General features: G+C 49.1%; 1 protein-coding gene and 1 pseudogene across 1 annotated transcript; one reads left to right on the forward strand and one right to left on the reverse strand.

Annotated features, from left to right (window-relative positions):
• Nucleotides 1-28,822: 28,822 nt before the first annotated feature.
• Nucleotides 28,823-74,815, forward strand: LOC146073525 (N-acetyllactosaminide beta-1,3-N-acetylglucosaminyltransferase 3-like). Its single transcript, XM_083180701.1, has 6 exons — nucleotides 28,823-28,882; nucleotides 29,489-29,609; nucleotides 31,722-31,834; nucleotides 33,307-33,495; nucleotides 69,178-69,772; nucleotides 73,464-74,815. Exons 1-6 carry the CDS (start codon nucleotides 28,823-28,825, stop codon nucleotides 73,967-73,969), a joined length of 1,584 nt encoding a protein of 527 aa, XP_083036827.1. The 3' UTR covers nucleotides 73,970-74,815.
• A 36,554-nt stretch (nucleotides 74,816-111,369) lies between these two features.
• On the reverse strand, nucleotides 111,370-111,489 carry LOC146076210 (5S ribosomal RNA; annotated as a pseudogene).
• Between the last annotated feature and the right edge of the window lie 32,690 nt (nucleotides 111,490-144,179).

Raw genomic sequence — 144,179 nt, forward strand, 5'->3', positions numbered from 1 at the left:
CCCGCCAGTGCCCCCCGTGTGCACGCTGTACCCCCAGTGCCCCCTGTGTGCACGCTGTACCCCCAGTGCCCCCCGTGTGCACGCTGTACCCCCAGTGCCCCCCGTGTGCACGCTGTACCCCCCAGTGCCCCCCGTGTGCACGCTGTACCCCCCAGTGCCCCCCCGTGTGCACGCTGTGCCCCCCGTGTGTACGCTGTACCCCCCAGTGCCCCCCGTGTGTACGCTGTGCCCCCGTGTGTACGCTGTCCCCCCAGTGCCCCCCGTGTGTACGCTGTGCCCCCCGTGTGTACGCTGCCCCCCCAGAGCCCCCTGTGTGTATGCTGCTTCCCCAGTGCCCCCGTGTGTATGCTGCCCTCCCCAGTGCCCCCGTGTGTATGCTGCCCTCCCCAGTGCCCCCGTGTGTACGCTGCCCTCCCCAGTGCCCCCGTGTGTACGCTGTTTGGCCCCCAGTGCCCCCGTGTGTACGCTGTCCCCCCAGTGCACCCATGTGTACACTGCCCCCCCGTGCCCCCTGTGTGTATGCTGTTGCCCCTGTGTGTGTATACGCTGTCCCTCCCCCAGTGCCCCCGTGTGTATACGCTGTCCCTCCCACAGTGCCCCCATGTGTACGCTGTCCCTCCCCCAGTGCCCCCCGTGTGTACGCTGTTCCTCCCCCTAGTGCCCCCGGTGTGTACGCAGTCCCCCCCAGTGCCCCCTGTGCGTACGCTGCCCCCCCGTGCCCACCATGTGTATGCTATCCCCCTCCCAGTGCCCCCCATGTGTACACTGCCCCCCTGTGCCCCCTGTGTGTATGCTGTTGCCCCTGTGTGTGTATGCTGTCCCCCCCAGTGCCCCTTGTGTATACGCTGTCCCTCCTCCATTGCCCCCATGTGTACGCTGTCCCTCCCCCAGTTCCCCCCGTGTGTATGCAGTGCCCCTGTGTGTACGCAGTGCCCCCTGTGTGTATGCTGCGCCCCCCCCCCCAGTGCCCCCCATGTGTACGCTGTCCCCATCCCAGTGCCCCCCGTGTGTATGCTGTCCCCCTCCCAGTGCCCCCCGTGTGTACGCTGTTCGGCCCCCAGTGCCCCCATGTGTACGCTGTCCCGCCAGTGCCCCCCATGTGTACACTGCCCCCCCGTGCCCTCTGTGTGTATGCTGTTGCCCCTGTGTGTGTATACGCTGTCCCTCCCCCCGTGTCCCCATGTGTATACGCTGTCCCTTCCCCAGTGCCCCATGTGTATACGCTGTCCCTCCCCCAGTGCCCCCCATGTGTACGCTGTCCCTCCCCCAGTGCCCCCCGTGTGTACGCAGTCCCCTCCAGTGCCCCTTGTGTGTATGCTCCCCCCCCAGTGCCCCCCATGTGTATGCTATCCCCCTCACAGTGCCCCCCATGTGTACACTGCCCCCCGTGCCACCTGTGTATGCTGTTGCCCCTGTGTGTGTATGCTGTCCCCCCAGTGCCCCCGTGTGTATACGCTGTCCCTCCTCCATTGCCCCCATGTGTACGCTGTCCCCATCCCAGTGCCCCCCGTGTGTATGCTGTCCCCCTCCCAGTGCCCCCCGTGTGTACGCTGTCCCCCTCCCGGTGCTCCCCCGTGTGTGCGCAGTGCCCCCATGTGTGTGCTGTACCCCTGAAGTGCCCCCGTGTGTACGCTTCCCCCCCATGTGTATGCTCTGCCCCCCTGTGTGTACGCTGACCCCCCGTGTGTACGCTGACCCCCCTCAGTGCCCCCCGTGTGTACGCTGACCCCCCTCAGTGCCCCCCGTGTGTACGCTGACCCCCCTCAGTGCAAACCGTGTGTACGCTGTCCACCCTCAGTGCCCCCCTGTGTGTATGCTGTCCACCCTCAGTGTCCCCCGTGTGTACGCTGTGCCTCGTTGCCTCCCATGTGTACGTTGTGCCTACTTAGTGCACCCCCCGTGTGTACGCTATCCCCCTCAGTGACCCCCGTGTGTACACTGTCCCCCCTCAGTGACCCCCGTGTTTACGCTGTCCCCCCTCAGTGCCCCCCGTGTGTACGCTGACCCCCCTCAGTGCCCCCCGTGTGTACGCTGACCCCCCTCAGTGCACATCGTGTGTACGCTGTCCACCCTCAGTGCCCCCCTGTGTGTATGCTGTCCACCCTCAGTGTCCCCCGTGTGTACGCTGTGCCTCGTTGCCTCCCATGTGTACGTTGTGCCTCCTTAGTGCACCCCCCCGTGTGTACGCTATCCCCCCTCAATGCCCCCCGTGTGTACGCTGTCTCCCCTCAGTGCCCCCCCCCGGGTGTACGCTGTCTACCCTCAGTGCCCCCTCCTGTGTGTACGCTGTCTCCCCTCAGTGCCCCCGTGTGTACGCTGTCTCCCTTCAGTGCCCCCCCGTGTGTACGCTGTCTCCCCTCAGTGCCCCCCGTGTGTACGCTGTCTCCCCTCAGTGCCCACCGTGTGTACGCTGTCCCCCCTCAGTGCCCACCGTGTGTACGCTGTCCCCCCTCAGTGCCCACGTGTGTACGCTGTGCCCCTCCCGGTGCCCCCCGTGTGTGTGCTGTACCCCTGCAGTGCCCCTGTGTGTATGATGCCCCCCCCCAGTGCCCCCCGGTTGTACACTGTCCCCCCCAGTCCCCCCCGTGTGTACGCTCTGCCCCCCCTGTGTACGCTGACCCCCCTCAGTGCCCCCCGTGTATACGCTGACCCCCGTCAGTGCCCCCCTGTATGTACGCTGTCCACCCTCAGTGCCCCCCGTGTGTACGCTGTGCCCCCGTGTGTATGCAGTGCCTTGTTGCCTCCCATGTGTACGTTGTGCCTCCTTAGTGCACCCCCCGTGTGTACGCTGTCCCCCCTCAGTGACCCCCGTGTGTACGCTGTCCCCCCTCAGTACCCCCCGTGTGTATGCTGTCTCCCCTCAGTGCCCCCCATGTGTATGCTGTCTGCCCCTCCCGGTGCCCCCCGTGTGTGTGCTGTACCCCTGCAGTGCCCCTGTGTGTATGATGCCCCCCCCAGTGCCCCCCGGTTGTACACTGTCCCCCCCAGTCCCCCCCGTGTGTACGCTCTGCCCCCCCTGTGTACGCTGACCCCCCTCAGTGCCCACCATGTGTACGCTGTCCCCCCTCAGTGCCCACCGTGTGTACGCTGTCCCCCCTCAGTGCCCCCGTGTGTACGCTGTGCCCCTCCTGTGTGTACGCAGTGCCTCATTGCCTCCCGTGTGTACGTTGTGCTCCCCCTGTGTGTACGCTGTCTCCCCTCAGTGCCCCCCCGTGTGTACGCTGTCTCCCCTCATTGCCCCCGTGTGTACGCTGTCTCCCCTCATTGCCTCCGTGTGTATGCTGTCTCCCCTCATTGCCCCCCGTGTGTACGCTGTCTCCCTTCATTGCCCCCCCGTGTGTACGTTGTCCACCCTCATTGCCCCCCGTGTGTACGCTGTCCACCCTCATTGCCCCCCTTGTGTACGCTGTTCACCCTCATTGCCCCCCGTGTGTACGCTGTTCACCCTCATTGCCCCCCGTGTGTACGCTGTTCACCCTCATTGCCCCCCGTGTGTACGCTGTCCACCCTCATTGCACCCCGTGTGTACGCTGTCCCCCCTCGGTGCCCACCGTGTTTACTCTGTCCACCCTCATTGCCCTCCGTGTGTACGCTGTGCCCCCCATTTGTGCGCAGTGCCTCATTGCCTTCCGTGTGTATGCAGTGCCCCCCTTAGTGCATCCCCCCATGTGTACGCTGTCCCCCCTCAGTGCCTCCCTGTGTGTACGCTATTGCCCCTCAGTGCCCCCCCGTGTGTACGCTGTGCCCCCCGTGTGTACGCTGTGCCCCCCCCGTGTGTACGCTGTGCCCCCCGTGTGTACGCTGTGCCCCCCCCCCGTGTGTACGCTGTGCCCCCCCCCCCCCGTGTGTACGCTGTGCCCCCCCGTGTGTACGCTGTGCCCCCTCAGTGCCTCCCTGTGTGTACGCTATTGCCCCTCAGTGCCCCCCCGTGTGTACGCTGTGCCCCCCGTGTGTACGCTGTGCCCCCCCCGTGTGTACGCTGTGCCCCCCGTGTGTACGCTGTGCCCCCCCCCCGTGTGTACGCTGTCCCCCCCCCCCGTGTGTACGCTGTGCCCCCCCCCCCGTGTGTACGCTGTGCCCCCCCGTGTGTACGCTGTGCCCCCCCGTGTGTACGCTGTGCCCCCCCGTGTGTACGCTGTGCCCCCCCGTGTGTACGCTGTGCCCCCCATGTGTACGCTGTGCCCCCGTGTGTACGCTGTGCCCCCCGTGTGTACGCTGTGCGCCCCCCGTGTGTACGCTGTGCGCCCCCCGTGTGTACGCTGTGCGCCCCCCGTGTGTACGCTGTGCGCCCCCCGTGTGTACGCTGTGCGCCCCCCCATGTGTACGCTGTGCTCCCCCCGTGTGAACGCTGTGCCCCCCTGTGTGTGAGCTGTGCCCCCCCTTCGTGTGTACGCTGTGCCCCCCCCCCGTGTGTACGCATTGTTATTGTAATAATTATTATTATATTTCCTGCTCAGACTCTGTCCTCCCCATGCTGCCGCCGGGACTCGGTTCAGCCGCTTCCACAGCCTGCAGCCCTAACAGTCTGGTGAAGCCCCGACGTTGAATTGCCTCTGCCACCCAGAAGACAGAAAGCAGCCACCCGGGCCATCAGAGGATCAGCTGCACCCAGGTAAATCCATCCCCCCACTGTCCCTGTGTGTACCCTGTCCCCCATGCCCACTATCCCTGTGTGCACCATGTCCCCCCAACTGTCCCCCACACCACTATCCCTGTGCATACCCTTTCCGCCGTCACTGTCCCTGTATGTACCCTGCCCCCCCCCCAGTGCCCGCCATGTGTACGCTGTCCCCCCCAGTGCCCGCCGTTTGTATGCTGCCCCCCATGTGTACTGCCCCCCCTGTACTGCAGCTGCACCCAGGTAAATCCGTCCCCCACCCCACTATCCCTGTGTGTACCTTGTCCCCCACCCCACTATCCCTGTGTGTACCTTGTCCCCCACCCCACTATCCCTGTGTGTACCCTGTCCCCCACCCCACTATCCCTGTGTGTACCCTGTCCCCCACCCCACTATCCATGTGTGTACCCTGTCCCCCACCCCACTATCCATGTGTGTACCCTGTCCCCCACCCCACTATCCATGTGTGTACCCTGTCCCCACCCAGTGCCCCCGTGTGTACGCTGCCCCCCCGCATGTACGCTGTCCCCTTCCCAGTGCCCCCCCGCATGTACGCTGTCCCCTTCCCAGTGCCCCCACTTGTACGCTGTCCCCCCCAGTGCCCCCTGCATGTACGCTGCCCCCCCAGTGCCCCCTGCGTGTACGCTGTCCCCTTCCCAGTGCCCCCTGCGTGTACGCTGTCCCCTTCCCAGTGCCCCCCGCATGTACGCTGTCCCCTTCCCAGTGCCCCCCCGCATGTACGCTGTCCCCTTCCCAGTGCCCCCACTTGTACGCTGTCCCCCCCAGTGCCCCCTGCATGTACGCTGCCCCCCCCCGTGCCCCCTGCGTGTACGCTGTCCCCTTCCCAGTGCCCCCTGCGTGTACGCTGTCCCCTTCCCAGTGCCCCCTGCGTGTACGCTGTCCCCTTCCCAGTGCCCCCTGCGTGTACGCTGTCCCCTTCCCAGTGCCCCCTGCGTGTACGCTGTCCCCTTCCCAGTGCCCCCTGCGTGTACGCTGTCCCCTTCCCAGTGCCCCCTGCGTGTACGCTGTCCCCTTCCCAGTGCCCCCTGCGTGTACGCTGTCCCCTTCCCAGTGCCCCCTGCGTGTACGCTGTCCCCCCCAGTGCCCCCTGCATGTACGCTGCCCCCCTCAGTGCCCCCTGCGTGTACGCTGTCCCCTTCCCAGTGCCCCCTGCGTGTACGCTGTCCCCCCCAGTGCCCCCTGCATGTACGCTGCCCCCCCCAGTGCCCCCTGCGTGTACACTGTCCCCTTCCCAGTGCCCCCTGCGTGTACGCTGTCCCCTTCCCAGTGCCCCCTGCGTGTACGCTGTCCCCTTCCCAGTGCCCCCTGCGTGTACGCTGTCCCCTTCCCAGTGCCCCCTGCGTGTACGCTGTCCCCTTCCCAGTGCCCCCTGCGTGTACGCTGTCCCCTTCCCAGTGCCCCCTGCATGTACGCTGTCTCATTGCCAGGAGTGTGTTATCATTAAACATTTTTAAAAAATCTAAATTTATTCTTACACTGAAATTTAAAATTTAAAATAAAAAAAAAAATAAATTGAAAAAAGCTATGAAATTACATTGACAAAAAACCTTACGGTTTCACATGTCCCATTAAGGCTTCTTACACATGATCTGGCATTTCAGAAACCTGTTGTAACTCTTCCACTCAAACGCCAAAAAGCAATGAAATTACGATCATTAAGGCTGACGCCTTAATGGACGTGTTCCTTGCGCAATACAGATATGGTACGCCATCACAGCCTGTGGGTAAGTGCAGATTCAGCACTCTCACAGAGTGAGATTGCTGTCACTCACACAATGGTGGAGCTGCTAATTCACAGATTTGTGTGCTCATTGGAATACACACATGCAGTCTATGCAACTGAAGGTCTGAGCAGTTATGTGGCTCACTCATCCTAATAAGTACCTGCAATCATCTAAAACTGTCTAGCCCACTGAATTACTATAGTGTTCATTCTAGCACCTGCCATCTTTGAAAACCCATGCAGTTCCTCTTCCCTGCCTGGGGTGTAGCTGTCTGCTGTAGTGCTTCTAGCACAGCGTGATCTGTATATCAGCACTGCAAACCAGACCTGTGCTAGAAACACTACAGCAGACAGCAACACTCCAGACAGGTAGAGGAACTGCATGGGTTTTCAAAGATAGTGGGTGCTAGAATAAACACTATTACTAGAACTATCCCGCTGAAGGTCCAACATCTTTCACACTCCCTATCTATATCCATTTCATTTAGTATTCACATGCAGTTACCAGAAACATCTTTCATAATTGCAAAAACTATAATACTCCCAACTACTATGCATCTACACTTTCTTCTCCTATACGCCTTCAGGCTGCTCTGTCTTCCCCAATCCCTACTACTGTGTGTATTCCCTCATCCGCACCAATGTGTCTTTTCCCATCTGCCCTGCCCTTCCTTTCCACACAGATGCCACTGTTTCCTTCTATCTGTGTCACTGGCTTCCCCTCTATTAGTGATACTCTGTCTCCCCCTCCATCCAGGCTGCTCTGCCCGCCTCATCCATGACACAGTTTCCTTCGATCTGTACTGCTGTCTCCCCTCTCCATCTGTACTGCTCTGTTTTCCCTTTATCCCCTTTGCTCCGAACCCCCTCCCCCATCAGTGCTGTCTTTCCTCCAACTGCTCCTCTGTTTCCCACCCAATCGCATCACTCTGTCTTGCCTTCCCCAATCTCTTTTCCACCCATCTGCTTCGTTAGTCCCCCATCAGTGCTGCTTAGCCTTCCCACTATCTATGCATTTCTATTCCTCCCCATGCGCACCACACTGCCTCCTCCCCCAATCAACACCACTTTTACCCTATCCTCTCGGCTCTGTTTACTGCTCAGACCTTCAGTTGCATAGACTGCATGTGTGTATTCCAATGAGCACACAAATCTGTGAATTAGCAGCTCCACCATTGTGTGAGTGACAGCAATCTCACTCTGTGAGAGTGCTGAATCTGCACTTACCCACAGGCTGTGATGGCGTACCATATCTGTATTGCGCAAGGAACACGTCCATTAAGGCGTCAGCCTTAATGATCGTAATTTCATTGCTTTTTGGCGTTTGAGTGGAAGAGTTACAACAGGTTTCTGAAATGCCAGATCATGTGTAAGAAGCCTTAATGGGACATGTGAAACCGTAAGGTTTTTTGTCAATGTAATATATATATATATATATATATATATATATATATATATATATATATAGTCACAGTACGGTCCGGCACTCCCTCTGAAGGGTTAATTGCCCCGGTGCCTGTCTCAGTGGACAGAGTAGCAAAGGAAAAAAGACTAGCACTCATAGGTCTTTCTTAGAAATCTGTATTCAGCAAACAGTGGAACAAACCAACGTTTCGGGGCAGCGCCCCTTTGTCAAGGTGTGTGTGAATATATATATATATATATAGTACATAGCACAGTACCGCTCCTCCTGTTCTGTATGCTTGTTCTGTACCCTGTATACAGTATATAGAACATAATACCCCTCCTCTATACCCTGGGTATTAGTCCCCTGTGCGGATGTGTCCCGTCAGCAGGACGGTGCAAGGTGTCGGCTCTATCCCTTGTGATGATGGGAGGTGTGGGAATTAGCCAGCCCTACTTGGGCTAGGTACAGGAAGATGACTTTATTAGCCTGTATATACATATGTCAGACTGCTCGCCCTTCGTGTCACTTGTTGTCACCCTAAGAAGCCTGTGACACAGCATAGGGAATAATGATAGGGGACAGGACAGTGGGCAGTAAATCTGTCAGTGTTCTTACTGTGCATTGTTAGCTTCATCATCCTGCCTTGTAGACCCAGGTGAATAGATCTATATGGGCAGGTTATACAGCTGGCTCCACCTTAAATGCAGTAGCGAATTCAGGGGGGGAGGGGGAGAGGTCCACACATGACAGTAATGACACAGGGACATGCCCTTTTCCCCATGAAACCACGCCCCTTTTTCAGCCTCATCCTGTGTCTGCGACCGTTCATCTCTGTGACACTTTGCTAGGTGATTGCAGAGGGTGCCAGGTTATTATCTCACCTTGTCAGTGAGTGTGGATACTGTTTCGGGTCTGTGTCCTCTTAGCCGGCCAGAGCGATGAGCAGAATAATCCCAGACAAGTAATTATACGTCTGCACAGTTTAATCCAGTAACTAGGTCACACGTTATAAGTGTGTCGCGTCTTAGAGCACATCCCGGGAGTAATACTGTGTAACCAGTATACAGGGAGGTAACAGACACCGTGCAAATGATATCAGCAGCTCTCTGGAGTGTGCGCACTAGGAACCAAATGAGTTATGCAGGTCGTAACACAGATACACATACATATATATATATATATCAGCCAGAACACAACTCTGTCCTGCGACACTGTAGTGTAGACATAACGCAATGCGACAACGCTTACAGAGCTTATACTCTACACCAGTGGTGTAAAACTCATGGCCCTCCAGCTGTTGTGAAACTACACTTCCCAGCATGCCCTGCCAGAGAGTTTATATAATGGATTGCTAAAACTGTGGTAGGGCATGCTGGGAAGTGTAGTTTCACAACAGCTGGAGGGCCATGAGTTTGACACCACTGCTCTACACCAACGTTTCTGGTTTCAGATATAAATAAATCCTTACTATGACATCACACATTTGTCCTGGTGGCTTTCTCGCGTTGGTGCACATTCCTACATTTAATAAGGTTGGTCCCTCAGTTTAGGCGCTGTGGCTGTTATTACCGTTTATGAGGGTTTTGCTGCTTAATTATCTCTTAGTACAGGATTAATTAGTAATTTGGTCTCTTACAGTAACAATGGGATGGCTAACGATACAGTATACCTCATTTATAGAGAGTCCTCATGAGGATGATATAAACCGCTGTCAAAACTACCGCTCTGTCCTACGACATGGCAGACTGTCAGTACTTAAGGGGGCTGATTCAGGCCTGATCACTGAGCAAGGGTGTAACGAGGGTGGCTCTGGTGGAGTGTAAGCTCTAGGAGCTGGGGAGGAAAGATTTTTTTTTTTAATTTTTTTATTTGTTAACAGTTTCTTATATAGTGCAGCATATTCCATTTATTATTATTATTATTATCATTTTATTTATAAGGCGCCACAAGTGTTTCGCAGCGCCGTACAAAGGAACAATACAGGGAGACAAAGCTTGGCATAACATTGAATAAATAACAAAAATACAGTACAAATAAAGAGCGCCACAGTTCAATACACATTACAGCTTGGATATAAGTAGTGAGGACTCAATCAACATACAACTAGAGGCTTGAGGCCAATGATGGAGATGAGCAGTGGCGTAGCTACAGGGGTCGCAGCGGTCGCACCTGCGACCGGGCCCCTGAGCCAGGGGGGCCCAACCCCCGCCACTGTCCGGCCGTCCTGGATGAGGGTAGTGAACAGCACCCGTTCCCAGTGGTGCTTTGCGGGCCCGGCCAGCGTGCGTCGCGCTGACGTCACGCGGCTCTGGCACGTACCCTCCCGGGGGGGGGGGGCGTAGGACGTTCGGTGGGGCTAAGGACGGCATCTCAGGAGCTGCCTCGGTAAGTTGCGATGTCCGCAGCTTGGCGACACACATTCCTAACCACATCTTTAACCCCTTCATGACAGAGCCAGTTTGTGCCTTCATGACAGAGCCCTTTTTTTCAAATCTGACATGTCTCACTTAAGTGGGGATAACTTTTTTTTGCTTTTACTTATCCCAGTGATTTTGAGATTGTTTTCTCGTGACACATTGTACTTCAAGTTAGTGGTAAATTTTGGGCGATACAGTCTGTGTTTTTTTGTGAAAAATACCAAAATATCGTGAAAAAATGGAAAATTTAGCAATATGCAAAATGTCACATTTTCTGCTTGTGAGACAAATAATCATACCACTCAAAATAGTTAATAACTAACAAAGACCATATGTCTACTTTATGTTGCAATCATTATTTCAACCTCCTTTTCATTTTTTTGGACACTAGGAGGCTTCAAATATGACTAGCAAATTCTCAAATTTTCAAGAAAATTTCAAACACTGATTTTTTTAGGGACCAGTTCAGTTCTGATGTGACTTTGAGGGACTTGTATGTGAGACACCCCCATAAATGATGCCATTTCAAAAACTGCACCCCTCACAGTATTCAAAACAGCATTTTGGAAGTTTGTTAACCCTTTAGGTGTTTCACAGGAATTAAAACAAAGTGTAGGTGAAATTTCAAAATTTCTTTTTTTTTGCAGAGTTTCAATTTTAATAAATTTTTCTAACGAATACAGTAGATTTTACTAGAGAAATGTGACTAAAAATTGATTCCCCCAATTCTTTTGTTTTCAAAAATATCCTATATGTGGCCCTAGTGTGCACGTTGACCAAACCACAGGCTTCATAATAGAAGGAGCACCTACTTGATTTTGGAGCCTCCTTTTTATGAGATTTTTTTTTAGGCACCATGTAGGTTTCTAGGCACCATAAGTGCTAAAAGTTAGGAACCTCCCCCACAAGTCACCCCATTTTGCAATCTACACCCCTCAGGGAATTCATCTAGGGGTATAGTGTACATTTCAAACCCCCAGGGGTTTCACCAATTTTGGTACAACTGGGATGTGAAAATGGAAAATTACATTTTTTTACACAAACATGCAGTTCTGGCTCAAAATTTTTCATTTTCACAAGGAATGAAGGAGACAAAGCACCCCAAAGTCTGTGCCCCAATTTCTCCCGAGTACGGCAATGCCTCACATGTGACCAAAAAATACCAGTTGGGCGCATGGCAGGACTCAGAAGGGAAGGAGTGATTTTTGGATTTGGCAGCACAGATTTTGGTGGAATGAATGGTGGGTGCCATGTTGCATTAGCAAGACTCCCAAAGCACCAATACAGTGGAACCCCCCCACAAGTCACCCCATTTTGCAAACTACACCCCTCAGGGAATTCATCTAGGGGTATAGTGTACATTTCAAACCCCCAGGGGTTTCACCAATTTTGGTACAACTGGGCAGTGAAAATGAAAAATTACATTTTTTTACACAAAAATGCAGTTCTGGCTCAAAATGTGTCATTTTAACAAGGAATGAAGGAGAAAAAGCACCCCAAAATCTGTGGCCCAATTTCTCCCGAGTACGGCAATGCCTCACATGTGACCAAAAAATACCAGTTGGGTGCATGGCAGGACTCAGAAGGGAAGGAGTGATTTTTGGATTTTGCAGCACAGATTTTGGTGGAATGAATGGTGGGTGCTATGTTGCACCAATACAGTGGAACCCCCCCACAAGTCACCCCATTTTGCAAAGTACACCCCTCAGGGAATTCATCTAGGGGTATAGTGTACATTTCAAACCCCCAGGGGTTTTACCAATTTTGATACAACTGGGCAGTGAAAATGAAAAATTACATTTTTTTACACAAAAATGCAGTTCTGGCTCAAAATGTGTCATTTTAACAAGGAATGAAGGAGAAAAAGCACCCCAAAATCTGTGGCCCAATTTCTCCCGAGTACGGCAATGCCTCACATGTGACCAAAAAATACCAGTTGGGTGCATGGCAGGACTCAGAAGGGAAGGAGTGATTTTTGGATTTGGCAGCACAGATTTTGGTGGAATGAATGGTGGGTGCCATGTTGCATTAGCAAGACTCCCAAAGTACCAATACAGTGGAACCCCCCCACAAGTCACCCCATTTTGCAAAGTACACCCCTCAGGGAATTCATCTAGGGGTATAGTGTACATTTCAAACCCCCAGGGGTTTCACCAATTTTGATACAACTGGGCAGTGAAAATGAAAAATTACATTTTTTTACACAAAAATGCAGTTCTGGCTCAAAATGTGTCATTTTAACAAGGAATGAAGGAGAAAAAGCACCCCAAAATCTGTGGCCCAATTTCTCCCGAGTACGGCAATGCCTCACATGTGACCAAAAAATACCAGTTGGGTGCATGGCAGGACTCAGACGGGAAGGAGTGATTTTTGGATTTTGCAGCTCAGATTCTGGTGGAATGTTGGTGGGTGCTATGTCGCATTAGCAAGACCCCCGAAGCACCAATACAGTGGAACCCCCCCACAAGTGACCCCATTTTGCAAACTACACCCCTCAGGGAATTCATCTATGGGTATAGTGAGTACTTTGACCCCACTGGTGTTTTGTCAAATTGTTAGGCATCGATACGTGAAAATAAAAAATGTCATTTTTTCCATTAATTTGTAGATTCACCCCATAATTTTATACTTCCACAAAGGGCAATAGTAGAAAAAGCACCCCAAAATTTGTTACACAATTTCTCCTGAGTATGGCAATACCCCATATATGGTTGTAAAACGCTATTTGGGCAGACAGCAGGCTTCAGAAGGGAAGGTGCACCATTTGGCGTTTTTGGCGCAGATTTTGCTGGAATGATTTTCATGCGCCATGTTGCATTTGCAGAACCCCTGTTGTATCAGAGCAGTCAAAAACCCCAACAAGTGATACCATTTTGTAAACTACACCCCTCAAGGAACTCATCTATGGGTATAGTGAGTACTTTGACCCCACTGGTGTTTTGTCAAATTGTTAGGCATCGATACGTGAAAATGAAAAATGTAATTTTTTCCATTAATTTGTAGATTCACCCCATAATTTTATACTTCCACAAAGGGCAATAGTAGAAAAAGCACCCCAAAATTTGTTACACAATTTCTCCTGAGTATGGCAATACCCCATATATGGTTGTAAAACGCTATTTGGGCAGACAGCAGGCTTCAGAAGGGAAGGAGTGCCATTTTATCATAGAGTTTGCTGGAATGGTTTTCGGGCGCCATCTTGCATTTGCAGAGCCCATATTGTACCTGTGCAGTGGAAATCCCAAGCAAGTGATACCTTTTTGTTACTAGCCCCCCTCATGGAACTCACTTACGGCCGTAGTGAGCATTTTGACCCCACTGGTGTTTTGTCAAATTGTTATGGGCTGTGAAAATAAAAAAAAAAAACTAATTTTTTACATTAATATGTAACTTTAGATCAAAATGTGCCATTTTCACAAGGGTTAATAGGAGAAATTGTGTAACATATTATGGGGTGCTTTTTCTCCTGAGTATGGCAATAGCATATATGTGTTTGTAAATTTCTGTTTGGACACATGGCAAGACTCAGAAGGGAAGGTAATGGCATGCGGCTCTTTGTACAAGCTGTGTGGAGTACATTAAAATTCAAGGGAAGTGTGATATATCTTAAAACAATCTTTGATACACAAGCCTGGTTGTGTGGGGCAGGTTTCACAATGGTAAGTTGTGTCCTTTCTTATCCCCTTTTTGTAGCATACTCTACATCGTTTCTGGGACCTTCCTTTCTTTCCAGTGTGGGGGACTTCACTCGGAAAATGTTGCCCTGGTACAATTCGCGAGGCCTCGCTTCCAGAAGTACTAGGGCCCCCCTGTTCCTGGTTGCCAAAAATAAGGGCCTTTATTACTGCCTCTTGGTAATCCAGGAATGTCCCCCTTTGGCCTGCACATCGATGTAGTACAAATGCATTGTACAGTGCCATTTGTACTATGTGTACAGCTAATTTTTTATACCAGAACCTTGTTTTTCTCATAGCACTGTAAGGCTTCAGCACTTGATCTGACAGGTCGACCCCCCCCATGTACCTATTATAATCCAAAATGCAGTTGGGTTTTGTAGTTTCGGTACTTGTGCCCCGCACTGGGACAGGGGTGCTGCTATGGCCATGCACTGTTGTCAAGATAAGGACATCTCTCTTGTCCCTATACTTGACACACAGTACATTGTCGCTGCATAATGCCCTGCTCTCGCCCCTTCTAAGTGTTTGCCCAAGCAGCGACCTAGGGAGGCTTCTATTATTTTTCCGTGCAGTGCCGCATGCCACAGTACTTCTGGAAGCGAGGCTTTTGAATAGTGGGACGCTGGTATAGAAATTATCCAGGTACAGGTGGTATCCCTGGTCCAGCAGTGGGTGCACCAAATCCCACACTATCTTCCCACTAATTCCGAGTAAGGGGGGGCATTGTGGGGGGTCTATTTTTGTGTCTTTACCTTCATATATCCTAAATTTGTGTGTGTACCCTGATGTACTCTCACACAGCTTGTACATCTTCACGCCATACCTTGCCCTCTTACTTGGCAGGTACTGGCGGAATTGGAGCCTCCCTTTGAAATGTACCAGGGACTCATCTATTGAAATGTGCTTCTCGGGGATGTATGCCTGGGCAAACTTGGTACTAAAATGGTCTATTAGGGGTCTAAGTTTATATAACCGGTCATAATTGGGGTCATCCCGGGGTGGGCACTGTGCATTATCCCTATAATGGAGAAACCTAAGGATCGCTTCGAAGCGGGTCCTTGACATAGCCACACGGAACATTGGTGTATTGTATAAGATGTCTGTGCTCCAGTAGGACCTAATCGTGGGCTTCTTCACTAGCCCCATGCACAGTACAAGGCCCCAAAATATAACCATTTCATTTTTATGTACAGGGGTCCACTTGCGGGGCTGGGCATAATTAGAGGTGGGGTTTTGCTCAATAAATTGTTGGGCATAAACATTAGTCTGGGTGACCATTAGATCAACTAAATCATCACTAAAAAAAAATTTAAAAAAGTCCAGCTCTCTGAACCCTGCTGAATTAAATTGTATTCCTGGATTCCCTGTGAACTCAGGGACCTGGGGTACGTAGTTTTCAGGGGTTGTCCATGTGGGGTCAGAGGACTCGACTACTGCAGTGGGAGTCCTGCGTTGCCTCCTCGGGGGTTCATCAGAGTCACTAGATGATGAAGAGGATGACAAACGGAAATTTGTCTCATCCTCGCTAGCAGACTCAGTATCAGAGGCCAGAAACTCGTATGCCTCCTCGGCAGTATATGTTCGTTGGGCCATAGTTTTATTGGTGTATGTATTTATGAGGTGCTTCAACACGTGTGGGGTTTTGTAGCACTGACAATGTGCAAATGCACTGCAAAAATTATGGTGTGCGAATGCACTGAAAAATTATGGGGTACAAATGCACTGAAAAATTATGGTGTACAAGTAACGCACAGAAAAAATTATGGGGTACAAATGCACCGAAAAATTATGGGGTACGAATAACGCACAGAAAAAATTAAGGGGTACAAATGCACCGAAAAATTATGGGGTACGAGTAACGCACAGAAAAAATTATGGGGTACTAATGCACCGAAAAATTATGGGGAACGAATAACGCACAGAAAAAATTATGGGGTGCAAATGCACAGAAAAATTATGAGGTACGAGTAACGCACATAAAAAATTATGGGGTACAAATGCACCGAAAAATTATGGGGTACGAATAACGCACAGAAAAATTATGGTGTACGGATAAGGTACAGAAAAATTATACGGATCACAACACACAAAATTAGGTGGTGACTTCAGGGAGGGTGATCACAGCACAGATGACCACAGGGAGGGTGATCCCTGCACAGATGACCACAGGGAGGGTGATCACAGCACAGATGACCACAGGGAGGGTGATCCCTGCACAGATGACCACAGGGAGGGTGATATAGGCAGGGGTGACCACAGGGAGGGTGATCCCTGCACAGATGACCACAGGGAGGGTGATATAGGCAGGGGTTACCACAGGGAGGGTGATCCCTGCACAGATGACCACAGGGAGGGTGATATAGGCAGGGGTGACCACAGGGAGGGTGATCCCTGCACAGATGACCACAGGGAGGGTGATATAGGCAGGGGTGACCACAGGGAGGGTGATCCCAGCACAGATGACCACAGGGAGGGTGATATAGGCAGGGGTGACCACAGGGAGGGTGATCCCTGCACAGATGACCACAGGGAGGGTGATATAGGCAGGGGTTACCACAGGGAGGGTGATCCCTGCACAGATGACCACAGGGAGGGTGATATAGGCAGGGGTGACCACAGGGAGGGTGATCCCTGCACAGATGACCACAGGGAGGGTGATATAGGCAGGGGTATTGTGGTGATCAGCGCAATTTCACACAGCCTAAACACAGCCTAAACTCTGACACAGCTCTGACACAGCTTCTCCTTCCAAAGCTCTAACACAGTGAGAGGGTTAGAGCCCGGGAAGAGAAGCAAAACACCCCTTTTACATTAGAAAGGCTGTGATTGGTGTAGTCAGGACTGACTGACCAATCACAGCGATCGGCGGGGCGGGACCACTCTGATTGGTCCGCGGGCGCACTGACACGATCGGCTGCTGTTGATGACAGCAGCCATCTATACTATGTCGCCTTGTCACTTGACAAGGCGACATGACACAGCGGGGACGTACCTGTACGGCAAGGTGTGCGAACTACCCCGCTGCCATGACGTACAGGTACGTCCGCGGGCGGGAAGGGGTTAATATTTTATCTTTTCCATAAATTTGAATACTTTTACTTTATGAATGGTGTGTGCCAGAGTAAAGGAAGAAAGAAAATCTATCCTGCAGCTTATGAGCATCTTCTGTGTCCATTAAACTTCCTTTTTGCTCCATCCAGAAAACACTTGAGACTATTAAATTCATAAATACTTTTTTCCTGTATTTCTGCTGGGTGTTTAGCTATCTGGGGGAAAAAAGGGAAAAATAAATAAAATCAATAGAATTGATTTACAGGTATGAGGAATCAGCCATATTTTGAAGCGAAATACATATGGGAGATTACAAATAGAGTATTAAAATATAAACAGTCAGAGATTTTAATTTTGTTGTATGTAGGGGGGCCCCAAGCTAACCTTTCGCACCAGGGCCCATGAACCCTTAGCTACGCCCCTGGAGATGAGTATGCAGACGAAGATGGTCACTGAGTGTTGGAGTAAAGGAGAGCTGTGAGTGAAATGTGAAGAGAAGTGGGCTCTGACAACAGGAGGGAAGAGGGCCCTGCTCGGAGGAGCTTACAATCTAGTAGGAAGGGGAGACAGACAGATTACAAGAGGTGCACGCGAGGGGGTGGTGGTTAGATAGCAGGATGTAAACAGGCAAGGGGTCGGAGAACCAGCTGGTTTATGCAGTGGAAGGGTACGCTTTGATGAATAGGTGAGTTTTCAGTGCCCGTTTGAAGCTTTGCAAGGTCGGGGAGAGTCTAATGGAGCGAGGGAGTGCGTTCCACTGAAGGGGTGCAGCACGGGCAAAGTCCTGTACTCTAGCATGGGAAGCAGTGATCAGGGTGGAGGAGAGACGACAGTCGTCAGCTGACCGTAGAGGGCGGGAGGGTGTATGAATGGAGATGAGGTTAGAGATATATGGAGCAATGGAATTAGAGATGGCCCTGTATGTGAGTGTGAGGTGTTTGAAGAGGATTCTGTAGGGGAATGGAAGCCAGTGCAGATTTTGTTGAAGGGGAGTAGCAGAGTTAGAGCGGCGGGAGAGGAAGATAAGCCTGGCTGCAGCATTGAGGACAGATTGGAGAGGAGCCAGTTGGGATTAATCGAGGCCAGTGAGAAGAGCATTACAGTAGTCAAGCCATGAGATGACTAATGAGTGGATGATCAGCTTAGTTGCACTCTGTGAGAGAAAGGGCCTGATGCGAGCAATGTTGCGTAACTGGAACCGGCAAGAATGGGCCAGGGCTTGGATGTGGGGTGCAAAGGAGAGGGAGGAGTCAAGAGTGACACCCAGGCAGCGGAGTTGGGGAACAGGGGAGATGATGGTGTTGTTAACAGTGATAGAGATATTAGTAGGGGGCATAGTTCTGGGTGGGGGAAAGATAATAAGTTCGGTTTTGTCCATATTCAGCTTCAGAAATCGCTCAGACATCCAGGTAGAGATGGCAGCGAGGCAGTTGGAAACTTGAGAGAAAACAGTGGGGGACAGATCAGGAGAGGAGAGGTAGATTTGGGTGTCATCTGCATAGAGGTGATATTGGAAGCCAAAGGAGTTAATGAGTGCACCCAGAGAGGAGGTGTACAGAGAGAACAGAATGGGGCCAAGGACGGAACCCTGAGGGACCCCAACAGGAAGGATAGAAGGTGGTGAGGTAGAGCCAGACGCAGAGTCTGAGAAGGAACGGTTGAAGAGGTAAGAGGAAAACCAGTTGAAGACTGTGCCAGAGAGGCCAATGTTTTGGAATGTGTGGAGGAGGAGAGGGTGATCCACAGTGTCAAAGGCAGCAGATAGGTCCAAAAGGATAAGCAGGGAGAAGTGACCCTTGGATTTGGCTGACAGCAGGTCATTGGTGACTTTCACTAGGGCAGTCTCAGTGGAATGAAGTGGGCGAAAGCCAGATTGAAGGGGATCTAGGATGGAGTGGTCAGACAGGTAGCTGGTGAGACGCCTGTACACCAGCCGTTCTAGTATTTTAGAGGCAAATGGGAGAAGAGAGATAGGGCGGTAGCTTGTGGGAGATACAGGGTCCAGGTTAGGTTTTTTAAGAATAGGCGAGACCAGAGCGTGTTTAAAGGGTGAGGGAAAGATGCCAGTAGAAAGAGATAGGTTAAAGAGGTGAGCTAGGTGGGAGCAGCCAGTGGGGGAGAGGGAACTGAGGAGACGGGAGGGGAGAGGGTCCAAGGGACAGGTAGAGGGGGGAGAGGATGAGATGAGGGAGTGGACTTCCTCAGCTGTAGTAGGGCAGAAGGATGACAGAGTGGGGTAGTTGGTAGGAGGGGATGATTGGGGTGGGTGGGCAGCAGAGGGGGTATGGAAGGAGATATCATGTCGGATTACCTCAATTTTAGAGAGGAAGAAGGAGGCAAAGTCAGTGGCAGTGAGAGATGAAGGGAGGAGGGGTGGTGCAGGGCAAAGTAGAGTGTTGAAAGTTTCAAAGAGACTTCGGGGATTGGAGGAATGGGAAGAGATGAGAGATTTGAAGAAAGATTGTTTGGTATAGGAGAGAGCAGCGCTGTAGGAGGAGAGAATAAACTTGAAATGGAGGAAGTCTTCCAGAGAGTGAGATTTCCTCCAGAGGCGTTCAGCAGAGCGTGCACATTTTTGCAAGAATCGAGTTATTTTGTTGTGCCAGGGTTGTGGTTTAGAGCGTCGAAGGGGAACAGTGTGGAGGGGGGTTACAGAGTCGAGAGCAGAGGTGAGAGAAGAGTAATAGAAAGAGGCAGCCTGGTTGGGGCAAGTCATGGTTGAGAGAGGAGAGAGGAAAGTCTCCAGGGAAGACAGGACAGTGGGGTCAAGAGACCCGAGGTTACGTCTGGTGACTGTGGGTCTGGGCAATGAGGGGAGAGGGGAGGATGAGAGGGTGAAAGAGAGCAGATTGTGGTCAGAGAGTGGGAAGGAAGAATTAGAGAAATCAGAGACATTACAATGGTGGGTGAAGACTAGGTCAAGGGAGTGTCCGAGATTATGAGTGGGGGTGGAGGTCCATTGAGAAAGTCCAAAGGAGGTGGTAAGGTCAAGAAGGTTAGAGGAGGCAGCATTATTGATGTCAATAGGAATGTTAAAGTCACCGAGGATGATAGAGGGGAGGTCAGAGGCAAGAAAGTGTGGAAGCCACGCAGCAAAGTTATCAAGGAAAGGGGAGCAGGGGCCAGGGGGGCGGTAGATTACAGCCACAAGGAGGTGAATAGGGTAGAAGAGGCGGATAGTGTGTACCTCAAAGGTGGAGAATGTGAGGAAGGGCTCAGGTGGGATGGCGCGGAAGGTGCAGTTGGGGGAGAGGAGGATGCCCACTCCTCCACCCTGGCGGCCATCAGGTCTGACCGAGTGTGTGAAGGAGAGGCCTCCATAAGAGAGGGCAGCAGGGGAGGTAGTGTCAGATGCGGACAGCCAGGTTTCAGTGATGGCAAGAAGGTTAAAAAAGTGGGAGATAAAGAGGTCGTGGATAGTTGGGAGCTTGTTGCAGACTGATCTAGCATTCCAGAGATACAACAAACTGGGTATTTACAGACAGTCAGAGGTATGAGGGCCCTGCTCGGTATGAGGGCCCTGCCCTGCTTAAAATCTATAGGGAAATAGGCATTGATACATAAGGATAGATACTGTATATATTACATTAATTCAACCAGGGTGCAAAGGTTCCTGGTGTGCTGTATGATATGATGACCCAGCAGTTTGGCCAGGGGTCAGGAGGAGGGAAAATGTGAAAAAGAAGAGAGTGGATATGTGTGTGGTCTGTACAGTGGGGATGTGATTGGATAGGAGAGGATATGTGTGTACTGTACAGCAGGGATGTGATTGGTTAGGACAGTGGCTATGTGTGACCTGTACAGTGGGGATGTGATTGGATAGGAGAGGATATGTGTGGCCTGTACAGTGGGGATGTGATTGGATAGGACAGAGGATATGTGTGGTCTGTACAGTGGGGATGTGATTGGATAGGACAGAGTATATGTGTGACCTGTACAGTGGGGATGTGATTGTATGGGAAAGGATATGTGTGGACTGTACAGTGGGGATGTGATTGGATAGGACAGAGGATATGTGTGGTCTGTACAGTGGGGATGTGATTGGACAGGAGAGGATATGTATGGCCTGTACAGTGGGGATCTGATTGGATAGGAGAGGATATGTGTGGTCTGTACAGTGGGGATGTGATTGGATAGGAGAGGATATGTGTGGTCTGTACAGTGGGGATGTGATTGGATAGGAGAGGATATGTGTGGCCTGTACAGTGGGGATGTGATTGGATAGGAGAGGATATGTGTGGACTGTACAGTGGGGATGTGATTGGATAGGAGAGGATATGTGTGGACTGTACAGTGGGGATGTGATTGGATAGGAGAGGATATGTGTGGCCTGTACAGTGGGGATGTGATTGGATAGGACAGAGGATGTGTGTGGTCTGTACAGTGGGGATGTGATTGGATAGGACAGAGGATATGTGTGGTCTGTACAGTGGGGATGTGATTGGATAGGAGAGGATATGTGTGGCCTGTACAGTGGGGATGTGATTGGATAGGAGAGGATATGTGTGGACTGTACAGTGGGGATGTGATTGGATAGGAGAGGATATGTATGGCCTGTACAGTGGGGATGTGATTGGATAGGAGAGGATATGTGTGGTCTGTACAGTGGGGATGTGATTGGATAGGAGAGGATATGTGTGGCCTGTACAGTGGGGATGTGATTGGATAGGAGAGGATATGTGTGGCCTGTACAGTGGGGATGTGATTGGATAGGACAGAGGATATGTGTGGCCTGTACAGTGGGGATGTGATTGGATAGGACAGAGGATATGTGTGGTTTGTACAGTGGGGATGTGATTGGATAGGACAGAGGATATGTGTGGTCTGTACAGTGGGGATGTGATTGGATAGGAGAGGATATGTGTGGACTGTACAGCGGGATGTGATTGGTTAGGACAGTGGATATGTGTGGCATGTACAGTGGGGATGTGATTGGATTGGAGAGGATATGTGTGGCATGTACAGTGGGGATGTGATTGGATAGGAGAGGATATGTGTGGTCTGTACAGTGGGGATGTGATTGGATAGGACAGAGGATATGTGTGGTCTGTACAGTGGGGATGTGATTGGATAGGACAGAGGATATGTGTGGTCTGTACAGTGGGGATGTGATTGGATAGGACAGAGGATATGTGTGGTCTGTACAGTGGGGATGTGATTGGGTAGGAGAGGATATGTGTGACCTGTACAGTGGGGATGTGATTGGGTAGGACAGAGGATATGTGTGGTCTGTACAGTGGGGATGTGATTGGATAGGACAGAGGATATGTGTGGTCTGTACAGTGGGGATGTGATTGGATAGGACAGAGGATATGTGTGGCCTGTACAGTGGGGATGTGATTGGGTAGGAGAGGATATGTGTGGTCTGTACAGTGGGGATGTGATTGGATAGGACAGAGGATATGTGTGGTCTGTACAGTGGGGATGTGATTGGGTAGGAGAGGATATGTGTGGTCTGTACAGTGGGGATGTGATTGGATAGGAGAGGATATGTGTGGTCTGTACAGTGGGGATGTGATTGGATAGGAGAGGATATGTGTGGTCTGTACAGTGGGGATGTGATTGGATAGGAGAGGATATGTGTGGACTGTACAGTGGGGATGTGATTGAATAGGACAGAGGATATGTTTGGTCTGTACAGTGGGGATGTGATTGGATAGGAGAGGATATGTTTGGTCTGTACAGTGGGGATGTGATTGAATAGAAAAGGATATGTGTGGCCTGTACAGTGCGGATGTGATTGAATAGGAGAGGATATGTGTGGCCTGTACAGTGCGGATGTGATTGGATAGGAACCGTATATGAATGTTAAGTGGCTGGTTCTGGAATTTGATAAGCTGCCTGAAGAGATTAGTTTTTAGGGAACACTTATAGGTTTGGAGACTGGATGAGAGTCTTCCACAGAGTGAGTGCAGCCCGAAGAAAGTCCTGCAGTCGGGAATGGGAGCGAGTAATGAGTGTGGATGAGAGACGCAGATCTTGTGAGGAGCATAGAGGTCGTGTTGGATGATATTTTGAGATAAGAGAAGATATATATGTTGGTGTAGTTTGGTTTATGGCTTTGTGTGTAAGTAAAATAATTTTGTATTGAGTATGGTAGAATACAGGTAACCAGTGAAGTGACTGACAGAGTAGCTTTGCAGACGATGAACGTCTGGCTAGGAAGATTAGCCTTGCAGCTGCATTCATGATGGACTGTAGTGGTGAGAGTCTGTATTGGGGAAGGCCAATAAGGAGACTATTACCATAATCAATGCGTGAGATGATGAGAACATGGATTAGAGTTTATGCAGTGTCTTAAGGTAAGGGTGAATCTCTTAAGTATCTTAAGGTAAGGTGTCTTAAGGTAAGGGCGAATTTTGAATATGTTTTTAGGTGCATTTATTTATTTATTTACATCGTCTTATATAGCGCATCATATTCCGTTGTGCTTTACAATTAGAAACAACAGTGATAAAACAAATTGAGTAGATACAAACAGACATATAGGTAGGAGGGCCCTGCTCGCAAGCTTACATTCTATAGGGATAATAGGAGGAATACATAAGGATAGAATTCCATGGCATGGCAGTCCCACCAGATTACTAGACAGTCCTGTTGGGATGATTAGATATGAATGCTGCTGGAGGTTGTGTGGGGTTCCGGAATATGAGAAGCTGTCTGAACAGGAGAGTTTTCAGGGAACGCTTGAAAGTTTGGAGGCTAGAGGAGAGTCTAAGTGGGCGTGGAAGGGGATTCCATAGGGTGGGTGCTGCCCGACAAATGTCCTGCAAGTGTAAGTGGGAGCAAGTAATGAGTGTGGATGAGAGACGCAGATCTTGTGCAGAGCGGAGAGGTCAGTGGGGGTATATTTTGAGATAAGCGAAGACCTATAAATCGGTGTAGTCGGAGTAACGGCTTTGTATGTAAGTAGGTGCATGTGGCATGATTTTGAGACCGATTGAATGTGGGGAACAAAGGAAAGCTCAGGGTAAAGGATAACACCTAGGCAGCGAGCTTGAGAGGTAGGAGTGATTGTCATCTTCTCAACAGCAATAGAGATATCAGGTTGGTAACTACTATTTATTGGCGGAAATATAATGAATTCTGTTTTTGAGATATTAAGTTTGAGGTGGCGAGATGACATCCAGAATGAAACCGCAGAAAGGCATCAGAGACACGGCTCAATACAGATGGGGACAGGTCCGGGGAGGATAGGTAGAGCTGAGTATCATCCGCATACAGATGGGGACAGGTCCGGGGAGGATAGGTAGAGCTGAGTATCATCCGCATACAGATGGGGACAGGTCCGGGGAGGATAGGTAGAGCTGAGTATCATCCACATACAGATGGGGACAGGTCCGGGGAGGATAGGTAGAGCTGAGTATCATCCGCATACAGATGGGGACAGGTCCGGGGAGGATAGGTAGAGCTGAGTATCATCCGCATACAGATGGGGACAGGTCCGGGGAGGATAGGTAGAGCTGAGTATCATCCACATACAGATGGGGACAGGTCCGGGGAGTATAGGTAGAGCTGAGTATCATCCGCATACAGATGGGGACAGGTCCAGGAAGGATAGGTAGAGCTGAGTATCATCCGCATACAGATGGGGACAGGTCTGGGGAGGATAGGTAGAGCTGAGTATCATCCGCATACATATGGGGACAGGTCCGGGGAGTATAGGTAGAGCTGAGTATCATCCGCATACAGATGGGGACAGGTCCGGGGAGGATAGGTAGAGCTGAGTATCATCTGCATACAGATGGGGACAGGTCCGGGGAGGATAGGTAGAGCTGAGTATCATCTGCATACAGATGGGGACAGGTCCGGGGAGTATAGGTAGAGCTGAGTATCATCCGCATACATATGGGGACAGGTCCGGGGAGTATAGGTAGAGCTGAGTATCATCCGCATACATATGGGGACAGGTCCGGGGAGGATAGGTAGAGCTGAGTATCATCTGCATACAGATGGGGACAGGTCCGGGGAGGATAGGTAGAGCTGAGTATCATCTGCATACAGATGGGGACAGGTCCGGGGAGGATAGGTAAAGCTGAGTATCATCTGCATACAGATGGGGACAGGTCCGGGGAGGATAGGTAAAGCTGAGTATCATCCGCATACAGATGGGGACAGGTCCGGGGAGGATAGGTAGAGCTGAGTATCATCCGCATACAGATGGGGACAGGTCCGGGATGATAAGTAGAGCTGAGTACCATCCGCATACAGATGGGGACAGGTCCGGGGAGGATAGGTAGAGCTGAGTATCATCCGCATACAGATGGGGACAGGTCCTGGGAGGATAGGTAGAGCTGAGTATCATCCGCATACAGATGGGGACCGGTCCGGGGAGGATAGGTAGAGCTGGGTTTCATCTGCATACAGATGGGGACAGGTCCGGGAAGGATAGGTAGAGCTGAGTATCGTCCATATACAAGTGATACTGAAATCCAAAAGAGCTGATTGGTTTGCCAAGAGATGAGGTATAGATTGAGAAAAGCAGGGGACCTAAAACTGAACCCTGAGGTACTCCAACTGATAGAGGTAGCGAGGAGGAGATAGAATCAGAGAAACAAACACTAAAGGAGCGGTTAGATAGGTAGGATGAGAACCAAGAGAGGGCTGTGTCTTTTAGACCTAAGGATTGTAGTATTTGTATGAGAAGTGTGTGGTCAAGAGTGTCAAAAGCAGCAGAGAGATCTAGAAGAATTAGTAATGAATAGTGGCCTTTAGACTTACAAGTGACCAGATCATACACAACTTTAGTCAGTGCTGTCTCTGTGGAGTGATGGGAACGAAAGCCTGACTGAAGCGGGTCCAGTAAGTTGTGCGAGTTAAGAAAGTGTGTGAGGTGAGTGTAGGCAAGACTTTCAAGTAGTTTGGAGGTGCATGGAAGTTGAGAGATGGGACGGTAGTTTGAGAGGGAGCTTGGATCAGAATTCTGTCTTTTCTGAATCGGAGTAATAACTGGGTGTTTGAACAATGAAGGAAAGTCACCAATAGAGAAAGAGAGGTTACAGATTTTAGTTGAGGTTGGGATGAGCACAGGAGACAGAGATTTACTTATTTGTGAGGGTATAGGGTCAAGAGGAGAGGTAGTAGAGTGGGAGGAAGAGAAAAGGGCAGATACTTCATCTTCATTCGTGGGAACAAATTAAGTAAATGCGTCAAAGGGCTCAGGTATGGAATTGAGCAGATCTGAGTTGGAGGATACCAATTCATCTCTGATCTTGTCAATCTTATCCCTGAAGTAGGAAGCAAGATCTTGTGCATGGATAGTGGCTGGTGGATCAGGTGAGGGAGGGATGAGAAGGGATTTAAATGTATTAAAAATACATTTAGGGTTAGAGGCTTGAGCAGAAATGAGAGTTTGGAAATATGTTTTTTTGGCAGTATCCAGGGCATAACTATAGGACTGGTAGATAGTCTTATATGTGGGGAAATCCATTGGACTGTGAGATTTGTACCATTTATGTTCAAGATTCCATGAGAGATTTTGTAGGTGTCCCGTTAATTTAGAGTGCCACGGTTGGCGTCTAGGCCTACGTGGAGTGTGGTGGGTAACTGGAGCCACTTCATCCAGGGCTGTTTTAAGAGTTAGGTTCAGGTGTGATACCGCCATCTCAGGAGTAGTGAATGCAGAAATAGGAGCAAGCTGTCGTTTCATTGAGAGTACTTGAAAATTAATATCATTAATATTTCTGCCGGCTTGAGGTGGATTATGGGATTTCAGTGTTTTTGAGTTTGAAGTACTAGAGGGCAGAATGCAGGTGATAAGGTTGTGATCTGAAAGAGTGAAAGGAGTACAAGATCAAGGCAGTGGCCCTCCCGATGAGTAGAGGAGTCAGTCCATTGGGAGAAGCTGAGAGAGTAGTTTGGAGGCATGAGCAGCAGATTTTGGGCTATCGATAGCAATGTTGAAGTTACCCATGATGATGGTTGAGAAGTCAGAGGAAAGGAAGCGAGGGAGCCAGGCAGAAAAATCTTCCAGAAATCGTGTTGGTTGCCCAGGTGGGCGATAGATAGCTGCAACACGCAGCGAGAAAGGAGTGTAAGTTCTGATGGAATGTACTTTAAATGATGTGAATGTGAGTGATGGAACCTGTGGAAGAACTGTGTATGTGATGGATTGGGATAGTAATATTCCAACCCACCTCCTCTGCTGTCACCAGGCCTGGAGGTGTGTGTGAAGAAAAAAAGATGTCATTAATGTATGGAATAGAAACCTTACTGTGGGGCAGCATTTGTAAGGGGCATTTTTGTGTGTGGGCCATAAAATGCTGTCAGCGGGAAACTGAGCGTGGTATGATATGTAATAGGTATTACGGTGTGCTGTATAATATGTAATAGGCATTACATTGTGTGGTATATTGTGTAACAGGTATTACAGTGTGTGGCATAATATATAATAGGTATTACGGTGTGTGGCATAATATTTAATTGGTATTACAGTGTATCCACCATGGTGATATGAATCCAACCAGGGTGATAAGTAAACAAAGGCCCTATCGCATACCCAAGGCGAAGCGGGCAGCGGTAAAGCAGGAGGTGCAAGAGATGTTACGCCTAGGGGTCATAGAGGAATCACCCATCAAGTGGAATAATCCAATTGTTTTACTACCTAAGCCTTCAGGTGCTTTAAGGTTCTGCAATGACTTCAGTAAACTAAATCAAGTGTCCCAATTTGATTCTTATCCTATGCCCCGGGTGAATGAGTTGGTTACAAAATTTAGCCAATAGTCCATATCTCAATACACTGTATTTGACAAAAGGTTATTGGCAGATTCCGTTAAAAGAAGCTACTAAGGAAGGCGTGGCCACGGACGTGCAGGAGTGAGGAGTGTGTTCTGCTCCCCCCGGCTAAGACATCCGTGCGGTGATTGACGGCAGGATGTGCCCAGCAGCGTGACGCAGTTTCCGGCGAGGCTGAGCGTGGACGCCGATGCTGATACTGCCGCGTCGTGGAACAAGCGGGCGGCGTGTACATTAGAAGATTCCGGTGCGGGCTCCACTACGTCATACAGAGCACCCAGGGAATGGCGTGTTATTGCCGAGTGCAGAGGATAAGCGGGCACGGTATCCACAGACGGCGGCTGCCGGAGGTGCGAGGCATAATACAAGCAAGCATCAAGGGTCTGTGCGTGGCCAGAAGCTGAAGCAGGGCAATAACGCCGAGTGTTACCACCACGGTGATTGGTGTACTGCCGGCAGCAGCATACAAGTATGAAGATGCTGTAATAGACCACACCGCGGCTCCAGGGCGTCTAAAAGCGGTGTGCAGCCAGCAGGTACACTAGAGAAGACGTCAGTCCAAGCTGTAAGACGGAGGCAGCTATCAGTGTGTATATGCTGGGCATTGGTGCATGAGGACCAGGATCTACAGGAGGCCAGCAGTTGAAGCAGTTGAATACACTGTAACATGGTGTGTGTTCAATAATTATAACAACAGTGTGGCAATCGTGATAGTACCTGGGACAGTGAACCAGTACGGTGGTGGTGAACAGTGGGGGTGAGTAGGTGCACTCCAGTTTTGGAGCAGCGCGGTAAAATAACTGCGGTTGGAAATCTGTTTTTTTCTTATTGTCTCTCTTTTGACTTGCGGGTATGAGTTAGGAAGTGCTTCCCTTGGTATTTTTGCAAAAAGCTATACGTGTGTGACATCCCCAGCAGCAGCACAAGATTTGCTACAATGGGTAAGACAGGCAATACCGCAGCAGCAGCTCGCCTTGAGAAGTACGCCAGGTCCCAGGCAGGTAATACTTCACAGACTACAGTTTCTACGCCGCATACTACGCCAGGTGCTCCCATTTGGAATACATAGGGCCCCAGCAACCTTCCAGAGAGGTATGACTAAATTGCTGTGGCCCCACAGGGAGTATGCGGCTGCATATTTAGATGACATTGTTACACCTACCAAAATAGAAGATGTCTTACAGTCTCTACGGGCACACGGCTTTACCGCCAACCCTGAGAACTGTGCCATTGGTATGATTGAGGCCAAAAATTTGGGGTACATTGTGGGCAGAGGACAGGTTAAACCTCAGCCTAGTAAGGTAGAAGCAGTCCTCACCTGGTCTAAACCTAAATGTAAGTCAGAACTCTTGGAAACTCAAATTTCTTGGCATGGTGGGATTTTATCGCAGGTTCATTCCAGATTTTGCCACTAGAGCGGCTCCACTAACCGAGGGTCTTAAGAAACAGTCTCCAGACAAGATTACGTGGTCTAGACCAGTGGAAACTGCTTGGCCGGATTTAAGATGAGATTTGTGTGCCGAGCCGGTCTATCAAGCTCCTGACTTTAGGAAACAATTTGTGTTGCAGACTGAGGCCTCTAGGACAGGATTAGGCGCAGTCCTTTCCCAGGAGGTAGATGGAGAGGAGAAGCCCAGCCTCTACCTTAGCTGTAAATTATTGAGAGCGCAAGTACTCAACTGTAAAGCAGGAGTAGCCAATAAGTGGGCAGTAGAGTCATTGAAGTATTATTTATTGGGACAAGAGTTTTTGTTGGTCACAGACCATGCACCCTTACAGTGGATACATACAAATAAAGAGGTGAATGCTCATGTGAACTGTTGGTTTTTGGCCTTGTAGCCATTTAAGTTTGAGGTGAGGCACCAACCGGGGAAACAGCACCTCAATGCCCTTTCCAGGAGGTTTGTAGGTCCTAAACCTCCAAGCAAACGTATGGTGAAGTTAGGGGAGGGGGAAGAGGGTGAGTTGGGCAACTTCTGGAAAGTGATGGAGGGCTGTGTACCCAGGCAGATGACACAAGTTGAGGTGGGCGAAGCTGAGAGCTCGTCTGAAAACTTCTAGCTTCACCAGTGTGTTTGAAGGGTGGAGGAGTGTGGCAGGGACAGAATACTTCCACATGAGGTGAATGTGGAAGATCCAGTCCAGAATTTAGAGCAGCAGCAGCAGCAGGGCTTGAGAGATGCAGTCCGGGATTTCCTAAGATGTATTATGCATTACTTTCTAATTAACAACACCTCTTTCTTCCTGTTACATGTTTGTAAAGATCAGAGGGTCAGTGTTCCCACTGCCTTTTAGCAGCTGGGGGAATGTGGGGATTACGCTAGGAGTTCTCTGGAGTGCACCCTTATTGTGAAGCCTGTGTGTTCCCTGCTGAAAAACTCCCCATTGCTATAACTGAAGAATGGCCAAGCTGTTATCCTGGTATTCTCTCTACCTGCTACAAATAAAGAACCAGACTCTATTCTATCCAGTCTATGTGGTACCTTGTCCAAATTGTCATTTATTGAGTTGGGGTCTTGGAACCACCTGCCTCTCTGCTGTGGTGTGGGAAGTACAAACAACAACAGCTATATCTGAGCAATATCAGCCGGCTGCGAATGTGTCGCTCATACTGAATGAGGCACTATATTTGCTCCTAATTCTAAGGGGCTGTGTTATGAGACAATGCCCAATTATAGGATCTCTGTTTTGAAGGTAGTTACAAGTTATGTTATTTCTGTCAAGACATAAAATCCCCATTTTATTAGAAACCATTCCAGCTTCCTCTCCCTCCCCTGTCCGACCAGTTTGTCCACTTATACTGCTCTGACTGAATCGGCTTATTATGGGATTTGGGAATCTGCAATTACCCGCGCTGCATTCAGATGCTGGGACTTAATTAGTGCCGGATTCGCCCTGTGTACGGAGGAATCACAGGGAAGACCTCGGCCATAAATCACTGAAGTCTCTGCTGACTGACAAGTGAGGGCGAGAGTCCACACTGCTGGCTCAGTGCCAATTCCTCATGCTCAGAGTGTACTAGTATAACCCCACACTCACCCTGTCACCTGACCCCGCACTCACCATGTCACCTGACCCCGCACTCACCCTGTCACCTGACCCCCGCACTCACCCTGTCACCTGACCCCGCACTCACCCCGTCACCTGACCCCGCACTCACCCCGTCACCTGACCCCGCACTCACCCCGTCACCTGACCCCGCACTCACCCCGTCACCTGACCCCGCACTCACCCCGTCACCTGACCCCGCACTCTCCCCGTCACCTGACCCCGCACTCACCCCGTCACCTGACCCCGCACTCACCCCGTCACCTGACCCCGCACTCACCCCGTCACCTGACCCCGCACTCTCCCCGTCACCTGACCCCGCACTCACCCCGTCACCTGACCCCGCACTTACCCCGTCACCTAACCTTGCACTCACCCCGTCACCTGACCCCGCACTCACCCCGTCACCTGACCCCGCACTCACCCCGTCACCTGACCCCGCACTCACCCCGTCACCTGACCCCGCACTCTCCCCGTCACCTGACCCCGCACTCACCCCGTCACCTGACCCCGCACTTACCCCGTCACCTAACCTTGCACTCAACACGTCACCTGACCCCGCACTCACCCCGTCACCTAACCCCGCACTCACCCCGTCACCTAACCCCGCACTTACCCCGTCACCTAACCTTGCACTCACCCCGTCACCTGACCCCGCACTCACCCCGTCACCTGACCCCGCATTCACCCCGTCACATAACCCCGCACTCACCCCGTCACATAACCCCCGCACTCACCCCGTCACCTAAACCCGCACTCACCCCGTCACATAACCCCAGAAACATTTTTGGTCAGGGGGCCTCAAAATTTATAGTTGCACAAAGTAATAAATCACAATTTCACCTTCATTTCTGCAAAGCAACAAAACGTTTCCACAGAAGCTGGATTTAAGTACAGACTAAGGCACGGAAATGCGTTGGTTTCATTTGGTTTGAGAAACACGCGTCACACGTCAGGACCGGGTGGACGGTGGATCAGTCACTAATACCCTCATAAAACATCCTGATGAAATGTTCTTGTTCAGCTGATGACGGATGTGAGCGATCCAGCCTCCTGACAGTCGCCCCAGGGCGGCTAGGCCCGGATTCCTGTCAGACTGTGTGGGCCAGGTGTGATGCATCAACAAAGGCTTTGGTAGTAAGTTTATGTGACAACGCTTGCAGTATGACTATGTATACAATAAACATCATTTGCTACAAATAAAAGTCAGTTTATAATAACATAGGGATCAGGCAGAAACAATGGCTCAGCAGAAAGGTTCCTCCTGGTGTGGTGCTGTATATGAGGATACTAGTATGTGGGCTGCACCCCTGCACGGACAGCGCTTGCCATAGCCATAGCGAAACTGACATTGGAAATCCCAGTGCCGAAGACAAGAAGGAAGGCTGCGGATATTGCGGATATACTGAAAGATTTCAGCTCATTTGCCAACAATTTTGGGCTCTTGCTCCCCCAATGCCTAGTGACAGCAGAAGCTGGTGTTACCAGGGCTGGATTTGTGCCTAGGCCCATGAGGCACGGGCCTCAGGGCGGCACCATTTATGGGCGGCATGGCAGGCTGACATTCTGCTAAATTAATAGCAGCATGGCAGAGCGGGTGGGCAGCGTGAGTGACATATCATCATATGTCGGCAGCAGTGCCGCTTGTCACCTGCCGCTACCCACCCGCTCTGCCATGCACATTACATTGCTTCGTTCCGGGACGGCTCCACTTGCTGGGTGAGTTGAATGGCTGTGCGCCGCTGAGGGCTCAGTCAGGCTCACTGCCGCCGGCGCCCATTGGCTACTATGTGTATCCAGTGGGCGGGTACACCAGCTGAGCCGAGTGGCGCGCCTGTCCCTGGCCTGCACTACTCAGTCGGTCACGTCATGGTCAGTCAGTGTGAGAGAGAGACTTGGCTGTCACTGACACACTGCTAATAAAGTTAATCCTCCAACTCCCGGTGGGCTACAGGTAAATTTGAATGAAATATATACAACTATATTATATATATTTATGAACGTGTATGAATGTGTGTATATATATATATATATATATATATATATATATATATATATATATACACACATACAGGGCCGGCACTGCTGGACTCGGTTGCACACCCCAATGGGGGGGGGGTGGCCAAAAATGCCGTGCCTAGGGGTGACCTGACCCCTAAATCCGCCCCTGGGTGTTACTCCACAGAAGCCTATGGGACCTGTCCCCCGCATGCTGCCACTTCACTCTGAACATGCGCAAATAGACTCCCAGTTATAAACCCAGAAGTCCAGTGACTGGCAGCCATTGCAAAGAGCAGCTCTTATCGGGAGAGCTTCCCTTTGTGTTACTGATGACATATGTTAGTGCTTACAGTATGCGATTAGTAGCTGTAGGTGGCGGGGTGTTCCACAACCCTCCCCATCATCATTTATTATTATTACATACTCTCCACCCCTCTCTGGAAACCCCCCCCTTGCAAATCCTACATTTGCCCCTACATTTGTAGCTTGGCCTCGCCAACACTCGGATCTTCTCAGATGCGGGCACGGCTGGGTGTGAATCTATAGTCAACATCGCAGTGGTGTGACATCATAGATCACATTACAGACTATCGTCCCCATCTGTGCAGAATCAGGCTGTGGTGGAAGGTGATGTGGCTGTGGCTGAGGAAGGTGATGGGGTTGTGGTGGAAGGTGATGTGGCTGTGGCTGAGAAAGGTGATGGGGCTGTGGTGGAAGGTGATGTGGCTGTGGCTGAGGAAAGTGATGGGGTTGTGGTGGAAGGTGATGTGGCTGTGGCTGAGAAAGGTGATGGGGCTGTGGCTGAGGAAGGTGATGGGGCTGTGACTGAGGAAGGTGATGGGGCTGTGACTGAGGAAGGTGATGCGGCTGTGACTGAGGAAGGTGATGGGGCTGTGGCTGAGGAAGGTGATGGGGCTGTGACTGAGGAAGGTGATGGGGCTGTGGCTGAGGAAGGTGATGTGGCTGTGGCTGAGGAAGGTGATGGGGCTGTGACTGAGGAAGGTGATGGGGCTGTGACTGAGGAAGGTGATGGGGCTGTGGCTGAGAAAGGTGATGGGGCTGTGGCTGAGGAAGGTGATGGGGCTGTGACTGAGGAAGGTGATGGGGCTGTGACTGAGGAAGGTGATGCGGCTGTGACTGAGGAAGGTGATGGGGCTGTGGCTGAGGAAGGTGATGGGGCTGTGACTGAGGAAGGTGATGGGGCTGTGACTGAGGAAGGTGATGGGGCTGTGGCTGAGAAAGGTGATGCGGCTGTGGCTGAGGAAGGTGATGGGGTTGTGACTGAGGAAGGTGATGGGGCTGAGGATGGTGATGGGGCTGTGGATGGTGATGGGGCTGTGACTGAGGAAGGTGATGTGGCTTTGGTTGAGGATGGGAATAGTGATGTCGCTGAGGAAGGTGATGGGGCTGTGGCTGAGGAAGGTGATGGAGCTGATGAAGGTGATGGGGCTGTGGCTGAGGAAGGTGATGGGGCTGTGGCTGAGGATGGTGATGGGGTTGTGGCTGAGGAAGGTGATGGGGCTGTGACTGAGGAAGGTTATGGGGCTGAGGAAGGTGATGGGGCTGAGGATGGTGATGGGGCTGTGGCTGAGGAAGGTGATGGGGCTGTGGCTGAGGAAGGTGATGGGGCTGTGGCTGAGGAAGATGATGGGGCTGTGGCTGAGTATGGTGATGGGGCTGAGGAAGGTGATGGGGCTGTGGCTGAGGAAGGTGATGGGGCTGAGGAAGGTGTTGGGGCTGTGGCTGAGGAAGGTGATGGGGCTGTGGCTGAGGATGGTGATGGAGCTGAGGAAGGTGATGGGGCTGTGGATGAGGAAGGTGATGGGGCTGTGGCTGAGGAAGGTGATGGAGCTGATGAAGGAGATGGGGCTGTGGCTGAGGAAGGTGATGGGGTTGTGGCTGAGGAAGGTGATGGGGCTGTGACTGAGGAAGGTTATGGGGCTGAGGAAGGTGATGGGGCTGAGGATGGTGATGGGGCTGTGGCTGAGGAAGGTGATGGTGCTGTGGCTGAGGAAGGTGATGGGGCTGTGGCTGAGGAAGATGATGGGGCTGTGGCTGAGTATGGTGATGGGGCTGAGGAAGGTGATGGGGCTGTGGCTGAGGAAGGTGATGGGGCTGAGGAAGGTGTTGGGGCTGTGGCTGGGGAAGGTGATGGGGCTGTGGCTGAGGAAGGTGATGGGGCTGTGGATGAGGAAGGGGATGGGGCTGTGGCTGAGGAAGGTGATGGGGATGTGACTGAGGAAGGTGATGGGGCTGAGGAAGGTGATGGGGCTGAGGATGGTGATGGGGCTGAGGAAGGTGATGGGGCTGAGGAAGGTGATGGGGCTGTGGCTGAGGAAGGTGATGGGACTGTGGCTGAGGAAGGTGATGGGGCTGTGGCTGAGGATGGTGATGGGGCTGTGGCTGATGAAGGTGATGGGGCTGTGGCTGATGAAGGTGATGGGGCTGTGGCTGAGGAAGGTGATGGGGCTGTGGCTGAGGATGGTGATGGGGCTGTGGCTGATGAAGGTGATGGGGCTGTGGCTGAGGATGGTGATGGGGCTGAGGAAGGTGTTGGGGCTGTGGCTGAGGAAGGTGATGGGGCTGTGGCTGAGCAAGGTGATGGAGCTGTGGCTGAGAAGGGTGATGGGGCTGTGGCTGAGGAAGGTGATGGGTCTGAGGAAGGTGATGGGGCTGTGACTAAGGAAGGTGATGGGCTGAGGATGGTGATGGGGCTGTGGCTGAGGAAGGTGATGGGGGCTGTGACTGAGGAAGGTGATGGGGCTGTGGCTGAGTATGGGAATAGTGATGTGGCTGAGGAAGGTGATGGGGTTGTTACTGAGGAAGGTGATGGGGCTGAGGATGGTGATGGGGCTGTGGCTGAGGAAGGTGATGTGGCTTTGGTTGTGGATGGGAATAGTGATGTGGCTGAGGAAGGTGATGGGGCTGTGGCTGAGGAAGGTGATTGAGCTGATGAAGGTGATGGGGCTGTGGCTGAGGAAGGTGATGGGGCTGTGGCTGAGGAAGGTGATGGGGCTGTGGCTGAGGAAGGGGATATTGCTGTGGCTGAGGAAGGTGATGGGGCTGAGGAAGGTGATGGGGCTGAGGATGGTGATGGGGTTGTGGCTGAGGAAGGTGATGGGGCTGTGGCTGAGGAAGGGGATGGGGCTGTGGCTGAAGATGGCCTTTAGGACATACAACCAGACTCAAAATAATGACATAGAAGTGTATCTTGCCAGACGCAAGGAAGCTAAGAAAGTGATCAGGCGTGCCAAGGCACAAGCTGAGGAGAAAATGGCCCAGTCAGTAGATAAAGGAAGCAAATCAAATGGAGGAATAATAAGACTGCGGACAGACACTGAGAATTTGGTGGAGGGAGACAAGGCAATTGCAGATCATCTAAATTACTTTTGCTCCGTATTCACTATAGAAGGAGAAGGGAAGGGACCACAGGTAAGTTGCAAGGACATTCATAAAAATAAGCTAGATGGACAGTAGCGCACGCAGGGGGGGTTCTGAGTACCCAGAAACCCCCCCCCCCCAGGAGTCTAAGGGCCCTAGCCTGAAAGCTGAGGGTCCCCTCTTTCCATGGGTACAAGAATTTTAAAAATCAGCTCTTGGGAACTGGAGATATCTGACTTCAAAGCAGTGGTCCCCATCCAAGCCTGTTAATTGCTCTTCCCAGTCAGATATTTCAGGTTTTGTCTGACTTAGAGTTTTCCTGAGGGTATATTCCAAAAGCTGGGACTCTCCCCCTAGAAACTAGTAGCTTGTCTCTACTGTTCCCAGAACCAGAGATATCAGCCTTCAAGCATCAGGTTACTGCTCCAGCTCCACACACCTGGTATGTAGTTTTATATTCTTGTTGGCAGATTGCTCTGCCTCCTGAACTCTGATCCCCTAGTCCCCAATACCATTTGGTAGGTGGGATTCTCCAGTTTTTAATTCCATTATCTAAGAATCTAAGAAATCTATTTATGGGAACTGGAGATATCTGCAGTCAAGCAAGCTGTCCTCCCACCAAAAAATTATGAATAATAAGCCCACTCCACTATACACCCCTCCTCTGCATATTAAACATCCTCTACTAAACATCCTCTAATAATAAGACTGCGGACAGACACTGAGAATTTGGTGGAGGGAGACAAGGCAATTGCAGATCATCTAAATTACTTTTGCTTCGTATTCACTATAGAAGGAGAAGGGAAGGGACCACAGGTAAGTTGCAAGGACATTCATAAAAATAAGCTAGATGGACAGTAGCGCACGCAGGGGGGGTTCTGAGTACCCAGAACCCCCCCCCAGGAGTCTAAGGGCCCTAGCCTGAAAGCTGAGGGTCCCCTCTTTCCATGGGTACAAGAATTTTAAAAATCAGCTTTTGGGAACTGGAGATATCTGACTTCAAAGCAGTGGTCCCCATCCAAGCCTGTTAATTGCTCTTCCCAGTCAGATATTTCAGGTTTTGTCTGACTTAGAGTTTTCCTGAGGGTATATTCCAAAAGCTGGGACTCTCCCCCTAGAAACTAGTAGCTTGTCTCTACTGTTCCCAGAACCAGAGATATCAGCCTTCAAGCATCAGGTTACTGCTCCAGCTCCACACACCTGGTATGTAGTTTTATATTCTTGTTGGCAGATTGCTCTGCCTCCTGAACTCTGATCCCCTAGTCCCCAATACCATTTGGTAGGTGGGATTCTCCAGTTTTTAATTCCATTATCTAAGAAATCTATTTATGGGAACTGGAGATATCTGCAGTCAAGCAAGCTGTCCTCCCACCAGAAAATTATGAATAATAAGCCCACTCCACTATACACCCCTCCTCTGCATATTAAACATCCTCTACTACCCTGGAAGTTATGTATAAGGGCCCCTGCATTCAGCCCAATGCCCCCTTCTCCCACCCCATCTCCAACCATCTGTGCAGTAAAGGGGTAATTAGTGGAAATTACTGATCCAGGCCCTACATGCTGAGCGGTTGATAGAATACCCCCTACCACCCACGGGACATCAAAGCTTCCACCACCCCTACCGCTGGAGGATTGGTAGGGGCCCCAATACATTGCTATGCCCAGGGGTCTACACTGCTGTTGACGCCCCTGTATGTATGTATGTATGTATATATATATATATATATATATATATATAATATAGGAATAATGGGCGTCACTCCGGGACTCGGTGAAGAATTAGTGAAAATGTATTCCTCCTTTACGGTCTACGCCGTTTCGGGATAAACCCTTCGTCAGGACCAGAAGTATAAAACAAGTGCAAACTTCTGGTCCTGACGAAGGGTTTATCCCGAAACGGCGTAGACCGTAAAGGAGGAATACATTTTCACTGATTCTTCAACAAGTCCCGGAGTGACGCCGATTATTCCTATATTGTATTGGTGGTGAGTACACCACAAGGGAAGGCACCCGGGCACAGGAGACTCACAAGAAGCGGGGAGTGCCGGACGTTACACTGCTATATATGTATGTATATATATATATATATATATATATATATATATATATAAAGGATATAGATCAGGCGGCACTCTCAGAGTTTGGTGAAATATCAAACGTAGTTTATTTCTCCAACATGTTTCGGGCCATTGCCCGTCCCTGAGGACGGGCAATGGCCCGAAACATGTTGGAGAAATAAACCACGTTTGATATTTCACCAAACTCCGAGAGTGCCGCCTGATCTATATCCTTTACATATCGGGTCCCACGGGTCCAGAGAGGAAGGCACCGGGTAATTACTACATGTTATACTCCGTGGAGTGCCGGGCGACATTGGAAATATATATATATATATATATATATATATATATATATATATATTATATATGTTTTTATTATTATTTATATACATTTGGTCTATCTATAATACTTTAACTGACCTGGCATATACTGGGTCACCTAAGTGTCCATCTCCGTGCTTTGCTCCGCCCCTCTGGAAACCCCCTTCTGAAAATCCTGCGTTTGCCCCTGATGGAAGTACATTTACTAGGGAGAAAGTCCTAACAGAACTTTCAAGACTGAAAGTGGATAAATCAATGGGGCCAGACCAAGGATAATAAAAAAACTAAAATATGTGTTGGTAGCGCCATTAACAGATTTATTCAACCAGTCACTAGATACAGGTGCAGTTCCAGAGGACTGGACTAGAAAAGAGCAAATGTAGGTGTTTGGAGGGAGGTGTCTGGAGGCAGGTAACTGGGAGCAGGGATCCTGGGGGCAGGTGTTTGTGGGCAGATGTCTGGGGGCTGGTGTTTGGCGGTAGGTGTCTGGGGGAAGTTGTCTGGTGGCAGATGTCTGGAGTCAGGTGTCTGGGGGCAGGTTCTTGGAAGCAAGTGTCTAAGGCAGGCGTTTGGAAGCAGGTGTCTGGGGACTAGGTGGGAGCTAGGTGTCTGGGAGCAGGTGTATGAGGGGCTGTGTCTGGGGGCAGGTGTTTGGAGGCAGTTGTCTGGGACAAGTTTCTGGGGTGAGATGTCTGGGGAAGGTGTCTGGGAGCAGGTGTTTTGAGGCTGGTGTCTGGGGAAGGTGTCTGTTGGCTGGTGTTTGGGGGCAGGTGTTTGGAAGCAGTTTTCTGGGGGCAAGTGTCTGTTGGCTGGTGTTTGGGGGCATGTGTTTGGAGGCAGGTGTCTGGGGCAGGTGTTTGGAGGCAGGTGTCTGGGGGTAGGTGTTTGGAGGCAGGTATCTGGGGGCCAGTGTCTGGGGCAGGTGTTTGGAAGCAGGTGTCTGGAGACTAGGTGGGAGGTAGGTGTCTGGGGGAAGGTGTCTGCTGGCTGGTGTTTGGAGGCAGCTGTTTATGGCAGGTATCTTGGGCTAGGTTCCAGGGGCAGGTGTTTGGAGGCAGGTGTCTGGAGGCAGGTGTTTGAGGACAGGGGTTTTGGGGGCTGGTGTCTGGGGGCAGGTCTCTGGGAGCAGGTGTCAGGAGACAGGTGTTAGGAGGCTGGTGTCTGGGGGAAGTGTCTGCTGGCTGGTGTTTGGAGGCAGGTGTTTATGGCAGGTATCTTGGGCTAGGTTCCAGGGGCAGGTGTTTGGAGGCAGGTGTCTGGGGGCAGGTGTCTGGGGGGAGGTGTTTTGAGGCAGATGGTCAGGGGCAGGTGTCTGGGCACAGGTGTTTGGTGGCATATGTCCTGGGGAGGTGTCTGGTGGCAGGTGTTTGAAAGCAGGTGTCTGGGGACAGGTGTTTGGAGGGAGGTGTCTGGGAGCAGGTGTCCTGGGGCATGTGATTGGAGGCAAGTGTCCTGGGGGCAGGTGTTTGGAGGCAGGTGTCTGGGAGCAGGTGTCCTGGGGGCATGTGATTGGAGGCAGGTGTTTCAAGGCAGGTGTTTGGAGGCTGGTGTCTGGGGGCAGGTGTTTGTAGGCAGGTGTCCTGGAGGCTGGTGTTTGAAGGCAGGTGTTTGGCAGTAGGTGTCTGGGGTCAGGTTTCTGGGGGCAGGTGTCTGGGGGAAGTTGTCTGGGGGCAGGTGTTTGAAGTCAGGTGTCTAGGGGAAGTTGTTTGGAGGCAGGTGTCTTTAGGCAGATGTCTGGGGGCAGATGTCTGTGGGAACTTGTCTGGGGGAAAGTGTTTGGAGGCAGTTGTCTGGTGGCAGGTGTTTGGAGGCAGGTGTCTAGGAGCAGGTGTCCTTGGGGCATGTGATTGGAGGCAAGTGTCCTGGGGGCAGGTGTTTGGAGGCAGGTGTCTGGGAGCAGGTGTCCTGGGGGCATGTGATTGGAGGCAGGTGTCTGGGGGCAGGTGTTTGGAGGCTGGTGTCTGGGGGCAGGTGTTTGTAGGCAGGTATCCTGGGGGCAGGTGTTTGGCAGTAGGTGTCTGGGGGCAGGTGTCTGTGGGAAGTTGTCTGGGGGCAGGTGTTTGGAGGCAGGTGTCTGGGGGCAGGTGTTTGGGGGCAGGTCTCCGGTGGCAGGTGTCTGGGGCCAAAATGTTTGGAGGCAGGTGTCTGGGGGAAGGTGTCTGGCAGTAGGTGTCTGGGGTCAGGTTCTGGGGGCAGGTGTCTAGGGGAAGTTGTCTGGGGGCAGGTGTTTGAAGGCAGGTGTCTAGGGGAAGTTGTTTGGAGGCAGGAGTCTTTAGGTAGATGTCTGGGGGCAGATATCTGTGTGAACGTGTCTGGGGGCAAGTCTTTGGAGGCAGTTGTCTGGTGGCAGGTGTTTGGAGGCAGGTGTCTGGGAGCAGGTGTCCGTGTCCTTGGGGCATGTGATTGGAGGCAAGTGTCCTGGGGGCATGTGATTGGAGGCAGGTGTCTGGGGGCAGGTGTTTGTAGGCAGGTGTCCTGGGGGCAGGTGTTTGGCAGTAGGTGTCTGGGGGCAGGTGTCTGGGGGAAGTTGTCTGGGGGCAGTTGTATGAAGGCAGGTGTCTAGGGAAAGTTGTTTGGAGGCAGGTGTCTTTAGGCAGATGTCTATGGGAACGTGTCTGGGGGGGGGGGGCAAGTGTTTGGAGGCAGGTGTCTGGTGGCAGGTTTCTTGGGGCAGGTGTTTGGAGGCAGGTATCTGGGAGCAGGTGACCTGGGGGCATGTGATTGGAGGCAAGTGTCCTGGGGGCAGGTGTTTGTTGTCTGGGGGCAGGTGTTTCAAGGCAGGTGTTTGAAGGCTGGTGTCTGGGGGCAGGTGTTTGTAGGCAGTTGTTCTGGAGGCAGGTGTTTGGAGGCAGGTGTCCTGGAGGCAGGTGTTTGGAGGCTGGTGTCTGGGGGCAGGTGTTTGGAGGCTGGTGTCCTGGGGGCTGGTGTCTGGGGGCAGGTATTTGGAGGCTGGTGTCAGGGGGCTGGTGTCTGGGGGCTGGTGTCTGTGGGCAGGTGTCCTGGAGGCTGGTGTCTGGGGGCAGGTGTTTGGAGGCTGGTGTCTCGGGGCAGGTGTCTGGGGGGCGGTGTCTGGGGGCAGGTGTTTGGAGGCAGGTGTCCTGGAGGCAGGTGTCTCGGGGCAGGTGTTTGGAGGCAGGTGAAAATATGTGCTGGTGCGGTAGGCGCAATGCCAGAGCTGCAAGCAGTTGGGGGGGGGAATTTAGTTTTAAGCAACAGTTTTAGAGATCTGTACTGTGAAAGCTACACAACTTTATGCTAGCCCTTGTGTGCCCATCTGCCCTGCCTGACTTTGCCCCCATCTTCTGTGTCTGACCCCCCCCCCATCTGCCCTGCCTGATGCTACCCCTATCTGCCCTGCCTGATCCTGCCTCCCATCTGCCCTGCCTGATGCTGCCCCCATCTGCCCTTCCCCCCATCTGCCCTGCCTGATGCTACCCCCATCTGCCCTGCCTGACCCCCATCTGCCCTGCCTGACCCTGCCTCCCATCTGCCCTGCCTGATGCTGCCCCCATCTGCCCTTCCCCCCCATCTGCCCTGCCTGATTCTGCCCCCTATCTGCCCTGCCTGACCCTGCCTCCCATCTGCCCTGCCTGACCCTGCCCCCCATCTGCCCTGCCTGACTCTGCCTCCCATCAGCTCTGACTGGCACTGCCCCCATTCTGCCCTGTATGACTCTTGACTCTGCCCCCCCCAATTGGCATTGCCTGTCTCTGCCACCATTAGCACTTCCTGATGCTGCCCCCATTGGCCCTGTCTAGTGCTGCCCCCCCCCCCCCCATTTGTCCTGCCTGGCACTGCCCCCTATCTGCCCTGTATGATTCTCACCCCCAATTGCCCTGCCTGGCACTGACACCCTTTGGCTCTTCCTGTCAGATGCTCTCCAACATTGGCACTTCCTAACACTGCCCCTTTCTGCTCTGCCTGGCACTGCCCCGTATCTCCCCTGTATGACGCTGTCTCCCATTGTCCCTTTGTGATGCTGCGCCATCTACCCTGCCTGGCACTGCCCCCATCTGTACTGTATGACGCGGTCCCCCATTGGCCCTTCTTGACACTGCCCACTATCTACCTAGTATGACTCTCTCCCCTATTGCCCTGTATGACTCTCTCCCCCATTAGCCCTGTATGACGCTCTCCCCCATTAGCCCTGTATGACTCTCTCCCCCATTGCCCTGTATGACTCTCTCCCCCATTAGCCCTGTATGACTCTCTCCCCCATTGCCCTGTATGACTCTCTCCCCCATTAGCCCTGTATGACTCTCTCCCCCATTAGCCCTGTATGACTCTCTCCCCCATTGCCCTGTATGACTCTCTCCCCCATTAGCCCTGTATGACTCTCTCCCCCATTAGCCCTGTATGACTCTCTCCCCCATTAGCCCTGTATGACTCTCTCCCCCATTGCCCTGTATGACTCTCTCCCCCATTAGCCCTGTATGACTCTCTCCCCCATTGCCCCTGCCTGGCACTGCCCCCCATCTGCCCTGCCTGATGCCGTTGTATACAGGGCAGAGCTAGCTGCCAGCCTCTCTCTGTGTGTCACAGTCACACCCTGCTGAGCAGTAGGCCATAACCGAGGAATAGTAACCTTTAATTATGTTTATTAACACATCATTCATCATAAACCTCATTCAGGAGAAGATAATCCCGCAGTAAATTGGTCTTGAAGTTCTATTTTGTGCTGTCACCTGGCCGTTCCCACTAATGATACCTCTGTGCTGCCTCCATCACTGATGGGACATGTCTGTCACTGCCAGGCCTCCAGGTGACAGCGCAGTGTGAGGGGAACGTGGCTCGCAGTGAGGGGGACGTGGCTCGCAGTGTGGGGGACGTGGCTGGGTGTGCGTAAGTAATTCCAGACCTTCTATCTTATATCCAGAATCCAGTCTGCCCATATGATGTGGTGACCCGTCTATAAGACACCCTCGGATCCTGAGGTACAAGCTGTACAGTATGTGTGTGTGTGTTAAGGTGTCAGCATTGGCCCCAAACTGGCACCTTACCCTGGGCCCCATAGAGTACCATTCCCTCCGATACTGTTTATATAGTGTTTTCTGAAGCATTAATCAGACGCCGATTTCCTCTCCCGATCGCAGGATTTATTATTCTGCCCTTTATCGCCGTATGTGGTACGTAGACAAATGGCAAAGTCTGTGGTTTGTAGGAGACGTCTAGTATACAATCTAAGCATGCCACATGCGGGGACTAAGCCTTGTAGAGATATATTACTTCCAGCCAGCTCCTAACAGTCATTTATCAAACACAGCCTGTACCATAGCAGTTAGGAGCTGATTGGCTGGTGCTTTATCTCTCGCCACGTAGTCACTTTTCACGGTTCAGTACATCTCCCCTGAAAAATGGATTGTTGTGGCCGGTGGGGCTGGTCACACACCTCTTGTTAGGGGATGGTTGGTTACGTTGGGGTAAATGACTGAGGAAATAACTGTTTTATTATAAGTGGAAAACATCTTTGTAAAGAAGATTTAATTATTTTTGTGTATTTACTGTATAGTGGCCTTTGTGCACAGGACTCTGGAGAGCTGAGGAAGTGTGTATTTAGTCGCTGCAGTTTCTCTGAATAATGGCTGCAGAGATAATACCTCCACAGCAAACACCTGTGACAGTGGATGGCAATGATGCAACTTCCACCTACAGTATATATATACTTAACCTAAGGACAATAAGTAGATGTGTGTGTGTAAGACAGTGTGTCAGGTGTTGGATGCAGGGACAGTGTGCAAGAAGCAACAAGCTGCTGGGCAGGAGTTTGGGACTGTCCTGCAAAGGAAACCCCCCCCCCCAACCTCCCTCCGCTCTTCCACTGCAGAGTCGTTATCCCATCCCAAACAGTGGCAGCATCTCACTATAACATACTTCTCTTTATGATCTGTGTCAGCGTCTGTATGTAATAATTCCGGTGTCAGCATCTGTCCTTTTGCCAGCATCTGTGTGTCAGTATCTGTGTACATAGGCATGCGCACATTGAGTGTTAGTCTTTTCCCAGAGACTTTTGATTCTTAGAACTGTAGTCTATTAAAATGATCTGCCCATCAATCAGTTACATTACAAGGGATGCCAATGTGATAGTGCCCCTTTACAAGGCATTGGTGAGACCACACTTGGAATATTGTGTTAAGTTCTGGGCACCGCACCTTAAAAAGGACATAGATGAATTGGAACAGGTACAGAGAAGGGCGACTAAGCTAGTAAAAGGTCTCGAACAGGGGTTAAAGTGAGGGTCAACGGGGTGGAACTGAGTTCCACCTCCTCTGATGGTGAGGTGGAACATTATAACCTCCACATTGGTCCTGCACAGTAATTCTCACAGACAAGCATTCTAGTTTGGAGGGGGATGCCGAAAACCTACCACTGGCCCTGTCTCTGCCTAATGGGGGGCGGGGAGGGGGGAAATTAGGTGGCATAGAGAAATGAGTTCACCCACCTCGGCATGACCACTTTAAGCCCTGGTCTCCAATCACTAGAATACAAGGATAGGTTATACCAGGCTGACTATGATCTCACTGGAGACACGGAGTGTGAGAGGTGATATGATTGGTATGTTCATATACAGGATTGGGAATCATATGGAACTGGGAGATGATTGGTCAGTAACAGGCCTATACTTAGGTCACGCGGCCATGTACTGAGGCTCCAGGAAAAGAGATTCCTACTGAATTAAGGACGATTCTTCACCATTAGAGCAGTAACATTCTGGAACTCATTGCCGGTGAGGTGCTTATGGTAAACATCCATTCGTATGCCCCGGGTAAACTCCCACATCTTTCGATGGTTGCAGACTTACATGTGCGTGTACGCTCAGTCGGATATGGGCGGACAGCTGACATCCGGTGATGTCAGCTGTCCGCCCCCTGCACCCGCGTCACTGCCTCGTTACCATGACAACGCCCAGCATCCTCATGGGAATGTCCATGGAATGCTGGGCTTTCCCATATGGTAAAGCGCCCCCTGCCCTTCTCCGCCCCCCGCATGCCGTCTAGGGTGAGTGCACCCGGCGGACCGGAAGTTCGCTGTGGGTGCACACACCCTACATCTGCACATGCGCAGAAACGCGCCTGCGCATGCATAGATGCGCAACATTGCAACAAATGAATAAGAATAGCCCCCTATGTTACTACAGATAGAGCCGGCCTCTTCCTTGCAGGGGCGGGTGATTCTATCGATTTATATTGTAGCGAGTGCCAATAGATGATGGTAGACATGACCAACAGGTGGTGCTAGCAACGCGCCTCTGAGAGTGCATCACCTAATACAGGCCCTTATTCTGATTGACGCGTACTTTACCGCATACTTTCGGATCGCGTCTTTACGGCGTCTGCGCATGCGTGGAGAACGCAACGCGCATGTGCCACGCATTGACTCCGTACCTGTTCGGGCAAATCCCGTACAAAACTGTGCACCGCAATCAGTCGGGAAATATGGGCGTATTATGGGCGTCATGCGGAATGACACATGGGCGTAGTTTCAAAGTGGGCAAAACGGGGCGGAAACATGGGCGGACACGGGGGAGTACACTTATGTTGGGGGGCGTACATTCGGATAGCACTCCGAATGCACGCGACCAAAAAGGGCAGAAATGTGCGGTGTCCACAAGTGTACTATTGCTTTGCGGACACCACTCGTTCCTGCGGCGAACGGACCGCCTAATGACTACAAGCATTAACACCTGAACCCAATAAAATCGACTCCTTTACTCATTACTCACTAATAGGACGCTTGTCAGTGCTTTAATTGAAACCATTGCACTTCAATTGCTGTAAGGGTTAATGTGTGCAATGCATGTGTTAGGCATGCTTGTAAGGATATATTGGCATCTAATTGATTCCAATTCCAAATAAGAAGTTTTTTATGAGGATAGGTAATTGAATAAGTGGGTCATGTGATGTATTGCAGAAGATACATAATAGTGGGTTGTTTGGCGTAAATACTCCGCTTACGTGCGGTAGCACCGCTTGGCTCCCGTTCGGATGCGGTATTCCCGAGCATACTCTGTAATACTCTGTAATACCGTGCAGAATCGGAGTGTTTCTCCCGCACACGCATGGTTTGTATGTCGTCCGTAAACACGCCCTGTTCTTAAAGAGTGAGTCCGTCCGAATGCGGAGGACACGTGGGCGTTTCTACGGACGATGGCCGCACGCGGCAAAACACCGTGGCGTACGGACCGCTCCGTAAGAATGCGGGAATATCCGCACCGATCAAAATAAGGGCCACAATGTGCTGCGCACATGTATTATCTGTGTCTTAGCATCCCTGTGTCAGCATCTGTCCTTGTGTCAGCATCTGTGTGTCAGCATTCATGTGTCAGCATCTGTGTCTTAGCATCCCTGTGTCAGCATCTGTCCTTGTGTCCGCATCTGTGTGTCAGCATTCATGTGTCAGCATCTCTTGGTGTGTCAGCATCTGTGTCTTAGCATTCACGTGTCAGCATCTGTCCTTGTGTCAGCATCTGTGTGTCAGCATTCATGTGTCAGCATCTGTGTCTTAGCATCACTGTGTCAGCATCTGTCCTTGTGTCAGCATCTGTGTGTCAGCATTCATGTGTCAGCATCTCTTGGTGTGTCAGCATCTGTGTCTTAGCATCCGTGTGTCAGCATCTGTCCTTGTGTTTCTGCAGTAATATTTTAATTCCTCTGGTAGTGACAATGTATCCACATTTGTATAGGACAGCATTGTTGGTCATTTGTAGACGCCACTGTCCCTGCTCCTGTCTATGCTTAGTGCCCCGGCGCTGGATTCATCCCTCCCAATCTGTCCCAGCTGCCTGCTGTATGGCTACAGGATTTGCTGGCAGTCAGATGGCGAGCGGGGGACACTGGCAGGCGGGCAGGCAGCAAGAAACACCGGTAGGCAGGTGGTGTCTTACTGGGCCTTATTTTGGTTCATTCTTTCTGACAAAATCCTTCTTAGATGGGCAAAACCAATTGCACTGCAGGTGGGGCAGATGTTACTTGTGCAGAGAGAATTAGATTTGGGTGGGGTTTTACTTCAAAGTGAGATCTATATTACAGTGTAAAAATAAAGCAGTCAGTATTTTCCCTGCACAGAAACAAAATTACTCACCCAAATCTAAATCTCTCTGCACATGTTACATCTGCCCCCCTGCAGTGCACATGGTTTTGTCCATCTAAGAAGGATTTTGTCAGAAAGAATTAACCAAAATAAGGCCCACTGTGACAGTGCCATACACAGCAGTGTAACCTGCCTAATATGCCAAGCCTGCTCATGGGTAACAGAGATATGGATATTTTTAATTATCATGTGACATACAGAATGTTTCCGTCGTTCATTTATTCTCTTTCTCTCTCTCTCTCTCTCTCTCTCTCTCTCTCTCTCTCTCTCTCTCTCTCTCTCTCTCTCTCTCTCTCTCTCTCTCTCTCTCTCTCTCTCTCTCTATATATATATAGTATATAAGAGGATTATTCCCTAATCACACCGACATTCTTTGTCTAGAGCACATGTGACAGCAGCATCGCACAGCTGACACCTGCGTCACCATACGCTTTAATTGACTTTATTCACACTAAATTCACAATAAAGAATTAATATTATAAATGTTAGATTGATTCAAATATCTCTTATATATTTGGCTACATCTGTCACTCAAAGTGTGTCTGAAGCTGTAACGCTGGGTGGAGCCTCTGACTCACATGACAGAGAACAAGCCCAGTGAGCCCACAGACAGTGCCAGACACCCTCTGCCTCTCCATGTTACACAGCAAAGACACAGCTACTCACCAGACACACCAGGTGAGCGCCCCACACCTCCATACCTCCCAACATGACCCTCTCCAGGAGGGACAGAATGCTCTGTTTGTGGACTTCCATCTTAATTTATGATTGTCATCACCTGTCATTTTAAACAGGGGAATTGATAAGAAAGGTGTTTAAGCACAGGTGATGGTAATCCATAAATTAAGAAGAAAGTCCAGAAACAGAGCAATGTGTCCCTCCTGGAGAGGGTCATGTTGGGAGGTATGCACCTCCCTCCCCCCCCCCCCCCCCCCCCCCCATTCACGGCATCCCCACGATTAAATGGGACATGCAAAACACTGACATGGCTATGGTCGACAATGAAAAAGGTTGACAAGATTTATTTTTCACTTTTTCAATGTTTTCATATTCATTCTCATGTGTCGACATGGACACCAATGAAGTGCCACACTTATGTCAACATTTACATGTGTTGACCTTTCTGTGTTGATTTTTTCTTGTGGCGATTCGCGACACCCCCCGCGACCCCTCTCCCGCGATTTGCAGCACACCCCCGCAATTCGCAGCACCCCCTGTGACTTCCGCGATTCGCGGCCCCACCCCGTGACCCCCCCTCCTGCGATTCGCGGCACCCCGCGACCCCCCCTCCCGTGATTCGCGCCAACCCCCGGGCCCCCCCTCCCGCGGTTCACGGTGCCCCCCACGACCCCCCCTACCGCGATTACCCACCCCTGACCCCCCCTCCTGCCATTGCGGCAACCCCCCGCCCCCGCGACCCACCCTCCCACGATTCACTGCAACCCCCCGCGCCCCCCCATCCCACGATTCGCGGCACCCCCACACCCCCCCCGCGACCCCCCCCCTCCCACAATTCACGGCATCCACCCACGACCCCTCCTCCAGTGATTCGCGGACACCCCTCACCTCCTCCCTCCCCCCCCACCCCCGCGCGCGATTCACTGCACCCCCAGGATTAAATGGCACATGCAAAACACTGGCACGGCTATGGTCGACAATGAAAAAGGTTGACATGAGTTTTTGAAGATTTATTTTTCTTTTTTGGAATGTTTTCATATTCATTCTCATGTGTCGACATGGACACCGATGAAGTGCCACACTTATGTCAACATTTACATGTGTTGAACTTTCTGTGTTGATTTTTTCTTGTAGCAACTATGTGCACGTCAACCTACACATCATCAACCAATTCTTTGTATAATATATAACACCTGTTCTGTTTTACTGTAGGCGTTTTAAGTCAGACCTTTTACTGCTACTATTACTGTTTATGTAAATGCATTCTGAATGACGGCAACATCCTACCATCCTTCTACAAGAATATATAACCAACTAGGTGATTCATCGCGACCCGTGCCCCCCCCCTCCCGCAATTCACGGACCCCCCGCGCACCCCCCTCCCGCGATTCGCAACCCCCCCTCGCGCAATTCACGCCCCCTCCCACACTTTGCGGACCCCCGCCCTCTCTCGTGATTCGCCGACACCTGCGCCCCCTCCCTCCCTTGATTCACGGCACCTCCGGCGCCCCTCCCGCAATTCACGGCACCCTAAGCCCCTCTTTAGTCCCCCGTATACTCACACTCCCCTATCACTACCCAGCTTCCTGCTCTCCTGAACCGTAACTTCCACCACTGGGGAGTCGCTGATGCTGTTTTGCCCACATGCCCCTATCATGCCTCATAGCCCAGCCTCCTGCTCTCATGCACCCGAACTCCCACCCAGTAGGAGGAGACACTGACTAAGGGCCACCATCCTGTACTCCTGTACTGCCACGCTGGACCCTCACCCACTGGCAGAAGCTGCACAGTATCTCCCACCCTCCTCTTTAGTCCCCCGTATGCCCACATACCCCTATCACTACCGAGCCTCCTGTTTTCCTGTGTCGTGACCTCCACCAGTGGGGAGCCGCTGACTCAGAAACACCCTACTATACTATTGCACACACACACCTAAACAACATGCACACACAGCCCCCCCCCACACCCACAAATGTCACTGTACCATCCACACTATCAATGTACATCTTACTCTGTAACCGCTTTTTAATTAAACAAAACAATACACCCCCCCTTCCACATCATATGCTCTCTATTTAACACATTTCACCTATAACTCAAGTTGCAATACAGGCCATCTTTCATACAATTCTAACCATATTTCTCATATACAAATGTTCACAAATTAAGGGGGCGCAGCCCCTTACGACGGTGTGAAGAGTGCCCGTAGGGCGCGATATATATATATATATATATTTTTTTTTTTTACCCAATAGTGGTGTGGCGCCTACAACAAAGTCCAAATGCAAATTTGCAAGATCAGTATCCAGTGAAGTAAAACAGGAGGTCTTTTTCCAATGGTTTGTTTATTTATTTTTCTTCACAGGATAGTCAGGTAAAAACGCTTGTAGACAATCCCAACGCGTTTCGTCTCACAGAGACTTCATCAGGGGAAATACAACAATCTTGTGGTCGTGATTTTATAAGATCTGTAGAGTGCTTTCTTCATCATACAGATATTTTTCGGAATTTATCATTAATATAAGACATGATGTTCTTTAGACCTATAATGGGAGTATATATCTATATCCGCTGGTAGGTTTGGATTAAGCCAATTTGTGTGGCCTATAATGGAACAGGTCTTAAAATTCCTGTCGGCCTCTTTTGAATTGGAGTAGATGAGGTTTACCTATGAAGTAGCAGGTTTTTTGAATTCCTGTCAGCCTCCTTTAAATCGAACTTAAAATAATTTACCAAAAAACGTGGATGATAATTCTTCATCTAAATAAAATGAGCAAACGTATCTCCAATGAGACTCCTATGTGCTTCAGAGAGGCTAGCAGAATCTGATTTTGCCGCAAAATCGCACTTTCTATTTTGGAATTTTGGAAATGTGTCTTAAAATCGCCAAAAATTCAGACCAGGTTCTGATATGCAAATTGGCCAGAACCCTGCACAGATCATTGAGATCTGTGCATGGTCCTGTGTTAAAAAATGTGTTAAGGAGTTTTTTGGGAAAAAAAATGGCGTGGGGTCCCTCCTCCTCCTGAGGATAACCAGCCCCGGACTCATTGAGCCGGACCTTGTTCCAAAAATACGGGGGACAAAAAGCATAGGGGTCCCCCGTATTTCTGAAACCAGCCCCAGACTCTTGGACCGGTCCTGGTTCCAAAAATACGGGGAACAAAAAATCTGGGGGTCCCCCATATTTTGAAACCAGCACCGGGCTCCAACAGTGTCATGCCACAGCCGGGGGACACTTTTTACATAAGGTCCCCTGGCCAAAACATGAGCGCCGTGGCTGGTCAGCCTTGGACAGGGTACCTGGAGGAGTGGGGACACCCCCAATAAAGGGGTCCCCCCCCCAGGCTTCACCCGTCCAGGGCCAAAGCCCGGGGCTGTCACCGGAGTCCGTGCCCAGTGGATGCCGGCAGGGCCGGGTTATAATGGGGGCACAAGGGGTCAGTGCCCCTGGGCCCCCCTCTAGCTAGGGGCCCCTTGTGTTGTTTTTTTTTAGCTAAAGGTTTTGTGCATGGAAGTGGGGTAGTGCTGCAGCTTCACCTATCTGCCAATGTGACAATGATTAATGGTGCTGAGCATTGGGAGCCAAGGCACACTGACTGCACAAGTGTGCAGTGCACTTACTGGGAGTTGACTAAGTCCCATGACACTTTGCACCAGAGGGCAGAGGCTGAGACGTTTGTGCTGAGCTCTGATTGGTGGAGCTCATTACATGCTTCTCAGGCCCATAGAGAAAAGCAGTAGCAGCCTAGTCAAGGGAGGGTTTTTAATCAGAGGCAGCACTGGGACAAACACAGGCTTTTCATGTGGTGTGTTTGTGTGTATAGATAGATAGATAGATAGATAGATAGATAGATAGATAGATAGATAGATAGATAGATAGATAGAGATTCGTGGTTACCGGCACTCCAAGATACAGAAGACAACTGCCCGGGTGCTGCACTCAAAGAAATGGTTATATCCTTGAAAACTGAGTAAAATTTGAAATGTTGGAGCTGATTGCGTCTGCATAGTCATTTTTGTGAAGTCCAAAGGAGTGCCACTTACCACACATCTCTCTCTATATATATATATATATCTATATATATATATCTATCTATATCTACTGTATATATCCCCTGCAGTTACCCATTGACCGAGTTTATACTTCCTTTACTCTGTGTTTTGACAGTGTAATATTCTCCTATGCAGTTTGCGGCCAGTAACGACAAGTGCAAGGGGGCCCCCCTGTCTAAAGTGCCCCGGGCCCCCTGAAGGCTTAATCTGGCACTGGATGCCAGTCTGATGGGGTTAAATCTCACAAACGTAACATTGCTTTATGCAGGAGAACTACAAGTGCCAGCAGACCTCCCCCACATGCTGGGACTTGGAGAACCACAAGTCCCCGCATTAATGGGCCCGCTGGGACTTGTAGTCCACCTGTAAAAAAGAATGTTAAAAGAAAACGGGGTTATGCTCAGGAGGCTGGACCCCACGCCATATTTTTTTTTATTTTATTTTTACAAACACAAAATCGCACATTACCTCAAATTCGCACATTTTCATGCCTCAAATTCGCACATTATCGCACTTAATCGCACTTTTCTTTCCGTAACACGCACCTCATTAAATATGCGAATCCGCAGCAAAAATGCAATTTTAAAAAAGTGCGATAATGGGCGATTTTGAAAGTGCGAAAAAATCCCATCCTATTAAATGTCTCCCAGCGTGTTTGCATCTGTGTGTCAGCGCCTTTCAGTGTGTCAGCATTGGTGTGTCAGTATCAGTCTGTGTGTCAGCATCTGTGTGTCCAGGGCCGCCAATAGGGGGGTGCTTTGGGTACAGCTGTTCCGGGCCCCAGCCTCTGGACAGGTCAGCGGGAGGCAGGGGCTGGCTGGCAACTTTCAGCCTAGCGGGCAAGTCCAGAGCATAGGCCCACAAGATTACCCCCCCCCCCCACCCCCAGAAAAATAGAATATTGCCGCAAGTAGGCAGAGAATAATTCAGTAAGAGGGCGAAGCTACGATCACAATTTGTGATCAGACAAAACAAATTTAAAACATTTGTTCCAACAGATGGGGGGCTGCTAGGGGCTGGGGAAACCCCGGTATTATTGTATTATTATCATTATTATAACAGGACACCACAGGCTGCTCCCCCTGCATAATACCAGGACACCACAGGCTGCTCCCCCAGCATAAAACCACGACCCCATAGGCGGCTACCCCAGCATAATACCAGGACACCACAGGCTGCTCCCCCTGCATAATACCAGGACCCCACAGGCTGCTCCCCCAGCATAAAACCAGGATCCCACAGGCTGCTCCCCCTGCATAAAACAAGGACACCACAGGCTGCTCCCCCTGCATAATACCAGGACCCCACAGGCTGCTCCCCCAGCATAAAACCAGGACATCACAGGCTGCTCCCCCAGCATAAAACCAGGACAACACAGGCTGCTCCACCAGCATAAAACCAGGACACCACAGGCTGCTCCCCCAGCATAAAACCAGGACCACATAGGCGGCTCCCCCAGCATAATACCAGGACACCACAGGCTGCTCCCCCTGCATAATACCAGGACACCACAGGCTGCTCCCCCAGCATAAAACCAGGACCCCACAGGCTGCTCCCCCTGCATAAAACCAGGAAACCCCGGTATTATTGTATTATTATCATTATTATAACAGGACACCACAGGCTGCTCCCCCTGCATAATACCAGGACCCCACAGGCTGCTCCCCCAGCATAAAACCAGGACCCCACAGGCTGCTCCCCCTGCATAAAACCAGGACACCACAGGCTGCTCCCCCTGCATAATACCAGGACCCCACAGGCTGCTCCCCCAGCATAAAACCAGGACACCACAGGCTGCTCCCCCAGCATAAAACCAGAACACCACAGGCTGCTCCCCCAGCATAAAACCAGGACCCCACAAGCTGCTGCTCCTGCATAATACCAGGACCCCACAGGCTGCTCCTCCTGCATAATACCAGGACACCACAGGCTGCTCCCCCAGCATAAAACCAGGACACCACAGGCTGCTCCCCCAGCATAAAACCAGGACACCACAGGCTGCTCCCCCAGCAAAAAAACAGGACCCCACAGGCGGCTCCCCCAGCATAATACCAGGACACCACAGGCTGCTCCCCCTGCATAAAACCAGGACACCACAGGCTGCTCCCCCTGCATAAAACAAGGACACCACAGGCTGCTCCCCCAGCATAATACCAGGACACCACCGGCTGCTCCCCCAGCATAAAACCAGGACACCACCGGCTGCTCCCCCAGCATAAAACCAGGACACCACAGGCTGCTCCCCCAGCATAAAACCAGGACCCCACAGACTGCTCCCCCAGCATAAAGCCAGGACAACACAGGCTGCTCCGCCAGCATAAAACCAGGACACCACAGTCTGCTCCCCCAGCATAATACCAGGACCCCACAGGCTGCTCCCCCAGCATAATACCAGGACACCACAGGCTGCTCCCCCAGCCTAATACCAGGACACCACAGGCTGCTCCCCCAGCATAAAACCAGGACCCCACAGGCTGCTCCCCCTGCATAAAACCAGGACACCACAGGCTGCTCCCCCAGCATAATACCAGGACCCCACAGGCTGCTCCACCAGCATAAAACCAGGACACCACAGGCTGCTCCCCCAGCATAATACCAGGGCACCACAGGCTGCTGCGCCAGCATAATACCAGGACACCACCGGCTGCTCCCCCAGCATAAAACCAGGACACCACAGGCTGCTCCCCCAGCATAACACCAGGACCCCACAAGCTGCTCCCCCTGCATAAAACCAGGACACCACAGGCTGCTCCGCCAGCATAATACCAGGACACCACAGGCTGCTCCCCCTGCATAATACCAGGACACCACCGGCTGCTCCCCCAGCATAATACCAGGACCCCACAGGCTGCTCCCCCTGCATAAAACCAGGACCCCACAGGCTGCTCCCCCAGCATAATACCAGGACACAACAGGCTGCTCCCCCTGCATAATACCAGGACCCCACAGGCTGCTCCTCCTGCATAATACCAGGACACCACAGGCTGCTCCCCCAGCATAAAACCAGGACAACACAGGCTGCTCCACCAGCATAAAACCAGGACACCACAGGCTGCTCCCCCAGCATAAAACCAGGACACCACAGGCTGCTCCCCCAGCAAAAAACCAGGACCCCACAGGCGGCTCCCCCAGCATAATACCAGGACACCACAGGCTGCTCCCCCTGCATAAAACCAGGACACCACAGGCGGCTCCCCCAGCATAAAACCAGGACACCACAGGCTGCTCCTCCTGCATAAAACAAGGACACCACAGGCTGCTCCCCCAGCATAATACCAGGACACCACCGGCTGCTCCCCCAGCATAAAACCAGGACACCACAGGCTGCTCCCCCAGCATAACACCAGGACCCCACAGGCTGCTCCCCCTGCATAAAACCAGGACACCACAGGCTGCTTCGCCAGCATAATACCAGGACACCACAGGCTGCTCCCCCTGCATAAAACCAGGACCCCACAGGCTGCTCCCCCAGCATAATACCAGGACACAACAGGCTGCTCCCCCTGCATAATACCAGGACACCACAGTCTGCTCCCCCAGCATAATACCAGAACACCACAGGCTGCTCCCCAGCATAAACCAGGACACCACAGGCTGCTCCCCCAGCATAAAACCAGGGCACCACAGCAGGCTGCTCTCCCTGCATAATACCAGGACACCACAGTCTGCTCCCCCAGCATAAAACCAGGGCACCACAGCAGGCTGCTCTCCCTGCATAATACCAGGACACCACAGTCTGCTCCCCCAGCATAAAACCAGGACACCACAGCAGGCTGCTCTCCCAGCATAAAACCAGGACACCACAGTCTGCTCCCCCAGCATAATACCAGAACACCACAGTCTGCTCCACCAGCATAAAACCAGGACACCACAGGCTGCTCCCCCAGCATAAAACCAGGGCACCACAGCAGGCTGCTCTCCCAGCATAAAACCAGGACACCACAGTCTGCTCCCCCAGCATAATACCAGAACACCACAGGCTGCTCCCCCAGCATAAAACCAGGGCACCACAGCAGGCTGCTCTCCCAGCATAAAACCAGGACACCACAGTCTGCTCCCCCAGCATAATACCAGAACACCACAGGCTGCTCCCCAGCATAATAAAAGGTCACAACAGGCTGCACATTAAAAGGGGGACACAGGAAACAGCAGAAATGTTGCTCCTGCGGCTCCCCGCTTAGTGCTTACTTGGTCGCGGCCACAGTCCCCGTCCTCCGCCTGCCAGATTAGCTCCACAGACACATGGGCGGGCGGCGTCATCAGCATCTGTCATCGCCGGACATCAGGAGGAACAGGCTGCCGGGTCCTCCTCCACATAGCCCTGGAGGCCGGCGGCCATGTTCTTGTAGACTGTGGCCATGTTTTGAAAGGCGGTGGCGGAGGTAAGACTGCTGCGGCCTGCAAAACTCCTGTTAGAGCGGACTGGCAGGCAGATGGCCCCCTGCCCCCCGGCCCAGCCCGCCCCTGGTGCCCACATAACCCAGCGATTTCCATTGGAACGCCCAGCATTTTCATGGGAACACCCATTCTCATGGCATTCTCATGGGTGAGTACCCAGTTCCAAAGCTCCACGCCGGTAAGAGGGAGGGATGGCAGGCAGTGACAGGTCAGAGGGAGGGATGACAGGCAGTGACAGGTCAGAGGGAGGGATGGCAGGCAGAGACAGGTCAGAGGGAGGGGTGACAGGCAGAGACAGGTCAGAGGGAGGGATGACAGGCAGAGACAGGTCAGAGGGAGGGATGACAGGCAGAGACAGGTCAGCAGGAGGGATGACAGGCAGAGACAGGTCAGAGGGAGGGATGACAGGCAGTGACAGGTCAGAGGGAGGGATGACAGGCAGAGGCAGGTCAGAGGGAGGGATGACAGGCAGACAGGTCAGTGGGAGGGATGACAGGCAGAGGCAGGTCAGCGGGAGGGATGACAGGCAGAGGCAGGTCAGCGGGAGGGATGACAGGCAGAGACAGGTCAGCAGGAGGGATGACAGGCAGTGACAGGGCAGCGGGAGGGATGGCAGGCAGTGACAGGTCAGCGGGAGGGATGGCAGGCAGTGACAGGTCAGCGGGAGGGATGACAGGCAGTGACAGGTCAGAGGGAGGGATGACAGGCAGTGACAGGTCAGAGGGAGGGATGGCAGGCAGAGGCAGGTCAGCAGGAGGGATGACAGGCAGAGACAGGTCAGCGGGAGGGATGACAGGCAGAGACAGGTCAGAGGGAGGGATGAGAGGCAGACAGGTCAGTGGGAGGGATGACAGGCAGAGGCAGGTCAGCGGGAGGGATGACAGGCAGAGGCAGGTCAGCGGGAGGGATGACAGGCAGTGACAGGTCAGAGGGAGGGATGACAGGCAGTGACAGGTCAGAGGGAGGGATGACAGGCAGAGACAGGTCAGAATGAGGGATGACAGGCAGTGACAGGTCAGCGGGAGGGATGACAGGCAGTGACAGGTCAGAGGGAGGGATGACAGGCAGTGACAGGTCAGCGGGAGGGATGACAGGCAGTGACAGGTCAGAGGGAGGGATGACAGGCAGTGACAGGTCAGAGGAAGGGATGACAGGCAGAGACAGGTCAGAGGGAGGGATGACAGGCAGTGACAGGTCAGTGGGAGGGATGACAGGCAGAGACAGGGCAGCGGGAGGGATGACAGGCAGAGACAGGTCAGTGGGAGGGATGACAGGCAGTGACAGGTCAGAGGGAGGGATGACAGGCAGTGACAGGTCAGAGGAAGGGATGACAGGCAGTGACAGGTCAGAGGGAGGGATGACAGGCAGAGACAGGTCAGAGGGAGGGATGACAGGCAGTGACAGGTCAGCGGGAGGGATGACAGGCAGTGACAGGTCAGCGGGAGGGATGACAGGCAGAGACAGGGCAGCGGGAGGGATGACAGGCAGAGACAGGTCAGCGGGAGGGATGACAGGCAGTGACAGGTCAGAGGGAGGGATGACAGGCAGTGACAGGTCAGGGGAAGGGATGACAGGCAGTGACAGGTCAGCGGGAGGGATGACAGGCAGTGACAGGTCAGAGGGAGGGATGACAGGCAGAGACAGGTCAGAGGGAGGGATGACAGGCAGTGACAGGTCAGCAGGAGGGATGACAGGCAGTGACAGGTCAGCAGGAGGGATGACAGGCAGAGACAGGGCAGCGGGAGGGATGACAGGCAGAGACAGGTCAGTGGGAGGGATGACAGGCAGAGACAGGTCAGAGGGAGGGATGACAGGCAGTGACAGGTCAGCGGGAGTGATGACAGGCAGTGACAGGTCAGAGGGAGAGATAACAGCAGAGACAGGTCAGCGGAGGGATGACAGGCAGTGACAGGTCAGCGGGAGGGATGACAGGCAGTGACAGGTCAGCAGGAGAGATAACAGGCAGAGACAGGCAGAGAAGGGATGACAGGCAGAGACAGGTCAGCGGGAGGGATGACAGGCAGTGACAGGTCAGAGGGAGGGATGACAGGCAGAGACAGGTCAGCGGGAGGGATGACAGGCAGAGACAGGTCAGTGGGAGGGATGACAGGCAGTGACAGGTCAGAGGGAGGGATGACAGGCAGTGACAGGTCAGAGGGAGGGATGACAGGCAGTGACAGGTCAGAGGGAGGGATGACAGGCAGAGACAGGTCAGAGGGAGGGATGACAGGCAGAGACAGGTGAGAGGGAGGGATGACAGGCAGACAGGTTAGCGGTAGGGATGGCTGGCAGACAGGTTAGCGGGAGGGATGACAGGCAGTGACAGGTCAGCGGGAGGGATGACAGGCAGAGGCAGGTCAGCGGGAGGGATGACAGGCAGTGACAGGTCAGAGGAAGGGATGACAGGCAGTGACAGGTCAGCGGGAGGGATGACAGGCAGAGACAGGTCAGCGGGAGGGATGACAGGCAGAGACAGGTCAGCGGGAGGGATGACAGGCAGAGACAGGTCAGAGGAAGGGATGACAGGCAGTGACAGGTCAGCGGGAGGGATGACAGGCAGTGACAGGTCAGCGGGAGGGATGACAGGCAGTGACAGGTCAGAGGAAGGGATGACAGGCAGTGACAGGTCAGCGGGAGGGATGACAGGCAGAGACAGGTCAGCGGGAGGGATGACAGGCAGTGACAGGTCAGCGGGAGGGATGACAGGCAGTGACAGGTCAGAGGGAGGGATGACAGGCAGAGACAGGTGAGAGGGAGGGATGACAGGCAGACAGGTTAGCGGTAGGGATGGCAGGCAGACAGGTTAGCGGGAGGGATGACAGGCAGTGACAGGTCAGAGGGAGGGATGACAGGCAGTGACAGGTCAGTGGGAGGGATGACAGGCAGTGACAGGTCAGCAGGAGAGATAACAGGCAGAGACAGGCAGAGAAGGGATGACAGGCAGAGACAGGTCAGCGGTAGGGATGGCAGGCAGTGACAGGTCAGAGGGAGGGATGACAGGCAGTGACAGGTCAGCGGGAGGGATGACAGGCAGAGGCAGGTCAGCAGGAGAGATAACAGGCAGTGACAGGTGAGAGGGAGGGATGACAGGCAGAAACAGGTGAGAGGGAGGGATGACAGGCAGTGACAGGTCAGATTGGGAGATAACAGGCAGAGACAGGTCAGAGGGAGGGATGACAGGCAGAAACAGGTGAGAGGGAGGGATGACAGGCAGAGACAGGTCAGAGGGAGGGATGACAGGCAGTGACAGGTCAGCGGGAGTGATGACAGGCAGTGACAGGTCAGAGGGAGAGATAACAGCAGAGACAGGTCAGCGGAGGGATGACAGGCAGTGACAGGTCAGCGGGAGGGATGACAGGCAGTGACAGGTCAGCAGGAGAGATAACAGGCAGAGACAGGCAGAGAAGGGATGACAGGCAGAGACAGGTCAGCGGGAGGGATGACAGGCAGTGACAGGTCAGAGGGAGGGATGACAGGCAGAGACAGGTCAGCGGGAGGGATGACAGGCAGTGACAGGTCAGAGGGAGGGATGACAGGCAGAGACAGGTCAGAGGGAGGGATGACAGGCAGTGACAGGTCAGCGGGAGGGATGACAGGCAGTGACAGGTCAGAGGGAGGGATGACAGGCAGTGACAGGTCAGAGGAAGGGATGACAGGCAGTGACAGGTCAGAGGGAGGGATGACAGGCAGTGACAGGTCAGAGGGAGGGATGACAGGCAGTGACAGGTCAGAGGAAGGGATGACAGGCAGAGACAGGTCAGAGGGAGGGATGACAGGCAGTGACAGGTCAGTGGGAGGGATGACAGGCAGAGACAGGGCAGCGGGAGGGATGACAGGCAGAGACAGGTCAGTGGGAGGGATGACAGGCAGTGACAGGTCAGAGGGAGGGATGACAGGCAGTGACAGGTCAGAGGAAGGGATGACAGGCAGTGACAGGTCAGAGGGAGGGATGACAGGCAGAGACAGGTCAGAGGGAGGGATGACAGGCAGTGACAGGTCAGCGGGAGGGATGACAGGCAGTGACAGGTCAGCGGGAGGGATGACAGGCAGAGACAGGGCAGCGGGAGGGATGACAGGCAGAGACAGGTCAGCGGGAGGGATGACAGGCAGTGACAGGTCAGAGGGAGGGATGACAGGCAGTGACAGGTCAGAGGAAGGGATGACAGGCAGTGACAGGTCAGCGGGAGGGATGACAGGCAGTGACAGGTCAGAGGGAGGGATGACAGGCAGAGACAGGTCAGAGGGAGGGATGACAGGCAGTGACAGGTCAGCAGGAGGGATGACAGGCAGTGACAGGTCAGCAGGAGGGATGACAGGCAGAGACAGGGCAGCGGGAGGGATGACAGGCAGAGACAGGTCAGTGGGAGGGATGACAGGCAGAGACAGGTCAGAGGGAGGGATGACAGGCAGTGACAGGTCAGCGGGAGTGATGACAGGCAGTGACAGGTCAGAGGGAGAGATAACAGCAGAGACAGGTCAGCGGAGGGATGACAGGCAGTGACAGGTCAGCGGGAGGGATGACAGGCAGTGACAGGTCAGCAGGAGAGATAACAGGCAGAGACAGGCAGAGAAGGGATGACAGGCAGAGACAGGTCAGCGGGAGGGATGACAGGCAGTGACAGGTCAGAGGGAGGGATGACAGGCAGAGACAGGTCAGCGGGAGGGATGACAGGCAGAGACAGGTCAGTGGGAGGGATGACAGGCAGAGACAGGTCAGAGGGAGGGATGACAGGCAGTGACAGGTCAGAGGGAGGGATGACAGGCAGTGACAGGTCAGAGGGAGGGATGACAGGCAGAGACAGGTCAGAGGGAGGGATGACAGGCAGAGACAGGTCAGAATGAGGGATGACAGGCAGTGACAGGTCAGCGGGAGGGATGACAGGCAGTGACAGGTCAGAGGGAGGGATGACAGGCAGTGACAGGTCAGCGGGAGGGATGACAGGCAGTGACAGGTCAGAGGGAGGGATGACAGGCAGTGACAGGTCAGAGGAAGGGATGACAGGCAGAGACAGGTCAGAGGGAGGGATGACAGGCAGTGACAGGTCAGTAGGAGGGATGACAGGCAGAGACAGGGCAGCGGGAGGGATGACAGGCAGAGACAGGTCAGTGGGAGGGATGACAGGCAGTGACAGGTCAGAGGGAGGGATGACAGGCAGTGACAGGTCAGAGGAAGGGATGACAGGCAGTGACAGGTCAGAGGGAGGGATGACAGGCAGAGACAGGTCAGAGGGAGGGATGACAGGCAGTGACAGGTCAGCGGGAGGGATGACAGGCAGTGACAGGTCAGCGGGAGGGATGACAGGCAGAGACAGGGCAGCAGGAGGGATGACAGGCAGAGACAGGTCAGCGGGAGGGATGACAGGCAGTGACAGGTCAGAGGGAGGGATGACAGGCAGTGACAGGTCAGAGGAAGGGATGACAGGCAGTGACAGGTCAGCGGGAGGGATGACAGGCAGTGACAGGTCAGAGGGAGGGATGACAGGCAGAGACAGGTCAGAGGGAGGGATGACAGGCAGTGACAGGTCAGCAGGAGGGATGACAGGCAGTGACAGGTCAGCAGGAGGGATGACAGGCAGAGACAGGGCAGCGGGAGGGATGACAGGCAGAGACAGGTCAGCGGGAGGGATGACAGGCAGAGACAGGTCAGAGGGAGGGATGACAGGCAGTGACAGGTCAGCGGGAGGGATGACAGGCAGTGACAGGTCAGAGAGAGGGATGACAGGCAGTGGCAGGTCAGCGGGAGGGATGACAGGCAGAGACAGGTCAGCAGGAGGGATGACAGGCAGAGACAGGTCAGCGGGAGGGATGACAGGCAGAGACAGGTCAGAGGGAGGGATGACAGGCAGAGACAGGTCAGCGGGAGGGATGACAGACAGTGACAGGTCAGATGGAGAGATAACAGCAGTGACAGGTCAGTGGGAGGGATAACAGGCAGTGACAGGTCAGCGGGAGAGATAACAGGCAGTGACAGGTCAGTGGGAGAGATAACAGGCAGTGACAGATCAGTGGGAGAGATAACAGGCAGTGACAGGTCAGAGGGAGAGATAACAGGCAGTGACCGGTCAAAGGGAGAGATAACAGGCAGTGACAGGTCAGTGGGAGGGATAACAGGCAGTGACAGGTCAGCGGGAGAGATAACCAGCAGTGACAGGTCAGTGGGAGGGATGACAGGCAGAGACAGGTCAGAGGGAGGGATGACAGGCAGTGACAGGTCAGAGGGAGGGATGACAGGCAGTGACCGGTCAAAGGGAGAGATAACAGGCAGTGACAGGTCAGTGGGAGGTGAGATTCAGATTGCATTTCTGGATAAGTATATAGTTGCAGGTATAATTACTGATGCAGTGTATCCTGTCAGTCACACCTCCGGTGATTGTTACCTGTGTTAGGATATTTAATGGCTATTGTGTGAGGTAAAATCTATGTCATACCTATCGTTCCTCAGATGCACATTCGTCATACTCTTCACACTGTAGGACATGCTATGTAGTATGCCTATATATATATATATATATATATATATATATATATATATATATATATATATATATATATATATATATATATATATATATTAGGGCGGAGTGAAACAACTGAAATTGAGAAATTCAAAATCGGCTAGTGTGGGAAAATTGTGACTTGACCTGAATAAGAAACGTGCAAAAGCATTTTGATCTGAGTCAACATCTTCTGTTCTGGCAAGAGGCCTAAAGTTTCACTTTTTAGGTGAAAATAATGAAACCTATGAAGAAGCTCCGATCTAGTTATAATTATGTCAGGATGTCTTAGAGTGGTTCATTAATATACTTTAGCACAGTAAAAAACAGTACGAGCTTGTCCTAGTGCAAAGTGACTGACTGGCGGGAGAAAAAAATCCCTAATAATTGACCCATTTTCATGGTCACAATTGTGAATATTGTGTGTTTTCTCCTGAACGTGTTTATAATAGAAGAAGCACAAATACTCTAAATGGAATTTCAGTGACACTGTGTGAAATATAACACGGCATAATGGCCCTTATTCAGACCTGATCGCAGTACAAATTTGTTCTCAAAATGGGCAAAACAAATGCTGCATTGCAGGTGGGGCAGATGTAACGTGCTGAGAGAGTTACATTTGGGTGAGGTGTGTTGAAACTGAAATCTAAATTGCAGTGTAAAAATAACGCAGCCATACAAAAGGTGGCCATACATCTACAGATCGATTGTCAGATCTGGCTGGTTGGAACAAATACCTGGTAATATCTGAATGACAGTTTTTGGCAGTTTTCCAGCATTTCAAAGCAAAGTGCTCTCATCCATTACCAGTATTTTGTTCCAAACAGACAGATCGGACAATACATCTGTATATCTGTATACAGCATATAATTATGCCAAAGATAAGCCAATATATTAACAGTTAAATACATTAAAGTGCATTATGCTGTTATAAGTATTGCTGATCAATCCTGCCTAGCAGGGCCGTCTTTTTGTATGGGCTTAATGGGCACTTGCCCAGGGCCCCCAGGCGTATAAGGGCTCTATGTTGATAGCTGAGGATCCCCTTTTTCCAGGGATACCAGAATTTAGAAAATCGGCCCTGGGGAACTGCAGATATCCAACTTCAAAGCAGCAGTCCACATCCGACCTGTTAATTACAATTTCCAGTCATATTTCTCAGGTTCTCTCTGACACTAGCGGCTTGTCTCTATCATGCCCAGAACCAGAGATATCAGCCTTCCAGCAGCCGGTCCCTCCTCCAGCTCCAAACGTCTGGTGTAGTTTTATATTTTTGTCAATGGATTGCTCTGGCTCCTGATCTCTGATCCCCAAGTTCCCAGCACCTCCTGAAAGTTGGGACTCTAGGTTTTTATCCTAGGCTAAGAAATCTATTTCCAGATAATGGCGATATCTGCAGTCAAACAAGCTGCCCTTCCACCGGAAAATTACGAATATTAAGCCCACTCCATTATCCAACCGTCCCCTGTGTATAAAACACCCCCTACCTCCCTGGAAGTCATTTACAAGGGACCCTTCATTCAGCTCAGTGCCCCCTTCCACACGTTAGTGTTCTCCCTCCCACCACCTGTGCAGTAAAAGGAGTAATTAGCAGAAGTTACTGCTCCAGGTCCTACATGTTGAATGGAAGATGGAGCACCCCCTGCCACCCGTGGGACATCAAAGCTGCTGATAGCACCCCCCACCCCTAGGAGGGGAGAAAGGGTAAGGGCCCCAGTGCATTGCTTTGCCCAGGTGCCCACACTGCTGTTAAGACGGCCCTGCTGCCTAGAAATGAACACAGTGATTGACATATATGTACTGCTGGACACCACTCATAGAAAATTATTAACCTGTTATTTTTTAAATCAATGTTCTTGTTTTTTTCCCCCTAAACATTAGATGTATTTGTTTATTTATTTATTTATTAACAGTTTCTTATATAACGCAGCAGATTCCGTTGCGCTTTACAATAGTAGATAAACAGTGATAAAACAAACTGGGTAACAACAGACAGACTTGGGGGTTAGAGGGCCCTGCTGCAAGCTTACAATTTATTACATCATAATTCACTTCAACGTATTTAACAGTTAATATATTGGCTTATCTTTGGCATAATTATATGCTGTAATGCAGCCCATTCATGTTCCCAGCATAGGGGATGCAACACTGTTTTTCTGTCAATAAACAGAAGTGATATGTAAAATGATACATTAGACAGTTTACACTTACTTGTAATACTTATTGTAACAGTTACTGTTTTTCAATAACAGACTGCAACAGTTATTTCTTATTTATATACACAGGATTGTCTATCTTTGTATATGCACTGCAAAGAGAGCAGGATAAATCCAATTTCATGTATTTCAGTGACACTGTGTGAAATATAACACTGCATTTGTTCTCAAAATGGGCAAAAAAATGCTGGACTGCAGGTGGGGCAGATGTAACATGTGCAGAGAGATTTAAGGTGGCCATACATCTACAGATTTATAGTCCGATCTGTCTGGTTGGAACAAAATCCTGGTAAAAGATGAGAGCAAATGACAGTTGACCATTTGCTTTCAAATGCTGAAAAACTGTCATTCAGATATTACCAGGTATTTGTTCCAACCGGCCCAATCTGACAATCGCTCTGTAGATGTATGGCCACCTTTAGATTTGTGTGAGTTATTTTGTTTCTGTGCAAGGTAAATACCTGCTGCATTATTTTTACACTGTAATTTAGATTTCAGTTTCAACACACCCCACCCAAATTTAACTCTCTCAGCACGTTACATCTGCCCCACCTGCAATGCAGCATTTGTTTTGCCCATTTTGAGAACAAATTTGTACTGCGATCAGGTCTGATTAAGGGATATTATGCAGTGTTATATTTCACACAGTGTCACCGAAATTCCATTTAGAGTATTTGTGCTTCTTCTATTATAAACACGTTCAGGAGAAAACACACAATATTCACAATTGTGACCATGAAAATGGGTCAATTATTAGGGATTTTTTCTCCCACCAAAGTCAGTCACTTTGCACTAGGACAATCTCGTACTCTCTTTTACTATGCTAAAGTATATTAATGAACCACTCTAAGACATCCTGACATCATTTTAACTAGATCGGAGAATCTTCATAGTTTTCGTCATTTTCACCAAAAAAGTGAAACTTCAGGCCTCTTGCCAGAACAGAAGATGTTGACTCAGATCAAAAAGCTTTTGCACGTTTCTTATTCAGGTCAAGTCACAACTTTCCCACACTAGCCGATTTTGAATTTCTCAATTTCAGTTTTTTCACTCCGCCCTAATATATATATATAGACAGGCGTAGGAAGGCACTCCAGCTAATGGGGAGCAACTGCCGGGGTGCCGCTGAGAAGGGACAATGTAGCAGTGGGAGACAGATGGCACTCGTCCGGACTGGAGAAAGAAATGTCAGACCAGGGTACCCCCTTGTGTTGTCTGACATTTCTTTCTCCAGTCCGGACGAGTGCCATCTGTCTCCCACTGCTATATATATATATATATATATATATATATTATATATATTGCAGTTTGGTTTGCAGGATGGCGCTCTATACATAATAGCTCCGGTGCCAGGAACATAAGGTTTTGAACATAGAAAGCACTTACCCCCCTTAGTTGCAGAAGGATAGGAACCGGCACACGAACGGATGGTGAAGAAAAAGGATGTTTTATTGTACAAACATGATTGCACACATAGACAGCTGTATACCTGACAGCTGTTTCAACCGCAATGAGCTGATGAAGGTGGCTAATTGCGGTTGAAACAGCTATCAGGTATACAGCTGTCTATGTGTGCAATCATGTTTGTACAATAAAGCATCCTTTTTCTTCACCATCCGTTCGTGTGCCGGTTCCTATCCTTCTGCAACTAAGGGGGGTAAGTGCTTTATATATATATATATATATATATATATATATATATATATATATATATATATATATCTTGTGCTTTGTACTAGATAACTAACTAATACATTAGGTAAAGAGACAGAGGGTGGGGAGAGAATACAGGTAAAGAGACAGAGGATGGGGAGAAAATACAGGTAAAGAGACAGAGGGTGGGGAGAGAATACAGGTAAAGAGACAGAGGGTGGGGGAGAATACAGTTAAAGAGACAGAGGATGGGGGAGAGAATACAGATAAAGAGACAGAGGGTGGAGAGAGAATACAGTTAAAGAGACAGAGGATGGGGAGAGAATACAGATAAAGACACAGAGGATGCGGAGAGAGTACAGGTAAGAGACAGAGGATGGGGAGAGAATACAGGTAAAGAGACAGAGGGTGGGGAGAGAATACAGGTAAAGAGACAGAGGATGGGGAGAGAATACAGGTAAAGAGACAGAGGGTGGGGAGAGAATACAGGTAAAGAGACAGAGGGTGGGGGAGAATACAGTTAAAGAGACAGAGGATGGGGGAGAGAATACAGATAAAGAGACAGAGGGTGGAGAGAGAATACAGTTAAAGAGACAGAGGATGGGGAGAGAATACAGATAAAGACACAGAGGATGCGGAGAGAGTACAGGTAAGAGACAGAGGATGGGGAGAGAATACAGGTAAAGAGACAGAGGGTGGGGAGAGAATACAGGTAAAGAGACAGAGGGTGGGGAGAGAATACAGGTAAAGAGACAGAGGATGGGGAGAGAATACAGGTAAAGAGACAGAGGGTGGGGAGAGAATACAGGTAAAGAGACAGAGGATGGGGAGAGAATACAGGTAAAGAGACAAAGGGTGGGGAGATAATACAGGTAAAGAGACAGAGGGTGGGGAGAGAATACAGGTAAAGAGACAGAGGGTGGGGAGAGAATACAGGTAAAGAGACAGAGGATGCAGAGAGAATACAGGTAAAGAGACAGAGGGTGGGGAGAGAATACAGGTAAAGAGACAGAGGATGGGGAGAGAATACAGGTAAAGAGACAAAGGGTGGGGAGAGAATACAGGTAAAGAGACAGAGGGTGGGGAGATAATACAGGTAAAGAGACAGAGGAAGGGGAGAGAATACAGGTAAAGAGACAGAGGGTGGGGAGAGAATACAGGTAAAGAGACAAAGGGTGGGGAGAGAATACAGGTAAAGAGACAGAGGGTGGGGAGAGAATACAGGTAAAGAGACAGAGGGTGGGGAGAGAATACAGGTAAAGAGACAGAGGGTGGGGAGAGAATACAGGTAAAGAGACAGAGGATGCGGAGATAGTACAGATAAAGAGACAGAGGGTGGGGAGAGAATACAGGTAAGAGACAGAGGATGGGGAGAGAATACAGGTAAAGAGACAGAGGGTGGAGAGAGAATACAGGTAAAGAGACAGAGGATGCGGAGATAGTACAGATAAAGAGACAGAGGATGGGGAGAGAATACAGGTAAAGAGACAGAGGGTGGGGAGAGAATACAGGTAAAGAGACAGAGGGTGGGGGGAGAATACAGGTAAAGAGACAGAGGATGGGGGGAGAATACATGTAAGGAGACAGAGGATGGGGAGAGAATACAGGTAAAGAGACAGATGATGGGGAGAGAATACAGGTAAAGAGACAAAGGGTGGGGAGAGAATACAGGTAAAGAGACAGAGGGTGGGGGGAGAATACAGGTAAAGAGACAGAGGATGGGGGGAGAATACAGGTAAAGAGACAGAGGATGGGGAGAGAATACAGGTAAGGAGACAGAGGATGGGGGGAGAATACAGGTAAAGAGACAGAGGATGGGGAGAGAATACAGGTAAGGAGACAGAGGATGCGGAGAGAATACAGGTAAAGAGACAGAGGGTGGGGAGAGAATACAGGTAAAGAGACAGAGGGTGGGGAGAGAATACAGGTAAAGAGACAGAGGGTGAGGAGAGAATACAGGAAAAGAGATAGGGGAGAGAATTCACAGGTCATGTTTTCTGGATTTCTTCACTCAGGTGAGTATAAATAACAATATTGTGGGAATTCCCTAAACCATGCCCTGCTGGATATCTTGAGGGTTGAGGTTTTGTGTAAGACTGTGGAACTGACCATGGCACGTGTCTCTTTTACAGGGCATGATAAGACGGAGGCGTTCCTACATCACCTTCCTCTCGTTCTCTCTGTTCTGCACCCTCTCTCTCCTCGCCTGGGCTCTCTATGAAAATGAGCCTCTCCTGGACCTCCCAGACCTCCAACATCCGTTCCCAGCCAACCTCAGCTCCTCACCGGCACTCCGCCGATCTGTCACTCTCTATGACACAAACTTTAGCTTCTATATGGACCTGGCTGAATATTCCCAGAGATATCCCTCCCTCCAGACGTACCGATGCCGCGCAGTTATGGGGCTGCAAGGCTACTGCCGGACAGGAAAGCCCTTAATTCTAATGGCTGTGAAGTCTCACCCGGCGGCTACTGACCGGCGAGATGTCCTCCGGAGGACCTGGGCTAAAGAACGATCCTTAGAGGGGTACAGTCTAAAGCCTGTATTTTTAATTGCAAATTCAGGAAGGCGGAGGCAGATGGAGAGGCTGATCGAAGAGGCTTCTGCTTATAAGGACACCCTTTTATGGGACTTCCTGGAGAGCCACCATAACTTGTCCCTTAAAGAGAGGTGCTTTCTGGAATGGGTGCAGTACCGATGCCCGGAGGCCAAGTATATATTCAAAGGTGAGTCACAGTGACACGATGGAGTCATACAGTAATATGCTACTCACCTTGAATCAGCCCCTAGACATGACTGTAGTTCCTTCCCTCCTGCATCCTGCAGGGGGCTCCAGTTTAATTCCTAGATCTCCTGCTGCCCGGCATTGTACTTCCTAATATCCCAGATCCTTTATATTCTGCCAGGGGTGTCACTAAGGAGTTTCTTTACAAGGACAGTGATTCGCTGTAGCTGCTCAGGTCAGGAGTCTCTGCTGATGACTCTCATTATCTTTCCTTGTCAGAACCCCTGACAGAAGAGAGAAACCGCAGTACATGATCACACAGGGTCTTCTTATCTGTGCGTCACTCTCTCCCATCCAAATAGACACCGCAGACAACAATATTTTTTCTAGACCAGCCATGTCTATTTGGCTGTATACACAGGGTGCTGGTGGGGATAGCCATCAGCTTATCTCAGGCAGCAACTGGACAATTTTGACTACACAAAATCGCTTAGTCAACATCGCCCATCCTGCAGGCCGTGTGTACAACCTTTTAGGGTACATATTTTGGCTAGTAATTTTTCTTTAGTTAATTACATTTGTTTAATGAGAGCATCTGGCTTCCAATACTGATTTGGCTTATTCTATAATTGTATGGAAAACAGCACACCCAATAAATATAGATATTGCCTACAATATGCAGACAGTCTGTGCTCACAATAAAATAGCATTTAGTTTACTAGAAGCAAACTTATGTGCTTAGGGATGAAATGTCACAAGGTCAAATTGCATTTGGAATATATTGCATAAACATCACAGTATTCATGTGTACTGTGCTGAGTGAGAAGAAGAGAAATATCACAGGGAGAATACACAGGATGACTGCAAACAGGGAACCGCATACTGCAGATAGCAACGTCATCAGCCATCAATCCTGACAACACTTCCCAAATATATTCTTACTAATGTTATATAGAAACTCCACATGTGGAGCTGGACACGCCCATATGTGGTGCTAAACACGCCCATATGTGGAGCTAGACACGCCCATATGTGGTGCTAGACACGCCCATATGTGGAGCTAGACACGCCCATATGTGGAGCTAGACATGCCCAGAAGTGCTTCCCTGCTCTCCGCCCAGCGGTAGCTCTACCCCCTGCCTCTCTGCAGCTATTGCCAGAAAGGCAATGAGTTGCTACATATCACAGCGATCCAATGCGATGTATAGTGATTAGTATCAAATCATTTTGAATAAAGTGCCGGCGGGGAGATCGCGGGAGCCGAGTGGCTTTGCAGGAGGGTTGCCCCTCTTTCCGGGGCAAGAACCGCCTCCCCCCTAATTACCAGCCTGATCCTCTCCTCCATATAGCATTCTATAAGTCATGTATATTATAACACACCCCCACCCCCCATGCAGCACCTCACATACTCGGTTAGCCAGACAGCGCAGCACTATTGTGCTCACATCCACCGGGACCGTGTTGTATATTGCTGCCGCACACTCCGCTGATCCTATTCACAGAACATCACGCCTGATGAAAACCCTTCTCCCCATCGCAGGCAGACTCCAAGCTATTCCCTCCGGCATACCACCCCTGGCCCCGGCTGACTCCAAGCTGGGGCCGGGAGCCAAGCAGCACCGTTACAAACCGCCGGGTCTGTCCTTACAATCCTAAGTCACGTGATGCATGTTGTCCTTGAAGTTGTTGCATACTCGCATTGCATTGTGGGGAAATGCTGTCTGTATTATATTTGTACTTGAAGTTCTGTTCACCCCTGTGAGAAATAAAGAAGGTATTCTATTTCACCTTGTGGTCCGTCTTCCATCCGAAGCACCTCTCTTTCCGAGAAAGGAATCCTAGCGACCCCGGTCGGGATATTACAAATACACATGCAGGGCCAGTGCAAGGCACCAGATCGCCCCAGGCGAGGTGTGATGGGGGCGCCCCGGTGCCCACCAGCTACACGGGGGGGGGGGGGTCCGCGCCTTCTGAGGGGTACCTGCGGCACCCCCCCGTCGGGTGCCGCCGTCCGGCCAGGAGAAAGGGAGCTGCCCACTGTACCGCCCAGCCGGAGTGAAGTGCTGCAATCTCAGCCAATCAGCGTGCAGCCAGTGTTTTCAAACCCAGAAGCGATTCCCGCGCCACCGCCCGGTGGATGATGATGATGGACAGCAGCGGGCAGCACTTCACTCCGGCTGGGCGGTACAGCAGGCGGCTCCCTCTCTCCTGCCCGGACGGTGGCCCCCAACAGGGCTCTGTAAGTTGCGGTGGGGGCGTCGCAGGGACCCCTCAGATAGCACAGACCCCCCTGCTGCATATAGGGGGGGGAGTTCACCTCTGCTCACCTTCGCTCACCTCCATCGGGGGGGGGGGGGAACCTGGCTGCTCCGAACCGCCGCCCTGTACACAGGCCTATTGCAGTTATTAGGCAGGGCTGGGCAACACCGGCCCTCCAGATGTTGATGAACTACACATCCCAGCATGCCTTGCATCAGTTTCAGCATGGCCACATAGCAAAACTAATGCAAAGCATCCTGGGATGTGTAGTTCATCAACATCTGGAGGGCCGCAATTGTCCAGCCCTGGGTTAGAGGATGTCCATTTGTAGTGGAGTCTGATGTCTAACTCTCTCTGCACAGGTTACATCTGCCCCACCTGCAGTGCACATGGTTTTGCCCATTTTCCAACAAATTTGTACTGCGATCAGATCTGAATAAAGGTCCATGTGTATGCCCCTGAGAGATTACAATGCGCGGTCCCGCTCGTCACTATCGCCAGCTAACTAAAGGGGCATGCACCTGCAGAGATGTGTTCTAAGCAATTTTGCTAAGCTATTTAGGGTGGGTGATTTCCTGGTGTCCATATCTCCCATGGAGAGCACATACACATGCAGAGATTTGTGCTAAGCAATTTTGCTTAAGCAAAAAAAGTCTGGGTAGTGGTTCAGAATGAGAGATTGAGATCAGTATCTCTCATTCTGTACACACAGAGAGATTTGCAGTCACCTGCTAAGCAATTTGACTAGATTTTAACTGCTTGCACTGACTTAGTTAGCAGGTGACTGCAAATCTCTCTGTGTGTACAGAATGAGAGATACTGATTGCAATCTCTCATTCTAAACCACTACTCGTCTTTTTTTTGCTTGAGCAAAATTGAGAGATAGTGATGGAGATCCACTACCCGTCTTTTTTTTTGCTTAAGCAAAATTGCTTAGCACAAATCTGTGCATGTGTATGGGCTCCCCATGGGCGATCTGGACACAGGGAAATCACCTACCCTATATAACTTAGGAAAATTGCTTAGCACACATCTCTACGTGTGTATGCCCCTTTAATGTTCCTCTATTTTACTGTATTGTATTCATATAATTTATTTAATTTTACTGTACTGTATTTGTATTATTGTTTTATTTTACTGTATTCAATTTATGTTATTGTTCTTTTATTTTACTGTATTGTATTCATGTTACTGTTCTTTTATTTTACTGTATTCTATTTATGTAATTTTTTTTATTTTACTGTACTGTATTTGTGTTATTGTTTTATTTTACTGTATTCTATTTACAGTATGTTATTGTTCTTTTATTTTACTGTACTGTATTCACTTTATTCTTCTTTTATTTTACTGTATTGTATTCATGTTATTGTTCTTTTACTTTTTACTGTGTTGTATCCGCATTAATAGACCTTCCCTCTTTGTTCTTTGTGCAGGTGATGATGACGAATTTGTTAATCCTCATGCGCTGGCTTCCTATGTCTCCTCATCTCCCGTAGAACATCGTCTAAAGATCCATGGCCAGTTACAAATCCACCCGCCCCCTGACCGCTGGGGGAAGTATGCCGTTCCTCTCTCTGTCTATCCTCACGGCTATTACCCTCCATTTGTCTCCGGAGGGGGCTTTCTCCTTCCAACAGAGTTGGTGCCTTCCCTCAACTGGGCAGCGTCCATCATTCCAATATTCCCTCTAGATGATGTCTTCTTTGGGTTCCTGGCTCTGGCAGCTAAGGTTTCATTCCACCACGAGCCACGGTTCCGTTCCTTTGGATTAAAGAATGACGATTTCTGCCACTATTTGAATGTCCTGGTTGTCCATGGATTGACTCCACAACGAATGCTGGAAGTGTGGGAGGCCCTTCCCCACCTTAAGCACTGTCCACTGGAACCACAGGATTTTGAAGACAATGAAGAGTCCGAGAACATGTCCATTGTCAAGTGATGTATCCTTACCGTTTTCTGCTTGCCCATCATAGGAATAGTGTGCTTGCCACCTCCAGACTATCTGGGGACGGACAGCCTCCTAGATCACTGAATGACTAGCACCAATGGACAATGGTGTGGTCCTCAAAGTTGTTGTCAGGATAACATAAAGGCATCAACATTGCTTCCTAAATGAAGGGTTATTGGGGTGCTGGTTGACCCATTGATAATGAAAGAGACAAACATGATATACACGGGTAATGGCCCCAAAGCACTGAGGTGAATGCAATAATACAACCCTCATATCAGAGAAAGACACCAGCACAGCTAAGTGGCCATGTCCCTCAGAGTCTTTTATATCAATCTCCATCTCCATTTTGAACCTACAGAAGTGACAGTGCAGATTTGGGCACATTGTAAAATGGGCATTACAATATTTTATGTCTTATTCAGCTCCTGTATGACCAACGTAAATAGTGGAAATAGCTAAAAGCATCTGTACGTTCTTCAATGACAACGTGCGTTTTGGACGTTTACTTCATTGGTGTCAAGAGGAGACTTCTGGATATAGTTCATGCATGATGATATACAGTATTCTTGTGAGAAGGTAAAGTGTTCCTTCATGAGGAAATCCAAGGTTTACCTTACCAGATCCTTCCAAAGATCTTCATCTCAATGGTGGCCTTACAAGACTATGGCGCACACTGTGTGATGGATGCCACATGATGACCATTAATTGTGCCCCCAGCCCCAGGTGACATAAGAGTGGACCCTCACATTGGATGCCTTTAATGCTGATGCCCATCAGTGATTTACTGATGATGTTTCCAGAAGAAGAAAAATATATCATCGGCTCTCCTAACGAAAGCTGTAAGACATCATCAAAAATCATTCTAAAATTTCTGTTAAATAAATGAATGAAAACATGTGAAATAAACAAAAACTTAAATAATATAATAATAATAATAATAATAATAATAATAATAATAATAAAAAGATGATATTATGAAATGGAGTTATTGCAAAGACCTCTCTCCACGTGCATGCAACGCGTTTCGCAGACCACAATGGTCTTTCTCATGGGTCTGTTTATTTTCTGTTTATATCAAACCAAAGGTGGATGTGATTTTAATATTAAAACAATATTTAACCCCTTCCTGACAGAGCCAGTTTTTGCGTTCCTGACAGAGCCCTTTTTTTCAAATCTGACATGTCTCACTTAAGTGGGGATAACTTTTTTTTGCTTTTACTTATCCCAGTGGTTTTGAGATTGTTTTTTCGTGACACATTGTACTTCAAATTAGTGGTAAATTTGGGTCGATACAGTCTGTGTTTTTTTGTGAAAAATACCAAAATATCGTGAAAAAATGGAAAATTTAGCGATTTGCAAAATGTTAAATTTTCTGCTTGTGAGACAAATAATCTTACCACTCAAAATAGTGAATAACTAACATAGACCATATGTCTACTTTATGTTGACATCATTATTTCAACTTCCTTTTAATTTTTTGGGACACTAGGAGGCTTACAATATGAATAGCAAATTCTCAAATTTTCAAGAAAATTTCAAACACTGATTTTTTTAGGGACCAGTTCAGTTCTGATGTGACTTTGAGGGACTTGTATGTGAGACACCCCCATAAATGATGCCATTTCAAAAACTGCACCCCTCACAGTATTCAAAACAGCATTTTGGAAGTTTGTTAACCCTTTAGGTGTTTCACAGGAATTAAAACAAAGTGTAGGTGAAATTTCAAAATTTCTTTTTTTTTGCAGATTTGCAATTTTAATACATTTTTATAAGGAACACAGTACATTTTACTAGAGAAATGTGACTAAAAATTGATTCCCCCAATTCTTTTGTTTTCATAAATATCCTATATGTGGCCCTAGTGTGCACGGTGACCAAACCACAGGCTTCATAATAGAAGGAGCACCTACTTGATTTTGGAGCCTCCTTTTTATGAGATTATTTTTTAGGCACCATGTAGGTTTCAAGGCACCATAAGATGCTAAAAGTTAAGAACCCCCCCACAAGTGACCCCATTTTGCAAACTACACCCCTCAGGGAATTCATCTAGGGGTATAGTGTACATTTCAAACCCCCAGGGGTTTCACCAATTGTGGTACAACTGGGCAGTGAAAATGAAAAATTATTTTTTTTACACAAAAATGCAGTTCTGGCTCCAAATTTGTCATTTTCAGAAGGTATGAAGGAGACAAAGCACCCCAAAATCTGTGCCCCAATTTCTCCCGAGTACGGCAATGCCTCACATGTGACCAAAAAATACCAGTTGGGTGCATGGCAGGACTCAGAAGGGAAGGAGTGATTTTTGGATTTTGCAGCTCAGATTCTGGTGGAATTTTGGTGGGTGCTATGTCGCATTAGCAAGACCCCCCAAGCACCAATACAGTGGAACCCCCCCACAAGTCACCCCATTTTGCAAACTACACCCCTCAGGGAATTCATCTAGGGGTATAGTGTACATTTCAAACCCCCAGGGGTTTCACCAATTTTGATACAAGTGGGCAGTGAAAATGAAAAATTACATTTTTTTACACAAAAATGCAGTTCTGGCTCAAAATTTTTCATTTTCAGAAGGTATGAAGGAGAAAAAGCACCCCAAAATCTGTGCCCCAATTTCTCCCGAGTACGGCAATGCCTCACATGTGACCAAAAAATACCAGTTGGGTGCATGGCAGGACTCAGAAGGGAAGGAGTGATTTTTGGATTTTGCAGCACAGATTCTGGTGGAATGAATGGTGGGTGCTATGTTGCACCAATACAGTGGAACCCCCCCACAAGTCACCCCATTTTGCAAAGTACACCCCTCAGGGAATTCATCTAGGGGTATAGTGTACATTTCAAACCCCCAGGGGTTTCACCAATTTTGATACAAGTGGGCAGTGAAAATGAAAAATTACATTTTTTTACACAAAAATGCAGTTCTGGCTCAAAATTTTTCATTTTCAGAAGGTATGAAGGAGAAAAAGCACCCCAAAATATGTGCCCCAATTTCTCCCGAGTACGGAAATGCCTCACATGTGACCAAAAAATACCAGTTGGGTGCATGGCAGGACTCAGAACGGAAGGAGTGATTTTTGGATTTTGCGGCTCAGATTCTGGTGGAATTTTGGTGGGTGCTATGTCGCATTAGCAAGACCCCCCAAGCACCAATACAGTGGAACCCCCCCACAAGTCACCCCATTTTGAAAACTAAACCCCTCAGGGAATTCATCTAGGGGTATAGTGTACATTTCAAACCCCCAGGGGTTTCACCAATTTTGATACAAGTGGGCAGTGAAAATGAAAAATTACATTTTTTACACAAAAATGCAGTTCTGGCTCGAAATTTTTCATTTTCAGAAGGTATGAAGGAGAAAAAGCACCCCAAAATCTGTGCCCCAATTTCTCCCGAGTACGGCAATGCCTCACATGTGACCAAAAAATACCAGTTGGGTGCATGGCAGGACTCAGAACGGAAGGAGTGATTTTTGGATTTTGCGGCTCAGATTCTGGTGGAATTTTGGTGGGTGCTATGTCGCATTAGCAAGACCCCCCAAGCACCAATACAGTGGAACCCCCCCACAAGTCACCCCATTTTGAAAACTACACCCCTCAGGGAATTCATCTAGGGGTATAGTGTACATTTCAAACCCCCAGGGGTTTCACCAATTTTGATACAAGTGGGCAGTGAAAATGAAAAATTACATTTTTTTACACAAAAATGCAGTTCTGGCTCAAAATTTTTCATTTTCAGAAGGTATGAAGGAGAAAAAGCACCCCAAAATCTGTGCCCCAATTTCTCCCGAGTACGGCAATGCCTCACATGTGACCAAAAAATACCAGTTGGGTGCATGGCAGGACTCAGAACGGAAGGAGTGATTTTTGGATTTTGCAGCACAGATTTTGGTGGAATGAATGGTGGGTGCTATGTTGCACCAATACAGTGGAACCCCCCCACAAGTCACCCCATTTTGCAAAGTACACCCCTCAGGGAATTCATCTAGGGGTATAGTGTACATTTCAAACCCCCAGGGGTTTCACCAATTTTGATACAAGTGGGCAGTGAAAATGAAAAATTACATTTTTTTACACAAAAATGCAGTTCTGGCTCAAAATTTTTCATTTTCAGAAGGTATGAAGGAGACAAAGCACCCCAAAATCTGTGCCCCAATTTCTCCCGAGTACGGCAATGCCTCACATGTGACCAAAAAATACCAGTTGGGTGCATGGCAGGACTCAGAAGGGAAGGAGTGATTTTTGGATTTTGCAGCTCAGATTCTGGTGGAATTTTGGTGGGTGCTATGTTGCATTAGCAAGACCCCCCAAGCACCAATACAGTGGAACCCCCCCACAAGTGACCCCATTTTGCAAACTACACCCCTCAGGGAATTCATCTAGGGGTATAGTGTACATTTCAAACCCCCAGGGGTTTCACCAATTTTGATACAAGTGGGCAGTGAACATGAAAAATTACATTTTTTACACAAAAATGCAGTTCTGGCTCAAAATTTTTCATTTTCAGAAGGTATGAAGGAGAAAAAGCACCCCAAAATCTGTGCCCCGATTTCTCCCGAGTACGGCAATGCCTCACATGTGACCAAAAAATACCAGTTGGGTGCATGGCAGGACTCAAAAGGGAAGGAGTGATTTTTGGATTTTGCAGCTCAGATTCTGGTGGAATTTTGGTGGGTGCTATGTCGCATTAGCAAGACCCCCCAAGCACCAATACAGTGGAACCCCCCCACAAGTGACCCCATTTTGCAAACTACACCCCTCAGGGAATTCATCTAGGGGTATAGTGTACATTTAAAACCCCCAGGGGTTTCACCAATTTTGATACAAGTGGGCAGTGAAAAAGAAAAATTACATTTTTTACACAAAAATGCAGTTCTGGCTCAAAATTTTTCATTTTCAGAAGGTATGAAGGAGAAAAAGCACCCCAAAATCTGTGCCCCAATTTCTCCCGAGTACGGCAATGCCTCACATGTGACCAAAAAATACCAGTTGGGTGCATGGCAGGACTCAGAAGGGAAGGAGTGATTTTTGGATTTTGCAGCACAGATTCTGGTGGAATGAATGGTGGGTGCTATGTTGCACCAATACAGTGGAACCCCCCCACAAGTCACCCCATTTTGCAAACTACACCCCTCAGGGAATTCATCTAGGGGTATAGTGTACATTTCAAACCCCCAGGGGTTTCACCAATTTTGATACAAGTGGGCAGTGAAAATGAAAAATTACATTTTTTTACACAAAAATGCAGTTCTGGCTCAAAATTTTTCATTTTCAGAAGGAATGAAGGAGACAAAGCACCCCAAAATCTGTGCCCCAATTTCTCCCGAGTACGGCAATGCCTCATGTGTGACCAAAAAGTGGCAGGACTCAGAAGGGAAGGAGTGATATTTGGATTTTGCAGCACAAATTCTGGTGGAATGATGGTGGGTGCTATGTCGCATTAGCAAGACCCCCAAAGCACCAATACAGTGGAACCCCCCCACAAGTGACCCCATTTTGCAAACTACACCCCTCAGGGAATTCATCTAGGGGTATAGTGTACATTTCAAACCCCCAGGGGTTTCACCAATTTTGATACAAGTGGGCAGTGAACATGAAAAATTACATTTTTTTACACAAAAATGCAGTTCTGGCTCAAAATTTTTCATTTTCACAAGGAATGAAGGAGACAAAGCACCCCAAAATCTGTGCCCCAATTTCTCCCGAGTACGGCAATGCCTCACATGTGACCAAAAAATACCAGTTGGGTGCATGGCAGGACTCAGAAGGGAAGGAGTGATTTTTGGATTTTGCGGCTCAGATTCTGGTGGAATGAATGGTGGGTGCTATGTGGCATTAGCAAGACCCCCGAAGCACGGTGAAATTATGAACCTAATATTCCATAGATGTGTGGTATATTTTAAAACACTCCTTTATACATAGGCCGGGTTTGTCGGGGCAAGTGTCACACTGGAAAATAGTTTGCTTTCTTATTCCCTTTTTATAGCAAACTTTGCACCTTTTTTGTGTCCTGCCCTTTTTTCCAGTGGAGGGGATTTCATCAGGAAAATGCTGCCCTGGTACAATACGGGGGCCAGTACTAGAAGTACTGGGGCCCTCTGCCTGCTGGTTCCCAAATATTAGGCCCTTTATGACTTCCTCTTGAAAGTGCATAAATGTCCCCCTCTGGCCGGTAGAACGGAATAGCACGTAAGCGTTATACAGTGCCATCTGGATGATATACACGGCCACCTTCTTGTACCAGATTTTTGTTTTCCGCAGGGCACTGTACGGCTTCAGTACCTGATCTGAAAGATCCACTCCGCCCATGTACCTATTGTAATCCAGGATACAATTAGGTTTTGAGGTGTGGGTACTGGTACCTCGTACAGGGACGGAGGTGGTACTGTCTCCGTGAATTGTTGTCAGTATAAGGACATCCCTCTTGTCCTTATATTTGACCAACAACATATTTTCGTTGCATATTCCCCTGCTTTCACCCCTTCTCATTACTTGGGCAATGTGCGTTTTTGGGAGGCCTCTTTGGTTCTTGCGCACAGTACCGCAAGCTGCTGTACCTCTTGAACCAAGGGCCTTAAACAGGGGGATGCTGGTGTAAAAGTTATCCACATAGAGGTGATAACCTTTATCCAGGAAGGGGTGCACTAAATCCCAGACAATTTTCCCACTAACACCTACGAGGGAGGGGGGGCATTCTGGCGGTTCAATTCTTGAATCCTTCCCTTCATAAACCCTAAACCTGTGGGTGTACCCTGAGGTGCTTTCACACAGTTTATACATTTTTATGCCATACCTTGCCCTCTTACTGGGAAGGTACTGGCGGAATTTAACCCTTCCTTTAAAATGTATAAGGGACTCGTCGATACAAATAAATTTTTCAGGGATGTACACCTCTTCAAATTTGGCACTGAAATGATCAATGACCGGCCTGACTTTGAATAGCCGGTCAAAGGTGGGATCATCTCTGGGTGGGCACTGTGCATTATCGGTGTAATGTATAAATTTAAGAATTGTCTCAAATCGAGTCCGGGTCATGGCCATACGGTAAAATGGAGTACTGTACAGAACATCTGTACTCCAATATTGCCTAATTTCTGGCTTTTTTACTATGCCCATATGAAACACCAGACCCCAAAACGTCATCATCTCTACTGCATCTACAGGGGTCCACCTAGCAAATGATGACGTGGGGTTTTGAGCAATAAACTGCTGGGCATATAAATTAGTTTGGTCCACCATTAAATTTATAAAATCATCAGAGAAAAATAATTTGAAAAAGTCAATTTCTCTGAGACCTGTGGAATCAAATTGGATTCCTGGCATGGCCAAAAACTCAGGAACCTGGGGCTCAAAATTGTCTGGTGGTGGGGTCCATACGAGATCAATTATTGGGGGGGGGGGTCTCAGCTGCTCTACGGGGGCGTCTTTGAGGGGGTCCCTCATCACCAGAGGAGGAAGAGGAGCTTAAGGCGAATCCTTCAAATTCCCCGCTTGCATCACTGGCTGTGTCAGAGTCAGAAGCAAGCATGGCATATGCCTCCTCCACTGAATACATTCTCCTGGATGACTGGGAGGACATTTGGGAGGACATTTGGGAGGACATTTGGGATGCCATTTTTATTTTTGTGTTACTGGTAGTGAAATGTTTCAACACGTGTATAGTGTAGGGGGGGGTACAAACTTTATTTCAATCCGGGGGGTATGTAGTGTGTAGTGTGTATGTGGTGCAGAAAAAAAAAAATACTTTATACCAATAAAAAAAAAAAAAATGAAGGGGTTAAAAATAAAAAATTTAAGGGGTTAAAAAAAAAAAAAAAGGTCCTGCGCCAAAAATTGAGCACAGATGTTGGTCAGTAACGTCTGTCACTGAACAGCGCTCAAAGGCAACAGGAATTTGATCAAAAAAAAAAAAAAATAGATCAACCCTGTGCCGAAAAAGATGATCAGTGATGTACGTCACTGATCAGCGCACAGCGGCCACAGGACACCCACAAAATCACAGTGTGTGTAAAAAAAAAATTAAAAAAAGACCCCACAGCACACACACAAAAAAAAAAGGTGATCAGTGATGCGACACTGATTACCAGTGAGGTGCAGCAGGTGCACAACCTTTGGTGCAACTGACAGGTATATATAAAAAAAAAAAAACCTCTGTACCCCCAAAAAAGTTGCTGATCACCTCAGATATAGTGATCAGCACAAAAGGCGGGGGCAGCAGACACAAAATTTAGCACTCTCTATCACTCTCTGTCACTATCTCTCTCTATCTCTCTATCTCTCACTATCTATCACTCTATGACACTGCAGCAGCAGCACTGACAGGTATATCTATATATAAAAAAAAACCTGCGCCCCCAAAAAGTTGCTGATCAGTTAATTTATACTGATCAGCACAAAAGGAGGGGGCAGCAGTCAGTTATATAAAAAATATATAGCACAATCTGTCACTATCTCTCTCTATCTCTCTCTCTCTATCTCTCTCTATCTCTCTATAACTATCACACTGCAGCAGCACAAAATATAGCACTCTGTCACTAGGCCTCTCTATCTATCTCTCTCTCTCTATCTCTCTCTCTCTATCTATAACTATATCACACTGCAGCAGCACAAAATATAGCACTCTCTGACACTATCTCTCTCTCTATCTCTCTCTCTCTCTATCTCTCTATAACTATCACACTGCAGCAGCACAAAATATAGCACTCTGTCACTAGGCCTCTCTATCTATCTCTCTCTCTCTATCTCTCTCTCTCTCTATCTATAACTATATCACACTGCAGCAGCACAAAATATAGCACTCTCTGACACTATCTCTCTCTCTATCTCTCTCTATCTCTCTCTATCTCTCTCTATCTCTCTCTATCTCTCTATCTCTCTCTATCTCTCTATCTCTCTATCTATCTCTCTATCTAGCTAGTACACTGCAGCAGCACAATTTCACAGGAAGGCACAAGTAGCAACAGGATCCAGGAAGCAGTGATGAAGCAGCGATCAGGTAAGTATGGAGCAAGTATGGAGCAAGGTTCTGGTCAGTATGGCGGCAGGGGGGTACGGTGACCGCACTGCACGCTATTCCAGACCGGAATGGCGTCTGCAGTGCAGTCACCGTTAGTTTAAATCCCCCTCCTTGGCTGTGATTGGTCCGTCGGTCCGACGGACCAATCACGGCCTTTGGGGGCGGGCGGGGTGAGGTGGGGTGACACCAGTGTCACCCTTACACCCCGCGGTGATTGGTGCTGTACTTTACAGCACCAATCACCTCTGATCCCGTGTCACCGGCGAACGTTATTCGCCGGTGACACAGGAAAACGCTGTAATTGGCTGTTCACACTGAACAGCCAATCACAGCGATCGCCGACGGGGGGGCGGCATCGCAGCCCCCCCTGGGCATGCACGGACATGTCTGCTGTCAGGGACAGCAGACATGTTGAAACTGTCACCGCGTCTATAGACGCGGTGACAGTTTAAATCCATGACGTACATTTACGCCATGTGTCGGGAAGTGCTTCCCGACCATGACGTAAATGTACGTCAAATGTCGGGAAGGGGTTAAGTCGTCTATGCGATATGCAAGGTATTTTTTTAGTATGAAGATTTCAAAGCAGATATAATTTCATTTATCAATATAAATTTGAGATTCCCTCATTAGTAATCTTCCAAAAAATGCATTCTATATTATAAAAAATATATATATATATATATATATATATATAAAGGAGGAGTGCCGGACTGAATTGTGCTTATAAAATAGGATTTTAATTACCTACCGATACATCCTTCTTTCGTAGTCCAAATGGGATACTGGAGTCTCGATACAATGGGGTATAGATGGTACTCCACAGGAAACAGGCGCATATAACTTTGAACTGGCTCCTCCCCTCTATGCCCCCACCCACAAGCCAGTTAAGGAAAACTGTGCCCAAAGGAGGATGAACGTATGTGAGAAAAGGATATGTGATATACATGACCAGTGGTGTAGCCAGAGGCCACTGTGCCCTGAGCAAGGGCATGTTTCTAGCCCCCCCCCCCCCCACCCCCAATTTCTAGTAGGTGGGGTTCTTGCATGGTGAAAAGGGGGCGCAGCCTAACATTATACCACACACCTTAATGCCCATTGCACATTTTAGCAAACTTTGTAATACCCATTACACATACAGTCACATGCCATAATGCTAATTAAACATAAGGCCACACATAATACCCATTACATGCTATATAACACCCCGCAATGCCCATTCCATACTATATAACACACCGTAATGCCCATTACATACTATATAACACACCATAATGCCCATTACATGCTATATAACACCCCGCAATGCCCATTCCATACTATATAACACACCGTAATGCCCATTACATACTATATAACACACCATAATGCCCATTACATGCTATATAACACCCCGCAATGCCCATTCCATACTATATAATACACCGTAATGCCCATTACATACTATATATCACACCGTAATGCCCATTACATACTATATAAAACACCGTAATGCCCATTACATACTATATAACAAACCGTAATGCCCATTACCATAGGCGTGCGCACAGGGGGTGCCGGGGGTGCACAGGCACCTCCTAATGACATTATACCACACACCTTAATGCCCATTGCACATTTTAGCAAACTTTGTAATACCCATTACACATACAGCCACATGCCATAATGCTAATTAAACATAAGGCCACACATGATACCCATTACATGCTATATAACACCCCGCAATGCCCATTCCATACTATATAACACACCGTAATGCCCATTACATACTATATAACACACCGTAATGCCCATTACATACTATATAACACACTGTAATGCCCATTACATACTATATAACACACCGTAATGCCCATTACATACTATATAACACACCGTAATGCCCATTACTTACTATATAACACACCGTAATGCCCATTACATACTATATAACACACCGTAATGCCCATTACATACTATACAACACACCGTAATGCCCATTACATACTATATAACACACCATAATGCCCATTACATACTATATAACACACCGTAATGCCCATTACATGCTATATAACACCCCGCAATGCCCATTCCATACTATATAATACACCGTAATGCCCATTACATACTATATAACACACCGTAATGCCCATTACATGCTATATAACACACCGTAATGCCCATTACATACTATATAACACACCGTAATGCCCATTACATACTATACAACACACCGTAATGCCCATTAAATACTATATAACACACCATAATGCCCATTACATGCTATATAACACCCCACAATGCCCATTCCATACTATATAATACACCGTAATGCCCATTACATACTATATAACACACTGTAATGCCCATCACATACTATATAACACACCGTAATGCCCATTACATACTATATAACACCGTAATCCCCATTACATACTATATAACACACCGGAATGCCCATTACATACTATATAACACACCGCAATGCCCATTACATACTATATAACACATCGTAATGCCCATTACATACTATAGAAAACACCGTAATGCCCATTACATACTATATAACACACCATAATGCCCATTACATACTATATAACACACCGTAATGCCCATTACATACTATATAAAACACCGTAATGCCCATTACATACTATATAACACACCATAATGCCCATTACATACTATATAACACCGTAATGCCCATTACATACTATATAACACACCGTAATGCCCATTACATACTATATAACACACCGTAATGCCCATTACATACTATATAACACACCGCAATGCCCATTACATACTATATAACACACCGTAATGCCCATTACATACTATATAACACACCGTAATGCCCATTACATACTATATAACACACCGTAATGCCCATTACATACTATATAACACACCGTAGTGCCCATTACATACTATATAACACACCGTAATGCCCATTACATACTATATAACACACCGTAATGCCCATTACATACTATATACCGTAACACACCGTAATGCCCATTACATACTATATAACACACCGTAATGCCCATTACATACTATATAACACACCGTAATGCCCATTACATACTATATAACACACCATGATGCCCATTACATACTATATAACACACCGCAATGCCCATTACATACTATATAACACACCGTAATGCCCATTACATACTATATAACACAGCGTAATGCCCATTACATACTATATAACACACCGTAATGCCCATTACATACTATATAACACAGCGTAATGCCCATTACATACTATATAACACACCGTAATGCCCATTACATACTATATAACACACCGTAATGCCCATTACATACTATATAACACACCGTAATGCCCATTACATACTATATAACACACCGTAATGCCCATTACATACTATATAACACACCGTAATGCCCATTACATACTATATAACACACCGTAATGCCCATTACATACTATATAACACACCGTAATGCCCATTACATACTATATAACACACCGCAATGCCCATTACATACTATATAACACAGCGTAATGCCCATCACATACAATATAACACAGCGTAATGCCCATTACATACTATATAACACACCGTAATGCCCATCACATACTATATAACACACCGTAATGCCCATTACATACTATATAACACACCGTAATGCCCGTTACATACTATATAACACCGTGATGCCCATTACATACTATATAACACACCGTAATGCCCATTACATACTATATAACACACCGTAATGCCCATTACATACCATATAACACACCATAATGCCCATTACATACTATATAACACACCGTAATGCACATTACATACTATATAACACACCATGATGCCCATTACATACTATATAACACACCGTAATGCCCATTACATACTATATAACACACCGCAATGCCCATTACATACTATATAACACACCGCAATGCCCATTACATACTATATAACACACCGTAATGCCCATTACATACTATATAACACAGCGTAATGCCCATTACATACTATATAACACACCGTAATGCCCATTACATACTATATAACACACAGTAATGCCCATTACATACTATATAACACACCGTAATGCCCATTACATACTATATAACACACCGTAATGCCCATCACATACAATATAACACACCGTAATGCCCATCACATACTATATAACACACCGTAATGCCAATTACACATAAGGCCACACATGATGCCCATCACATACAATATAACACACCGTAATGCCCATTACATACTATATAACACACCGTAATGCCCATCACATACAATATAACACACCGTAATGCCCATTACATACTATATAACACACCGTAATGCCCATTACATACTATATAACACGTGACGTTAAGGGGAAGGGGGAGAGGGAGACGGGCCAGTGCACAGGTAAGTGTGGTAGTTTTGATATGACAAATTAATGATAACAGTCCACAATAGAATTATAATTATGAGAACAGGCGGTTCCCTAGAGAATCACAGATGTGGAGGTGCACCCTAGAGAGTAAATACAATTGGAAAGAAAAAGAAGGAACGACTCTCTTTGGTGTTGGGGCACTCTTAGTATAATGATTACGTCAAGTAATCTATAAATTTATAACATATATAGGGTAGTCAAATAAGAAAATGTAGGTGGGATTTGGGATGCTAGCTCAAAAATATGGAGTACAGTGAGAGAATGCTAGTTGAACAGAGTAGTGGAGGAGGAATGTTCTCCTTCCAAATGAGTTATTAGGCGTTTAAAAATTAGCTTTTATTAGATATATAGTAAAAAAATATCTAGACAGACATTAACAGACATTTAACACTAAACATTTAGACATATAGACAAGTTAAGGTAACCTTAAGTATCTGTGCCTTGACGGGGCACTGGGTCCTCCTGTTTGACCTCAGCCTGGGTGGATGATGTGCGTATGCCCAGGTGAGAATGGTGTCTCCTCTACAGTGGATAGTCTGTTGGTGTCCCCCAAGAAATAGTGGGGCCCCGTCCCCTGTAAGGTATAACCTCACTGAAGGGTACAGGGTTCCACTTATGGAATCACAAGGTTCCTACAATAGGTGAGCCTGATTATGGGGTTGCAGTTTGTACAAGGAGAACTTTTACTAAGGGGGCTAGGTGAAGATCTGTGGGGTTCACCCTTTCTCAAAGAGTATGGTGTGTACAATATCTGGACAGGTTAATCAGTACAGACAAAAGAATTTTTTGTATGACATCTCAAATCTTCACAGGATATCCTCCTTGTAGCAAGAAGATAATCAACCCCTGTCTATTATAGCGAGGAGGATATTAACACCTTATAAGCCCAAGATATCTATTGAGATCCTTATCACCTCCCTGAGAGGAATCACAATACAGACATCAACTTCTATCAAAAGGCGGCACTGTCTCTTTTCCTAGATAGTGATGTTCTTAGCAAGTTCAATCTTTATGCAGAAGTTAACTACAATGTATGCAGTTTACATAGATGTATTCATTTTGAATTTGTAACATTCTGAGACATTAGAGACAATCGTCTTATCTAAACAGGATTTTAACCTCGGAGACAGGAAATAAACAGTAACTCATGGATCAAATCGATCCTACAGGAGGACACAGTATCTGGGCCCTATGAGGCCTGGTTACCAATACTCCCTTAGAGAGGTGAATATTCTTTAGATCTGCCTATTGAGCAGATAACCGTTCTGTCTCATAAATTTTTATGAGGACTGCACAAAAGACAGATTAATCTATGTGAAACTACACTGGGTTTAATTCACCAGTGTGACATTTATTCGAACAGGAACGTTTGTAGGACAGGAAAAAGGTAGCAGTATAAATTCACTGTTTCTCCCGCAAGGAGATAGGGATGGGAGGAGGGAGGTTAAGGAAAGGGTAGGACACAAGTTTGAGTAGGAATGGAATAGAGGTAGGGGTGGGGGTCCCGTTCTGCCCAGTAGGTATGGGTAGTCCCACCGACTTTATATACCCGTAACAGAAGGGAGAGCCTGGTTCGAGTGTGGAAAGTCTCCTATCCCCTCTGGCAGGTTGTCTACTCCAACTGTCAGCTGCCACTGGGTGAGAGTGGGCTTTTTTGGGTATTGTGGGGGATGTTCCCAACCTTATAGGGTATAGGGTCAGTGGTGAAAAATGGAAGAGTGCTCTGTGTGAACCTCTACAATAAGCGGCTGCTGCCCTGCTAGATATACCTGTGTGCTCGGGGTGGAATACTGTACAGTTTAGAGACAGGTCCCCCTTATCTCATAGTACCTTCATACGCCCCGGGCCGGTTACTGTCAGTTTGTCGACAGACCTTAGAGGTATAGCGGGTGAGCGGGCTTATGTGGGCGTAACAAGAGGGCTAATCGACAAGAGCAATCAAGTAGGGAAACTGATGAGTATTTCCAGAGCAGGGAGTAGACCCTGATAGAAAATTGCAATCAGCGTTAGAATGGGTGTGCTGTTATCCTCCCCATATGTATAAGTATATATGCGTCCATTCAATGGTGGCGGGGGATGAGCGACATCTATTGGGAGACCCACTAGTGAGGTAAGTGGGGGATAGGATTAGGAGGGGGACAGAAAATAGGAGGAAGAGGGAAACACAAATCAGGAAGGGTAACAGGGGAGTGCGGGAGAGAGTGGTACCTGTTTGTGTACAGCGTACACGTATCTGGTACTAGATTCGTCTGCTGCAGGTAATTGATTCTGTCTGGGACAACGTCCTGTGTCTGCAGATGTATTCTCGTCAAAAGTGCAGGCTGCTGTGTATGAGGCAGGGGGGTGCCCGGGGAGTCCCTTTGAGCGCGGCTTCTGGTTCAATGTCTGTCCGGTGCTGCCGCACTTGTGGAAGCCGACTGGGGTTACTGCTGCAAGGGGCATTCAGTGTTGGGACTGTCTCCGTATCATCAGGCGGTGATACGGCTGCTGCTGCTGGGAACGCCCAGGTCAGAGCTAATCCCCCAAACCACGAGCGGTAACGTCTGCTGTGTGGGTAGCTGTTTGTGGGATACGCTAGGTAATCGCGTCTTTCCCACCTCGCGTGGATGCGGCTACTGCGGGAGGCGCTTGGTGATAGCGCCACTCCCTCGATCACCTGTTAGTGGGATACGCTGTCTGATCGCGTCTCTCCCTCCTCGCCTAGATGCGGCTGCTGCGGGAGGCGCTTTAGTGATAGCGCTACTCCCTAGATCACCAACGATCGTTTCACCTATGGGCTTCTTCAGGGTGTGTGTTAAGGGGCCTATCAGCCACCTATTTAGCCTGTGGGTGCTGTCTTGTGATAGGGTATGCTAATGATACGCTAATGATACTCTGATCTGGCTCTAATGAGTCTTGGGGGTTAATTACATGAAAACACCTGATGATGTCTTACAATGTTTTGTGCCATAATTACACAATTTAGACATTTAAAGAAGATAGTGCAATCTCATCTTCTGGCGTTTAATGGTATCATTCGGGACTTATTACTATCATGGGGATTTAAAGGGGAGAGAAGACCACAGAATCTCTCCCTTTCAGATATCCTTTGGTGGTGTGTGGAAGTCGGGCTTCCACTCAGGCGGCTTATTGTGCGGGGAACGAGATTAATCCTAATGCTAAGAAATCTGCTGTGGAGAGGTGTCCGGCAACATTAGAAATAGCGTGTCTGAGGTTGCAGAGGCATATGATGTCCATCAGTCTCAGGTGACAGGCAGTTATATCCTCATGTGATCAATCTGCTTCCTAGGGGCCTTATAGGTAATTCCCTGTCTATCGGAAAGCTGATCTGAAAGAATGCCTCATGAGTATGCTAAGTAGATAGCTTGGCTGCAAAGAGACATGACCCTCTGCCTGTCAATGGTGACGCTATGCGAGGAGTTTGGAGTGTTATGATTCACACCAGTAATCTCATATTGTATATAAAATATGAGAAAACAGGGGGGGGGGGGGGGAAGGGGGGGAAAAAAAAAAAGAGAAAAGAGATATCCCTAAGGTGCTTGTTCTTAATATATGAAGGAGAATAGTGTAGAAACATTAAATTATATATGTAATTCTACATAAGAAGTCAATGAAGTCAAAAAATAAAAAATAAAAATAAAATAAATCCAATAATAACAATATAATACAGATTATGAACACCAGTAAAAAAGGGGGGGGGGGGGAGAGGGAAAAAGGAATAAATAAAATTGTGAGAATTCATAGGTAATTGATTAGTATCGATCATCGATCGTGGGAAAAAGGTCCTACAGTGTAAATGTGTTTTTATATGTGTTTAAATGTGTTTATATATGTATATCCCACTCTAATTTAGTTGGGAGAGGCTTGTGTGAGATGCTCTTTGAGTGTGGTGATTGGTGCAGCAAAAAGCAAACAACTGTGCGCAAAAGAAAGGAAATAGGTGAAAACAAGTGATGGAGTGTGCACATCGTGTATAGATGAGGTGATAGTGTGATGCAATAATTGCGGTGGTGTGGTACCCATGTAAGATTAGAGAGAGGGTGGACTATCCATCTCTCCTGGATGGAGAACCAGGTGCAAATTGTGTCAGGCAAACTGTGAATGTATAATAGGTGATCGGTATAGGTGCGATTTACCAAGTTTGGCGTGGGGAAGTTAGGGGAGGGGGGAAAAAGGCCGAGGGGAAAACAATATTTTCCCAAAAGAAGCAGAAATGGTGATATGCCAAGGTGAAGAAATGCTTAAGGGAAACTCGACACAGGCTAAGTGATATCTGACTTGCCTGGGAATCGATTCAAGGTCCTGATGTATCTATGGTTTTTGAGATTGTAAATAGTAAGGCTGGTAAACAGCCTACTGAAAAGAAAGGGGGGGGGGGGGGAAGGGGGGAAAGGGATTTATTTAGTTTACCGGATACAGTGTCTAGTCATAATGTGGGAACTGAGACATAGCTGAAGGACACGATAATTTTACAGAAAGGCTCCGAAGGTGTTATTTTCGTTCAGTCCATGTGGGTTGACTGTGTTTAGGTCGAATATCCATCTGCTTTCTCTGCGCAGTAATTCCTTCGTGAGATCACCACCTCTTATACCTAGTCGGACTTGTTCCAGGCCAAAGACTCTGAGATCCGCTGGTGATCCTCCATGTTCGGCAAGGAAATGCCTCGCCACTGAGGTGAGTTTTTTGTACTTAAGTGCATCCGTCTGGGCATTCCTGATATTGCCAGCATGTTCTAATATGCGTGTCTTGAGTTTTCTACTCGTCATTCCCACATATCTGAGTCTGCAGGGGCACTCCAAACAATATATGACTCCCACTGTGTCACAGGTCATGTATTGTTGTATCGTTACTGGTTTACCGAACCGGTTACTCAGCCTGTTGTTTTTCTGAATGTGGATACACGCTTTGCATTTGGTGCAGGGAAAGGTACCTTTGATCTTAGGTTTTATCTTCACTGTCCGTTGGAAATGGCTCTGTACCAATGTATCCCTAAGGTTCTTGGCTCTCCTCCAACTGAACTGTGGCCCTTTGTCAGTAATCTCTCCTAGGTCTGGATCCATCTCCAGGATGTGCCAGTGCTTGCGGATGATGTTTTGTAAATCCTGCCACTGATCACAAAAATTGGTGATAAATCTTGTGGTTGTTTCGGTGGTGGTTTGTTGTTTCCCAGTTGAGAACAAAAGATCCTCCCTTCGGCATTTCAGGGCCTGGTGTCTGGCGTTTTTAATTGATCTCTTGCTATATCCCCGTGCCTGAAGTCTGGAAGCCAGTTCTTCACTTTGGCTTTTGTACATGTCTATGGTGGAGCAGTTCCTCCTGAGGCGTAGGAACTCCCCCTTGGGGAGATTTTTGATGGTCGGGGGGAAGTGTGCACTGCTAGAGATTAGAAGGCTATTAGTTGCCGTTTCTTTCCTGTATAGTTTTGTCTGTAACAGGTTATCCTCCGACCGGTATATTGTTAGGTCCAGAAACGTGATTTCATCATGATGAATAAAGTGCGTAAGCTTTAGATTCAAGTTGTTCTTATTGAGAGTTTGAATGAACTGGGTCAGGCTTGACTGGTCTCCTTGCCAGATCACCATAATGTCGTCAATGTACCTGACCCATGACACTATCTGGTTAGTATATGTGTCATTGATCTCAGAAAAGACGTACTCACGTTCCCACCCCCCGAGGAACAGGTTGGCATATGTGGGCGCACAAGCCGCGCCCATCGCTGTTCCTCGGGTCTGGAGGTAATATTTGTCATCAAATGTGAAGTAATTTCTCTTGAGGACAAACTCTAGCAGTGCCAGAAGAAATTCCCCAAATTCCGTCATTCCCTGCATTGTAAGGAAGTACCTTATTGCTTGCAGCCCCAGGTCATGTTCTATGCAGGTGTAAAGTGATTCCACGTCAAGGGTGGCTAGGAGTTGGCCTTCCTCCAGTTGTATGTCGTGTACTCTTTTGAGGATATCCCTGGTGTCTTGGACGTAGGAAGGGAGTGTCAGGACATGGTGTCTCAGATGTTTGTCCAAGAATATGCTTGCTTGCTCCGACAGACCCTGTATCCCCGACACAATGGGTCTCCCAGGGGAAATCACCAGGTTTTTATGCACCTTAGGAAGCATGTAAAAGGTGGGCGTCTTTGGATGTTCTGTGACTAAAAAGGCATGTTCTGTTTTGAGAATTGCCCCCTCCTTATAAGCTCTGTTTATGAGCCTATCATACATGCTTTTGTAGGTGTCAGTAGGGTTGAAGGTAAGTTGTAAATGTAAACTGCATACATTGTAGTTAACTTCTGCATAAAGATTGAACTTGCTAAGAACATCACTATCTAGGAAAAGAGACAGTGCCGCCTTTTGATAGAAGTTGATGTCTGTATTGTGATTCCTCTCAGGGAGGTGATAAGGATCTCAATAGATATCTTGGGCTTATAAGGTGTTAATATCCTCCTCGCTATAATAGACAGGGGTTGATTATCTTCTTGCTACAAGGAGGATATCCTGTGAAGATTTGAGATGTCATACAAAAAATTCTTTTGTCTGTACTGATTAACCTGTCCAGATATTGTACACACCATACTCTTTGAGAAAGGGTGAACCCCACAGATCTTCACCTAGCCCCCTTAGTAAAAGTTCTCCTTGTACAAACTGCAACCCCATAATCAGGCTCACCTATTGTAGGAACCTTGTGATTCCATAAGTGGAACCCTGTACCCTTCAGTGAGGTTATACCTTACAGGGGACGGGGCCCCACTATTTCTTGGGGGACACCAACAGACTATCCACTGTAGAGGAGACACCATTCTCACCTGGGCATACGCACATCATCCACCCAGGCTGAGGTCAAACAGGAGGACCCAGTGCCCCGTCAAGGCACAGATACTTAAGGTTACCTTAACTTGTCTATATGTCTAAATGTTTAGTGTTAAATGTCTGTTAATGTCTGTCTAGATATTTTTTTACTATATATCTAATAAAAGCTAATTTTTAAACGCCTAATAACTCATTTGGAAGGAGAACATTCCTCCTCCACTACTCTGTTCAACTAGCATTCTCTCACTGTACTCCATATTTTTGAGCTAGCATCCCAAATCCCACCTACATTTTCTTATTTGACTACCCTATATATGTTATAAATTTATAGATTACTTGACGTAATCATTATACTAAGAGTGCCCCAACACCAAAGAGAGTCGTTCCTTCTTTTTCTTTCCAATACTATATAACACACCGTAATGCCCATTACATACTATATAACACCGTAATGCCCATTACATACTATATAACACACCGTAATGCCCATTACATACAATATAACACACCGTAATGCCCATTACATACTATACAACACACCGTAATGCCCATCACATACTATATAACACACCGTAATGCCCATTACATACTATATAACACACCGTAATGCCCATTACATACAATATAACACACCGTAATGCCCATGACATACTATATAACACACCGTAATGCCCATTACATACAATATAACACACCGTAATGCCCATGACATACTATATAACACACCGTAATGCCCATTACATACTATATAACACACCGTAATGCCCATTACATACTATACAACACACCGTAATGCCCATTACATACTATATAACACACCGTAATGCCCATTACATACTATATAACACACCATAATGCCCATCACATGCTATATAACACACCGTAATGCCCATTACATACTATACAACACACCGTAATGCCCATTACATACTATATAACACACCGTAATGCCCATTGCGTACTATATAACACACCGTAATGCCCATTACATACTATACAACACACCGTAATGCCCATTACATACTATATAACACACCGTAATGCCCATTACATACTATATAACACACCGTAATGCCCAATACATGCTATATAACACACCGTAATGCCCATTACATGCTATATAACACACCGTAATGCCCATTACATACTATACAACACACCGTAATGCCCATCACATACTATATAACACACCGTAATGCCCATTACATACTATATAACACACCGTAATGCCCATTACATACAATATAACACACCGTAATGCCCATTACATACTATATAACACACCGTAATGCCCATTACATACTATATAACACACCGTAATGCCCATTACATACTATATAACACACCGTAATGCCCATTACATACTATATAACACACCATAATGCCCATCACATGCTATATAACACACCGTAATGCCCATTACATACTATACAACACACCGTAATGCCCATTGCGTACTATATAACACACCGTAATGCCCATTACATACTATACAACACACTGTAATGCCCATTACATACAGTACTATATAACACACCGTAATGCCCATTACATACTATATAACACACCGTAATGCCCATTACATACTATATAACACACCGTAATGCCCATTACATACTATATAACACACCGTAATGCCCATTACATACTATATAACACACCGTAATGCCCATTACATACTATATAACACACCGTAATGACCATTACATGCTATATAACACACCGTAATGCCCATTACATGCTATATAACACACCGTAATGCCCATTACCATAGGCGTGCGCACAGGGGGTGCCGGGGGCGCACAGGCACCTCCTAATGACAGGCACCCCCGCACGCACGATTGCAGTAAGGTCCGACAGCACAGAAAAGCATTTTTTTTCCTGGAGCTGGCTGCCTGTAGGGGGAGCTGAAGTGCACAGACAGCTCCTCTCAGGCCTTACTGAATACTAGTGCTGGCCGGGTGAAGAGTGAGGCTGAGCCTGGACTTCCTGGTATATGAAATGTGCTGCAGGTGAGCTAGAATAGGGGGGGGGGGGGTTATGTTATATGAGCAGGCTATGACTTTGTTTTAGAGGGAGAGGGGGGATGGTATAAAATGTTGTGTTTTTATTGGTGTAATAATGCTGGCTGCTTTTATGTCATAAAGGTGTGTGTTTATCAGCTTTTTGTAAGTATACTGTGTGTGTGTGTGTGTGTGTGTGTGTGTGTGTGTGTGTGTGTGTGTGTGTGTGTGTGTATAGGGGGGCTGTGTATATGTATACTATGTGTGTGGGAGGGGGCACTGTGTATACTACAGTACATTGTGTGTGTGCATGCTGTGCCTGTATGTATACTATGCGTGTATATATAAATGTATGGGCTGTGTATATCTGTGCCTATGTATACTGTGTGTGTATTGAGGGGCTGTGTGTATGTATATGTATGTATATATAGTATATATTTTGTGTGCATACTGTAGGGGGGGGCTATATATATATGTATACTATGTATGTGGGGGCTGTGTATGTGTATACTACATCTGTATGTGTGCAGGCTGTGTGTGTATATGGGTGCGCAAAGGGGGGCTGTGCATATGTGTTGGGGGGCTCTTTGTATGTATGTGTGTGTGTGCGCATCACGATGTAAGGTGCAACCTGTAATGGGCATCACGGTGTGAGGGGTAACCTGTAATGGGCATCACGGTGTGAGGAGTAACCTGTAATGGGCATCACGGTGTGAGGAGTAACCTGTAATGGGCATCACGGTGTGAGGGGTAACGTGTAATGGGCATCACGGTGTGAGGGGTAACCTGTAATGCGCATCACGATGTAAGGTGCAACCTGTAATGGGCATCACGGTGTGAGGGGTAACCTGTAATGGGCATCACGGTGTGAGGGGTAACCTGTAATGGGCATCACGGTGTGAGGAGTAACCTGTAATGGGCATCACGGTGTGAGGAGTAACCTGTAATGGGCATCACGGTGTGAGGGGTAACGTGTAATGGGCATCACGGTGTGAGGGGTAACCTGTAATGCGCATCACGGTGTGAGGGGTAACCTGTAATGGGCATCACGGTGTGAGGGGTAACCTGTAATGGGCATCACGGTGTGAGGGGTAACCTGTAATGGGCATCACGGTGTGAGGGGTAACCTGTAATGGGCATCACGGTGTGAGGGGTAACCTGTAATGGGCATCACGGTGTGAGGAGTAACCTGTAATGGGCATCACGGTGTGAGGAGTAACCTGTAATGGGCATCACGGTGTGAGGGGTAACCTGTAATGGGCATCACGGTGTGAGGGGTAACCTGTAATGGGCATCACGGTGTGAGGGGTAACCTGTAATGGGCATCACGGTGTGAGGGGTAACCTGTAATGGGCATCACGGTGTGAGGGGTAACCTGTAATGGGCATCACGGTGTGAGGGGTAACCTGTAATGGGCATCACGGTGTGAGGAGTAACCTGTAATGGGCATCACGGTGTGAGGGGTAACCTGTAATGGGCATCACGGTGTGAGGGGTAACCTGTAATGGGCATCACGGTGTGAGGGGTAACCTGTAATGGGCATCACGGTGTGAGGAGTAACCTGTAATGGGCATCACGGTGTGAGGGGTAACCTGTAATGGGCATCACGGTGTGAGGGGTAACCTGTAATGGGCATCACGGTGTGAGGGGTAACCTGTAATTGGCATCACGGTGTGAGGGGTAACCTGTAATGGGCATCACGGTGTGAGGGGTAACCTGTAATGGGCATCACGGTGTGAGGGGTAACCTGTAATGGGCATCACGGTGTGAGGGGTAACCTGTAATGGGCATCACGGTGTGAGTGGTAACCTGTAATGGGCATCACGGTGTGAGGGGTAACCTGTAATGGGCATCACGGTGTGAGGGGTAACCTGTAATGGGCATCACGGTGTGAGGGGTAACGTGTAATGGGCATCACGGTGTGAGGGGTAACCTGTAATGGGCATCACGGTGTGAGGGGTAACCTGTAATGGGCATCACGGTGTGAGGAGTAACCTGTAATGGGCATCACGGTGTGAGGGGTAACGTGTAATGGGCATCACGGTGTGAGGGGTAACGTGTAATGGGCATCACGGTGTGAGGGGTAACCTGTAATGGGCATCACGGTGTGAGGGGTAACCTGTAATGGGCATCACGGTGTGAGGGGTAACCTGTAATGGGCATCACGGTGTGAGGGGTAACCTGTAATGGGCATCACGGTGTGAGGGGTAACCTGTAATGGGCATCACGGTGTGAGGGGTAACCTGTAATGGGCATCACGGTGTGAGGGGTAACCTGTAATGGGCATCACGGTGTGAGGGGTAACCTGTAATGGGCATCACGGTGTGAGGGGTAACCTGTAATGGGCATCACGGTGTGAGGGGTAACCTGTAATGGGCATCACGGTGTGAGGGGTAACCTGTAATGGGCATCACGGTGTGAGGGGTAACCTGTAATGGGCATCACGGTGTGAGGGGTAACCTGTAATGGGCATCACGGTGTGAGGGGTAACCTGTAATGGGCATCACGGTGTGAGGGGTAACCTGTAATGGGCATCACGGTGTGAGGGGTAACCTGTAATGGGCATCACGGTGTGAGGGGTAACCTGTAATGGGCATCACGGTGTGAGGGGTAACCTGTAATGGGCATCACGGTGTGAGGGGTAACCTGTAATGGGCATCACGGTGTGAGGGGTAACCTGTAATGGGCATCACGGTGTGAGGGGTAACCTGTAATGGGCATCACGGTGTGAGGGGTAACCTGTAATTGGCATCACGGTGTGAGGGGTAACCTGTAATGGGCATCACGTGTGAGGGGTAACCTGTAATGGGCATCACGGTGTGAGGGGTAACCTGTAATGGGCATCACGGTGTGAGGGGTAACCTGTAATGGGCATCACGGTGTGTGGGGTAACCTGTAATGGGCATCACGGTGTGAGGGGTAACCTGTAATGGGCATCACGGTGTGAGGGGTAACCTGTAATGGGCATCACGGTGTGAGGGGTAACCTGTAATGGGCATCACGGTGTGAGGGGTAACCTGTAATGGGCATCACGGTGTGAGGGGTAACCTGTAATGGGCATCACGGTGTGAGGGGTAACCTGTAATGGGCATCACGGTGTGAGGGGTAACCTGTAATGGGCATCACGGTGTGAGGGGTAACCTGTAATGGGCATCACGGTGTGAGGAGTAACCTGTAATGGGCATCACGGTGTGAGGGGTAACCTGTAATGGGCATCACGGTGTGAGGGGTAACCTGTAATGGGCATCACGGTGTGAGGGGTAACCTGTAATGGGCATCACGGTGTGAGGAGTAACCTGTAATGGGCATCACGGTGTGAGGGGTAACCTGTAATGGGCATCACGGTGTGAGGGGTAACCTGTAATGGGCATCACGGTGTGAGGGGTAACCTGTAATTGGCATCACGGTGTGAGGGGTAACCTGTAATGGGCATCACGGTGTGAGGGGTAACCTGTAATGGGCATCACGGTGTGAGGGGTAACCTGTAATGGGCATCACGGTGTGAGGAGTAATCTGTAATGGGCATCACGGTGTGAGGGGTAACCTGTAATGGGCATCACGGTGTGAGGCGTAACGTGTAATGGGCATCACGGTGTGAGGGGTAACCTGTAATGGGCATCACGGTGTGAGGGGTAACCTGTAATGGGCATCACGGTGTGAGGGGTAACCTGTAATGGGCATCACGGTGTGAGGGGTGACCTGTAATGGGCATCACGGTGTGAGGGGTGACCTGTAATGGGCATCACGGTGTGAGGGGTGACCTGTAATGCGCATCACGGTGTGAGGGGTAACGTGTAATGGGCATCACGGTGTGAGGGGTAACCTGTAATGGGCATCACGGTGTGAGGGGTAACCTGTAATGGGCATCACGGTGTGAGGCGTAACCTGTAATGGGCATCACGGTGTGAGGCGTAACCTGTAATGGGCATCACGGTGTGAGGCGTAACGTGTAATGGGCATCACGGTGTGAGGGGTAACGTGTAATGGGCATCACGGTGTGAGGGGTAACCTGTAATGGGCATCACGGTGTGAGGCGTAACGTGTAATGGGCATCACGGTGTGAGGCGTAACGTGTAATGGGCATCACGGTGTGAGGGGTAACCTGTAATGAGCATCACGGTGTGAGGGGTAACGTGTAATGGGCATCACGGTGTGAGGGGTAACCTGTAATGGGCATCACGATGTGAGGCGTAACCTGTAATGGGCATCACGGTGTGAGGGGTAACCTGTAATGGGCATCACGGTGTGAGGGGTAACCTGTAATGGGCATCACGGTGTGAGGGGTAACCTGTAATGGGCATCACGGTGTGAGGCGTAACGTGTAATGGGCATCACGGTGTGAGGGGTAACCTGTAATGGGCATCACGGTGTGAGGCGTAACGTGTAATGGGCATCACGGTGTGAGGGGTAACCTGTAATGAGCATCACGGTGTGAGGGGTAACGTGTAATGGGCATCACGGTGTGAGGGGTAACCTGTAATGGGCATCACGATGTAAGGCGTAACCTGTAATGGGCATCACGGTGTGAGGGGTAACCTGTAATGGGCATCACGGTGTGAGGGGTAACCTGTAATGGGCATCACGGTGTGAGGGGTAACCTGTAATGGGCATCACGGTGTGAGGCGTAACGTGTAATGGGCATCACGGTGTGAGGGGTAACCTGTAATGGGCATCACGGTGTGAGGCGTAACGTGTAATGGGCATCACGTTGTGAGGGGTAACGTGTAATGGGCATCACGGTGTGAGGGGTAACCTGTAATGGGCATCACGGTGTGAGGGGTAACGTGTAATGGGCATCACGGTGTGAGGCGTAACCTGTAATGGGCATCACGGTGTGAGGGGTAACCTGTAATGGGCATCACGGTGTGAGGGGTAACCTGTAATGCGCATCACGGTGTGAGGGGTAACCTGTAATGGGCATCACGGTGTGAGGGGTAACCTGTAATGGGCATCACGGTGTGAGGGGTAACCAGTAATGGGCATCACGATGTGAGGCGTAACCTGTAATGGGCATCACGGTGTGAGGCGCAACCTGTAATGGGCATCACGGTGTGAGGCGTAACCTGTAATGGGCATCACGGTGTGAGGGGTAACCTGTAATTGGCATCACGGTGTGAGGGGTAACCTGTAATGGGCATCACGGTGTGAGGGGTAACCTGTAATGGGCATCACGGTGTGAGGGGTAACCTGTAATTGGCATCACGGTGTGAGGGGTAACCTGTAATGGGCATCACGGTGTGAGGGGTAACCTGTAATGGGCATCACGGTGTGAGGGGTAACCTGTAATGGGCATCACGGTGTGAGGAGTAATCTGTAATGGGCATCACGGTGTGAGGGGTAACCTGTAATGGGCATCACGGTGTGAGGCGTAACGTGTAATGGGCATCACGGTGTGAGGGGTAACCTGTAATGGGCATCACGGTGTGAGGGGTAACGTGTAATGGGCATCACGGTGTGAGGAGTAATCTGTAATGGGCATCACGGTGTGAGGGGTAACCTGTAATGGGCATCACGGTGTGAGGGGTAACCTGTAATGGGCATCACAATGTAAGGCGTAACCTGTAATGGGCATCACGGTGTGAGGCGCAACCTGTAATGGGCATCACGGTGTGAGGGGTAACCTGTAATGGGCATCACGGTGTGAGGCGCAACCTGTAATGGGCATCACGGTGTGAGGCGTAACGTGTAATGGGCATCACGGTGTGAGGCATAACCTGTAATGGGCATCACGGTGTGAGGGGTAACCTGTAATGGGCATCACGGTGTGAGGCGCAACCTGTAATGGGCATCACGGTGTGAGTGGTAACCTGTAATGGGCATCACGGTGTGAGGCGTAACGTGTAATGGGCATTATGGAATGTGGTGGCTATGTGATATGTAATATGCATTACGGTGTAAATTTTTGGCACGCGCCTTCGACGCGCACAGTCCCTATTGTCCCTGTTTTACTAATATTTTTTTAAGCCCTGACATTATGTGTAATGGGCATTACGGTGTATGGCATTTGTGATGGGCATTATTGTGCGTGGCATTATGTCTGATGGGCATTAGTGTGTTGCATTATGTGTAATAATAGGCGATGATGGACACGCCCAGTAGGTAGTGATGGCCACGCCCCTCCAATGGTGCACCCCCTAAGAAAACGGGCTGCGCACGCCTATGCCCATTACATACTATATAACACACCGTAATGCCCATTACATACTATATAACACACCGTAATGCCCATTACATACTATATAACACACCGTAATGCCCATTACATACTATATAACACACCGTAATGCCCATTACATACTATATAACACACCATAATGCCCATTACATACTATATAACACACCGTAATGCCCATTACATACTATATAACACTCCGTAATGCCCATTACATACTATATAACACACCGTATTGCACATTATATACTATATAAAACACCGTAATGCCCATTGCGTACTATATAACACACCGTAATGCCCATTGCGTACTATATAACACACCGTAATGCCCATTACATACTATATAACACACCGTAATGCCCACTACATACTATATAACACACCGTAACGCCCATTACATACTATATAACACACCGTAATGCCCATTACATACTATATAAAACACCGTAATGCCCATTACATACTATATAACACACCATAATGCCCATTACATACTATATAACACACAGTGATGCCATACCTCCCAACTGTCACGATTTTAGAGGGACAGTCCCGATTTTCGGGTCCTGTCCCGCTGTCCCACCCGCGGCAGGCATTGTCCCGCTGCGGGGGGGGTGACAGTTGGGAGACCCCCAATCTAGTAGAATAGACGCTGTGCGCATGCGCACAGCGTCTATTCTCGTATGAAAATGAGGTCGCGTCTATTCTCGTATGAAAATGAGGTCGCGGCTAATTAGCATAAGCCGCGCCCTCATTTGCATACGCCCCGCCCCCTTTTCGGACGCGCGAGTGTCCCTATTTCATACGGACAGAAGTTGGGAGGTATGTAATGCCCATTACATACTATATAACACACCACACTGCAATGCCCATTACATACTATATAACACACCGTAATGCCCATTACATACTATATAACACACCGTAATGCCCATTACATACTATATAACACACCGTAATGCCCATTACATACTTTATAACACACCGTAATGCCCATTACATACTATATAACACCGTAATGCCCATTACATACTATATAACACACCGTAATGCCCAGTACATACTATATAACACCGTAATGCCCATTACATACTATATAACACACCGTAATGCCCAGTACATACTATATAACACACCGTAATGCTCATTACATACTATATAACACACCGTAATGCCCAGTACATACTATATAACACACCGTAATGCTCATTACACATCTGACATATAAGTGCCATTTACCTACATGCTCATTGCTAGGGGCTTCATGCTCGATGCCAAGAGGCTTCATGCTCGATGCCAAGGGGGACTAAAATGGCTCATTGCCAAGGGCGACTGAATTGCTCATTGCCAAGGGGGACTGAAATTGCTTGTTGCCAAGGGGGACTTAAATAGCTCATTGCCAGGGGAACTGAATCCTGCTGCAGCCCTCTCGGACAGCCAGGCAGAGAGAGCGGTGCGTTGCCTGCAGCCCAGCTGTCCACCGCTATTTTCAAGTCTTCCACTGGATCGCTAGCCAATAGGTGCTTGCAGTCCAGCAGCCACCAATGCTGCTTCTGATTGGCTGCTGGACTGCAAGCGCCTATTGGCTAGCCATCCAGCGGGAGACTTGAATTTGTGTCCTGACTTATTATTTATTATTTACAGTTTCTTATATAGAGCAGCAGATTCCGTTACACCGTCTTATATAGCGCAGCAGATTCCGCTACAGCGTCTTATATAGAGCAGCAGGTTCCGTTACAGTGTCTTATATAGCGCAGCAGATTCCATTACAGCATCTTATATAGCGCAGCAGATTCCGTTACAGTGTCTTATATAGCGCAGCAGATTCCGTTACAGCGTCTTATATAGCGCAGCAGATTCCGTTACAGTGTCTTATATAGCGCAGCAGATTCCGTTACAGCGTCTTATATAACGCAGCAGATTCCGTTACAGTGTCTTATATAGCGCAGCAGATTCCGTTACGGTATCTTATATAGCGCAGCAGATTCCGTTACAGTGTCTTATATAGTGCAGCAGATTCCGTTACAGGGTCTTATATAGCGCAGCAGATTCCGTTACAGCGTCTTATATAGTGCAGCAGATTCCGTTACAGCGTCTTATATAGCGCAGCAGATTCCATTACAGCATCTTATATAGCGCAGCAGATTCCGTTACAGTGTCTTATATAGCGCAGCAGATTCCGTTACAGTGTCTTATATAGCGCAGCAGATTCCGTTGAGCTTTACAATAGTAGACAGTGATAAAACAAACTGGGTAACAACAGACAGACTTGGAGGTTAGAGGGCCCTGCTGCAAGCTTACAATCTATAGGGACTTATGTGCCATCCCGTCATGGCTCACACAGCTGATATTGTGAGCCACGGCCGGGTTGTACAGGAGTCAGGGTACAGGAGTCAATGAGCGCAGGAGTGGGCGAGCTGGGAGACCAGGGGCAGGCGAGCTGGGCGGGCAGGGGAGCGGGTGAGTTGGGCAGGGGGATACGGTGGCAGAGGATGCGGTGCACAGCTCCGGCGCCCTGTGATCTTTCGGCACTCGGAGCTCATGCACCGCCCTCGCTACGCCCCTGTACATGAAATGTGGGTGTGGTAAGGTTGTCCCTGGGATCATGCTGTTGCATGTCGTACAGCCGATGCAACGAAAACAGCCAGGGTGTTGAGAATTTAGCTAAGTCGTGCCCTGTTCAGAGGTGGGACTCAAGGTTGGTCTCATGAGTGTTTGTTTGAGATTAGGCCCTTTCCTGTATGCCATCATGGGTGGCCCAAGCTGTTGTAATTTTAATGAATTATCGGAGGAAATAATGGGCCCGTTCTTTTTCAGACTTTTTTTAATCGATGTTGAGGCGTGATTGTACGTATTCTTCTGTCGGTCATTTCCAATAATTGGTTCTCCATGGTCTGAATGTTGGTATTTTTTCAAATGACCCAATCTACTGTGAATTGGGTAAATGCTCCTTAAGGGCCAGAGGATGTTGGCTGTTATTGAACCATAAAATATTCCGGTCTGTAGTTTTACAAAATAGACTTGTCTGTAGCGTTCCGTCTTGTATGGTAATGTTGATGTCCAAGAAATTGATGGAATTAGTTTTGATTTGGTGTGTGATATTGATGGGGCTATCAAAATCGTTGAGTTCTTGTACCATCTTACAGAACTAATCGGTGGTGCTTGTCCAAAGTAAAAGGACATTGTCTATAAAATGTTTGTAAAATTGGATGGAGCTCAGGTATTTCGGTAGTATAAAGGTGTTTTCATACTCAAGCATGTACAGACTGGCATACGAGGGTGCTAGAATGGAGCCCATGGCTGTTCCCAAAATTTGGACGTAGTACTTTTGGTTATACAGGAAATGGTTGCAGGTGAGTATCAACGTAGCCATTTTTACCAGAAACTCGATTGGAGGTTCTAAGAGTTTTCTCTTATTAAGTTTCTTATTCTTATTAAGTTTCTTGCGACCATCTTCGTGAGGTATGACGGTATATAGAGAGCTGACATCCATGGTGGCCAGTTGTGGTCCACCAGAGATGTTAACTTTTTCCAATTTATCAATGAAATCTGCGGTATCTCGGATGTAAGTGTTACTGGTTGGGACTAGGGGTTGAAGATGATGATCAACAAATATGGCTAAAGGTTGGAGTAAAGATGATCTGGCCGATATGATGGGCCTTCCAGGTGGATTTGTCTCAGAATTATGGATTTTATGTAATGTGTATAATATGGGGCCCACCACAAACTGTACAGTCAAAAACTCAAAATTTTCTTTTGAGAGCCACTTCTGTGCCAATCCTTCTTGCAATAAGGCATCAACTCACTTCTTAAACTCGGGAATTGGATTTTGCTTGACTAGATTATAGGTTTTTTTGTCCGATAGTTGGCGGATGATTTCTTCATTATATTGTGTCCAATTTTGCACTAACATGGCTCCCCCTTAATGCGCTGGTCGTATTACCAGATAGGGGTCTTGTTTTAAGATCTTTAAATCTGCTCGCTCATCTGGGTGCCTCGTAGATTGCGCACAGTGCCGGCTATCCCGGTCACAGTGCGTTCCCAACTTGAGCTCCAGAAGCCGGCAGCACACAACACCGGACTTCTTTTACGTACGTGTCAAGATGCGGCTCAGTGAAGCCAGATCTCTGTGCCGCCGACTTCCTGATAACACAGGAAGCGCGGCACACACGTAGTGGGCAGCGGGAAACGTGTGCTCCACGTGTCCCCATGGTCAGCATGCCATTAGGTATAAAAGTCAGGCCCGGGCAGTTCTATTTATGGGTCAGTCCACCCACCAGGATGGTTTTTCTCCACTATGCTGAACCCCTTTTATCTTGCTACACCAATTAATGTAAGTCAAACTTTTTTTGTATTTGCACCATGTTTATGTATTGTTACTGTGCACCCATTAAGTTGTTTGCATATATGTTTCATGCATTGCAGGCTCCTTGATAAAGGTCAATTACTGACGGACTGAAACGTCCGGGCACATTGGTTGTACAAATTATCTCTAATATGCTGATGGAATGAATACAATAAATAACCTTTTGATTTTATAACAAACGGATTTCTTTGTTATACCGGCGAGTGACAATATCTCACAATGAGAATTGGACTATATATATATATATATATATATATATATATAAACTTCCCCAATGAAGAACGTCACTCCAGGTCTTTTTTAGAATAAAGTGCGGTTTTTACTGATGCCTACGGCGTTTCGGGCCAAGCCCGTCTTCAGGACATACTCAGTTGTACATACATAAGTGACTGACATTTATACCTGTGTTGAACTTACCCATCCCGGCGCTGCCCGCTCTCTCATCCGTCCACCGGCGTGTTCTCCGTCCCACTTCCGGGTTTGTCTCCCGGAAATGACGTATCGCCGTCCAGGAGCAGTGTGATCGACGGGCAGCACTGCGATGCACTGTGTAGTGTGTCTAAAACAATGAAGGACAATTGCAAACATTATTAATAACAAGCCCCCACATACTGTGTATCTTATATAGTGCTTAATGCTTATATGTGATGTGAAATTTATAAATATGGGGTCTTTTTCTCTGTGACGTTTCTGCATCTGTCTTGTGAGCAATATGTGTGATGCTCTATGTGTTATTTTATAAGTGATCACTAGATGGCACTGGTGTATTGGTGTACATCATGTGTACCAACATTCAATATAACCAATAAACAATAAATATTCTCATCAACAATACATACATTTCCACTCATTAAATAAAGTTATTATACAACCAGGTATATTAACTAATAAGAAATTTTACTAAAAAATTAAATTAATGTGCTGGATGGTGTGTATCACTTAGGGGGCATGTCACTGGTCCCTGGTTTGGAAGCTGGCCGTATCCGCTCATGGTGGATCGGCCTGATTCCACCGGTTCTCCCCAGTCGACTTCCTCCCTCGTGTCGACACCTACCATTACTGTCTCACCAAAAAATCAAAAATAAAAAAATACCTCAAAAAAAACTCTTGTGTCAAAAAACTCGAATACAACTCAACTGTGTCAATTTTAGTGTGAGACAAAATTATATTAAAGATGATATATTAAAAAATGTGCTGGTTTTGTTTTTTAGCACTATCTGCATGTTTGCTGTCGATCTTATCTGGCTATCTTACCAGTTGCATTTTATGGCTTTAGGATCTATAATATTTATATTAACATGACTCTATAACTTTAAAATTAGTCACTAAATTATGAAAATTTTGAAAATTTTGAAAATTTTGATGGCAAGGTGGTCCCAATTTTTATGGGCCTCACTAGACTAAAATTAAGAAGTCTAGAGATCCTAAGTTATAAGAAACACCCCAGATGGTTGGCTTCATTGAGCCCGTACGGGCTAACTGTATTGAGCTTGTGTATCCACTTACTCTCCAAACATAACAACTGCTTATCCCTGTCGCCACCACTGAGGGAGGCTGGGATGTGGTCAATCATCCGGTATCTCAATGCCGCGATGTTGTGCTTGGCCAAGGCAAAGTGACGAGCCACTGCTTGTTCACTTGTGCCACTGGTCAGGGCAGCCCTTATGGCTGTTCTGTGTTGGGCCATCCTCTCCTTGAACTGTGTCACCGTCTTGCCTACATAATGTAGGCCACACGGACACGAGATGAGATACACAACGTACCGTGTGGTACATGTCAAGGCAAACCTGATTTTATACGCCCTGCCCGAAAACGGGTGGCTGAATGTGTCACCCACAACCATGTGGCTGCAGGTGGCACATCCAAGACACCTGTAACATCCTGCTTTCCTGGAGAGGAAATGTGTGGGTCTACTCGTCCCTCTCCCCGTGATATCAGTTTTTACCAGAATGTCCTTCAGGTTCGGGCCCCTGATGTAACTGGGTACTAAACGTGTCCCTTGCAAACTTTTCAGGTCGGGGTCGCTGTTAACTATTGGCCAAATAGATTTAATCTCTTTGACCATTACAGGGCTCTTATTGGTGAAATGGGTCACCCACATGAAAGATTGTTGTTCTTCCCTCTTTTTGTCTTTCTTCGTTTGTATTAGGAGCTCCTCTCGGCTAACCCTACTGGCCTTGTTTCTGGCTTTTATGAGGTCTTTCTTGTGATATCCTCTTGCTAAAAACTTGTTCACCATTTCCTCTAATTGTTTGTCCCTGATGTTCACATTGTTGTTAATCCGGCAAACACGTAAGAACTGGGAATATGGTAGGCTGAGGGTGGTGTGTTTTGGATGAAAACTTTGTTTGTGTAGAATGGTGTTCCGGTCGGTGGGCTTTGCATACAGTTGTGTAATCAAGCCACCGTCCTTCACCTCTATCTGTACATCCAAAAAATTTATGCTGACACGACTCATAGTATGTGTCAATTTTACCGGGCTCAGGGAGGTGTTGTGGGCTTGTAAAACCTGCTCCAACTCCTCCTCTGTCCCTGTCCAAAAGATGATAATATCATCTATATACCTAAGATATAAAAATATCTTGGCACTGACACTGATATCTTTAAAGAAAAGCTCGTTCTCCACCTTATACATGAAAGTGTTAGCATAGACAGGAGCAGCCGGTGAACCCATTGCACACCCGGAGTTTTGGTTAAAAAATTGACCATCATGTAAAAAGCAGTTGTGGGTTAAAGTGAATTTCAATAGTGCAAGAAAAAAATCAATTTGTGGGCCTGTATATAGCGGATTGTCCGTGATCAACTCCTTGGTAGCTTGTAGCCCCTGCGCATGCGGAATGCATGTATATAAGTTCGTCACATCTATACAAGCCATGACCATATTTTCTGGAACAGTCTCTATGTTGGCCAATTTGGCAAGCAGCATGGTTGTGTCCTTTAAATACGTCGCTGTGGCTTGTATGCAGGGCTGGAGGTAATAGTCCACAAATATAGCCAATGGCTCACACAGAGAATCCCGGGCAGAAATGATAGGTCTGCCCGGGGGTCTCTGTGCATCCTTATGGATCTTGGGGATTGTGTAAAATAAAGCCGTCTTGGGCCTGGTTTTGTGCAGTTGCTTGCGGAGATCTTTGGATATTATTCCGTCTTGTACCGCTTTATCAAGAATACCTTCCAGCTCTTTGGAATATCCATCAGTGGGATTGCTGGGTAAGAGTTTGTATACATCTTGATTTGATACTTGGCGATTGCACTCTGCCCGGTATGCATCAATCCCCTGGAGTTTTGGTTAAAAAATTGACCATCATGTAAAAAGCAGTTGTGGGTTAAAGTGAATTTCAATAGTGCAAGAAAAAAATCAATTTGTGGGCCTGTATATAACGGATTGTCCGTGATCAACTCCTTGGTATATACCAATATACTACGTGGCAGTGCCGGACCGCTTGCAAGGAATGTATGGATGATCAGCGCTGAACCCGCAGACCGGACCGCGCTGATTGTTACAGTCAAGGCACGCCAGTGGGTTACACCCAGCCAAATTAACAGTAACCATCCAGGACTGCTAAACAGCACTGCAGCACTTTGCGGAGGATTATCCCGCACACGGTGATCACCACAGCACCAGAGGAGCACAGGCACTTTTCCACGCAGCACGCAAGCACTTTTCTGCAGTTACAGCACCTTCCCAGCACATTGCACTTTATTGTTAAACATGGCAGCATCGGCAGGTGAAGAGGCGTTACAGATGATCCAGTGTGATAACACTAATGTGTTCAGTTATTCCGATAGTGATATAGGAGGTATCCTATACACTGAACCAGTGTTTGACATTACAGTACAATCCTCAGGAGAAGAGCTGTTCCAAGAGCTCACCCGCCTTAAGAAAAAGGAGGTGGATTTTTTGCTTCATGGCATGACCCTGTCGGAGTATTTCAGAAACAAACAGATACCCAGAGGGTTCAGAGTGCATAATGCACCGACTATAGGACGTTTCAACCCGGCGTTCTGCACCAAGTGGATCAGTATTTATACAATGTGGGTAGGGAGTGGCACAGGTAAAGGCATGAATTTGATAATAATGATAACGTACGTTTAACGGATGTAACCAACGTGGATACCACTAATAAACAAATGTAGAGTGGTGTTTGGTTGGTGGTGCTCCCAAAGTGTTCAGCTCGGTAACTGAAAAAAAGGGGGGTCACAATGTGACAGAAAAAGGAAGAACAAAAAGGCTTTTTGGGGCACACTTTACTGAAAATTGGTTGTGAAATTTAATACATAACTTTTAATGGATATTTAAAGCTAAAACAAAATGTACACAAAAAATTATTATTACACATCATAGATAGCCTGTGTTAATCAAGGCACTTAGTGGCGAAAATAACAAAGGCAAATTTATGCTCACTTGGTGATCAACCGATACATCGAGAGATACATAATGTCTCAATTGGTATGAAAACAAACGGAGCAGAAAAGGGGTTCAAAGACGCATAACACTTGCCCCCTGCTGCTGATGTTGGTATTGTTCCCGGTACAGAGAAAAAAGAAAAAATTATTATAGAAAGAAAAGAATAGAAGACTCCCTTATTCGAACAGAGGTGTATCTGCTGTCCACGTTTGATTACAGCAACTGGTATTCCCAAACGGTCTCCCAGAGAGGTACTAGCCAGTCCAATCACTGCTTAGCTGCTGAGTGCGGGATGGAAATCAGGCGGACCAGTGATGTATGGCCGTATTTAGCACAGACGAGAGTACCGCAATGCCTTATAATGGGAAGCCAGAATGTGCTTCTGCTTTTTGTTCAGAAGATACTCTACCACCCTGTTGCTTTGTGCATTGCAGGGGGATCAAGTCCGCTGGAACAAATGAGAGAGTCACGGAGATTTAAGGGAGTAATAGAAAACAGATGAATGGATATCAATGACACCTCTTCTGCTGTCCACCATCAATCACAGATGTCAAATGGCAGATGAGAGAGATAGTGGTCATAGATTAAGCCAGTCAGAAATAGAAAAAAGTCCCAAGACTTGGTCTCAAAAAAATGAGGAATTGTACCCTTATCTCCACTCCGGGAGCAGTACAGGTGGTGTCAGTATTAATTGCACTGATCACCACTCTATGCCGTAGGGATAGTTTGATGAGAAGTAAGGTTTATCAGTACGTGGAGTGCGTATTCACAAAATAGTAACTATTCACAAAATTGGTAAATATTTACCCAAATGGTCACTAATAAACATGTACATTAGCACAAATATCTGACTTTGAGGTAGTCAGAGTTGTCTGGGGTGTGACCAGGGTTTAATAGAGGAGACAACAGTCACGAACAGTCCTGACAAGTAAATGATTTGTAAGTAGTCAGGGAAATTACATTTGCAGCTAAAGTATTTGTGAAAACACTGTCAGACTTAACACAAGTAAATCTCCTTTTGAATAGAAAAGGCAGAATAATTATCATGTATAAAGTTTGTTCAGTCTGATATTTTAGGGCAATTTTAGCGTGAATAAATAATTAGGGTTGTGCACATCCAGGGGAGCAGACAACAGTGTCATAGATTGAGCACACAAGGCAAAATATTAATCACATATAAAGTTGCACATGTACAGGTTGGTCAGTCTGGTACTTTAGAGCAATTAGCATAAATAATTAATTAAGGCAGCGTACAACCAAGGGGGCATACAACAAAGCCAAAGATTAAACAAGCAATTGGTGCAATAAATAATGATGCTCAATTAGCGCAAGGTCTGATGATGAGGATACCAGTGTGCAATACACTGCTAGTTAGCAAAAACCTGATGTGGCTATCAAAAAACAATTAGATACAATCGGAGCTACGTTAACAAAAGGCAGAGTGTTTATCACATACAAAGTTGCACATGTACAAGTTAGCCAGTCTTATACTTTGGGGCAATTAGCGCAAATAATTATTTTGGTGCAGCGCACATCCAGGGGGGCAGACAGCCTCAAATGGCGCAGGGTCTGATGATAAATAACACCAGTGTAAAGAACACTGCTGGTTAGCAAATACCTGCTGTGGCTATCAAAAGACAATTAAATACATTCGGAGCTACGTTAATGTGGCTATGACTGGCTGCTGGAAAAGGCTGTGGGTAGCCGCTGGTAATGCCGGCTGCCGCGGCTGAGTCCACGCTGCATATACCTACATTCACATTCAGTGAAATGTCGGTGCAGGCTGTGGTCTCCAAGCCGAGCTAAGCAGCAAAGTTTTACCTGCCCAGGAGATGTGAAGATCAGCTGATTGTCAGTCTGGGCGCTTGTGCAGTAGTAGCGTCCAGGGTTTAGAGAAGCAGGGACAGCATAAAGTTGTGCCGGGACTCGGCAGGAGGAGGGGGCGTGTCAGAGGCGTGTACCTCTTACACGTGTTTCGCCGGTAGGCTTGATCACAGATGACGTGTGATCAGAGGGTTTCCACCGGCTATCTATATAGGGACGATGCGGCCAATGGGATCAGTCAGAAGTTGACTGATAGAAATACGAGCCAATAGGGTGATGATGGTGGAAATGGCATACTACGATGCTTGGAATAGTATACTACGATGCTTGAATGAAATAGGTTCCAGCTGTGTTGCTAGGGATTGCTGCATTATTGGCGCCCTGTGCAGGGAAGGAGGAAGGTTATTACGGGCAATTATATGGATAGCACAGGGGAATTAAATTAAATGTTAATCACAAACGGGCTGCACATGACAGAAAACTGACCAACTAGTTGTATAAACAAGAATCGCCGGCAACCCACTAAAATTACCGACAGCCAGCGGCATATTGGTTGGTAATTGCCGGAGGAATTAAGTGCACATTTAATTAAGGCATAGATTGTATACGGATGATTATAGAGAGAAGTCAATTGATGGAAGCGTCAGGAAATAGTCACAAGTGGATCAGTATCCTGAACAAATGTTCAATGGATCTGATCCTCTTGGTGATAGAAGAATCCACCCGAGAGCTGAATGGGTACAAAGAAAAAATTGCCACGTTTGAGAACGAACACAAGGATACCCTGACTAGTGCCACACATACTGAGCTGTTGGCGAAATTGAAATTGCAGGTGGAGAACTACAAACGTGACATATTAAAATTCAAAAAAGAAAAATTCAAAAAAGTCCAACAAGATTACACCCAGCACAGGGTTTATAAATGGCTCTCCAGTGACCCCCAACAGAAAGGTCACATCCCCCCAAGGTTCAGAAGGGAACGGAGACCCCCAAGACAACAGGGCGGTTATTCCAGCACGTCAGCCAGTGACACTGAGGCCCCAAAACCACCTGGCAGAAACAGCAGGAGGCCGACTGGCCCTTTAGGGGTGGACACCCGGTCCAAGATTCGGTTCAGAGAACAGAGGGGCACAGGACCCTTAAACGAACCAGACGAGGGGGCCAGAGCCAAAGGTACCGCAAAACCACCGAGAAATACCAAGGGGAGGAGGAACTAATTTTTAATTTATCTGCCACACCTCTCACCAAAGATGAAATTAAGGTCCTAAGCCGAGGTCTTACATTTGTACCCACAATCCAACAGGATGATTTCCAGTTAAAAGTTGATAACTACAAATTACAACGGAAATTACGGCTTAGGGACTATTTTGAAAGAAAAGGAGAAGTTACAGAGACACCCAAATCACATGAGCACAGCATTGAGAAAAAACTAGGAAAAATCAGTACGTTTGACCCCCAAACATTGAATGCCTCCATCAGAACATTCTCTAGACTGATGGACACAAAAACAGCAGAGGCAACATCCAGCACCAGACCTAATCTTTCCAAAGAAGAGAAGCTGGCACTGAAAGCACTAAGTGCCAGAGAAGATATCATAATCCGTGGTGCGGATAAGGGGGGTTCTATTGTGATCCAGGGGATTGATGCATACCGGGCAGAGTGCAATCGCCAAGTATCAAATCAAGATGTATACAAACTCTTACCCAGCAATCCCACTGATGGATATTCCAAAGAGCTGGAAGGTATTCTTGATAAAGCGGTACAAGACGGAATAATATCCAAAGATCTCCGCAAGCAACTGCACAAAACCAGGCCCAAGACGGCTTTATTTTACACAATCCCCAAGATCCATAAGGATGCACAGAGACCCCCGGGCAGACCTATCATTTCTGCCCGGGATTCTCTGTGTGAGCCATTGGCTATATTTGTGGACTATTACCTCCAGCCCTGCATACAAGCCACAGCGACGTATTTAAAGGACACAACCATGCTGCTTGCCAAATTGGCCAACATAGAGACTGTTCCAGAAAATATGGTCATGGCTTGTATAGATGTGACGAACTTATATACATGCATTCCGCATGCGCAGGGGCTACAAGCTACCAAGGAGTTGATCACGGACAATCCGCTATATACAGGCCCACAAATTGATTTTTTTCTTGCACTATTGAAATTCACTTTAACCCACAACTGCTTTTTACATGATGGTCAATTTTTTAACCAAAACTCCAGGTGTGCAATGGGTTCACCGGCTGCTCCTGTCTATGCTAACACTTTCATGTATAAGGTGGAGAACGAGCTTTTCTTTAAAGATATCAGTGTCAGTGCCAAGATATTTTTATATCTTAGGTATATAGATGATATTATCATCTTTTGGACAGGGACAGAGGAGGAGTTGGAGCAGGTTTTACAAGCCCACAACACCTCCCTGAGCCCGGTAAAATTGACACATACTATGAGTCGTGTCAGCATAAATTTTTTGGATGTACAGATAGAGGTGAAGGACGGTGGCTTGATTACACAACTGTATGCAAAGCCCACCGACCGGAACACCATTCTACACAAACAAAGTTTTCATCCAAAACACACCACCCTCAGCCTACCATATTCCCAGTTCTTACGTGTTTGCCGGATTAACAACAATGTGAACATCAGGGACAAACAATTAGAGGAAATGGTGAACAAGTTTTTAGCAAGAGGATATCACAAGAAAGACCTCATAAAAGCCAGAAACAAGGCCAGTAGGGTTAGCCGAGAGGAGCTCCTAATACAAACGAAGAAAGACAAAAAGAGGGAAGAACAACAATCTTTCATGTGGGTGACCCATTTCACCAATAAGAGCCCTGTAATGGTCAAAGAGATTAAATCTATTTGGCCAATAGTTAACAGCGACCCCGACCTGAAAAGTTTGCAAGGGACACGTTTAGTACCCAGTTACATCAGGGGCCCGAATCTGAAGGACATTCTGGTAAAAACTGATATCACGGGGAGAGGGACGAGTAGACCCACACATTTCCTCTCCAGGAAAGCAGGATGTTACAGGTGTCTTGGATGTGCCACCTGCAGCCACATGGTTGTGGGTGACACATTCAGCCACCCGTTTTCGGGCAGGGCGTATAAAATCAGGTTTGCCTTGACATGTACCACACGGTACGTTGTGTATCTCATCTCGTGTCCGTGTGGCCTACATTATGTAGGCAAGACGGTGACACAGTTCAAGGAGAGGATGGCCCAACACAGAACAGCCATAAGGGCTGCCCTGACCAGTGGCACAAGTGAACAAGCAGTGGCTCGTCACTTTGCCTTGGCCAAGCACAACATCGCGGCATTGAGATACCGGATGATTGACCACATCCCAGCCTCCCTCAGGGGTGGCGACAGGGATAAGCAGTTGTTATGTTTGGAGAGTAAGTGGATACACAAGCTCAATACAGTTAGCCCGTACGGGCTCAATGAAGCCAACCATCTGGGGTGTTTCTTATAACTTAGGATCTCTAGACTTCTTAATTTTAGTCTAGTGAGGCCCATAAAAATTGGGACCACCTTGCCATCAAAATTTTCAAAATTTTCAAAATTTTCATAATTTAGTGACTAATTTTAAAGTTATAGAGTCATGTTAATATAAATATTATAGATCCTAAAGCCATAAAATGCAACTGGTAAGATAGCCAGATAAGATCGACAGCAAACATGCAGATAGTGCTAAAAAACAAAACCAGCACATTTTTTAATATATCATCTTTAATATAATTTTGTCTCACACTAAAATTGACACAGTTGAGTTGTATTCGAGTTTTTTGACACAAGAGTTTTTTTTGAGGTATTTTTTATTTTTGATTTTTTGGTGAGACGGTAATGGTAGGTGTCGACACGAGGGAGGAAGTCGACTGGGGAGAACCGGTGGAATCAGGCCGATCCACCATGAGCGGATACGGCCAGCTTCCAAACCAGGGACCAGTGACATGCCCCCTAAGTGATACACACCATCCAGCACATTAATTTAATTTTTTAGTAAAATTTCTTATTAGTTAATATACCTGGTTGTATAATAACTTTATTTAATGAGTGGAAATGTATGTATTGTTGATGAGAATATTTATTGTTTATTGGTTATATTGAATGTTGGTACACATGATGTACACCAATACACCAGTGCCATCTAGTGATCACTTATAAAATAACACATAGAGCATCACACATATTGCTCACAAGACAGATGCAGAAACGTCACAGAGAAAAAGACCCCATATTTATAAATTTCACATCACATATAAGCATTAAGCACTATATAAGATACACAGTATGTGGGGGCTTGTTATTAATAATGTTTGCAATTGTCCTTCATTGTTTTAGACACACTACACAGTGCATCGCAGTGCTGCCCGTCGATCACACTGCTGGACGGCGATACGTCATTTCCGGGAGACAAACCCGGAAGTGGGACGGAGAACACGCCGGTGGACGGATGAGAGAGCGGGCAGCGCCGGGATGGGTAAGTTCAACACAGGTATAAATGTCAGTCACTTATGTATGTACAACTGAGTATGTCCTGAAGACGGGCTTGGCCCGAAACGCCGTAGGCATCAGTAAAAACCGCACTTTATTCTAAAAAAGACCTGGAGCGACGTTCTTCATTGGGGAAGTTTGTATGTGGTCAGCTTGTCTAAGCTGACAACCGAGCGAGCACCCGGGCAGGTTTATTTCTATATACTACGTGGCAGTGCCGGACCGCTTGCAAGGAATATATATATATATATATATATATACTGCTAGATCAAACGGCTGCGTCACTCCAGGGGACTTTTAAAGAAATTCTTTAGTGCAATGAAGTATCCACAATGCTGACAGGTTACATGTTATACAGTCAATGTTTAGCATCTTGGTCACGACCACATGAACCCTAAATACATAAGCGTCCGCACGGCGGCGGAGATAAGATATAAATACTGACAAAGCCGCGTGTTCACCGCGGCAGCCGGCAGCAATCAGTTTCTTCTCCTCCTGGAGGGACGGCGTGACTGCCGATGACGTAATCCCGACTGCTGCTAAGCAACGCAGCTAGTAGGACGCCGTCCCCGGCCACCGCGGTGAGCAGCCTGTTAAAGAGATACACACGTGTTATGTATAATGCTCACATTTCTGACACAAGTTTAATACGCAGAATGGATTGCATACGATAACTTATGTACATACAATGGCCACCAGGGGAAGGTCATGGACAGACACAGGGCCGGGTTCAGAATGGATTTCATACGATAACGTATGTACATACAATGGCCACAAGGGGGAGCTCACGGACAGACACAGGGCCGGGTTCAGAATGGATTTCATATGATAACGTATGTACATACAATGACCACCAGGGGGAGCTCATGGACAGGTACAGGGACGGGTTCAGAATGGATTTCATACGATAACTTATGTACATACAATGGCCACCAGGGGAAGCTCATGGACAGGTACAGGGCCGAATTCAGAATGGATTGCATACGATAACTTATGTACATACAATGGCCACCAGGGGGAGCTCATGGACAGACACAGGGCCGGGTTCAGAATGGATTGCATACGATAACGTATGTACATACAATGGCCACCAGGGGGAGCTCATGAACAGGGACGGGTTCAGAATGGATTGCACTCGATAACTTATGTACATACAATGGCCACCAGGGGGAGCTCATGAACAGGGACGGGTTCAGAATGGATTGCACTCGATAACTTATGTACATACAATGGCCACCAGGGGGAGCTCATGGACAGACACAGGGATGGGTTCAGAATGGATTGCATAAGATATCTTATGTACATACAATGGCCACCAGGGGGAGCTCATGGACAGGTACAGGGCCGAATTCAGAATGGATTGCATACGATAACTTATGTACATACAATGGCCACCAGGGGGAGCTCATGGACAGACACAGGGCCGGGTTCAGAATGGATTTCATGCGATAAGTTATGTACATACAATGGCCACCAGGGGGAGCTCACGGACAGACACAGGGCCGGGTTCAGAATGGATTGCATAAGATAACTTATGCACATACAATGGCCACCAGGGGGAGCTCATGAACAGGGACGGGTTCAGAATGGATTGCATACGATAACTTATGTACATACAATGGCCACCAGGGGGAGCTCACGGACAGACACAGGGCCGGGTTCAGAATGGATTTCATGCGATAAGTTATGTACATACAATGGCCACCAGGGGAAGCTCACGGACAGACACAGGGCCGGGTTCAGAATGGATTGCATACGATAACTTATGCACATACAATGGCCACCAGGGGGAGCTCATGAACAGACACAGGGACGGGTTCAGAATGTATGGCATACGATAACTTATGTACATACAATGGCCACCAGGGGGAGCTCATGGACAGGGACGGGATCAGAATGGATTGCATAGGATAACTTATGTACATACAATGACCACCAGGGGGAGCTCATGGACAGGGACGGGATCAGAATGGATTGCATAGGATAACTTATGTACATACAATGGCCACCAGGGGGAGCTCATGGACAGACACAGGGACGGGTTCAGAATGGATTGCATACGATAACTTATGTACATACAATGGCCACCAGTGGGAGCTCATGGACAGGGACGGGTTCAGAATGGATTGCACGCGATAACTTATGTACATACAATGGCCACCAGGGGGAGCTCATGGACAGGTACAGGGCGGAATTCAGAATGGATTGCATACGATAACTTATGTACATACAATGGCCACCAGGGGGAGCTCATGGACAGACACAGGGCCGGGTTCAGAATGGATTTCATAGATAACTTATGTACATACAATGGCCACCAGGGGGAGCTCATGGACAGACACAGGGACGGGTTCAGAATGGATTGCATACGATAACGTATGTACATACAATGGCCACCAGGGGGAGCTCATAAACAGGTACAGGGACGGGTTCAGAATGGATTGCACGCGATAACTTATGTACATACAATGGCCACCAGAGGGAGCTCATGGACAGGGACGGGTTCAGAATGGATTGCATGCGATAACTTATGTACATACAATGACCACCAGGGGGAGCTCATGGACAGGGACGGGTTCAGAATGGATTGCATGCGATAACTTATGTACATACAATGGCCACCAGGGGGAGCTCATGGACAGGGACGGGATCAGAATGGATTGCATGCGATAACTTATGTACATACAATGGCCACCAGAGGGAGCTCATGGACAGGGACGGGTTCAGAATGGATTGCACGCGATAACTTATGTACATACAATGGCCACCAGGGGGAGCTCATGGACAGACACAGGGATGGGTTCAGAATGGATTGCATAAGATAACTTATGTACATACAATGGCCACCAGAGGGAGCTCATGGACAGGGACGGGTTCAGAATGGATTGCATACGATAACGTATGCACATACAATGGCCACCAGGGGGAGCTCATGGACAGGGACGGGTTCAGAATGGATGGCATACGATAACTTATGTACATACCATGGCCACCAGGGGGAGCTCATGGACAGACACAGGGATGGGTTCAGAATGGATTGCACGCGATAACTTATGTACATACAATGGCCACCAGGGGGAGCTCATGGACAGACACAGGGCCAGGTTCAGAATGGATTGCATACGATAATGTATGTACATACAATGGCCACCAGGGGGAAGTCATGGACAGACACAGGGCCGGGTTCAGAATGGATTGCATACGATAATGTATGTACATACAATGGCCACCAGGGGGAGCTCATGGACAGGGACGGGTTCAGAATGGATTGGATACGATAACTTATGTACATACAATGGCCACCAGGGGGAGCTCATGGACAGACACAGGGACGGGTTCTGAATGGATTGCATACGATCACTTATGTACATACAATGGCCACCAGGGGGAGCTCACGGACAGACACAGGGCCGGGTTCAGAATGGATTGCATACCATAACTTATGTACATACAATGGCCACCAGGGGGAGCTCATGGACAGGTACAGGGACGGGTTCAGAATGGATTGCACACGATAACTTATGTACATACAATGGCCACCAGGGGGAGCTCAGGACAGACACAGGGACGGGTTCAGAATAGATTGCATACCATAACTTATGTACATACAATGGCCACCAGGGGGAGCTCATGGACAGACACAGGGGCGGATTCTGAATGGATTGCATACGATCACTTATGTACATACAATGGCCACCAGGGGGAGCTCATGGACAGACACAGGGCTGGGTTCAGAATGGATTTCATATGATAACGTATGTACATACAATGGCCACCAGGGGGAGCTCATGGACAGACACAGACGTATTCAGAATGGATTGCATACGATAACTTATGTACATACAATGGCCACCAGGGGGAGCTCATGGACAGGTACAGGGACGGGTTCAGAATGGATTGCACACGATAACTTATGTACATACAATGGCCACCAGGGGGAGCTCAGGACAGACACAGGGACGGGTTCAGAATAGATTGCATACGATAACGTATGTACATACAATGACCACCAGGGGGAGCTCATGGACAGGTATGGATTGCATAGGGGTATGTAGCTGTGCAGGGGTATGTGACTGTGTAGGGGTATGTATCTGCGGAGGGGTATGTAGCTGTGTAGGGGTATGTGACTGTGCAGGCGTATGTGACTGTGTAGGGGTATGTGGCTGTGCAGGGGTATATAGCTGCGGAGGGGTATGTAGCTGTGCAGGGGTATGTGGCAATGTAGGGGTGTGTAGCTGTGTAGGAGTATGTAGCTGTGTAGGGGTATGTGACTGTGTAGGGGTATGTAGCTGCGGAGGGGTATGTAGCTGTGCAGGGGTATGTGGCAATGTAGGGGTGTGTAGCTGTGTAGGAGTATGTAGCTGTGTAGGGGTATGTGACTGTGTAGGGGTATGTAGCTGCGGAGGGGTATGTAGCTGTGTAGGGGTATGTGACTGTGCAGGCGTATGTGACTGTGTAGGGGTATGTGACTGTGCAGGCGTATGTGACTGTGTAGGGGTGTGTAGCTGTGTAGGAGTATGTAGCTGTGTAGGGGTATGTGACTGTGTAGGGGTATGTAGCTGCGGAGGGGTATGTAGCTGTGCAGGGGTATGTGGCAATGTAGGGGTGTGTAGCTGCGGAGGGGTATGTAGCTGTTTAGGGGTGTGTGGCTGTGTAGATGTATGTGACTGTGTAGGGGTATGTGTAGGGGTATGTGTAGGGGTAGGGGTATGTGACAGATAGATAGATAGATAGATAGATAGATAGATAGATAGATAGATAGATCAGAGTGATAGATAGATCAGAGTGATGATAGATAGATAGATAGATAGATAGATAGATAGATAGATAGATAGATAGATAGATAGATATGAGATAGATAGATAGATAGATAGATAGATAGATAGATAGATAGATAGATCAGAGTGATGATAGATAGATAGATAGATAGATAGATAGATAGATCTGAGTGATGATAGATAGATAGATAGATAGATAGATAGATAGATAGATAGATAGATAGATAGATAGATAGATCTGAGTGATGGTAGATAAATATATAGATAGATAGATCTGAGTGATGATAGATAGATCTGAGTGATGATAGATAGATAGATAGATAGATAGATAGATAGATAGATATGAGATAGATAGATAGATAGATAGATAGATAGATAGATCAGAGTGATAGATAGATCAGAGTGATGATGATAGATAGATAGATAGATAGATAGATAGATAGATAGATATGAGATAGATAGAGATAGATAGATAGATCTGAGTGATGATAGATAGATAGATAGATAGATAGATAGATAGATAGATAGATAGATAGATCTGAGTGATGATAGATAAATATATAGATAGATAGATCTGAGTGATGATAGATAGATCTGAGTGATGATAGATTGATAGATAGATAGATATGAGAGATAGATAGATAGATAGATAGATAGATAGATAGATAGATAGATCAGAGTGATAGATAGATAAGAGTGATGATAGATAGATAGATAGATAGATAGATAGATAGATAGATAGATAGATATGAGATAGATAGATAGATAAATAGATAGATAGATAGATAGATAGATAGATAGATAGATAGATAGATCAGAGTGATGATAGATAGATAGATAGATAGATCTGAGTGATGATAGATAAATATATAGATAGATAGATCTGAGTGATGATAGATAGATCTGAGTGATGATAGATAGATAGATAGATAGATAGATAGATAGATAGATAGATAGATAGATAGATATGAGATAGAGATAGATAGATAGATAGATAGATAGATAGATAGATATGAGATAGAAATAGATAGATAGATAGATAGATAGATAGATAGATAGATCAGAGTGATAGATAGATCAGAGTGATGATAGATAGATAGATAGATAGATAGATAGATAGATATGAGATAGATAGAGATAGATAGATAGATAGATAGATCAGAGTGATGATAGATAGATAGATAGATAGATAGATAGATCTGGGTGATGATAGATAGATAGATAGATAGATAGATAGATAGATAGATAGATAGATAGATAGATGATAGATCTGAGTGATGATAGATAAATATATAGATAGATAGATCTGAGTGATGATAGATAAATATATAGATAGATAGATAGATCTGAGTGATGATAGATAGATCTGAGTGATGATAGATAGATAGATAGATAGACAGATAGATAGATAGATAGATAGATAGATAGATAGATAGATAGATAGATAGATAGATTAGAGATAGATAGATAGATAGATAGATAGACAGATAGAGCAGAGTGATGATAGATAGATAGATAGATAGATAGATCAGAGTGATGATAGATAGATAGATAGATAGATAGATAGATAGATAGATAGATAGATAGATAGATAGATAGATCTGAGTGATGATAGATAGATAGATAGATAGATAGATAGATCAGAGTGAGGTAATGAAACAGGTGCAGTATTCATTAAGCAGGTTCTCTGTCTGGACCTTTTTCCTGCAAATCTTCTCCAGTCCTCACCTAGTTAAGCTCCGCCCCTTTTTCTGTTTCCTCTATATTTCCAGGCATCTCATTGGTGGGCGTCGGCCATCTTTGTGTAGTCTTATGGGAGCAGCCATCTTCTTTTAGCTCCTACATACAGGAGCAGAGACATCCTCCGCCTGGCTTCCGCAGCTAGATCAGGGTTGCCAACTTTCTTATTCTCCTCTCCGGGAGAGATTCAGTAGCCGCTCAGGGGGCGGGGCTTAAGCGTGACATCACTAAGCCCCGCCCCCATGCTGGTAAACCAGCGAATTCAGGTATCTCCGTGGAGGGGGCGGGGCTAAAATGACGCGATTGTGACATTTTAGCTCCACCCCCTCCTCTGAGACCCGAGGATTGCAGCATTTTAATGCCGCGATCCGGTGGACAGCGGGGGTCTCCCCTGAATCTGGGAGGGTTGCCCACCCTTCCGGGGGGCCGGGAGGGAGCCCCGATTTTCGGGAGACTCCCGGAAATTCCGGGAGGGTCGGCAACCCTAAGCTAGATGGCCCTGAAATACTTCTACCAGGTGACGGGTAACGAGGGGGGGGGAGAGAGATCGCTCTGCATGTTTGTTGTCTGCTCTGACCCAGCGGCAGAGCAGATAGCTTAATAAAAAAATGGAGTGGATCTTGGGGCCACCTTTCCTATTAGATAACCTGTCCAAAAACAGGTGACAGCAATCATACATTAGAGGAAAGTCCAGCAGCAGAGTAGTTTGTCCCTCCTGGCAAGGGGCATGCTGGGAGGTATTGCTTGGGGCCCGGGTCAGATGTCCCCCTTGACTGCCCCCTGTCGCCGGGCCTGGTGGTAAGCCCTGTGGCCATAGGCGTGCGCAGCACATTTTATTAGGGGGTGCACCGTCAAAGGAGTGTGCATAGCTCCACCTATTGGGCGTGTCTAACACCACCAATCAGGCATGTCTTCCATCATCTGTTGGCACTCGCTACAATATAAAAAGTCTCTCAGCCGCACCATAATCTCCGGCCTAGTTCAGTTGTAATCTTCTAATTACTATGTGTAACAGTACATGCAAATACAGTCATACATGGGTGACGCAGGTGTGTAGTGATATGGATGACGCAGGTATGTAGTGATATGGGTGAAGCAGGTGTGTAGTGATATGGGTAACGCAGGTGTGTAGTGATATGGGTGACGCAGGTATGTAGTGATATGGGTGACGCAGGAGTGTAGTGATATGGATGACGCAGGTGTGTAGTGATATGGGTGACGCAGGTGTGTAGTGATATTGGTGACGCAGGTGTGTAGTGCTATGTGTGACGCAGGTGTGTAGTGATATGGGTGACGCAGGTATGTAGTGATATGGATGACGCAGGTGTGTAGTGATATGGATGACGCAGGTATGTAGTGATATGGGTGACGCAGGTGTGTAGTGATATTGGTGACGCAGGTGTGTAGTGCTATGTGTGACGCAGGTGTGTAGTGATATGGGTGACGCAGGTATGTAGTGATATGGGTGACGCAGGTGTGTAGTGATATGGGGGACGCAGGTGTGTAGTGATATGTGTGACGCAGGTATGTAGTGATATGGATGACGCAGGTGTGTAGTGATATGGGTGACGCAGGTGTGTAGTGATATGGGTGACGCAGGTATGTAGTGATATGGGTGACGCAGGTATGTAGCGATATGGATGACGCAGGTTTGTAGCGATATGGATGACGCAGGTATGTAGCGATATGGATGACGCAGGTGTGTAGTGATATGGCTGACACAGGTGTGTAGTGATATGGGTGACGCAGGTATGTAGTGATATGGGTGACGCAGGTATGTAGTGATATGGGTGACGCAGGTGTGTAGTGATATGGGTGACGCAGGTGTGTAGTGATATGGGTGACGCAGGTGTGTAGTGATATGGGTGACGCAGGTGTGTAGTGATATGGGTGACGCAGGTATGTAGTGATATGGGTGACGCAGGTGTGTAGTGATATGTGTGACGCAGGTGTGTAGTGATATGGGTGACGCAGGTGATGTAATGATATGGGTGACGCAGGTGATGTAGTGATATGGGTGACGCAGGTGATGTAGTGATATGGGTGACGCAGGTGTGTAGTGATATGTGTGACGCAGGTGTGTAGTGATATGGGTGACGCAGGTATGTAGTGATATGGATGACGCAGGTGTGTAGTGATATGGGTGACGCGGGTGTGTAGTGATATGGCTGACGCGGGTGTGTAGTGATATGGGTGACGCAGGTGTGTAGTGATATGGGTGACGCAGGTATGTAGTGATATGGGTGACGCAGGTGTGTAGTGATATGTGTGACGCAGGTGTGTAGTGATATGGGTGACGCAGGTGTGTAGTGATATGGGTGATGCAGGTATGTAGTGATATGGGTGACGCAGGTGTGTAGTGATATGGGTGACGCAGGTATGTAGTGATATGGGTGACGCAGGTATGTAGTGATATGGATGACGCAGGTATGTAGTGATATGGGTGACGCAGGTGTGTAGTGATATTGGTGACGCAGGTGTGTAGTGATATGTGTGACGCAGGTATGTAGTGATATGGGTGACGCAGGTGTGTAGTGATATGGGGTGACGCAGGTGTGTGGTGATATGGGTGACGCAGGTGTGTAGTGATATGGGTGACGCAGGTGTGTAGTGATATGGGTGACGCAGGTGTGTAGTGATATGGATGACGCAGGTGTGTAGTGATATGGGTGACGCAGGTGTGTAGTGATATGGATGACGCAGGTATGTAGTGATATGGATGACGCAGGTGTGTAGTGATATGGCTGACACAGGTGTGTAGTGATATGGGTGACGCAGGTATGTAGTGATATGGGTGACGCAGGTATGTAGTGATATGGGTGACGCAGGTGTGTAGTGATAAAGGGTGACGCAGGTGTGTAGTGATATGGGTGACGCAGGTGTGTAGTGATATTGGTGACGCAGGTGTGTAGTGCTATGTGTGACGCAGGTATGTAGTGATATGCGTGACGCAGGTGTGTAGTGATATGGGTGACGCAGGTGTGTAGTGATATTGGTGACGCAGGTGTGTAGTGCTATGTGTGACGCAGGTATGTAGTGATATGTGTGACGCAGGTGTGTAGTGATATGGGTGACGCAGGTGTGTAGTGATATTGGTGACGCAGGTGTGTAGTGCTATGCGTGACGCAGGTATGTAGTGATATGCGTGACGCAGGTATGTAGTGATATGTGTGACGCAGGTGTGTAGTGATATGGGTGACGCAGGTGTGTAGTGATATGTGTGACGCAGGTGTGTAGTGATATGGGTGACGCAGGTGTGTAGTGATATGTGTGACGCAGGTGTGTAGTGATATGGGTGACGCAGGTATGTAGTGATATGGGTGACGCAGGTATGTAGTGATATGGATGAGGCAGGTGTGTAGTGATATGGGTGACGCAGGTATGTAGTGATATGTGTGACGCAGGTGTGTAGTGATATGGGTGACGCAGGTATGTAGTGATATGTGTGACGCAGGTGTGTAGTGATATGGGTGACGCAGGTATGTAGTGATATGTGTGACGCAGGTGTGTAGTGATATGGGTGACGCAGGTGTGTAGTGATATGGGTGACGCAGGTGTGTAGTGATATGGGTGACGCAGGTGTGTAGTGATATGGGTGACGCAGGTGTGTAGTGATATGGGTGACGCAGGTGTGTAGTGATATGGGTGACGCAGGTATGTAGTGATATGGGTGACGCAGGTGTGTAGTGATATGGGTGACGCAGGTGTGTAGTGATATGGGTGACGCAGGTGTGTAGTGACATGGGTGACGCAGGTGTGTAGTGACATGGGTGACGCAGGTGTGTAGTGACATGGGTGACGCAGGTGTGTAGTGACATGGGTGACGCAGGTGTGTAGTGATATGGATGACGCAGGTATGTAGTGATATGGGTGACGCAGGTGTGTTTTGCTATGGGTGACGCAGGTGTGGGTGGCGCAGGTGTGTAGTGATATGGGTGACGCAGGTATGTAGTGATATGGGTGACGCAGGTGATGTAGTGATATGTGTGACGCAGGTGTGTAGTGATATGGGTGACGCAGGTGATGTAGTGATATGGGTGACGCAGGTGATGTAGTGATATGGGTGACGCAGGTGTGTAGTGATATGGGTGACGCAGGTGTGTAGTGATATGGGTGACGCAGGTGTGTAGTGATATGGGTGACGCAGGTGATGTAGTGATATGGGTGACGCAGGTGTGTAGTGATATGGGTGACGCATGTGTGTAGTGATATGGGTGACGCAGGTGTGTAGTGATATGGGTGACGCAGGTATGTAGTTATATGGGTGACGCAGGTGTGTAGTGATATGGGTGATGCAGGTATGTAGTGATATGGGTGACGCAGGTGTGTAGTGATATGGGTGACGCAGGTATGTAGTGATATGGGTGACGCAGGTATGTAGTGATATGGATGACGCAGGTATGTAGTGATATGGGTGACGCAGGTGTGTAGTTATATTGGTGATGCAGGTGTGTAGTGATATGTGTGACGCAGGTATGTAGTGATATGGGTGACGCAGGTGTGTAGTGATATGGGGTGACGCAGGTGTGTGGTGATATGGGTGACGCAGGTGTGTGGTGATATGGATGACACAGGTATGTAGTGATATGGGTGACGCAGGTGTGTAGTGATATGTGTGACGCAGGTGTGTAGTGATATGGGTGACGCAGGTGTGTAGTGATATGGATGATGCAGGTATGTAGTGATATGGGTGACGCAGGTGTGTAGTGATATGGGTGACGCAGGTGTGTAGTGATATTGGTGATGCAGGTGTGTAGTGATATGTGTGACGCAGGTATGTAGTGATATGGGTGACGCAGGTGTGTAGTGATATGTGTGACGCAGGTGTGTAGTGATATGGATGACGCAGGTGTGTAGTGATATGGGTGACGCAGGTATGTAGTGATATGGATGACGCAGGTGTGTAGTGATATGGGTGACGCAGGTGTGTAGTGATATGGATGACGCAGGTATGTAGTGATATGGATGACGCAGGTGTGTAGTGATATTGCTGACACAGGTGTGTAGTGATATGGGTGACGCAGGTATGTAGTGATATGGGTGACGCAGGTATGTAGTGATATGGGTGACGCAGGTGTGTAGTGATAAAGGGTGACGCAGGTGTGTAGTGATATGGGTGACGCAGGTGTGTAGTGATATTGGTGACGCAGGTGTGTAGTGCTATGTGTGACGCAGGTATGTAGTGATATGCGTGACGCAGGTGTGTAGTGATATGGGTGACGCAGGTGTGTAGTGATATTGGTGACGCAGGTGTGTAGTGCTATGTGTGACGCAGGTATGTAGTGATATGCGTGACGCAGGTGTGTAGTGATATGGGTGACGCAGGTGTGTAGTGATATTGGTGACGCAGGTGTGTAGTGCTATGTGTGACGCAGGTATGTAGTGATATGTGTGACGCAGGTGTGTAGTGATATGGGTGACGCAGGTGTGTAGTGATATTGGTGACGCAGGTGTGTAGTGCTATGTGTGACGCAGGTATGTAGTGATATGCGTGACGCAGGTATGTAGTGATATGTGTGACGCAGGTGTGTAGTGATATGGGTGACGCAGGTGTGTAGTGATATGTGTGACGCAGGTGTGTAGTGATATGGGTGACGCAGGTGTGTAGTGATATGTGTGACGCAGGTGTGTAGTGATATGGGTGACGCAGGTATGTAGTGATATGGGTGACGCAGGTATGTAGTGATATGGATGAGGCAGGTGTGTAGTGATATGGGTGACGCAGGTATGTAGTGATATGTGTGACGCAGGTGTGTAGTGATATGGGTGACGCAGGTATGTAGTGATATGTGTGACGCAGGTGTGTAGTGATATGGGTGACGCAGGTATGTAGTGATATGTGTGACGCAGGTGTGTAGTGATATGGGTGACGCAGGTATGTAGTTATATGGGTGACGCAGGTGTGTAGTGATATGGGTGACGCAGGTATGTAGTGATATGGGTGACGCAGGTGTGTAGTGATATGGGTGACGCAGGTGTGTAGTGATATGGGTGACGCAGGTGTGTAGTGATATGGGTGACGCAGGTGTGTAGTGACATGGGTGACGCAGGTGTGTAGTGACATGGGTGACGCAGGTGTGTAGTGACATGGGTGACGCAGGTGTGTAGTGATATGGGTGACGCAGGTGTGTAGTGATATGGATGACGCAGGTGTGTAGTGATATGGGTGACGCAGGTGTGTTTTGCTATGGGTGACGCAGGTGTGGGTGGCGCAGGTGTGTAGTGATATGGGTGACGCAGGTATGTAGTGATATGGGTGACGCAGGTATGTAGTGATATGGGTGACGCAGTTATGTAGTGATATGGGTGACGCAGGTGTGTAGTGATATGGGTGACGCAGGTGTGTAGTGATATGGGTGACGCAGGTGTGATGGGTGACGCAGGTGTGTAGTGATATGGGTGACGCAGGTGTGCAGTGATATGGGTGACGCAGGTGTGTAGTGATATGGGTGACGCAGGTGTGCAGTGATATGGGTGACGCAGGTGTGTAGTGATATGGGTGACGCAGGTGTGTAGTGATATGGGTGACGCAGGTATGTAGCTATATGGGTGACGCAGGTATGTAGTGATATGGATGACGCAGGTGTGCAGTGATATGGGTGACGCAGGTGTGTAGTGATATGTGTGACGCAGGTGTGTAGTGATATGGATGACGCAGGTGTGTAGTGATATGGGTGATGCAGGTGTGTAGTGATATGGGTGACACAGGTATGTAGTGATATGGGTGACGCAGGTGTGTAGTGATATGGGTGACGCAGGTATGTAGTGATATGGGTGACGCAGGTGTGTAGCGATATGGGTGACGCAGGTATGTAGTGATATGGATGACGCAGGTGTGCAGTGATATGGGTGACGCAGGTGTGTAGTGATATGGATGACGCAGGTGTGTAGTGATATGGATGACGCAGGTGTGTAGTGATATGGATGACGCAGGTATGTAATGATATGGATGACGCAGGTGTGTAGTGATATGGGTGACGCAGGTGTGTAGTGATATGGATGACGCAGGTGTGTAGTGATATGGATGACGCAGGTGTGTAGCGATATGGATGACGCAGGTGTGTAGCGATATGGATGACGCAGGTATGTAGCGATATGGATGACGCAGGTATGTAGTGATATGGATGACGCAGGTGTGTAGTGATATGGGTGACGCAGGTGTGTAGTGATATGGGTGACGCAGGTGTGTAGCGATATGGATGATGCAGGTATGTAGTGATATGGGTGACGCAGGATGTGTAGTGATATGGATGACGCAGGTGTGTAGTAATATGGGTGACGCAGGTGTGTAGTGATATGTGTGACGCAGGTATGTAGTGATATGGATGACGCAGGTATGTAGTGATATGGGTGACGCAGGTGTGTAGTGATATGGATGATGCAGGTGTGTAGTGATATGGGTGACGCAGGTGTGTAGTGATATGTATGACGCAGGTATGTAGTGATATGGGTGACGCAGGTGTGTAGTGATATGGATGATGCAGGTAGGTAGTGATATGTGTGATGCAGGTGTGTAGTGATATGGGTGACGCAGGTATGTAGTGATATGGATGATGCAGGTGTGTAGTGATATGGGTGACGCAGGTGTGTAGTGATATGGGTGACGCAGGTATGTAGTGATATGGATGACGCAGGTATGTAGTGATATGGATGACGCAGGTGTGTAGTGATATGGGTGACGCAGGTATGTAGTGATATGGGTGACGCAGGTGTGTAGTGATATGGATGACGCAGGTGTGTAGCGATATGGATGACGCAGGTATGTAGCGATATGGATGACGCAGGTATGTAGTGATATGGATGACGCAGGTGTGTAGTGATATGGGTGACGCAGGTGTGTAGTGATATGGGTGACGCAGGTTTGTAGCGATATGGATGATGCAGGTGTGTAGCGATATGGATGACGCAGGTGTGTAGCGATATGGATGACGCAGGTATGTAGCGATATGGATGACGCAGGTATGTAGTGATATGGATGACGCAGGTGTGTAGTGATATGTGTGACGCAGGTATGTAGTGATATGGATGATGCAGGTATGTAGTGATATGGGTGACGCAGGTGTGTAGTGATATGGATGATGCAGGTGTGTAGTGATATGGGTGACGCAGGTATGTAGTGATATGGGTGACGCAGGTATGTAGCGATATGGGTGACGCAGGTATGTAGTGATATGGATGACGCAGGTGTGCAGTGATATGGGTGACGCAGGTGTGTAGTGATATGGGTGACGCAGGTGTGTAGTGATATGGGTGACGCAGGTATGTAGTGATATGGGTGACGCAGGTGTGTAGTGATATGGATGACGCAGGTATGTAGTGATATGGGTGACGCAGGTGTGTAGTGATATGGATGATGCAGGTGTGTAGTGATATGTGTGACGCAGGTATGTAGCGATATGGATGACGCAGGTGTGTAGTGATATGGGTGACGCAGGTGTGTAGTGCTATGACAATTGTCTAGTTCAATTAGCAATGCAAAACACACATAATTGATTGATGGGTGCTTCTTTAAATGGAATACACTTCTAAAAAGCAAGTCTTTGGTTAAGGGTATTGCTGGTATTGTTAGCGGCAGAGGTGTTCATAAGGGTGGGGCACAGCATTAGGGGGTCCCTGTGCACCTCTAACACTCAATGTGGCAGTAAGTCATCTATGTTTCTATGTCATGGGTTCCAGGTATAGTGCCCTGAGCCATGTAATTACTGCCTGTGGTAAGCCCTGCGGCTGTAATACAGTAAGTCATGGGTTCCAGGTATAGTGCTCTGAGCCATGTAATTACTGCCTGTGGTAAGCCCTGCGGCTGTCATACTGTAAGTCATGGGTTCTAGGTATAGTGCCCTGAGACATGTAATTACTGCCTGTGGTAAGCCCTGCGGCTGTCATACAGTAAGTCATGGGTTCTAGGTATAGTGCCTGGAGCCATGCAATTACTGCCTGTGGTAAGCCCTGCGGCTGTCATACAGTAAGTCATGGGTTCCAGGTAAAGTTCCTGGAGCCATGTAATTTCTGCCTGTGGTAAGCCCTGCGGCTGTCATACAGTAAGTCATGGGTTCCAGGTATAGTGCTCTGAGCCATGTAATTACTGCCTGTGGTAAGCCCTGCGGCTGTCATACAGTAAGTCATGGGTTCCAGGTATAGTGCTCTGAGCCATGTAATTACTGCCTGTGGTAAGCCCTGCGGCTGTCATACAGTAAGTCATGGGTTCTAGGTATAGTGCTCTTAGCCATGTAATTACTGCCTGTGGTAAGCCCTGGGGCTGTCATATAGTAAGTCATGGGTTCCAGGTAAAGTTCCCGGAGCCATGTAATTACTGCCTGTGGTAAGCCCTGCGGCTGTCATACAGTAAGTCATGGGTTCTAGGTATAGTGCCTGGAGCCATGCAATTACTGCCTGTGGTAAGCCCTGCGGCTGTCATACAGTAAGTCATGGGTTCCAGGTAAAGTTCCTGGAGCCATGTAATTTCTGCCTGTGGTAAGCCCTGCGGCTGTCATACAGTAAGTCATGGGTTCCAGGTATAGTGCTCTGAGCCATGTAATTACTGCCTGTGGTAAGCCCTGCGGCTGTCATACAGTAAGTCATGGGTTCCAGGTATAGTGCTCTGAGCCATGTAATTACTGCCTGTGGTAAGCCCTGCGGCTGTCATACTGTAAGTCATGGGTTCCAGGTATAGTGCCTGGAGCCATGTAATTACTGCCTGTGGTAAGCCCTGGGGCTGTCATACAGTAAGTCATGGGTTCCAGGTAAAGTTCCTGGAGCCATGTAATTACTGCCTGTGGTAAGCCCTGCGGCTGTCATACAGTAAGTCATGGGTTCTAGGTATAGTGCCTGGAGCCATGTAATTACTGCCTGTGGTAAGCCCTGCGGCTGTCATACAGTAAGTCATGGGTTCCAGGTAAAGTGCCCGGAGCCATGCAATTACTGCTTGTGGTAAGCCCTGCGGCTGTCATACAGTAAGTCATGGGTTCCAGGTAGAGTGCCCAGAGCCATGTAATTACTGCCTGTGGTAAGCCCCGCGGCTGTCATACAGTAAGTCATGGGTTCCAGGTAAAGTGCCTGGAGTCATGTAATTACTGCCTGTGGTAAGCCCTGCGGCTGTCATACAGTAAGTCATGGGTTCTAGGTATAGTGCCTGGAGCCATGCAATTACTGCCTGTGGTAAGCCCTGCGGCTGTCATACAGTAAGTCATGGGTTCCAGGTATAGTGCTCTGAGCCATGTAATTACTGCCTGTGGTAAGCCCTGGGGCTGTCATACAGTAAGTCATGGGTTCCAGGTAAAGTTCCCGGAGCCATGCAATTACTGCCTGTGGTAAGCCCTGGGGCTGTCATACAGTAAGTCATGGGTTCCAGGTAAAAATCCCGGAGCCATGTAATTACTGCCTGTGGTAAGCCCTGCGGCTGGCGTATGGTAAGTCATGGGTTCCAGGTAAACCACCTAGTGCCATGTAATTACTGCCTGTGGTAAGCCCTGCGGCTGGAGTATGGTAAGTCATGGGTTCCAGGTAAACCACCTAGTGCCATGTAATTACTGCCTGTGGTAAGCCCTGGGGCTGTCATACAGTAAGTCATGGGTTCCAGGTAAAGTTCCTGGAGCCATGTAATTACTGCCTGTGGTAAGCCCTGCGGCTGTCATACAGTAAGTCATGGGTTCTAGGTATAGTGCCTGGAGCCATGTAATTACTGCCTGTGGTAAGCCCTGCGGCTGTCATACAGTAAGTCATGGGTTCCAGGTAAAGTGCCCGGAGCCATGCAATTACTGCCTGTGGTAAGCCCTGCGGCTGTCATACAGTAAGTCATGGGTTCCAGGTAAAGTGCCCAGAGCCATGTAATTACTGCCTGTGGTAAGCCCTGCGGCTGTCATACTGTAAATCATGGGTTCCAGGTAAAGTGCCTGGAGCCATGTAATTACTGCCTGTGGTAAGCCCTGCGGCTGTCATACAGTAAGTCATGGGTTCTAGGTATAGTGCCTGGAGCCATGCAATTACTGCCTGTGGTAAGCCCTGCGGCTGTCATACAGTAAGTCATGGGTTCCAGGTATAGTGCTCTGAGCCATGTAATTACTGCCTGTGGTAAGCCCTGGGGCTGTCATACAGTAAGTCATGGGTTCCAGGTATAGTGCTCTGAGCTATGTAATTACTGCCTGTGGTAAGCCCTGGGGCTGTCATACAGTAAGTCATGGGTTCCAGGTATAGTGCCCTGAGCCATGTAATTACTGCCTGTGGTAAGCCCTGTGGCTGTCATACAGTAAGTCATGGGTTCCAGGTAGAGTGCCTGGAGCCATGTAATTACTGCCTGTGGTAAGCCCTGCGGCTGTCATACAGTAAGTCATGGGTTCTAGGTATAGTGCCCTGAGCCATGTAATTACTGCCTGTGGTAAGCCCTGGGGCTTTCATACTGTAAGTCATGGGTTCTAGGTATAGTGCCCTGAGCCATGTAATTACTGCCTGTGGTAAGCCCTGGGGCTGTCATACAGTAAGTCATGGGTTCCAGGTAAAGTGCCTGGAGCCATGTAATTACTGCCTGTGGTAAGCCCTGGGGCTGTCATACAGTAAGTCATGGGTTCTAGATATAGTGCCCTGAGCCATGTAATTACTGCCTGTGGTAAGCCCTGCGGCTGTCATACAGTAAGTCATGGGTTCTAGGTATAGTGCCCTGAGCCATGTAATTACTGCCTGTGGTAAGCCCTGGGGCTGTCATACTGTAAATCATGGGTTCCAGGTAAAGTTCCCGGAGCCATGTAATTACTGCCTGTGGTAAGCCCTGCGGCTGTCATACTGTAAGTCATGGGTTCCAGGTAAACCACCTAGTGCCCTGAGCCATGTAATTACTGCCTGTGGTAAGGCCTGCGGCTGTCATACAGTAAGTCATGGGTTCCAGGTATAGTGCTCTGAGCCATGTAATTTCTGCCTCTGGGGCTGTCATACTGTAAATCATGGGTTCTAGGTTTATTGCCTGGAGCCATGCTTGCTGGTGAGTGGTGTTACTGCCACCAATAATACAATGGGCCGTATTCAATGTGGCTGGCGAGGGGGTAAAACGGCGAGGTTATTGGCCGATGCATCGAGCCTGCTTCATGTAGCCTCAAGCCTCGCTGTTTTGGCGGCCGCACAAACTGTTTCCGCGCCGCTGTGATAACCCAGCGATTTGGAAAGGGCGTGGGCAGGGTGTCGGTTGAATACGGACCTGCTCGCTGTCACAGCTCCTAAAAAGGCGTTGAATGCTGCCCATTGGCTCACAGTGTGGCCACTCCCATCCTATCGATGCAGTAAGTGGCACTTTCCCTGTGTTTCTGTGACACACGGCGCATTGTATATCGCTGCAGATATTCCCACGCACCTGCCCTGGCTGGACTCTGGCATCTCCCATATAGTGATATGCCTGAGCCAGAAGGTCATACCCCTGGGCGATATCCCAGAACACACCTCTCACATACTGCACGTCTCTGGATCCCTGACAAGCTGAAAGTGCTTCGACCTCTGACTGCTCCCACGGCAAACAGAACACACAGGCAAAACAGCACAATCAGACACATCCGCCAGGCCGGCTCCACTGGGAACTGCGGACCCAGGTCCAAAGCAAATACAAGCCCACAGCAGGGACAATATTGGAAGAACTTCGGGTTCTAGTAGTTAGATAACCAGTGTCCTCTTCTCACGCAAACCACCTTCTTCCAAAGCAACCATGATACATCCAAACCTCCCAACATGTGACTGCAGCATGGAGGGACACTTCGTGTGCCATAGGCACAAGCCAATATTTTGGGGGCGTGGCCTAGTGGAAAGGGGGTAGTGGCTGTCACAAGACCACGCCCTCATTTTCACCGTTGTGGGGGAATGCCCAGCAGCTTTGTTCCCGTCCCCTCAGGAGGGACACAGGCTCAGCCAGATCTGTTCCGTACACTCAGCAGGGACAAGGGCTCAGCCAGATCTGTTCCTGTCCCCTCAGAAGGGACACGGGCTCAGCCAGATCTGTTCCCGTCCCCTCAGGAGGGACACGGCCCAGACAGATCTGTTCCCGTCCCCTCAGGGGGGACACAGGCTCAGCCAGATCTGTTCCCAGCCCCTCAAGGGGGACACGGCCCAGACAGATCTGTTCCCATCCTCTCAGGAGGGACACGGCCCAGCCAGATCTGTTCCCGTCCCCTCAGGAGGGACACGGCCCAGCCAGATCTGTTCCCGTCCCCTCAGGACGGACACGGCCCAGACAGATCTGCTCCCGTCCCCAAAGGAGGGACACGGCCCAGCCAGATCTGTTCCTGTCCCCTCATAACGGACACGGCCCAGACAGATCTGTTCCCGTCCCCTCAGGAGGGACACAGGCCCAGCCAGATCTGTTCCCGTCCCCTCAGGAGGGACACGGCCCAGCCAGATCTATTCCCGTCCCCTCAGGAGGGACATAGGATCAGACAGATCTGTTCCCGTCCCCTCAGGAGGGACATAGGATCAGACAGATCTCTTCCCGTCCCCTCAGGAGGGACACAGGCTCAGCCAGATCTGTTCCCGTCCCCTCAGGAGGGACACAGGCTCAGCCAGTTCTGTTCCCGTCCCCTCAGGACGGACACGGCCCAGACAGATCTGTTCCCGTCCCCTCAGGGGGGACACAGGCTCAGCCAGATCTGTTCCCGGCCCCTCAGGGGGGACACAGGCTCAGCCATATCTGTTCCCGTCCCCTCAGGAGGGACACGGCCCAGACAGATCTGTTCCCGTCCCCTCAGGGCGGACACGGCCCAGACAGATCTGTTCCCGTCCCCTCAGGAGGGACACGGCCCAGCCAGATCTGTTCCCGTCCAATCAGGACGGACACCGCCCAGCCAGATCTGTTCCCGTCCCCAAAGGAGGGACACGGCCCAGCCAGATCTGTTCCGTACACTCAGCAGGGACACGGCCCAGACAGATCTGTTCCCGTCCCCTCAGGAGGGACACAAGCCCAGCCAGATCTGTTCCCGTCCCCTCAGGAGGGACACGGCCCAGCCAGATCTGTTCCCGTCCCCTCAGGAGGGACACAGGCTCAGCCAGATCTGTTCCCGTCCCCTCAGGAGGGACGCAGGCTCAGCCAGTTCTATTGCCGCCCCCTCAGGAGGGACACAGGCTCAGCCAGATCTGTTCCCGTCCCCTCAGGGGGGACACGGGCTCAGCCAGATCTGTTCCCGTCCCCTCAGGAGGGACACAGGATCAGACAGATCTGTTCCCGTCCCCTCAGGAGGGACATAGGATCAGACAGTTCTGTTCCCGTCCCCTCCGGAGAGACAAGCACTCAGCCAGTTCTGTTCCCGTCCCCTCAGGAGGGACACGGCCCAGCCAGATCTGTTCCCGTCCCCTCAGGAGGGACACAGGATCAGACAGATCTGTTCCCGTCCCCTCAGGAGGGACATAGGATCAGACAGTTCTGTTCCCGTCCCCTCAGGCGGGACACAGGCTCAGCCAGATCTGTTCCCGTCCCCTCAGGGGGGACACGGGCTCAGCCAGATCTGTTCCCGTCCCCTCAGGGGGGACACGGGCTCAGCCAGATCTGTTCCCGGCCCCTCAGGGGGGACACGGGCTCAGCCAGATCTGTTCCTGTCCCCTCAGGAGGGACACAGGCTCAGCCAGATCTGTTCCCGGCCCCTCAGGGGGGACACAGGCTCAGCCAGATCTGTTCCCGTCCCCTCAGGAGGGACACAGGCTCAGCCAGTTCTGTTCCCGTCCCCTCAGGACGGACACGGCCCAGACAGATCTGTTCCCGTCCCCTCAGGGGGGACACAGGCTCAGCCAGATCTGTTCCCGGCCCCTCAGGGGGGACACAGGCTCAGCCATATCTGTTCCCGTCCCCTCAGGAGGGACACGGTCCAGACAGATCTGTTCCCGTCCCCTCAGGGCGGACACGGCCCAGACAGATCTGTTCCCGTCCCCTCAGGAGGGACACGGCTCAGCCAGATCTGTTCCCGTCCCCTCAGGACAGACACGGCCCAGCCAGATCTGTTCCCGTCCCCAAAGGAGGGACACGGCCCAGCCAGATCTGTTCCGTACACTCAGCAGGGACACGGCCCAGACAGATCTGTTCCCGTCCCCTCAGGAGGGACACAAGCCCAGACAGATCTGTTCCCGTCCCCTCAGGAGGGACACGGCCCAGCCAGATCTGTTCCCGTCCCCTCAGGAGGGACACAGGATCAGACAGATCTGTTCCCGTCCCCTCAGGAGGGACATAGGATCAGACAGTTCTGTTCCCGTCCCCTCCGGAGAGACAAGCACTCAGCCAGTTCTGTTCCCGTCCCCTCAGGAGGGACACGGCCCAGCCAGTTCTGTTCCCGTCCCCTCAGGAGGGACACAGGCTCAGCCAGTTCTATTGCCGCCCCCTCAGGAGGGACACAGGCTCAGTCAGATCTGTTCCCGTCCCCTCAGGGGGGACACGGGCTCAGCCAGATCTGTTCCCGGCCCCTCAGGAGGGACACAGGCTCAGCCAGATCTGTTCCCGTCCCCTCAGGAGGGACACAGGATCAGATAGATCTGTTCCCGTCCCCTCAGGAGGGACATAGGATCAGACAGTTCTGTTCCCGTCCCCTCAGGAGGGACACAGGCTCAGCCAGATCTGTTCCCGTCCCCTCAGGGGGGACACAGGCTCAGCCAGATCTGTTCCCGTCCCCTCAGGGGGGACACGGGCTCAGCCAGATCTGTTCCCGTCCCCTCAGGAGGGACACAGGCTCAGCCAGTTCTGTTCCCGTCCCCTCAGGAGGGACGCAGGCTCAGCCAGTTCTATTGCCGCCCCCTCAGGAGGGACACAGGCTCAGCCAGATCTGTTCCCGTCCCCTCAGGGGGGACACGGGCTCAGCCAGATCTGTTCCCGGCCCCTCAGGAGGGACACAGGCTCAGCCAGATCTGTTCCCGTCCCCTCAGGAGGGACACAGGATCAGACAGATCTGTTCCCGTCCCCTCAGGAGGGACATAGGATCAGACAGTTCTGTTCCCGTCCCCTCAGGAGGGACACAGGCTCAGCCAGATCTGTTCCCGTCCCCTCAGGGGGGACACGGGCTCAGCCAGATCTGTTCCCGTCCCCTCAGGGGGGACACGGGCTCAGCCAGATCTGTTCCCGGCCCCTCAGGGGGGACACGGGCTCAGCCAGATCTGTTCCCGTCCCCTCAGGAGGGACACAGGCTCAGCCAGATCTGTTCCCGGCCCCTCAGGGGGGACACAGGCTCAGCCAGATCTGTTCCCGTCCCCTCAGGAGGGACACGGCCCAGACAGATCTGTTCCCGTCCCCAAAGGAGGGACACGGCCCAGCCAGATCTGTTCCCGTCCCCTCAGGACGGACACGGCCCAGACAGATCTGTTCCCGTCCCCTCAGGAGGGACAAAAGGCCCAGCCAGATCTGTTCCCGTCCCCTCAGGAGGGACACGGCCCAGCCAGATCTGTTCCCGTCCCCTCAGGAGGGACACAGGCTCAGCCAGATCTGTTCCCGTCCCCTCAGGACGGACACGGCTCAGCCAGTTCTGTTCCCGTCCCCTCAGGAGAGACAAGGGCTCAGCCAGATCTGTTCCCGTCCCCTCAGGAGGGACGTGGGCTCAGCCAGTTCTGTTCCCGTCCCCTCAGGAGGGACGCAGGCTCAGCCAGTTCTATTGCCGCCCCCTCAGGAGGGACACAGGCTCAGCCAGATCTGTTCCCGTCCCCTCAGGGGGGACACGGGCTCAGCCAGATCTGTTCCCGGCCCCTCAGGAGGGACACAGGCTCAGCCAGATCTGTTCCCGTCCCCTCAGGAGGGACACAGGATCAGACAGATCTGTTCCCGTCCCCTCAGGAGGGACATAGGATCAGACAGTTCTGTTCCCGTCCCCTCTGGAGAGACAAGCACTCAGCCAGTTCTGTTCCCGTCCCCTCAGGAGGGACACAGGCTCAGCCAGATCTGTTCCCGTCCCCTCAGGAGGGACGCAGGCTCAGACAGTTCTATTGCCGCCCCCTCAGGAGGGACACAGGCTCAGCCAGATCTGTTCCCGTCCCCTCAGGAGGGACACAAGCCCAGCCAGATCTGATCCCGGCCCCTCAGGAGGGACACAAGCCCAGCCAGATCTGTTCCCGTCCCCTCAGGAGGGACACGGCCCAGCCAGATCTGTTCCCGTCCCCTCAGGAGGGACACAGGATCAGACAGATCTGTTCCCGTCCCCTCAGGAGGGACATAGGATCAGACAGTTCTGTTCCCGTCCCCTCAGGAGGGACACAGGCTCAGCCAGATCTGTTCCCGTCCCCTCAGGGGGGACACGGGCTCAGCCAGATCTGTTCCCGTCCCCTCAGGGGGGACACGGGCTCAGCCAGATCTGTTCCCGGCCCCTCAGGGGGGACACGGGCTCAGACAGATCTGTTCCCGTCCCCTCAGGAGGGACACAGGCTCAGCCAGATCTGTTCCCGTCCCCTCAGGGGGGACACGGGCTCAGCCAGATCTGTTCCCGTCCCCTCAGGGGGGACACGGGCTCAGCCAGATCTGTTCCCGGCCCCTCAGGGGGGACACAGGCTCAGCCAGATCTGTTCCCGTCCCCTCAGGAGGGACACAGGCTCAGCCAGTTCTGTTCCCGTCCCCTCAGGACGGACACGGCCCAGACAGATCTGTTCCCGTCCCCTCAGGGGGGACACAGGCTCAGCCAGATCTGTTCCCGGCCCCTCAGGGGGGACACAGGCTCAGCCATATCTGTTCCCGTCCCCTCAGGAGGGACACGGCCCAGACAGATCTGTTCCCGTCCCCTCAGGGCGGACACGGCCCAGACAGATCTGTTCCCGTCCCCTCAGGAGGGACACGGCCCAGCCAGATCTGTTCCCGTCCCCTCAGGACGGACACGGCCCAGCCAGATCTGTTCCCGTCCCCAAAGGAGGGACACGGCCCAGCCAGATCTGTTCCGTACACTCAGCAGGGACACGGCCCAGACAGATCTGTTCCCGTCCCCTCAGGAGGGACACAAGCCCAGACAGATCTGTTCCCGTCCCCTCAGGAGGGACACGGCCGCCCCAGATCTGTTCCCGTCCCCTCAGGAGGGACACAGGATCAGACAGATCTGTTTCCGTCCCCTCAGGAGGGACATAGGATCAGACAGTTCTGTTCCCGTCCCCTCAGGAGGGACACGGCCCAGCCAGTTCTGTTCCCGTCCCCTCAGGAGGGACACAGGCTCAGCCAGTTCTATTGCCGCCCCCTCAGGAGGGACACAGGCTCAGTCAGATCTGTTCCCGTCCCCTCAGGGGGGACACGGGCTCAGCCAGATCTGTTCCCGGCCCCTCAGGAGGGACACAGGCTCAGCCAGATCTGTTCCCGTCCCCTCAGGAGGGACACAGGATCAGACAGATCTGTTCCCGTCCCCTCAGGAGGGACATAGGATCAGACAGTTCTGTTCCCGTCCCCTCAGGAGGGACACAGGCTCAGCCAGATCTGTTCCCGTCCCCTCAGGGGGGACACGGGCTCAGCCAGATCTGTTCCCGTCCCCTCAGGGGGGACACGGGCTCAGCCAGATCTGTTCCCGTCCCCTCAGGAGGGACACAGGCTCAGCCAGTTCTGTTCCCGTCCCCTCAGGAGGGACGCAGGCTCAGCCAGTTCTATTGCCGCCCCCTCAGGAGGGACACAGGCTCAGTCAGATCTGTTCCCGTCCCCTCAGGGGGGACACGGGCTCAGCCAGATCTGTTCCCGGCCCCTCAATAGGGACACAGGCTCAGCCAGATCTGTTCCCGTCCCCTCAGGAGGGACACAGGATCAGACAGATCTGTTCCCGTCCCCTCAGGAGGGACATAGGATCAGACAGTTCTGTTCCCGTCCCCTCAGGAGGGACACAGGCTCAGCCAGATCTGTTCCCGTCCCCTCAGGGGGGACACGGGCTCAGCCAGATCTGTTCCCGTCCCCTCAGGGGGGACACGGGCTCAGCCAGATCTGTTCCCGGCCCCTCAGGGTGGACACGGGCTCAGCCAGATCTGTTCCCGTCCCCTCAGGAGGGACACAGGCTCAGCCAGATCTGTTCCCGGCCCCTCAGGGGGGACACAGGCTCAGCCAGATCTGTTCCCGTCCCCTCAGGAGGGACACGGCCCAGACAGATCTGTTCCCGTCCCCAAAGGAGGGACACGGCCCAGCCAGATCTGTTCCCGTCCCCTCAGGACGGACACGGCCCAGCCAGATCTGTTCCTGTCCCCTCAGGAGGGACACGGCCCAGCCAGATCTGTTCCCGTCCCCTCAGGAGGGACACAGGCTCAGCCAGATCTGTTCCCGTCCCCTCAGGACGGACACGGCTCAGCCAGTTCTGTTCCCGTCCCCTCAGGAGAGACAAGGGCTCAGCCAGATCTGTTCCCATCCCCTCAGGAGGGACGTGGGCTCAGCCATGTCCTATTGCCGCCCCCTCAGGAGGGACGCAGGCTCAGCCAGTTCTGTTCCCTTTCCAGGGGATATTTACAATAGTCGAGTTGAGGCCGATACAGTATAAAAACCCATTCAGGGACACCAAGCTGCTCACACAGCCATCCTGGACTGACAGATTACATCACAGACTTCCATCACTGATGGAACTGTTCCGGATCAACCCCAATTTTCCCATCCATGTGCCTCATATTTAAAAGTGGGACCCTTCTCCATTGAATCCATCTATACCGCCAGCGTATCCTCCATGGTGGACTGGATTCCAGAGTTGGACCAGTCTGATATGCGTTTGCTAGGAGGCTAACAATAGCGCGGGACTTCCCCATCTCCACTGAAGGGCGGTATTCTCCCACCTTTCCATCAAGCAGACCAATGGGGTTACGGACAGTTCCCTTACCCACCAACAACAGGAACTGTGTGAGCCTTTTATACATTACATTTGTAAATTGTGTGCCTTACTGCATATATTAACGGAGCTTGGTCACCATTGTATTTGAATTTGAATTTATTTTAATTTAAATGTTACCTTTTAATCAGTCGAATTGATTCTCTATTAGTTTTATTGAAAACTTTTTTAATTATTAAGCGCTGCTACACAAACCATTTTTCTTTCCTTGACTGTTTGTGGGACTGACTGTCCCATTCCTAGCAGCTGCTAGTGGAACAGCCCTTGTTGGGTATAGCCAGCCCCCCACAATGCACCCCCCACTGATACACAATGATTTCCTGCCTACTACCTTACCTAGCAGGATCCATACTCCTATCATCCCTTCATTGTGCTCTTCTGATATAACCCACTATCCACCCTTCTTATCGCTGCCACATTCC

Source organism: Crinia signifera, chromosome 4 (assembly GCF_055691185.1).
Source record: "Crinia signifera chromosome 4, ASM5569118v1, whole genome shotgun sequence".
NCBI lineage: Eukaryota > Metazoa > Chordata > Amphibia > Anura > Myobatrachidae > Crinia > Crinia signifera.

Excerpts from the sequence above, each read along its gene's own strand:
- LOC146073525 (XM_083180701.1), top strand. The coding sequence starts at position 28,823 with ATGTCTTACAGTCTCTACGGGCACACGGCTTTACCGCCAACCCTGAGA. Across the intron at positions 28,883-29,488 it reads CCCTGAGAACTGTGCCATTG|CCATTTAAGTTTGAGGTGAG; the intron begins GTATGATTGAGG and ends TTGGCCTTGTAG. Across the intron at positions 69,773-73,463 it reads GGCCAAGTATATATTCAAAG|GTGATGATGACGAATTTGTT; the intron begins GTGAGTCACAGT and ends TTCTTTGTGCAG.